The 102,774-nt window shown below is 35.0% G+C and overlaps 2 protein-coding genes and 1 long non-coding RNA gene across 12 annotated transcripts; 1 reads left to right on the top strand and 2 right to left on the bottom strand.

Moving 5' to 3' along the window:
* Positions 1 to 9,852: 9,852 nt before the first annotated feature.
* On the bottom strand, positions 9,853 to 14,174 carry LOC134265622 (cytochrome P450 2B9-like). The gene is made up of 5 exons (XM_062747851.1): positions 14,060 to 14,174; positions 12,949 to 13,146; positions 11,705 to 12,233; positions 10,792 to 11,228; positions 9,853 to 10,657 (listed from the first exon to the last, which is right to left on the bottom strand). Exons 1-5 carry the CDS (start codon positions 14,172 to 14,174, stop codon positions 10,476 to 10,478), a joined length of 1,461 nt encoding a protein of 486 aa, XP_062603835.1. The 3' UTR covers positions 9,853 to 10,475.
* A 7,789-nt stretch (positions 14,175 to 21,963) lies between these two features.
* Positions 21,964 to 94,525, bottom strand: LOC134265618 (filamin-A-like). Of its 10 annotated transcripts, XM_062747841.1 has the most exons (41): positions 94,370 to 94,525; positions 89,616 to 90,097; positions 67,160 to 67,411; positions 65,043 to 65,140; positions 61,710 to 61,976; positions 61,400 to 61,477; positions 60,410 to 60,572; positions 60,035 to 60,067; positions 59,472 to 59,507; positions 58,163 to 58,369; positions 57,788 to 57,925; positions 57,245 to 57,508; positions 56,741 to 56,934; positions 52,921 to 53,178; positions 52,248 to 52,593; positions 49,845 to 51,878; positions 47,966 to 48,139; positions 47,367 to 47,690; positions 46,760 to 47,054; positions 46,197 to 46,350; positions 44,244 to 44,433; positions 43,770 to 44,017; positions 39,262 to 39,291; positions 34,325 to 34,366; positions 33,935 to 34,064; positions 33,531 to 33,671; positions 32,282 to 32,410; positions 31,538 to 31,711; positions 31,023 to 31,184; positions 30,513 to 30,716; positions 29,994 to 30,146; positions 29,467 to 29,595; positions 27,666 to 27,725; positions 26,978 to 27,142; positions 26,230 to 26,331; positions 25,756 to 26,024; positions 25,360 to 25,480; positions 25,001 to 25,171; positions 24,487 to 24,702; positions 23,970 to 24,167; positions 21,964 to 23,570 (listed from the first exon to the last, which is right to left on the bottom strand). In XM_062747841.1, the coding sequence occupies exons 2-41, from the start codon at positions 89,953 to 89,955 to the stop codon at positions 23,383 to 23,385; spliced, it is 8,877 nt and encodes a 2,958-aa protein (XP_062603825.1). In that variant the 5' UTR covers positions 89,956 to 90,097; positions 94,370 to 94,525; the 3' UTR covers positions 21,964 to 23,382. The 10 variants fall into 10 exon arrangements, with proteins under 10 accessions (XP_062603825.1, XP_062603830.1, XP_062603829.1 ...); XM_062747846.1 differs by lacking the exon at positions 27,666 to 27,725; XM_062747845.1 differs by lacking the exon at positions 34,325 to 34,366.
* On the top strand, positions 82,877 to 86,070 carry LOC134265621 (uncharacterized). Its single transcript, XR_009991786.1, has 4 exons — positions 82,877 to 82,958; positions 83,323 to 83,399; positions 83,997 to 84,059; positions 85,579 to 86,070. It is a non-coding gene; the product is annotated as an uncharacterized LOC134265621 (long non-coding RNA).
* Positions 94,526 to 102,774: the final 8,249 nt, after the last annotated feature.

Genomic DNA, 102,774 nt, shown 5'->3' with positions numbered 1-102,774 from the left:
TCTTTCTACAATATAAAGAATTTGTAAACCTTCTATGATGTTTAAAATTCTGCCTCTCTGAAAAAAAGTTTGATTGTATTATCTATGCTGAGTTTCGGGCAAAATTTGCAGATTCTTATCGTCATGTGGTGGCGTATCCATATGAGTGAAACAATTCTCTGGAGAAACGTTTACAATAACTAAACAAACAAAAATTTAAACACGCGCAAGCAAAAACAACCAGCAAAATGCAGAAAGTGAATCTTAGGAAATGATTGATTGATTGATTGTACATATTGTTCAATGTCCCTCTCGAGAATTTTTTTACTCATATCGAGAGGTCACCGTATGCCGGTGAAGGACTTTAAATTTAGACCTATACTCGGCACTCAGGGCCTTTGAGCAGTTAGGGTTCTTTATCGTGCCAACGCCTACCGTGACACGGGACCTACGTTTTAAGGTCATATCCGAAAGACCCGTGACTTTCACTTCTAGTGCCGCACGCTTGGCGAAGGAAAAGTCATTACCTTTGTTTTCGTCTTAGGTATGACGCGGCGCCGCGAACGACAATCGAACCCTGGCCTCCCGATCACGAAGCGAGCCCTTATCTTTAAATAAAATCACATAACTTTCAAAGAGTTATGAAAGTAAAGGGGTTTAGCTTTGATGTGTAAATTCATAAAGAACTTCATGCAAAATTGCTCTTCCCTGACACTTCACTAAACTAGTGTATAACTTTTACTTCCACTTTATATATCATTTAATGACTTACCTTTCACCTAAGATGCTTTTCAATAAGTAGATTTAAGATTTTAATACAGTAAATATAGAAAAATGGGTAAGTTTATGATCGTCTTGAAATAATCTTTTTTTAAATTGGACGTAAAAACGTTCTGGAGAAACAAAATGTGACGTATGATTTCTTGTATTACGTTATGTCACCCCACTATCGATGTTCTTGGAGAGGGGTTATAAACAAAGGCTAGTTAAATTCTATCATTTAAATCCCTTGAAACAAAGAGGGGAAGTACTGAGCTTAATGTGCGTAGGGGTGTGAAGTGCAGGCATGGGGTGGGTAAATTGATTGCATGCATGAGTAACGGAAGTGACGTCAGTAGTTATCTATTTTAGAACGAATATTTTGCTTTGTAGTGCCCTTTTTAATTTCTTCAACATTTGAATTAGTACAAATGCCATAATGTCCTTTACCCTTCAAAATCAAATAGCTTAACATCCCTATACGTACAAGTAATCTATACCTGTTAATTCAAAATATTCAGAAAATCCAAAAGTTGCAGGATGGGCGGATGTTGATTCGCCGTGCTTAACTAGAACTTCTTTGATTGTGTCATAGCCACAGACGACAATGATAGTTTGACCAAAGACCTTCAACGTTATCAGATCGCCATGTTTCTTCTGGAGGTCACTGAGGGAAAAAATGCAACATTATTTTATGTCTCACTTAATCGTGTTTATCCATGGTTTATTCTCATGTCTTCGATCATTTGAAAGAATATACATGTATCATTTTCCAATTGCATAGATTATTCAATTATTTTGATAACATTCACCCTCCAAATTGTTATTATTCATATGTTCAAAATAGTAAAGAAAAATTCATTTGTAAATTTTTTAAATATAAAATTCATTGTCTAATTGCAAAATATAACCCATCTGTAAATTGTTTTGATAAAATTTGTTTTCCAGCTTCATAAACATTGCATAATTTCATACTTTCAAATAGGAAAATTAAATAAGTTAGAGGAATATAGGAGCATCTGGTTTGATGTCTATGTTTCCCACGAGCAGACATCAAGGTTCCCTGGGCGGGAGATTCCCATCATCATGTGACCAAAACATCGCCAGAAAACCGACCAGTGGAGCAGTAGTTAGGAAAATAACTGACAGATATAGAATGGACTTCTTTAAAAAAAAAAATAGACAGACCAAAACACATTTAATTATACTCTCTCTCTCTCTCTCTCTCTCTCTCTCTCTCTCTCTCTCTCTCTCTCTCTCTCTCTCTCTCTCTCTCTCTCTCTCTCTCTCTCTCTCTCTCTCTCTCTCTCTCTCTCTCTCTCTCTCTCTCTCTCTCTCTCTTTTTACAACACGATGCACGTTGTTAATAACGTACTTGTTGCATTTCTGCAAGTGACAACGCAGTAGCTCAATGTAACTACGTATACGCCGTAGCTCAATGGATAACGCGCTATCTGGTAGTTCACAACACGCTATCGCGCATATGACACCGTCGCGCTTACATAACTGATATTACAAAAATGCGTTAGCGCGACGGCTTGTTGTGTAAAGTTGTTTTAAAGTAAAGGCGTTTTGTGTGTTAGCACGGTGGTGTGTCATGAAAAACTAAAACAAAAGACTAAAGCCAGTCCTTACTAATTCACTTCGTTCGTAGGATGGCTTTATTCAGACTGCATAAAAAACGTGCTAGGAGGTTGTCACTTTGCGCTTGCGCGTTGTTCATAACGCTTTGTAAATGACCCTATCAGGACACCATAATAAAGGATAAACTTTGTTGTTGATTTCTTAAGGTTCATATAAACTCTCTGCTTACTCATATAAAATGTTGCTTGAATCTTAATGATTTTCTAGAAGAAATGTATATTAATTATAAGTAAAATACAGACAATATTCATAGCATAGATTGCGGGGCAAAATTGGACCAACAAAAAACAACTTGAGAAATCTATAAAGGAATAATAGACATTTATGACACTAAGAATTATCTCTCTTATCAGAGTATCGCTGAACCTTAAATGCACTTGCATGAAAAAATTCAGGGTGTTGGTTAATTTGTAAAACTCTATATGAGTGTGTAGATAAAAGAGGAAATGCATTAATAAGTCACCCCAAAGATAATTTATCTAAATCTGCTTGAAGATTAGTATTTAAGGTTTCGTCAAAGGTCTGAAAAATAATTTTTACAATAGCTCAAAAACTATGTGTGGTATAAAGTCAAAATGTTTTCAAGTTATAAATATATCATTGATAAATAGATAGAAAGTATCACTTGATAACAAATATTTTAAAAAAGATGTTTTTTGAGAAAAAGTGTATCAGAAAATGTATCATATTTAAAGAGAAATGCTCCTGCTTAATTCTGTTCTTTTTTGTGAAAACCATCATTGCAGAAATAATATATGTTTATCATTGAAGGGCAAGTTGGATGTTAATGGTCTCTGAAAGGCTGTTATTGAAAGCATGACATGTATAAAGAAAAGACCCCTATAGAACCCGCCATTTGCAATGTACTTTCGCTTTCAAGTCTTAACATTTTGGACAAAATAAACAGGGAAAACAACTTTCCAGAGGCTATCTAAGTCCAACTTGTCCTTCATTGATAAACATATTTTGTTTCTGCCGTGATGGTTTTCACTAAAAGCACGGAATTAATTAGGTGCATTTTCTGAATGCATTTTTAAAAAGATTTTATTTATTCCAAGTATTTTTATCAAGTGATACTTTCTATCTGTTAATCAATGAAAAATTTATAAACTGTAAAAAGATTTAACTTTATACCTCACATAGTTTTGGAGATATTGTAAAAATAAATTTTTGGACATGTTGACCTTTGACGAAACCATAAACTGACACACCTTAGTCGCAGGATAATGAAATGTGCCGTCCCTGCTTGTGGCCATCAAATGCAAGCAAAGCAAAAAAAAGTGAGTAAAAATAGCTACCTGGAGTGGTTTTTAAATATCTCGGTAGCCAGGGCATGGTAATTAAGGGCGAATTTGTTGCACATAAACTGGTTCAGGTTTTGGTTTAAGGTTTTAAACTAGGTTTTCAAACTGGTTTAAATTTCAATCCGGTTTACCTCGGTAAAACAAATGAACAGTTTATACAAGATGGCGTCAAAAAGATGCAGAACAACATACATGTTAATTAAACAAATTATACATCCAAATCTTTTTCTTAATATAAGTATCTAAGAAATTATAAGTATTTATCATGTTTATATTCTTTGATTATCTTACTTAAGAAATAAGGTATCATTTTTTGAGTTTTATTGGGATATAAAACGGGTTGGTCACTTGATCAAATCCCATAAAGCCCTTCAGATTTGATCATGGGCCAACCCGTTTTACATCCCAATAAAACTCAAAACATGATACCTTATTACTTCTTGTTACATTTGTGACTTATTCATACTTTAAATTTGCCTGATTGTGACTTTTAACGTGTGAAATGCATTATTTTTCAAACCCAACTGCATGTATGTAATCCACTGAACGCGCGTCGACACTTTATGACGTAACTGAGAAGTTACGTCGAACGTTTATCCACACGCACATCTATGACCTCTTGACCCTCTATATCTGTTTTTATACAGTTATAAATACGCTTGCTTTCAGTAGTGTTATATAAAGGAAAACATTTGCAAATTAATGTAAAATTTTATTGTTAAAGTGCAGTATTTATATTTTTAATGCCTCTAAGATTAATCAAAATTAACACTTTCCAGATTTAGACACATGGAAAGATAAACACTCGGGTATAAATAATTACTCTTTAGATTTCCAATTCTTTACAGTATGTTCTACAATTTACCAGACATATTGAAGTTTGTCTAAATGATTCAAAAATTATTTTTGAAAAGGAAAATTTAACATAATCTGTTCATTGTTATTGAACATTTAACACCATTATTTTCAATATGCAGCATTTATCTATTCTCTGAAGCCTTATATATACATGTAGAACATCAAATATCAGAATGTGGCATTTTAGTCAAAAGAGTTGTTTGTCCCCGAAAAAACAATTATTTATAACATTTTCTCTTTATTAGAAAATCCACCATCTTTCATCATCGCGATATCGGAATACTTCCCGCTCTTTTGTTAACCAAATAAACCACCATCGGAGGTGGTTTGGTTGGTTGAACGAACTAGTTTCAGTTACAGCAAAAACAAATGAAAAACCGGTTCTGGGTTTAAACTAGTTTAAAACTAGTTTGTGGAACAAATGAACGGTTTACAAAACTGGTTCAAAACTAAACCCAGTTTTTGAGAAACAAATTCACCCTAAGTGTAAGTTAGTTTATATCTGCACCAGCCGCTTAATCTCTTCAAAAAGTGCAATATATTTTTTGGGGGGAATGGAAAATAAATAACACCTAATTAGGGAAAAAATTAATTTTACCTTTTAATTAGGGATGCCAAATCGGTCAATTTTTAATACTCGGCTACTCGGACATTTTTCCGATCAAGTACCCGGGTACTCGGTTAAAGTCTAAATAACTATGAACAAGTTAATTGATAACTGTAAAACATTGTAAACTCTTGTAGAAATAAAACCACATGTTCTGATGGGAGGTTTACCTGTAAATTTGTTGTAACAATTATGATCACTTTGTGTCCGACGAAATTTAATCAAACATTTTTTAAAGTTCAATTTATTTATCAGATACATGTAAATACGAGAAATAAAATCATAAATTGTGGTTTTGTTTTAAAAAAATAACCTATTCCCTAATTGTAATGTAACTCTTTGATGCGTTCGACGTCGAAAATATAAGTCGTCAGAGCTACGTGTACAGTATCAACTTGATCAAGTTTTCCTATAACAGAGCGTATTTACGATCTTAGTACACTTTTCGATCCCAAATTTCATAAAATTATGAGACGATATCGATATGTTGTAGTTTGGTGCAATGATGGACATAAGATTTTTAAAGCGTTTGCATTCAAACCATTTGCAATAAATGGCACGAAATCAAACGCATCCATATTAACCATCGCACGTGCAATATCGTCTATCTCTGTTCCCGAGAATTTACGGCTTCTGGAGAATTGACAAAATTATCTAATAGTAATTTATTTAAAAATAATAAACCTTAAACGATGTTCAGTGAAAACAAATAATTAGAGCAAACTAAATATAAAGGTAGAAGACAGTCGAAGGTGAGTAAAGCCAGGTAGTAGCAGGTGTTCGGTCACGGTCATTACTGTATAAACACTGCCAGAGGCGATAACGGTCATTTAGAGGCGCAGGAAACCCTACTTACTGTATGTACAATTGCAATGAACATTTTACGTTTTAAAAACGATGTTTTAATGCATTAATAAATAAGCTTAGATATATTTAAAAATATACATCCTAGTAACCGAGTACCGATTTTAGTATTCGATACTCGGACGTTCGATCGAGTACCCGGTTAACATGGTACTCGTTGACATCCCTACTTTTAATTTATAATTGGCCGGTCTATTTGTGATTGTGTTATAGAGTGCACATGGAGAAATGAGACGTTATTTTTTTTTATTACAACTAGTTCAGTAAAATAATTCTTAAATGACCAGTAACACATATAAATTCATGAGAAAAATATTTTAAAAACTTGCTTTAAACTAAGTATTAATTGTTGTTATTACATGTATGTTTCAATTGCATTATCATTTCTCATTAGATAATTGATAATGTATGGTTAAATAAAAAGAATTTACAATAGGTACTCCCCCGCCTGGGAATGTGTAAGATATGAAAGGAAATAGTCATGATTTCCGGATAATAATGACGTGGTGAAAGTGCATGGTGAATAAAAAATGAAAAGTTGTTAAACTAGTAAAAGTTGTTTTGAATATGCTACAGCTGTGAATGACACAAGGATACATTCTATGCCCCCAGAACGAAAGATCCCGGGGGATTATTGTTTTGTCCTGTCTGTCTGTCTGTTTGTTTGCTGTTAACTGTCCGTTGTCAACTTTAACATAGCCCATAACTATTGAGTTGGTGGGGCTATGGCTTTCATATTTCACAGGACTGGTGTATTTCTTGTGACAAGACCTTCCTTTTTGTACCGAAAAATCTGACCTCTTGACCTTGGTTTTTGACCTACTTTTACAAAGAAATACCACACATAACCTTGGCCATAAGTTTTAAACAGTTGGAGCTAGGGCTTTCATACTTAAATGTATATATATTGTAACAAGACCTTTCAGCTGGTGTTAATATTTTTTTATCTTGACCTGAGAGTTTGACCCACTTTTTTAAAACTTTAACCTTAGTCATAACTTTTGAAGAGGGCTTTCATATTTCACAGTACAGGTATATTCCTTGTTATAAGACCTTCTTTTGGGTCCAACACTTTGACCTTATGACCTTGACCTTTGGAGTTTGACATTCTTTTTTAGCCATAAGCTACTATACGGGGGCATCAGTGTTTCACAAACACATCTTGTTTTTCTACATTATGCATCGCGCCTTGCAGCATAGCCTTTTCTGCAGAAACTATGGGCATTATAACGGGACAAAGGTCTAGGGTATCAGCACATATTTCATTTTGAGAGGCCTACATCTACATTTTGATGACAATAAAGTATCTTTTAACATTGACTTTATTACATCGATGAATCCATTTGATGAGCAAATGCACTAAAATTTCATTTTTTAAAAAAAATTATTTATTTATATTGCTTAGAAGACAGACTGAAATAAAAATGATCACTATGTCAGCTTTGAATATCTGGTACTTTACTTGCATGGATGCTTTTAATGCTAAATTTTGTTTGCGGCCGATTTGATGATTTGCATCAGTTTATGTTGTTATGCGTTTATAGTGCAATCCAAAGTATTGAAATAGCTGAAAAAAGCTATTATAACAAGAGTGATAATAGGGAAAACTGTGTATATTTATTAGAAATATTTCTAAAACGTGATCCGTAATCTGTTGATACATCTAATTAAACACTACCTATAATTTTATTATATATCTCTTTTGATATCTTTAAACTTTTAATAACTTCGTTATATCTATGTCATTCCAAATAAAAATCAGCCAAAAAAATATATGTCCATCCGTGCATGTAATTTTGTTTGTATTGTGTAATTTTTTTTATAGAAAAATTGAGAGAGAAAAACAATAATCGAGCAAAATAACGAAGCACAGTAAATGTGCTAAATGGCCTTTAAGACGAGTCTTATCATTAATGCTTACCTTGCTCAATTTTATCTTGTTTACTGATTAGTCAGAAATGTGCAGCATTTTAAAACGGAAAAGGAAGGAAGGACTAGTGTATACTGTTGACGTCGTGTTCAGTATCTTTTTAGTTTTTACGTACCACACCTTCCGAAATCTTAATCATTACACGGGTTTTCCGATTGGGATCCAACATTTATATCTGATGCTGGATAATAACAGCTAGAGATTTAAAAAAAAAAGTTGAATAAAATTCGGTTTTTCGCAAAAGGGACTCAATTTTATGCTAATTTTCATTTTCATTAAATTACGTACACAGCAATAAGAAACTAGTGGTACTGTGTGCAATGAACTCACTAAATGATGTTTATGATGGCAAAGTCAATGTTTTGCTGTGGCCGGGAAACCCAAAATATGTGTCGGATCAAAAAGTAAACTAGTAGGTGCACAATGGCAATATGTAATAAAGAGTCTGTGAAAGTTTCATTAAATTTCACTCAGTGGTATAAGAGGAGTTGCAGATAAGAGCTGGGTACCCAAAAGCCGTTACGATTTGTGTACCTAGTATGTCTTATCCTCAACTCCTCTTATACCACTGCATGAATGAAATTCATGAGACTTTCACAGAATCGTTGTTATATAGTGCCATTGTGCACCTCCTATTTATACCCCCCGCTTGAAAAGCGGGAGGGTATATAGTAATCGTTAATTCCGTCCGTCTGTACGTCTGTCTGTCCGTCTAGCCGTCCGTCCGTCTGTCTGTTACGCTTTGGGGTACCCATCTCTTATCCGCAACTCCTCTCATACCACTGAATGAAATTTGCTGAAACTTTCATAGAATCTTTATTACATATTGCCATTGTGCACCTCCTATTTTACTTTTTGATCCGACATATATTTTGGGTTTTCCGGCCACAGCAAAACACGGACTTTGCCATGATAACTATATGGAGGCGGGTTTATAATTACTTTTTGATCGGACACATATTTTGAGTTTTCCAGAGCAAAACATTGACACTGCCATTTTTGGTATCTGGTCTCTGACCAGTAGAGCTTATGCGATAGTAATGCGTCCGGCGTCTGTCCGGCGTCTGTCTGTCTGTCTGTCTGTTTGTAGACAATTTTTCAAAATACTACTTCACCTACAGTTTTTGTCTGATTTCATTATAACTTGGTTCACAAGTAGACTATATATACTAAGATGAAAATGGTGCAAAAAATAAAGAAAACGATATGGTTTAGGCTTAAATATGCCCTAAAAATTTGATGTTCTTAACAAAAATTGAGTAAATGAATATGATAAATCATTAAAGAAAATGGTATAAAGGAGGACCATTCTTGAAATATGACGTCACTAATTTTGTACATTTCTAAGTTTAATGCAGAAAAGTCTCAGAATGACTTATTTTTGCGATTATTTTCCTTTAGAAAATAGTGTCTGCCACCGTCGCCCGCTTCAAATTTTGGATATATTATGTAACCTGCTTTAGAAAATAACATATCTCAAAATCTTTGTGGGCGACGGTGGCAGAGTATGTTTTCTGAAAGAATATTCCAATGAAAATTGATGTCTTCTGCAACTTTTTAAGAAAATACGGAAAATGCACAAGTTAATGACGTCACAATTAGCATTTAGGAAGTCATATGAGAAAAACGATTTCTGTATTCTTGCTACATGTACATGGAATTCTTATCATTAAAAAAGAATGAATTAAATTTCTTTTATCACTGTCAATTTTTTTTTTAAAAAAAACGGGCTTAGTTTGTATTGAAACTGTACCTTGTTCTTTCTAGAATATAAAGATATTGTAAACCTTCTATGATGTGTAAAATTCTGCCTCTCCCAAACTTTTTTTTTATCAATCTATACAAATATTTTTCACTTCAAATCCCATTTTAATGAAAATTTGAATAAAAAATTAAAAACTACACGGTGAAACTTTTTCCTTTTACTAATTAAAACAAGAGTCAAATTAATATTTTCAATTTTTTCAGACAAAAGTTTGATCGTATCACTATGCCGAGTTTAGGACAAAATGTGCAGATCTCCATCGTCATGTGGTGGCGTATCCATATATGAATGAAAAGATTCTCTGGAGGGACGTTAACAATAACCTAACAAACAAAATTTTAAACACGCGCAAGCAAAAAACAACCGGCAAAATGCAGAAAGTGAACCTAAGGAAATGAATGGAAGGGGTGTGTGTGACGGATACATGACCTTCAAAGGTTAAAAAAAAAGTGTAATAAAATTTCAATGAAATATAACATGACCGTTTGACATACATAAATATTTGATATGATATATACATGTAGTCATGAAAATTTAATTCTTTTTTCACAAATTGGTATTTAAATTTTAAATTTAGATTCTGGCATACACAATGAATCATCTCTTCATTTTGTTTCTTACGTTTGGAGTGTAAATTGTCATAATGCATAAAGGACATCGTCTCAAGCCACGGTTCGGAGTTCTCAGAATGGAAGAAAATTGTACATTTTGGCCGTAGTTTACGACTATGCGTAAAGGGATGAGGCTGCTTTTCAGACATTTACTTTAATCTCTCTTCTTCAAACAAACTTGATAAGGAATAGCAACATGAAATCCCCTGGACATCCCTTTCAGAGATGGAAGGGGTTTTCCAGCCTCGTTTTCAATATCATAGTCCCTCACCAGTGTCGTTAGGAAAAGGAACATTTCCATTTTACCAAGGTTTTTGGCCAGACAATCTCTGGGACCTAAAATAAAGAAATACAGGTTCATGTATGAGTTCCATCTAGACAGCACATCTTGCTTAAAAATTTAAGAATTTGGAAAATAATTAGGGAAAACAATCATTTAAAAAGTTTGATAGCGTTTAATAAAATCATACCCATTGAAAAGGATGCATAAACCTTTTCATATCCAAACAATTCGCCGTTTTCATTAATGAATCGTTGTGGTTTAAATTTTTCGGGTTCTGGAAATATTTTCGGATCCAAATTGACTGTACACAAGGCTGCCATCAGCCAAGCATCTTTTGGAAGCGTGTATCCATTGACTGTCAAGTCTTCCGAGAACGTGTGTGTTGGAGGAACCACAACAGTGACAGACAGACGTAGGACTTCATACATTACTGCACGACAGTACGGCAACTTCTCTTGGTCTGCCATAGTAACAGACTTATCAGTTCCAACATTTTCTTGAATTTCCTTGCGCATGCGTACTACTACATCTGGGTTGTGCAAGAGGTACAAAATGTACCAATACAACTCATGTATGGCCGGGGTACTTGTAAAGTACAGTACATACCCCATAACAACGAGGTCCCTATCTGAAACAGAAATCGACATTATATAAAATCGTTCCTGTTTTTGAGATTAGTACAATTGGTGAAGCCAAAAGGAGTACAATATTTTGCATTTAACAAGTCTATTAAAAACTTCGGAGATGTACTAGACTGGTATAAAAATGAAGCAAGCGATGGTCTATTTGATTCATATTGAATATTTGTGTTAGTGTCTCTGTCGGAAATTAAAGACATGGAACTACATGTAGTGTTTGACTACTAGTAATTAAGACAGAAATTAAGACATTTATTTCATACAACTACATCAGCTACTCCAGCATGCAAGGGGTTCAGGGCGAGATACTTTTGACTTGGCGCCGAGGTATATAAGGAGCGTAGGGACCTTAACCGAGGCTTGTAGGAGTACTGTATCAGCTAGCCCTACTTTATATAGGTCATGGTTGGAGACAGATAAAGAGAAAGAGAGAGAGAGAGAGAGAGAGAGAGAGAGATTTACTTGCCTCCAAACCCTTCCAGACTTTCATTATTTGATTTTCTCTTTTTCTGTTCGTTCAAAAAACTATAAATAAAATCAAAGGTCTTTGGATTTTCTAGTGTTTCCTTGTGCTCGTCAATAGATTTCTGAACGATTTTGAAGATTTCATCGACCAGACATCGTCTCCTTCTAACTTTAAATGGATCCCCTGGTATGTACTTCAGCCATTCCATAAAATTCAGTAGTCCTTGATCAGGAAATATATCCATGGCTTCGTCCACTAAATCCACCAGTCTTGTGAGAGTGGCATCCTCATGAGCAAATCTTTGTCCAAACAGAAGAGAGGATATGATGTTGTAGTGACTTGTTTTGATAAGCCTGCTTACGTCAAATGGTCGACCTTCCATTTTATCTATTTCATTGAGGAAGTCTGATACTTCTCCTAAAACTCGGGATTCAAGGTCATCACTGCCTGAATCAATGGCTTGCAAGGTGTCATGTCCAAATTTTCGTTGATTCCTCCAAATTGTACCAGATCCCCCTGCGATTCCTGTGATTATTATAAGCATTACTAAATAATTGTTTGTATTATATAAATGCAAATTATCACCTATGAATAACATAAAGCTGAAGTCAACCATAGTTTCGAGGACCGATTGAAAATTCGGATTCAACGTATTTACGTTAAACTTGAATTAGAGTAAAGCATGCCTAATGTTCAATGAAGTAATTTTCATTCACGGAGGTTATTTATCATTTCCTAAGCCTAAACCATTAATTTTAAGTTCAAAAGGAGCTTCTTGCAAAACTTCTCCCCCAATACGACACTATCAGACTATTGTACAATTTTTGCTTTCACTTTATTATTATTTAATAAAACTCAGAATAAAAAGTAGATATTAGATTTTATTACAGTTACTATAGAAAAATGGAGAAGTTTATAGTATGGAAACCTTTTTTTAAAAATCGACGTAAAGAAAGTTTCTGGTAGACAAAATATGACGTATGGTTTTCTGTATTACATTATGCCATCCTGCTACCAAAGATCTGGGGAAGGGTTGTAAAATGAAGATCGACCAGTAAAATTCTATCATTTAAATCCCTTGAAAGGATTAGGGGAAGTAATGAACTTCTTTTGCATAGGGACGTGAAGTACATGCATGGTTGAGTTAATTGACTGCATGAGTCACGAAAGTTACTTTAAATAGTATTATTCTTATTTTAGTATCAGCTAAACATCTCTATGTACCAAGTATAATATGTACCTGTTAGTTCAAAATATTCCGAAAATCCAAACGTTGCAGGGTGGGCGGATGTTGATTCGCCATGCTTAACTAGAACTTCTTTGATTGTGTCATAACCACAGACGACAATGATAGTCTGACCAAAGACCTTCAGCGTTATCAGATCACCGTGTTTCTTTTGTAGGTCGCTGTAAGGAAATGTGTGTTTAACAGTACAAGCTTAGCAATATTTTCTTATGTTTCAGTTTATCATGTTTATCCATGTTTTTCCCTCATGTTTACGATCATTTTTACATGGCAATTGCAGAGATTTATTCATTTGTAAATTATTTTGATAACATTCTCTATCTAATTGTAAAGATTCCTTCATTTCTTTTCCAATTGTACAGATTAAATCCTTTGTAAATTGTTCTGATAAAATTCGTTTTCCAGCTTCATAAACATTGCATAATTTCATACTTTCAAATAGGAAAGAATGTCTACGTTTCCCAGGTATGGTTTCCATACAAACTTTGCCCTGTTATTTTCTTTAAAATGAAACTGGTGTAAAGTTGAAAACTCATGCTTTTTAAATAATTGAAATTCAATTCAGAATAAATCATACAAGTCATTTTTCTCACATGTGTTTTTAAATGATAATTATGACGTCAAAGACATGGCATTTTCCCGTATTTTCTTAAAAATGTTGCAGCTATTACATGAAGTACAGTATTCAAAAGTAAAAAAAAATATTTTCAACGGAATTTTCTTTCAGATAACAAAATATGATATTTCATTTGGTTGGCTGCCACAGGCATCGCCCACAAAGAAGTCTTGAGATATGTCATTAGTTATTGAATTTTGAAAAAATTCAAAATATAGAGCGTTGCTATTGTTAACGTGGGCGACGGCTGTGGACACCCCTTGAAATGTGCCATTTTGAGGCTTTTTCTGGTTGAACAGTGTTGTTTTAATTAAGAAATGCTTCAACATAAATGACGTCATATTTGCAGAATTCAATAAACCTGCCTGCCATATTCTTTCCTTTTTTCTCAGAGTCTTGATTTATTTAACAAATAGTTAAGCCAGTTTCAAAACAACCATATTTTTGATGTCATTACATTTTTAGGGCGCAATAAGGCTAAAACCATACCTTCTTCTTTAAATAACTTACAGGAATATGGTTTTTGAGCTTCTGGTTTGATGTCTACGTTTCCCACGAACTTTTTGATTTCCAGGTTCATAGCCACAGATTCCAAAATCGTCATCACGTGACCAAAACATTTTTTCGCCAAAAACCGTTACCAGTAGAGCAGTAGTTTCTTCCTGGAGAATTACTGGCAGAGAAATAAAATGGTATTCTTAAAAAAAATGGACAGACCATCACACATTTAATTAGTCCGAAATATCTGACGTTTTCCATGCTTTTTTTTTAAATAGGATTTTGATATTTTACATGTCACGAAAACGTTTTCCCTTACGTAAAATGGGAAATCGCCGCCTCCAACCGGAGGCGGCATTCTCTGGTAGATTTTAGATACTTGCGAACCGAATTAAATTTCAAAGCCATAATTTATCAATAGTACAATATATTTAGTACTTAGCAATGTCAAAATATACCATCTGTTGAAAACATTTTATTAGACCGTCGAGATTTGTCTCCATTTTGTGAATTTTAAAATCTTGCAAGGTCTGTAACGAAAAGTGGGGTAATCTTTTCTTTCCATTGATATTGGTGAGTACTAGAGACATTGTGCTATTGATAAATTCTGATTTGGCATTTAGTTTGGTTCGCAAGTATCTAAAATCAACCCTGGTTCCCTAGACGGTGAAATTCCCAGTTTTCGTAATGGCGCGCCGGTTCTGACGTTTTCCTGGCAAGTAAAATATTAAATCGTAAAAAAGCCTGGAAAACGTCAGATATTTCGGACTAACATTTAATTAGACCAGAGACATATCTCTTATATGTCTCTGATTAGACCGATTATACTCTCTCTCTCTCTCTCTCTCTCTCTCTCTCTCTCTCTCTCTCTCTCTCTCTCTCTCTCTCTCTCTCGTGTTTACAACACGCATGCGCATTAATAAGGTACTTGTTGCATTTCTGCAAGTGACAACGCCGTAGCTCAATGTGATAACGCGCTAACGCGTTGTATATACAACTCGCCGTCGCGCACATGACACCGTCGCGCTTACATAACTGATAAATTACAAATGCGCTAGCGCGACGGCTTGTTGTGTAAAGTTGCGATAGAGTAACTTAGGCGTTCTGTGTGTTAGCACGGCGGTGTGTCATGAAAAACCAGTCTGGCTAAAGCTAGCTCCTACTATTTCACTTCGTTCGAAGGATGGCTTTAGTCAGACTGCATGAAAAACGTGCTAGCAGGTTGCCACTTTGCGCTTGCGCGTTGTTCATAACGCTTTGTAAATGACCCTATCAGGACACCATAATAAAGGATAAACTTTGTTGTCTCCTCACTCATATAAAATATTGCTTGAATCTTAATGTTTTCTAAAAGAAATGTATTTTATAAGTCCCACCCTGTTAAACAGGACCTGTGACCGGTACTCTTTAGTCGGTATGCCATTTGTCCTTCCCGGAAAAAACAGACAATAATTATAGCATAGCTTGCGGGGGAAAATTGGACAAAAAGAAGACAATTCAACTTGGCAAATTTATAAAGGAATAATAGACATTTATGACACTAAGAGTTATCTCTCTTATCAGAGTATCGATGAACATTAAATACACTTGCATGAAAAAATTCAGGGTGTTAGTTAATTTGTAAATTTTTTTGAGTGTGTAGATTGAAGAGGAAATGCATTAATAAGTCACCCCAAAGATAATTTATCTAAATCTGCTTGAAGATTAGTATTTAAACTGACACAGCTTTGTAAGTCATTAGACTTGGTTTTGATCCTTAGTCACAAGAAAATGAAACTTTTTTGTATACAAAATTGATAAGTCATAATTTCTAGCAAAAATTTTGTCGTATTCATCATCTGTTTGACTGTAATACATGAGTAAGAGATATGATGCTTACCATCAAATGTGCCGTCCCTGTATGTGGGTATTAAATGCAAGTAATTAAAGCAAAAAAGTGAGTAAAAAAGCTACCTGGAGTGGGTTTTTAAATACCTCGGTAGCTAGGGCATGGTAAATGCAAGTTAGTTTATATCTGCACCAGGCGCTTAAACTCTTCCAAAACTTAAAGTGCATTTTTTTTTTTTTTTTTGGAATGGAAAATAAATGACACCTAATTAGGGAAAAAATAAATTTTACATTTTAATTTATAACTGGCCGCTCTATTTGTGACCGTGTTACATGTAGAACGTGCACATGGAGGAATATGAGAAGTTATTATTTTTTTATTATTACAAGTAGTTCAGTAATATAATTTTCAAAGTTAATTGTAACATGTATAAAGTCATGAGTAAAATATTTTTAAAACTTTAAACAAAGTATTAATTTTTGTTTAAAGAAATTACAATAGGCACTTCCCAGCCGGGAGTGTGTAAGATATATGAAAGGAAATCGTCATGATTTCCTGATAGTAATGACGTGGTAAATTAAAAGTGCATTAAAAAAAAAGAGAGAGAAGTTGTTCAACTAGTAAAACTTATTTTGAATATGCTACAGCTGTGAATGACACAAGGATAATTTTTATGCCCCCAGATCGAAAGATCGCGAGGATATATTATTTTTTGTCCTGTCTGTCTGTCTGTCTGTTTGTCTAGCTATTTTCTGTCTGTTGTCAACTTTAACCTATAACCCATAACTATAGAGTTATATATATAGCTTTTGCAGTGATACCGGTATTTTATACATGTATTGCACACGTTCACGTTCTGTCCTCAGTTGTCAAAATTTTATGCACGACGTGTACAAAATATTAATATTTTATATTAAAAGAAATCTTCATATACATTTAAAGCATGACGCAGTCAAATCTTATATTGATATATGTTATGTATTGGTATTTTTTATGCGCTTCAGTACATAATTTGATAATTCTACAAATCCACGGTAGAGGGGATCTGAGCATCCTCCTCTTTTTCCATTGGGGGGGGGGGGGTGTCTCAAAATTAGCTTGTTTATTGTGACCATAGCTTATGTTTACAAGTCTCTGTATACACAACTAAATGTAATGAAAGTAATAAATTCCTTTAAGGATGAATAACACTAACTTATTATCAGAAATCGGCAATATTTATCACAGATTTACCGTTGTTTAAGGTAATCATAATTATCATTACCAGGTATAGGGGGGGTGATTTTTTTTTAAAGATTTTGTCATAAGGTTAACAATTTTTCAAAATTTTGTATAGAATTATATATTAGAGTGTCAAAAAGCCTCGTATAGATCTAACACCAAAGGAAAATTACAACTTCGTTATATTTTAGGGAATTTCCACTTACATGACTTATGTCATTCCAAATCAAAATCAGCCAGAAAATGTATATATTATATATATTTACATTTGCAAATGTTTTCCCTTATATAACACTACTGAAAGGAATGCGTATCTATTTAAGAAATAAGGTATCATTTTTAAACATCTATCGGGATATAGATACGGGTTGGTCACGAGATTAAATTCCATAAAGCCCGAAGGGCTTTATGATGAATTTAATCTTGTACCAACCCGTATTTATAGCACGATAGATGTTTTAAAATGATACCTTATTACTTATATTTACATTTGTGACTTATTCATACTTTATATTTGCCTGATTATGACTTTTAGCGTGTGACATGTATTATTTTTCAAACTCAACGGCAAGTATGTAATCCATTGAACGCGCGTCGACCCTTTATGACGTCCCTGAGAAATTACGTCAAACGATTATCCATACGCACATCTATGACCTATTGACCCCGTACCTGTATTTATACAGTTATGGATACGCATTCCTTTCAGTAGTGTTATATAAGGGAAAACATTTGCAAATGTAAATATAACTGTATAAATACAGGTACGGGGTCAATAGGTCATAGATGTGCGTATGGATAATCGTTTGACGTAATTTCTCAGGGACGTCATAAAGGGTCGACGCGCGTTCAATGGATTACATACTTGCCGTTGAGTTTGAAAAATAATGCATGTCACACGCTAAAAGTCACAATCAGGCAAATATAAAGTATGAATAAGTCACAAATGTAAATATAAGTAATAAGGTATCATTTTAAAACATCTATCGTGCTATAAATACGGGTTGGTACAAGATTAAATTCATCATAAAGCCCTTCGGGCTTTATGGAATTTAATCTCGTGACCAACCCATATCTATATCCCGATAGATGTTTAAAAATGATACCTTAATTATTTCTTAAATATATAGTATATATATATATATCAATCATGCATCCAATTTCGTTTGAAATGGGTATTTTTTTTTTTTAAATTGAGCATGTTGAGAGAGAAAAAACAATTACCGAGAAAAATAATGACGAACAGAAAATGTGCTAGAAGCCTTTAAGGTCAAGATCTAGTAATGTCTTTAGACCCACTTTTTGCTGCTAGATCCATTATGACGTCATAATCACTTTCAACTTTCTTTTTCCCGTACTTTACGGCTCTAATAGAATTATGTAGAAAATAAAGTATTTTCATGGTATTCAATTTGAAATCACCTGAAAAGTAGTCCGGATACCTATATTAAATTTAACATTATTTAAAAGAAGAGACCAAGAACATACAAATTACCGTTTTCCGAAAGACTGTAGGCAATCTGGATACATTTTGTTTGTGTGATTTGGAAAAAACTCCCATATTCATGACTAATTTTCTTAATTTTTCATTGAAGATGACAGTTCAAAATATGGTTTTTCATCTTATTTTCCTACAAATTATGCCCCGAAACACCTTTTTTGACCAAGCTAAAGTTATAAAGCATCATGAAAGGAATTCATTTCTTGAATTTGATAAATCTGTAGGCACCCTTCATTTACTAGATCTTGACCTTAAAGACGAGTCTTATCATTTATGCTTACCTTGTTCGATTTTTTTCTTGTTTACTGATTAGTCAGAAATGTGCAGCATTTTAAAACGAAAGAGGAAGGAAGGATTAAGGTGAACTGTTGACGTCGCGTTCAATCTTCTTATGCGCCACACGGGTTTCCGATTGGGATCCAACATTTTTTAACTGGTGCTGGATATATAAATAATAAAAAAAAAACAGATAAAAAGTTGTATGAAATTCGGTTTCTCAAAAGGGACTCCATTTTGATTAAGCTGATGTTCATTTTCAGTAAATTTTGTACACAACAATAGGAAAAGACATAGGCGTCGGAATGGGGGGGGGGGTAGGGGGTTGTTTAAGGCTTGAGGCTTTGTCCCTATACATTTTTATACCCCCCGCTTGAAAAGCGGGAGGGTATATAGTAATCGTTAATTCCGTCCGTCCGTCTGTTACGCTTTGGGGTACCCATCTCTTATCCGCAACTCCTCTTATATCACTGAATGAAATTTAATGAAACTTTCAAAGAATCTTTATTACATATTGCCATTGTGCACCTCCTATTTTACTTTTTGATCCAACATATATTTTGGGTTTCCCACAGCAAAACATGGACACTGCCATTTACACACATATGGGAGGCGGGGGGTATCATTTAGTGAGCCCATTGCTCACAGTACCTCTAGTTTCAGTTGGTGTAGCCCCCCCCCCCCCCCCGACTTCTATAATTTTGCTGAAGAATGAGGGAGGCCTGTGGGCCACAACGCTCACTTGAGTCACATTAACCGAGATATTTCTTAGAGGAAGATATTGCAAAAAAGGGTTTTTCTAAATGTCTTCTTATTTAGAAGAAAATTTTAACCATATATTCGAAAACAACCTAACCCAAGGGTTACGATTTAGCTTCACTTAAACCAATAAATCTATAAAAAGTAAAAGAGTGTTTCATTGCCAATATGAGTATCATTATATATCAATTACTCATTTCACAAAAGAAATACAGAAAATAGAGAAACACTCGATAAGAATGGTCACTGGGACTGAATTTATTACATTAAAGCTGAACACAGTCCGTTAATAGGCTTACGCCATATTCGACAATGTTGTCTACTATATCAACACCAGGGTATACTCTTCGCATTCGTTACACCTGACTGCTTTATTGTCACGGGAATCGGCGTGAAACGGCCACTTGCGTTCGTGCTGGCTTTCTTGTAATACCTTTGTTTACATTTTATTGCAGTTACTTGTACATGTATTTGTGTTTATATACTGCACTGATCTGTACAACTACTGTTTCTTTGGTATTTTACTTTTCTGCTTTAGAAGAAATATTTCAGTTATTGTTGTCCCTACCGAGTGCTGTATAACATACGTTCGTCTACATCGGCGTCGACTAATTACTCTGAACAGTGGTTAAGTCAGGCCCTTTATATAGGGGTCCTCAAATATAGTGAGAGTCCGATCGAAAATGGCGGGTGCATTCTTTTGATGAATCGTGTTCAGCTTTAAGAAAACGGTGAAAGGCGTCTGGAGATTAGTAAAATATTCCTTATAATGGAGATTTCCTTGTGACCGGGCTCTTTAAACCGAGTTTACTGTTTATATGAAATACATTATATACATGTACTTTTTAAGCTTACTCTTTTTCTTTTCTTTTTTTTTAAAGTGTCTTGACTTAAATTAGTTAATCTATACAGTCAGAAGATATATCAGCCACGTCTAGGTGTAGATAGCACCCTCTTAAACTTAAAATTCTGCCCTTCTCTCTCTCAGGTATGTCGCTTCTTGGGGAATTCTCCTCACCTTTTTTCCAAGCTCATCATTTGAAAATGTTCATTGAAAGTCTGCTTGTCTCGCCCCTTTTTGTTGTAGCATAGTCATTTGGTATGTATTAACAAGAGGTCCAGGGGCCACATCGCTCACCTGAGCAATTTGCAAGGAAAAAGCACATATTTAACCTCCCAGGGGGTCATGGTTTGAACAAACTAGAATCTACACTGCCTAAGGATGATTCCATATAAATATCACTAAGCATCGATTTGAAGTACTTGAACAGAGGATTTTAAAATGCTTTCCTATACATTCCTATGTAAAACTTTGATCGGCCATTTTGGCCCACCCTTCCCCCGGGGGTCATGATTTGAAAAAACTTGATTCTACACTACCTGAGGATGCTTCCACATTAAGTTTTATCTTTCCTGGCCCAGAGGTTCTTGAGAAGATGTTTTAAAGATTTTCCCTATATATTCCTATGTAAAACTTTGATTGGCCATTTTGGCCCCCTCCCTACCCCCGGGGGTCATGATTTGAACAAACTTGAATCTACACTACCTGAGGATGATTCCATATGAGTTTCATCTTTCCTGGCCTAGAGGTTCTTGAGAAGAAGATTTTTAAAGATTTTTCCTATATATTCCTATGTAAAACTTTGATCAGCCATTTTGGCCCCACCCTACCCCCGGGAGGTCATGATTTGAAAAAACTTGAATCTACACTACCTGAGGATGATTCCACATGAGTTTCATCTTTCCTGGCCCAGTGGTTCTTGAGAAGAAGACTTTTTAAAAATGCCATTAATTTTTTTCTAATTCATAATTTTTTCCCCTTGGAAAAGGGCATGGCCCTTCATTTGAACAAACTTGAATCCCCTTTACCCAAGAATACTTTGTAGCAAGTTTGGTTGAAATTGGCCCAGTGGTTCCTGAGAAGATGAAAATGTGAAAAGTTAACGACAACAACGACGACGACAGACAAAGGACAAATTTTGATCAGAAAAGCTCACTTGAGCCTTTGGCTCAGGTGAGCTAAAAATTAAAAATACTGTTTGTAAAGTAAGTTGGAACCAATAAACATCCATTTTTTTTTGCTTGTGTCAGTTTTTGTGTTTTGTGGGGGGGGGGGGGGTAAGTTGCCAATTTTATTTTCAGTTCGTACTCCCCCTTTTCGAAAACAAAACGAAATCCTTGCCCTTAGAGTCTAAAAATTATTATCTTTGAATATTAAATTTTCTTAAATATATAGGGTGATTTTCTAAATGAACTCAATATGTAATTTCTCATATTCCATAAGTTGAAAAATATTAAAACCAACATGCATGACGTTTTTTCATAGTTTTATTTTTATAAATCAGCATACATTAACAGTAGCAACATAATAGAATCTTTTCTCATACAAGACATGCGACATCTAGTGGTAATCAAAAGTGTAAAGGGCAGTTAACTCTGACCATACAGGTATGTCAAAAAAGCAAAGGGGGTGGGGCTAAGCCTAACTATACGTGAAAAATGCATGATTAACAAAATACATACCCTTTGCAGAATGCCATGTATATATTTTAAACCACTACTGTTTAGTGTAAATCTGTATCAAAATAAACTAGTACAATTTGTAGAATCTATATGATCTTGCTGGAACAAAATCTATTTACTTATAAACTATAAAACAAAGAGGCTGCATATTCAAGACTTAATAGATTATTTTAAATATATATGTATATTTCAATAACAAAACATCGATAAAAGTACACCTATGGAAATTAATAAAACAATAAAATAAAGAAGGGGAAATTTTTTTTCTTGCTTTGCAATATTGTCATTGCACATAACGAATATGAATAACAATCCATCAAAAACACATATTATTGCATTAGTAAACACTGAAAGTTCATATACAAATATCATGAAAATAAAGCAATAACTTTTAATTAATTAATTCATATATAATTATATACATTTACTCAACGTACAAAACTCAACCATTCTTTATTTAAGAATATAATACATAGGGAAGCACGATTTTTGTCCACTTAAAAAGTAAGGTCAATGATTCCTTTTTTTTCTCTCTAATACCAGACAATGACACAAGTTCTTAAACTATGTTATATTTGTAAACTAAATGCTAACTGTGTCATTTGTAGATAATTATATAAGTCAATGGCAAGATGGGTACATAGCACAATTTATGCACCTCACATTAATAAACCCTTACAATGCCCTCGATTCCTAAAAATATCACTTTGAAATTGATCGATTTCAGACTTTATTATGAAAAAAGTATTGAGCATTTGATATGGACAAGCATAATGAATAAGTGTAAAATATATAAAGCATGCTGGAAAAAATTCATCATTTATCAAACTCGGGTATTAAGTACATTTTGTCATCTCACATATATACCAAGTACAGTGCACAGCATACTAAAAAAAATTCTGTCTACCTATCTATTCACTTGCATAATTTGAGTTTCAACTGTGTAACAAAATATAGCCCCTAGGAAAAAAAATGATTCCATTTAAAAAAATGATAATTATTATAACTCTAGCAGCACCAATTTGAAATAAGAACTTGTTCCAGTGGCTATCAGATCTTAGAACACTTGGTATGAACAAAAAATGTTACTGTCACATGATATAACGATGTTCATCATTAGATGAATGAATGAAAATATAATATATATATATTACTTTATGCCACACGTAATTTGAAAAAAACCTAAAATAAAATCCAGACACACTTTTAATCGACGTGTACACAGAATGGACTTCCGGGGATTTGTTGGTCTCCCCACTTCACGACCAGCATGTAATCTCCGCGCTCGCGGACAATATAGTTAATTTTGTATACGTAGCCTCCTTGGTTTTTGACACACAATTCTTCACACGGTCCCTTAGGGCCCATCATTCCAACAAACATCATGTTATTACCTGGAACAGAAAAAAACATCATCAATAAGAGTTGTTTTGATAAATTTGTTCGTAAAATATCTCTAAATGATTTTCCACATGAAAAGGATGAAAACTTAACTTTGATTGCCTAACCTCTTTACATAAGCTGACCTAAAACTTTGTATGCATAGTAAGTTTTAAACCAGGACTTAAAGTTGAAACCATATTAGACAAGAATTCAGATCACACAACATCAGGAGTAGACAAGTTTTACTGTACTTTACAAGGAATCTGTACCTGTAGGTTTCTGCATTTGAATCTCGTTTAAATAATGAAAAACTACTCAAAGCCTGTGAAGCCTAAAACTCACTCAATGTCTGAGTAGTACTCAAAGGCTTTCGAAGCCGAAAACTTGCTCAATATCTGAGTAGTACTCACCGGCTTGTGAAGTGTCCACACTGAATGTGGCTTGTTTTCCTCTGAAAGCTTTCTTCAGACCCATTCCCTCCGCTGTACACCGACTGGCATCCGACTGGAACTTCTGAAGTCCGCTGAACTTACTCATTACACTGGTCTTTGTGACGGTTTCCACGACAACAGATGCCTGTTCATGGTAACCACTGGGTTTGCCTGGACCTGTAACATCAACATTGAACTTTCTCATTAAATTTGGATTATTGGATTCATGAATATTGGTGCAGAAAACAGCTATAAAATTTACATTGTTTTATTTTTGCATGTTTAAAATACTTCCTTGGCTAATAAAAACATTTCATATTCAAGATATTTTATGGAATTGCAATGAGAAATATTCCTGAGTAAAGTAAGCTCATGAACATTATGGACATTTTTAGCTCCAGAAATAACAAAAAATATTTCCTGTATTTCATTACTGTAGAAAGGTCAATACAACAAAATTTCTCCCCACATCCCTTGTTTCCCCCTGAACCCTTACCTTCAATCTTGGCTTTAAATGGACTTCCAGCGATGTTGACGCCGGCGTATCGGATCCCGATCATGTAGTCCCCAGGGGCAGTGGGGCTGTAGGTGAACTCATAGCCCTCGTCCACCTCCTTACATTCCAGTTTGACCTTGGAGGGACCCTCAACGGTGACCGCTAGGGCACCAGCTCCAGCGTTACAGGTGTTGACAACAAACTTACATGTCTGACCTGAAAAAGTAGATAAATCTTATAGATTTTTCTTGAAGTTCAATATTTTTTTTCTTTATTTGAATCATTCTTTATAATTTTTAAGTAAATACATGTATGCTACAAATAGCATTATTAAACAAGTCATCAATTTTTCAATCAAGTCTACTTTGAAATATAAAATCAACTAACTTGGGTAGAAAGGATTTATTAGTCATGAAAAGGTCATACATTATGTCAGAGGTAGAGCATCTTAAGACAAAACAAATAAATTTCTTTCTAATCTCCCCCCCCTGAAGTTTGTCACACCCCTCCTCACCTGTCTGACCGGTGCGGAGTCCGTCTCCGGATGCTGTGACCATTCCTGGGTCAGCGTCCACTTTACCGACCAACACTCTGAATGGACTGTCAGGGATGTCACATCCGTCAAACGTCACAAACACATTGTGGACTCCATTCTCTCTGGGGATGAACCTAACTGCATACTCTCCTGATAGGAAAGAAATCAATTATTGTATGACTGATCATTACAAACCTAACCACATGCTCTCCAATTGTAAAGAAAATCAAATTTTGCATCACTGATCATTTATATTCAAAAAATTTTACTCACTGCAAATGCCATTTGTGAATTTGCAAGTGCAACACAAATTTGGATCAAAGGGAGATAACTCTTACCATCATCTATTTCCTGGATGAGAGCCTCTTCTTCAGTTCCTGATGGGGAGATAACTCTGGCTCGGAGTTTACCCTTGGAAGCACCATTGAAGTTGACAACAAAGGCTGCTGGTTTTCCAACCTAAAACAGAGATCAGTATTAATTCTAGAACTTCTTACAAATACCTAGCATTGATCATATTTAAAAGTACTATAAAATATATAAGTATTCAGAATACATTTTGCTCAGTTTTATTTTCACACTATCATGCAATTTGTCCTGTCATAGTTGTGATTAAGGAGTCCCTGCATATAATTTTATCTTTTGATGTACAGAACACATTAGCAAACAGGGAAAATAAGACTTTTTTAACACGCTTGGGACCCTTAGAAATAAACTCTGTATACATATCATACCTGCAGTCCCTTTTGTTGCAGTGCTGCTACAGACAGTTTTCTGGCATCCCCGATACTGGGAGTGATGTAGACCTTGAAGGGGGACTCCGGGATGTGTTCATCGTTAAATTTAACGGAGACTAGGTACTCTCCCGGCTCAGTGACCACGTACTTAACTCCACATGACCCGTCCTTGCGGTCATCAAAGTCCAGCTCGGCTTTAGAGGGACCCTCTACGGCGATGGACAGACCCCCAGCACCAGCCTCTCTTGTGTAGATGTTAAACTCACCTGCAAATGGAGAAATATTTATTTTAATCAAAAAGACAAAAAAAAAAAAAAAAAAAAAGAAATTAATTTTGAGAATAATAAATTATGACTGCATAATTTTTTTTGCAAATGTTAACATTACAGGTAGCATTTTCATTTACAGACATGTTTTATATACATACACCCCCCAAAAAATCTTTGATCCACCAAAGCTGATGATACTTACATGGCTGGTTGATTTCTCCCTTCTCCAGACCTGGACCTGCGGCGTGGACCTTGTGTGATCCACCTCCTGTGATGGGACCCACAGTGAACTCAAATGGACTTCCTGTAAACATCAGGGAAAGTTAATTACTATTTGTTGTTTCACATTGAAGTCATGAAAGATATATAGATATCTGAAATGTTTTTCCTGCAAGATATTATCAAGTTTGTAGAAAAAAAAATTGTGCATATTAAGCTGAATCTAACATTAAAAAGTGAAACCTCTCAAATGAACTTCCCTTTTCTGGGAAATAAACTTTTGTTGTTTTGCAATGAAGTCATGAAAAATTCATGTCTAAAATAAGGTTTTTCCCTCATGTTTGGGACAAATTTTACATGAGCTGAATCTATTACTGTACATGTATTATTTTTAGCGTGCACGATATTTAGCGGATCTGATTTTTGAACAAGTTAGCGTAGATTTGATTTAGCACATTTCTCAAGGTTCTTATTCATGTGCATATGTGCAAGACATTTTGCATTGTACTTGAATTAGCTGAAGTTCCTCTCTGCCAAAAGCGCTAAAAAGAATACACAGCCAAATATAATACATTTACAGTACTAGAAAAGACACCTCCATGAAATATCTACTTGTACAAAGTTAATAGTAAGCACTGCTTATCATATATTTCTTTCATCACTCCTCATTTTAATTTCTATCATTATATCAATAACTTCACAGTGTTGTGTGACCTTGACCTTTGACCTACCTGGGATGTGCATGTCCTTGTGTTTGACACTGACTGTGTGGACGCCCATCTCCTTGGGAACAAACTTAATGCTGTAATGGTTATCGTCGAGACTGACGATGTCACACAACTCAGTCACGCCGGAGGGGCTGGTCACCGAGGCAGTCATGTCGAAAGGACTGGTTCCTATGGAAACATCAAAACAAATAAATGGCCTGATATTGCTTAAGAATGAAATTTGCTCAACTGCTTAATAAATTCATTGTAAATTTGAATTTCATCAACAACATGAAAGGGAAAACAATTTCAGAAAGTCACACCTGAACTAATTAAAAGGTACAAAAAATCACACCTAGGATTGCTAAAATAGGAGGATCAAAACTAAACTAAACTAAAAGTTGGAGGGCAATGTTTCTTTCTTGAAATAGGCAAAACAAAAAGGGTTTCATGTGGAAAATGTATATGGGTTTCAAATGTACAATTATTTTTCCTGTGCTTGGTTCAAAACGGTTTCTGGGAACATTTTTGCTGCTTGTCAATTTAATATGCAAAATCAAATTTTGCTTCACATATTTGCAGCTTGAGAAAAAAATTATTTTTTCATTTTATTTTTTTGAGCAGTATCTAGGGTGTGCTTAGAGGAGGGAAAAACTCCAACAAACATCGCCATGGTAACCACAACAAACCTCACCATGGCAACAAGCTATACCTGTTGTCGTTTGAATTTGAGTTTCCTCTTGGTATTGAGCGCATCTTGCAAAGAATGCGACTAAAAATAGATAATTTAAATAGTGCATCTAAATATAGCTACAGCAGTACATCTCCTTAATGATGGCGATTTATATTAAAATTACAACTTCAAATGAGATATATAAGAAAAATTATCGTGGAGATGAAAAGGCAATCAATCTGTAGAAGTACTTTACAAGACACATTAAAGATTTTCAATCTAGATTAACAGGCTCTTGTATGAGCATCAGCCATGGCATCAAAGTCTACACACACACTTCAGACATTTGAGGAATGCAGAGAAAATAAAAGTCAATCCGACTAGGGGAGCCTTGCTTCTGATCGTCTGCCAACTTCTCGTGTTGTGCATCCTACAGGGAGATCAGAATGAGCAGACAGAAATATCAGCCGGGATCGCGTCTGCTTCCCCTACAGGGAGCGAGCGGAACTCTTCAGTCATTTACTGTTATTTCCTGATGAGCCTCCTTAATTCACTTTTGATTGCTGTTTATGAAATCTCACTTCTCAGCTTGTACAAACTTCTTACTCAATTTTAAAACCAGTGTAAACAGAAGACTTAACAAGAAATGTTTTCAATAAACAGTTGATTAACATCTATGAGTTCTTCATTAGTTTTGATGCCACTGTTTTATGTGCAAAATAATGTGTAAATAAAACTAGCAATCACAAGGTTAGCTGTGAATTGACAGTTTATATCTCCCCCAAATTACTGTGAAATCATTCTGATTTTTTTTTTTTTTCTTTTGTGCCAACTTATTTTGAAATCAGAACCATGGCAACACCGTTCATCGAAATCAAAAACGCACTATTCTATGTATCTTAGGAATTTTGTGCCAACTTATTTTGAAAATTCTTTTTTAGGAATTTCACAGAAAATTCTACTTTTAGTAACCATGGCAATAATTTATTACAGTCTAAAACTTTTAAAAAATCCATGTTGTTAGACAAGAATCCAAACACAACTTTTATTAATGGTAAAAATGAATTTCAAATATGAACCCAGAGCTTAGCAGTTAGTAGAAACTCCTTACAAATTACTATATATAGATAGATGTATTGCCAAAAGCTGTTTTTGTGTGCATTCCTCTCAATAAATAATTTTTCAGTAAATCTTGTTGTGTTGTATACTTTTTTTTTTGTTCCCTATAAACACTGCTTCATCAATTTGCCCCCAATCACTTTATGCTGACAGAAAAATAACATCTGTCCTCAGTCAGTATCTTATCTGTTTTGTTTAAGTCTAACTCGATAACTGATATTCATTTGAGTCCACCTCAGTCTATATATGGCTCCAAAATCCCATGCTTATGTGACTCAATTGAGCCAACCATTCCATTCAACACTAATCTTTAAAACAGAGGCTTCTAAGAGATGCCCACTTAAATTCATCTTTGATTAATCGTACTAAAACTGTAACCCAGAATCATGAGACTCAAAAACTCAGAATCTGAAGGGTTAAGTGTGACATTCATCAATGCAATGAATACCTTTAGGACTGACTTAGAAAGTTGAAGCCACATCTATGTAAGAGACTTATTAGAACTTTCTTTGGATGTAATAACCTTGGAATCTTGCATGAGTGATATTCTTTACACATGTTAAAGTTTATCTTTGTGAGCAATACTCAAGCTACAATTCAGCGTATTGGACCTAAAATGTGAGATACATTCATCAGAGTCTATCTCGTGACGAATACTCGAGATGTAACTCACACACTGATTGATTAGAGTCTATCTCTGTGAGTATACTCGAACACTGACCTGGAATCTTAAGACTGAGTTCACACTGACTGCCGATGTGAGTTATATCTGCTGCCTCCCGGTGTCGAGTTATTCTCTCCGTCATTCTGGACGAGGGCTCACCACCAACGTTCACATTGAAGGGAGAACCTGTAGGAAAACAGGTAAAATGTCACATAGACATTTCTGAATGAACATACAAAACAAATAAATGTAAATGAGACAGTTCTGAACTTCTGAATTAACTACCAAATAAGGGCAAAATATTCTTAACGTCTGGTTAAATGGCATTTTAAAAATAACATATGGTAAATCTGACTTTAAAGTCAACAAACCTAATAAGTGACTGAATTGTACAACTCAGACGTTATATTAAATCTGAAGTTGGTCATAACAGGAAAATATGGATATTCATTCAGAGTAACATTTACTCCCACAAATTAATCATTCAATGTTATTAATAAACAATTTTATGATCTTTCTCTGAAGCAGTCACATCCTGTCTAACCCCCCTCTTCTCCCAGTATGGCCCTATATAAATCTCTCACCTGGCACATGTTCGTCAGAGAACTTGATGTTGATGATGTAGTTGCCGGGCTCGGTGGGTTTGTAGGTCACACGACATGACCCATCCTCATTGTCCAGACACTCAATGTCGGCCTTACTGGGTCCCTCAATGGACAGACTCAGACCGCCGTAACCTGTCAGAAAGTAAACCGTTACTGACCAATTTACATAAATAATAACATTCTCAGTGTTACTATCGAAGTTAATTAAAAAAGATAAACAAAATCAACATTACATTAAAAATACCGTATGTGAGCTTACTTAAGGAATGGTTCTGATTTTTAATGTGTTAATGTACTGATCATGGCAAGATTGTGAATTAATTTAAGTGATAATTGTAAATGTGGAATAAATGCTTATTCATAATTGAGCAAACACGTCCATGATATTTTAATGCAATCAAGTTAGAAAACAGCCCTTTACTGTAACATTGAAGATTTTCTTCTGCTAAAGAGATTTTTTTACCTGTACAAGACCCAGAAAATAGCCCCATTATATACCTGCATCTCTGGTGTCCACCATGAATTCGTTGATCTCGTTAGCCATGCCATTCTGTAATCCCTGTCCAGCCACGCGGACCTTGCTGGCGTTTCCGAGTTCGCTTTCACCCACGATGATCTTGAAGGGGCTGCCATTAATATGCTGGCCGTTTCTGAAGACGTTAACCAAGTGTTCACCAACCTCACGTGGAGTGAAGGATATTCCTTTAATAGAAAATGTTGATATAAGTAGGGTTTTTTTAAATCCAAACTTGAAAACCCATTCCTTGAAATTAAGCACATCTTTTTCTTCAATGCATCCATGAATTTTTCCAATCAATACAAAGGTCATATTTATTAACCTTTTTGAAATGAATTTCCTATTTGCAAATTACCAACCAATTTTACACCATTAATGAGCTTAATATTTGAAAACATTTTACGCTGTTACATGCATCTACTCATTTGTCCTTTCAAAGACGTGAATTTTACAGTAATTTACACCTGAATCGTGCAGCAGTATTTCCTTACCGAGATGTCCATTGGCCAATCGTTTGAGCAGACACGGCTCCTCTCGGCCAGAGGGTGAACGGATGCTGGCGGTCAGATTGTTGATGTCCTGCTCCATGACCTTCAGTGACACCTCGCTGCTGCGTCCAATTTGAGCCTTCCTTCGTGGTTCTCCAGCCGTGGCTATCAAAGGGAGATAATGCAAGGTGATAATTGATATTTCCGCAAAATGTCAAGGCCCAAATGTACAAGTAAACAAGTTTACACAACTCATAAATGCAAATTAAAAATCAATGTACACTTGCTCTTTAGTGGTTTTTAATTTGTGGTTTACACATGAAAAGAAAACTAAATGAAGAACTGTTAGGAAAAAAATTCAAAACTACATGTTAATGAAGTGAAAATCTTCCCCGAATCCATTTTCTATCAAGTATAGACAAGAACCCCTTAAAAAAAGATGTCAAACGATAATGTTTTTTGTACTAAAGTTTTCACTCTTCAAATTCTGAATTGGCAAGATTCTATAGGAAACTCACGGCTAATCTTGGCAGTGAACGGTGATCCCGAGATGTGGTTGTCGGCGAACTTGACGGTGATGTTGTATTCTCCTGGAGCGGTGGGGATATAACTGACCGTACAGGTCCCGTCACCATTGTCCACACATTTAATTTCCGTCTTAGAAGGACCCTCAATGGCCAACGAAAGTCCACCTAACAAGTCATGAAAATAGCTCTCAACATCCTTTTCACTATCAACAGTGTTAAAAAATTGCTGTTCATTTACTGAATTTTCTAAAATTGAAAAGTTCCCATTCTTCCAATGTAAGCAAATTCTCACAAAAATTTGGTTTTATAAATACCAAGTCAATGAAAAATTGATTATAGCAGAATCTTCAAAACATAATTAACACCTAAGTTACAACTATATTTACACGTTTTCCTTTGTTTATTCCATTTATAATAAGAGATTTCAGTAAAGCTGTTTTCTTCCTCAAAGATTGCAATAAAAACAATGTAATACCCAAATACACCTACATCCTTATCAGTTGCATGCTGTAGGGCAATACTTAGAAATGTCAAGACGATTACAAAGAAAAATCTGCCTTTTCTCATGCAAATTACATAATCACTGAAATTAACAGCAGTATAATCAATTTTTCTCCCAAAAAAACTTTATTTCAAGGTAATTTTGCATTTGAAATTTTTCAGGCATTTATGAATTTATAAATTAAAATTTGCTATACACGGTTGCTATGACTACCGCCTATCTTATTTTCGTACCTGCACCTGCGTCTTTGGTGACGATGGTGAATTCTGCGGGCTCGTTGACGATTCCATGACACAGACCTGGTCCATAGGCGGTCACATGACCACTGTTGACGGCATCCACATGGAATTTGAATGGACTTCCTGTGAACACAATTAAAATAAACTTTCAAGGTCATGGTCATTAAAAAATGCGTCGATCAGAAAACATAACAACAATCTATCAAGGGGCAAACTTTTCTGTCGAGAACAATTCAAGGGAGGAAGATGGGTCACACTTTTTCTTCCCACAAAATTCAACCATTTTGCAAATTAGCCAATGAAAATATCATGAAAGTTGGGTTTCACATTTTTCACATATCCTAAAAAGTTTCACAACAGCTGTCAAAAAGAAAAAGAAAATTTCACTCAATAAAAAAAAACATTGCTGAAGATATTGAACCTGGTAAATGATCCAGTGTAAAACTAAATCTCTGTTTTCTTCTCCTAGACTCCATTACCCCCCAAACTCACACAACCACAGTAATTATTGAACAGTTCTTATAACTTTATCTGTTTCTGATATTTGGCAACACCAACTTTCTATCTGTGTATCACTAGTTAACCAGCGGCCATGAGTTATTTTTGAGATAACGGGCAATGAAGGGAAATGAATAAATTCTGGGGAATCCTAATCTGGTATCTGGTTAATCTATCAATTGCTCCTGATCCATCCCTGAAGGTGAAATATTTCATCTGATAGTGAATGTGTTAATTGTATAAGCAACTTACACCTATACCCTATCTCATCTATCCCTTAATCATTTCATTCTGAATTGTTAATCTTATGCATTTCCATTTCAGTTATAAACACAAAGTAGACTCTTAAATTACCTTATAAAATACAAGACATCAATTCAAATTTTTATGAATAAAATTATCATTATTTTACCCTAAAGAATTCTGTTACAATTAAACTTACGGTAATACATGTATTCAGATTTGCCATTCTTATGTCCCCTATCCTCTTTGCCTTTTAAATTCTTAACTTTTTTTATTCCATATAATTATTGTTATATTTGACCTTTATCTTCAATATATTCATTGGTGTATTTGACTTTGGAATTCAACATCATTGTATTTTACCTATAAACTTTCATTATGTTCATTTGATATATTTGACCTTTACCTTCAATATCATTTCATATTGTCCTTGACCTTCAACATAACCATTGCTGTATTTGACCTTGACCTTCATATAATCATCAATATATTTGACCTTTACCTTCAATATCATCATTGTTGTATTTGACGAAGAGTTCGTGAAGTCCAGTTTCCGTGGGCTGGTATCTAACAGTAACAGTTCCATCTTTGTTGTCCTGGATTTTGGGGTACGCCTTCTTTCCAGAGGGCATGACTACATAAGCTGTAAACAATATAACAAGACATGTGCTATAAGCAGTTTCCTTTCATCCATTCTTAATACATAAAGTACTAAATGCTTTACTTTTCTTTCAAATAATGAATAACACAACTTTCCATAATTTTGAGAAAATTTAAAGTTGTTTCATGTACATCCATTTACTTCAAATTAAATTTATGTATTTCTGCTTCTAAACTAAAACTTTACTTATCTCATATTCAATGACTCCTACCCCCCCCCCTTTGAGAATAATTCAAGTGACTAACCAGAGACGAAGTTGAAGATAGGTCCGACAGGGATACGGATGTCAACTGGTTGGAACAGCCCTGCCCCTGGGGCACCAGCATGTACTGCGTCGACAGTGTCGGGGGAAATCAAATCCTCAGTGGCACCAACCTATCAACAAGGAAGATAACTCTTCTGTACACCTTACAATTAATGCCTGGATTACCTCCCTTTGAAGGAAGTCGAACATGCAAAAACACATGCTATTACACATCACATTCTATTTCTCTAGAAAAATTTTAATACATTTTCAAGATCAATTTCAAGAAAGAAACTTCAATATTTCATGCTTTCATCTCACAGTTGCTAATCTCAGGTTATATTTTAGTCAGCTGATTTTTCCGACATTGTTAGTGTTGGTTAGAACTTACCTGATCCTCCAGGTATTTTTCATACTCCTCAGGACTTACAGCCTAAATAACAAAGAAAGGCCAAGTCAACAAACACATGCAATAGTAACATGCAGTCTGGCAGTACAATAGACACAATACTTTTGAAGCTCCCATCCCCCCCCCCCAAAAAAAAAAAAAATCCCTAGCAAATCTATTATCTGAGGGGATCTCCACAAAATTAAATTTTTGAAACATTTGATTTGTTTTAAATTGGGAAATCTTTAACCAAAAATATTCTTTGTCAAAAATGTCCTAATATTAGAAACTTTAATCGATGTAGATTTGTTGGATAGATTTTGCCATATTTAAAACTTTTTCAAAGGTAAAGTTGCATATTGGAAACTACTTGGTGATAAAAGAAAATATTGCATTCATGGTATGTTTTCTAAACTTTGAAAAAAAAACACTTTTGATCTACAGTTTCTAACATTCATACTGCCAGACTATCAAAGTGAAATAAGCGATCAAAACGTGATGTCAGAATCATAGCAGATTACAAAGTATTAGATCTGCTGAAAAATAAAAGCAGTTTGTTAAAAAGACTACCTAGGATGCCAAAACGATCATATCAGTACCATCTACTTATACAACTCATAATTTAACTGCTTCACACAACATATATCACACCTGGTAATGTTTGCAACCTAGGCTATAACTAACTGGTCTAAAAGCTCGATCGGTATTTCACAGAAAGAGCCGAAAACTCAAGGTTTTGAAATCAAACAGATCTAAATGCTAAAACAGAACATTATAAATTACAGATCCAAAACAGATCTCCTTAGACATATACTCAACAGGCTCTAAATTAACATCCACTGACAAGCTTCATTTGTGGATGATGGCCGCACATGCACCCAAAGCAATGGGTGTATAAATGCTTTCTCTTTTTTTTTCAAAATATTTTTATTGTATGGAATATATAATATATACATTCACCTTGAATCTGTTAATCAATGTAAGAAACATGTAAAGAACATTAACAGATATATTCTTTCATTTTTTGCTGATTTCCCTTAATTTTTGCATCTACAAAGTAATGCTTATGCAACAGATGCAACAAAAAATGCCCACTTATCAGTCGTAAAAACCTTTCGATGCTTTTAAAGCCTTCAAAATAAACGAAACCAAAAAATTTTAATTATGTTTGAACAGTAGTAAACAGTCACACCTTTGTAAAAACAAGAACAAAAGGCAGATATCTCGAATATCACATATCACAACACTAGGGGGCACAACCCAACATCCAGCGATAACCTGATTACCGAAAATCATGTTACGCAAGTGATCCATTTAATGCGAACCCATTCTGCAAAAAATCTTGATAAACTTAAAAGACCACCTTTATTCTAGTTTCTTTTTTAAAAAGTTATCTCGACTAAGACTCGACAGAGATTTTTAACAATCATTAGGATTCTGAACGTTTTCTGAAGTTCGAAATTGGAGCAGAAAAAGAACAAGGGTGCATAGATCATGAAGAGGGCCAATTATGCCAAAAATGTTTTGATAGCGTGTGTATCTCCCTTTGTAGACAAGATACCAATCAAATATTATTAACTCTACTCTTAATCATAATTCTCTTTTAATGTACCAAAGATATATCAAACCAATAGAAATTGTAATGTGGATGTTTCGAGGGTCGTCAGTGAGATGGGGATCGAATTCCTCCCCATGCAGATGAGGGCTGTCTTATCTCTGATGGGGAAAAGTGTAGCATTATGAAAATGGGGGAAAATTTTCACTTCAGTATCTGCAGCTATCAAAATTCTTGAGGAGAAGATAAAGGCTCACTGATGAAGGGTCTGAAAAGAGAGTGCTCCAAAGATAAGACTGAATGCATGGTGAGATCCTAAATGCAGAAAAAACAGTAAAAATCAGGCATAGTAAACAACTCCAAAACGTAGCCATTGATGAAGCGATATTCTTATTTACTGAGTTATAATTAGGGAATTGCAAGAATGACCAAGTAAAAATTAGAGAATTTTAAAAATTTGATACAAATCTATACTTTGTCACCCCCTACCCCCACCATTACCACCAACTTTGAAAATGATACTCTAATGTAAGATGGGGGGTTTCATTTCTCTCGTGTTTTTAAAAACCATTTTCCACAAATGTTTATTTGGTAAATTATATGGCAATAGCTGTAACATTACTAGACAGCATTACAAAAATATATGTTATCAGTAGACACCTCGCCATTTAATAGCAGCCTCTCGCTGTATTTTATGGCCATATAAACTACCATACTTAAGGAAGCCTGGCAAGGAGAAGATAACCCTGTATATCTGTGGTCTTTATGACCTGGGACACAAGCACTCCAAGTCATATTGAACTACAAATCCAAAGTCATCCATCAATCACACCCACTACCAGAATTATCAACCCATTTAGATAACCTCATTGACTTCATATCCATAGTACTTTAACAAAGTGAGTATGTGTCTGGGTTACAAGACAAGCCATTCAAACACTCTCAAAAACTGAATCTCCTTAAAAATCTTCTCATCCTTAAATAATGCGCTGTGAAATGAAATCTAATGCATTGCTTTGGGACAGATGTTTCAAAATACAATTTCTAAATGTATCTAATTTAATCTTGTTATGTAACCTGTATAACTCCAGTTGACTTAATGATATCTTTGGACAGATGTGCCCAAAAGCAAAGCCATGTTTGAAACATCAGCTAGAATGTTCCACAAGCGAGTGACTTTCATTACGGGGGTTTAAGTGATTTTATGCATGTGCAGAGCTGATAAACTTCTGATGAATCTGCCATCAAAATGATTCCCGACTTGATTATAGAAGTCTGCATTTATCATTACAGAGATAGCTCACAAAGATCTTATCTCCAACCATAGTTGACGGTTCATGTTATTTTAATTTCTAGATCCATCATTTGTGATTTTTTCATCTGCAGTTCTGTATATGGTTCTTATAATTATCTTCACAAAAAAAATATCAAAATTTACTCTTCTTATAATTATTCAAATATCAATCTCTTTTTATTTTGTTATATTATCTCACCTTTTTCAGTGAATTCACAAAAAAATCATTATAATTGTCTTATATTCCTAATCCTTTTATTTTACAGAATTTTTGTATTTAAGAATCCTGTATTGCACTCTTGACAATCTTGTATTGCACTCTTGACAATCTATCTCACAACTTTGATTCAGGTTATTCTGATTTTGTGAAACACACTTCAAATAATTAACAAAATTTTCCATCACAATTAAAATTTTTCCACTTTATCAAAAATTTCAAAGGGACCTAATCCAAAGAAAAAAGGAAATTACTTACACAAAGTTTCACTGACTTCCAGTAAAAATTTCCTATGTATAACACAGGGGCAGCAGATACGAAACACAAACCTTGAATTTTACAAATTGAGTAAAATGGTTGAAATGCTTTGGCTGGGAACTCCGTGCCTGTCAGTCAATTAGAAGAGGGATGAGCTTCATTTCACTTCACTTCAAAAATGCAGGCCTTTTAAAGCCAGGCTCTGATTGGCTGATTTTTTCCAGGGCACCAGACTACCACCAGGTGGCAGTATCTATATGCCTCCCTGGTCAGCCTCCGTATCAATGCAGAATCGGGCCCCCCGAATATCTGTAATTGTCGTCAAAATATTTAATGAGGTTTGTTGGTACCTTTTCTCCCTCCCCTATCAGAAGAGTATCTCTCGTCCAAATCTTTGTGATGTGGGTTAAAAGTGCTATCGTATAAGATCAGGTGAAAAAGAGAGTGTTGATGCGAAGTTATCACGAAATTCCCACTAAGTTTTATATCCAAAATCAAATATACTGTCACACTAGGGGACTACCTTAATGCTTTTTAAAGTTTGAACATGAATTGATATAAAATGTTTATAACATGTATATAATGACCTTAAAATTCTATTTAAGATGTCATCAAAATTTATTATAGAGACCACTCAATTAGATCAAATATACACAGGAAAAACAATTAAAAAAAAACGTTTTGACCTTATGACATATATTTTCAAAAAATACAGGCCAGAACTCAGCAAAGGCAATCAATTTAAAAGATTACAAATGATTGCAAAAATTATGTAACACCTCTAACGTAATAGATAAACTCATCAGGTGATTCCAGTCCAATTATTTACTCTTAATTATTTCAAAATGTTGTAATAGGTAGATTGATAATCATTCCGAGTAGAGAATTTAATTTTCTGCTGTGAAATATCTGCCAATAATACCCTCCTTGCTGAGATAGGCATTTGGCAATAGTGTGTACACGTCTCTTTTTCCGTGTGGACCAGGTGTTTTCTATTTGTTCTTTTTCGATTCTTCCAGATTCCAAAATACTTAATTACCTTCAATGATCCCGATATTTACTGCATTTCTTTTGCCAGCTATCATTTACATGATCTTTATGCTTGGTTCTGCTATATAATGTATAGCAATTTTACATCATATTTGATAGTTTTGCAGACTAACATAATCTCAATGTCATCAGAGAAATATCGCCCTGAACAGAGGGCAATACAAGGATATATTGCATGTTAATCTGGGCTCATTGTTAGAAATGTGAGAAACTGCTTATTACATTTTGAAATGTGATTGGACATCAGTTAAAAAGCAGCATATAAACATATATAATGAATGTTGTTAGAGATTTGCATTTGCAAGATTCATTCCACATTAGCAGCTGTGAAAAAAACATGAGAGAACATATTAAGAATTTTCTTTTTCATCACTTTTCCCCTTACAATCATTTCAATGACATTTTTCCCCCTTTTTCGTGGCTGCATGTTCATACATTGCCATCTCATGGATACATTGAAAGACTTTTCCATGCACAAAGATAAAGTCTTCATTTTGGATGCAAGTAATATATGCATGTATGTATATATATTTTTAAGAAATGAATAAAAAACACAGACATCTTACCGAAATTTCCCAATCACTATTAGTAAGAACCTAGTTAAAAAACACAAATGAGAAATGAGAACACTTTTTCAACAATACACAAAAAAAGAACAAATGAATATGAATAAATGATATGAAAATATTTTAATGAAATTTTCATGAATTTTCAATGACATATGAAATAAAAAATTGAAATGTGAAATTCCTCTTAAATAAAACAGCTAGATTTTGGTAATTCTTAAATACAGTAATTGCAAGCCATTCCATCACCTAAATGATTATTATTTACAAACATTCCTCAGTGTCATATTCCCTCTAGTATACACCCACACTTCTCTTTTTTAATAGTACCCCACATTCCTAAATAGAAATTACAAGAGAGATTGCAGGACATCTAAGACCAATACAACATTGTAACATCAGAACAAACACAAGCCAACAAAGTGGCCAGTGGTAAAACCAGAGTTTGACCACAAGGTCCATTCATCCGCGAGCTTGTCCATCAACATCTGATAAATCTGAGTTCTTTGAATCCAAATTTTATCTCCAGTAGCTTTCGTAAAATAAATCTCATTGACAGTATATCTGTGTTTCTCATCAATCTTTGTAGACAAGTAACTCACACACATACTACATTCCCCCCTCCCCAATTCATATGTGCTAGCTAGCTGCATGTACGAGAGAATTTACAACTATGTTGAAGATGAGGTGCTGAAGAAATCCTACCATTGTATCTGACTGACATATCAACCTGTATTCTGGGTTGTACTTTAACAATGCTCTGTTAAAATCTTTACACTGAAAGAATTCTGTTCTTCGATGTAGTTATCCAGTATAAAACTATCAAGATCATACCACGTAACCCGGAGCATCGTAGCTGATATAGAATCTGAGCAACTACAACAAACTCAATGAACCAGAGGATGTTGGTCTCTAATTGAATTAAACTGAGGAAGAACTTGAACGTTTCAATGTCAAACTGGTTCAGCAATTGCTAATCTTTTTTTCTTAAAAAAAAAGTTCAAGAACTAAATTTCTTCTTTCTATGAACCCTCATCCCTAATTTTTGCCCACTATCAAAGCTGGAAATGAAACAGAAGCTAGTGCACATTCTACACTGGAGTTTAATGCCAAATCGTATAATATGTAAACTAATTGACCTAATAAAACCACAAGTGTATGGGTTATACATTTAAATTTAAAGATGCAAGATAGATGAGGCTGGTATCTCAAGAACCCAGTCTCTTTTGTCTTTTAATTTACCACTTAGCTCCTCTAGTTTCTGGCAGCAGTCATTTTCATGAAGTGGTTCATTTCATGAAGATGTCAAGGAAATTAAACAGACAGCATGTTTTGGGCATTAAATAAAGTCGGCTTCATTCTGCATATCAAATAAGACAAATCGTCCACGCCAATAAGGGGGGAAAACCCTGCGATAACAACTGCCTTTTTGTAAAAACTTTCTCACAAATGTCAAGACACAGCTAATGGATAAAGGGTACCAAAAAATGATTCACACTTCAAAAAAAAAAAAAATACAAAAAAACAAGACCAATGATATGAAAGTAATAAATGAGCTGCAATGTCTGATTCATCTTCCTTCCCACTCAAAAAGCAGTGAATTAAATTTTTATCACTTTGGAGCCATTCATTTTTATCCTGAATCTTTTACTGACAAAAAAGCATTTTTGGTTTCTTTAAAAGAATTCAACAATTGGTATTAATTTTCGGCAAATTAAGGTTGCAGACAAACTGTGCAGGAAATAAATAAATGGCAGCTTTGCACCATGACCTTGATCTTTTGAGGATGAACATTATAATGTTCTTTTCCCTTCTAAACAGACAGGAAGCACAGATGAACATAATTTCCTCCGACTTAAAATACATCTTGTCATTTCTAAGCCTTGGCAGCTTCTGTCTGAATTCAAACCGGAGAAATCTAAATAGTACGTGTTTTTTTCTCTTTCATACCAAAATCTAACAGAGCTTACAAACTACACAAGTACAAAAAAAAAATAAAATTTCAATGCACATGATACATGGAACTATTTAGCACAATTTGGTTTCTTTTTTTCTTTCTTTCTTTTTTTCCCCCCAAATGCACAACATTCTTTTATTATGTTAAAAAAGCAACCATTTCATTTTTTAAAGATCCCAGAATTTTGAAAAAATACCATTCCTACACCAAAAACACACCTGGAAAAACAAAAAATTGTTGTTTCATTCACAATTAGTTTTTAAATTACGTTCCAAGTCGAAGGAACAATTTAAGGGGGGTCCTTCGGCGGAAAACTCTTGGAAATATCTCTCAACAAATTCGGTCAGACGCTGGGTGAAGACTTTGCCGTCTGTTGCTGAGAGTGATATCAAAATACCTGCATTTATCTTCATCTAATAGATCATTTACCAGTCTTCCCAAAATAAGGCACAGGAGCTATTTATAGTAATAAAATCTGGAACTCATCCTAAAAGCATATAATTCGTAAAAAAAAAAATTCCATGTCTTTTCCTTCTTTCCCATCATCCATCTTATCTTAATGCAACGTTATGTTTTTATCTTGTTTTTCTTTACAACAAAACTATGAACATAGATATCTAATTAGCAGAAATGTTTTCTTTACAATGGCTAAACTTCAATGGAAATAACAGGATGGGAATTCATCCTGGAATGTGATTAATGAAGCAAACAAAAATAAAATGCACTCTATGATAAACTGAGCTACCCTCAGCCCTCTTCAGACTTATTTTTCTTCAATGTAAAATGTGCTGAAAAAATCTTTTTGATTAAGAAAAAGAACAATCTCTTTTCTAAATACTTGGATGCTGAATTATGGAATATGCTGCAATTGATAATTGTACTCTAAACGGCCTGAAAAAATGAAACTGTCAACAAAGCATGCTGGGAATTATTTCCGTTATGCGGAAAATCACCCTCATCTGTCAAACCCTCGAACTTGACTCAACCACTCTGACAATTACCTCCAAAACACAACAATGATTCTCCCTACATACATCAATGTATGTTTCTTGCTTTCCAAATGAGCTTCTGAAGCCATATTTCTTTGTAATACTTCATAAATCGTGTCCTATTAGCTGTTTACAATTTGTATGAATCAGTTGTGGTTCTATAAACAGACTTGCATAAGTAAACATTTTCTTTTTTCTTTTTTTTTTAACAAATCATCACTATTTGAATGCAGAAAAAAGTCATTCATCTGTAGATTTAACTTTCTTGTTCTCAAAACAATTAACGTTGTGAATATATTTTTTCTACTTAATCACATAATTACGCCTATTGGTCGATCGTTTCCAAAACCCTCTAGAAAAACTCATCTCTTTCAGTTCTACACAACAGGTTCTTGAAGAAGCATACAAAAATATTCTACTACTCCCACAAAAAAAGAGAAATTCTCAGTCTTGTAAATTTTCTCATAAACAGAAGCTCTTAAAACCATGTTTCCACATTCCAAAAGCTTGCAAGACGAATTTTCCTGGAATTTTTACTGACAATCAATGATTCAGAGTTTATATTGATTATCTTCGCCACTCACCAACCCACCCAGGAATCGGGGGAAAATAAGCCTGATTTACAAGACATTCACCCTCTAAAGGCCATCCTCTCTTCAAATAATTTGAAAGTTGAATGAAAAATATTTTCAATAGAAAAAACAAACATCTTATTTTCTTCCAACTCATGCAAGACCAGGGAGTTCAAATTCCCTCGCATGCAAAGTCATGCATAATAAAGTTATCACGTATTTGATTTACTTGATGTCTACAACAAATATATACATATGTCAACAAGATGGTTTTCTTTTTTTTGGGGAAAGGCAAGGCTAGAAATAATTGGCATTGATAGAATGTAATTGTTGATGCAAGAACTGCAGAATTTCGAACATTTCTCAGTTTTGTGCCAACAGAACAAAAATCTAGGAGATCTCTAGTGATTTGTTCTTTTTCTTCTGTAGTGAATCATGTGTTTTGGGTGCTTTCCTAACATAAATCTCTACTTTTTCGTTGAATTAAATATTAGGCATGGCATTTAAAATCTTGCGAGTTCTTGGATAATAAGACATTTTAACACTTCTTGCCAAAACAATCAAACTGAAACTTAGTCAAAAGACTTCCATATTTAGCAATTATCAGGTTATTGCTTTTAAATTGTTCAACACTGAAAATCACAATTTCCTCTTCTTCTAATTAATCCAACTCATCTGAGTGCATGCTAGCTAGCAAATATTTCCTAAGTCATGCAGTTGGCATTTTTTTGAAAATAAATAAATCCTACTCCTTTAGTGCCAAACAATATAAATCCTATCTATAGCTAGGATCAGGCAATACCACTGCCATCAATGATTGCCACTCCCTTTTATGACAGGCAAACTAGATCTGCCCACTAAATGATATAGTGGGCAATTAGTGGGCAGTTCCATGATTGCCACTCATTATAAGAGTAAACAAAACAGAACTGCCCACTAAATGACATAGTGGACAATCAGTGGGCAGTGTCCACCCCTTCCTGAACTTACCTGGATATCGTATTCTCCACCGGGCACACTCTGTCCTCCAAACTTGATGTTAATGGTGTAAGCGCCCATCATCTGAGGGGTGAAGAGGAGGCTGAACGTTCCGTCGGGATTCTCCACGATGTCGATATCAATGTCGTTACCGCTGGGACTGCGGATACGACAGGTGACCTTGCCTTCTCCAGCCTGGGAGGCGTCCACACAGATAACGGTCTCTTTGTTGATTGGGACGGTGGTATTCTCCAGACCTTCTAGAAATGTTATAGATCAAATTCATAACTATTACAATTCCATATCATTGGATGTCACACTAATTTTTGTCAGTCTAATGAGTTTTGAAGGTATCATATATGACTGACTTCCATAAATTCTCCAATCTCAAATCAAAATGAAGCAAGTATCTAAAGCACACGACAGAATATCAAGCTAAGTTGATCTGTTTTTTCATGTTCTCATGTTTTCAGTATTATGACTTACCTGTAATTCTGCATTTGCTGGCATCACCCACGGGGTAGGCGTTGACCTTGAGGGGGGTGTTGGGTACCACTTGACCTCCGAACCTGATCAGGATCTCGTAGGTTCCAAGGTCATCTGGGACGTAGGACACGGTGAAGGTTCCGTCACCATTATCAACGATGTGGGGGTGAGCGTAGGTACCGTCAGGTCTCTGTTAACAAACAACAATAAACAATCAGTTCAATACAGTAAAACACGCTTAGTACATGCAAACTCAGATATTGCGAATTCACAGGTATAGGGAAGTTATAGTGGTTCCTTAGGTATTAAATTCGAAGAATTCCTTATACAGATATTGCAAATTATGGATATAGCAAATTAATTTCATTGGTCCAGTTGAGTTTGTTAAAACTGAGTTTTATTGAAATGATATCTATAGTAATAAACAAAATGCATGGTATTCAATTTTTAAGGAAATTTTCTAACAGATGTCAAATTAATGGTTTCCTTCTATCTTTTTTTCAAGTTTCTCTCTCCAAATCTTTAAAAGTTTTTTATAAAAAATTCCTGCACTTTTTCCTAATTTTTTTGGTAAACGAGTGCTTTATCTTTATCTTTTGGGTGGGACTGCACACGATGAGTGGGGAACAATTCATTTTAATTATAATGGTTGCTATACACTTCATTAAAAATCTCATACATATTCCTTTGTCCTCCCATATATTTCATTTTTCTACACTTTTTCAACAAGGCTGGATTGTTTTTTCAAGTCTTTCTCAACTCACATAAATCACCTTAGAGCATTTGAAGTAAAATATTTTTTTGAAGTTTCAAGGTTCATTTAATTATCACATCTTTTGGAGAAAACCAGTGCAGCATAATAAGCAATTATCTTGACTAAGCAAAAATCTGGAAACAGTTTGCTGTATTTGAAGAGATTATTCACTCATTATATTTGACAACTTAAGAGAGGATTATTCTTTAAAATTGATTTTTGATTAAACAATTGGGGGTACAATTGGATGATTGTGCCAAATGGTTTTACAGTAAAAATCTTTTAAAATTAATCAAGTCATTTGGGACTTCAAATCTTGCTTCCTTAAAACCCAAATTCTTATTATGTATATTCATATTATGTATATTCTTATTATGTATATTCTTATTATGTATATTAAGAACATAGAACAAAGTCCCCTACAGTATAAAAGAATACAATGTATCTATATATTAAGTGAGTTCAGATTTAAGTAGCTTTTCTTACTTTAAAAGCTACTGTTCAACATACCACCTCCCAAAATATTTTTCAAGGACACATCAAATATTTTTTTTTGATATTACACATTGCATAACCTAAAAATAAAAATCAACCTAAATTTCTAACATTTATAAGGTATCAGAGATTTCCCAGAAGGCCCTAAATTTCCTGTGTCAGTATCAGGTGTTACTCTGCTTTATTCTGATGTTAATGGGGCAATAAATCCCTCCCGGGCTGGAAAACAAGATGGAAGGGGGGAGGTGATGATTGAATTTATCATACACGGAGAAAACCCAGACATCAGCTTCAGCTGTATACATCAAGCTCTGAGGAGTTACCTCCCTTCATAAGACATTGCACAGTGTGCCTGCACTTTTGTTATTACTGCACTATAATACAAAGGTTCGTCTGTTCTCTCTCTGTGTCTGTCTATACACCAATGATTAAGAGCACCTTTTCACTGCATTACTTTGAGGTGAACAAATAACTTGAGTTATGTAACAGCTTTACTCATTTAATTCATTAACAAAACTTCCAAATTTAGCTTTTCTTTTGAGTCATCAAGACAGAAAACAAGGGCTTTGTGGTTTTGAGGAATTCTGCTTTTAATTTGTACTTCTCATTATAGAGTGCAAAAATGCAAGGAAGAGAGAGAGCAAATCTTTTAACCTTGCATCTTCCACTGATTGGCCTCTTTAACGGTGACCTTTGACCCTTACCTTGATAAGAACTTCCAGGTCAGCGATGCCGGCCTCCCTGGTGTCGATGAGGAAGTTGACTGGTAAACTGGCGGGGATGTTCTCCTGGACGCCGGCTCCAGACAACCGGACACGGCTGGCGTCCACCCCGGGCTCCACCTTGGTGGTGAATGGACTGAAATAAAAAAATAAGCTTAGTTCAAACTTCACTCTATGATTCCAAAGAATGTCAACATTTAGTAATATACAAGGGAATATCTTTAACTTTCTCTTGTTGAAATTATTCATTTAATTTTCACTTTTTTTATCCATCAGTTATCTTTAGGCTTAATCTATGTCTTCCAATACATGTAATTTTATCCCAATTGTTGTTTAAAAATACTTTGAAAGTGATAATTTTTGTAGGGAGGTAATTTTCTAAATTTTCTTAGTATGAAAAGTCCCACAAGTTCATATCCTTTATAAAAATGTTAAAGCCCTACTCAGTAAGATATTTCTCATTTTATTACATGATCAAATCCTTCTGGAACCCAAAAAACTATTATTCCAAAAATAAGAGGTTTTCTAAAGCAACACCCTCTCACCTTCCTGGTACGTGTTGGTTTGCGTACTTGACGTCCACCTTACATGGCCCCTCCTCCACGGGGTAGTAGGTGGCGTCCACCACGCCCTCAGCCACCGGGGTCAGCTGAGCAGGCTGGACGCGACCTCTCTGGTCAGTACAGGTGACCTCCAGAGGAGCTTCCCCGGCCTCGGTGGTATCCACGGTGAAGGTCGCAGGGGCACCGGTCTTCACTCCCATTGGCTCGATTCCAGGTCCGTAACATTTGACCTTCTTGGCATCAACTGGGTTCTTCACAGCCACACGGAAAGGTGAGTCTAAAATTAGAAACAGACAATGAATATTTGTACATCTTTTTATTTGGCAGATACATGTCATTATACCTAGTAGGTTTTTAATGATTTTTCTGGAAAAGCTATTTCATAACTATAAAATTTACAATGAATAGAACAATAAAGATTCTACTTCCTTTGGGACCACAAAAAATTATAAAAAACCTTCAGTTGTATGATTGGAAAGATGCATGAACAAAAAGAGGCACTGCAACCTCAAGAGTTTGCTACAGAAATACTGTTAACATTAATTTCAAAGAAAGCCTCTTTTGAGCTCTTAACTGAATAAAGACTTACTGGGAATCTCTTGGTCGGCGAATTTAACAGACACATCATAATCCCCGGGTTTGCTGGGCATGTATTCCACAGTACAGGTCCCGTCTCTGTTGTCCTTACAGTTGATGGGTACCTCAGAGGGTCCGTCAATGGACAGCCCCAGACCGCCCTGCCCCGCCCCCTTGATGTCGATGGTGAACACCTGGGACTGGTTGGTGTAGCCGCCCTGTAGCCCGGGACCGTAAGCCTTCACACGACTGGCGTCACAGCCGGGCACGGCATTGACCTTGAAGGGGCTGTTGGGGATTGCCATGTTGTCGTATGTGACATCCATAGCAATAGTTCCTGAAAAATGCACAAAATACATTAACAGACCAATTAGCATTTCATAGCTTTTTGCTCTGCTTTTTCTGTTCAAAGTTAAGCACATATACGGTGTATATATAGGTAAAATTTCTAAAATCTTTGCAGCTTAGCATAACTAGAAAGGATAAATCCTCAAATTTCTTCTCAAACAGAGTTATTTGTCCTGTATCACAATATTATAGGTGATACCTACAGCTAATACACATCTTTTCTGATATTTCAGTCTTGACAAATCTACAGTTGTCACCCCTTACCTTCTTCAACAGGTGTGTAGAGTACATCGTAGGTACCGTCTCCTTTGTTGGTGACCTTGGTGTCGTTCTTGGTACCAGAGGGGTTGTTGACAATGGCTCTTACATTACCCTCCCCAGAGGGGGTAACAGATTTGGCATCCACAGAGAATTCGGTGGGGGAATCCAGGAAGACACCTATAAATAGAACAAGAAGCTATAAATAACTATGTCAAGCTAAAAATAAAATTCATTCTGTTATGCTAAGATATACAGAAATTAATTTCTACATTGTGTAGGTTTGATAATAGGATATTGTGGTGAAATTCTAATAATATGTAAGTGTTAAATGGAGAAATATCTAATATTAAATATCGTATTTACTGTTACAATATAACTTAATTATTAATTAGGCTAAAATAAAAATAGTTGTACTGGATGATTACTGAAAAAAAGGTTGTGAAATATGGTTGTAAACTTTAAACTATGCTAGTTAGCATACAAATTAGTATACAACAGTTATTCTTGGATTTTCAGAAAAAAAAAATTCTGACTAATTAACTAAGCTTTAATTTTTGTCAATAAGTAATAGGGGTTGGGGGACATTCTCTGTATCAGTGCATTAATAAATCTGACATGCTTATCAGCTAATGTTTAGTAAAGTAATACATATAATGCTAGAAAGAGGTGCTATTTGATACTTACAATATATATATATTATGACTATATGATGGGAATTCTATGAAATATGCATTGCCAAGAATGATATACTTTGAAATAGATCTATATATTATAGGGATGGCAATCGATTGCAGAATTGCTAATCGGTTAACCGCAAAACGTTCCAACCGATTAACCGGTTAGTCGAATCAAGATTATACATTTTGACATTTTCTTTACATATACACAAAAAGGCTAAAAAGACGTTGGAAGTTACATTCTGTTTATTATTTTGATCAGGGAATTTTATGTACGCAAGAGCATATTTTTTTTTTCAATTTCAACAGACAAGAAAAAATTAAGAAAACCACTAAATCAGACAGGGATAATTTTCCAACATAGATGTTAAAGAAGTTAATTCTGCGTTGTCACCATAATCAGAACTACATGTAGCGGGGTAGTCAATGTCTGAACTTTCTTTTAATTTACAATTTACAACGTCCTTATGATAATATAATTTAATAGATAACGGCAAAATATAGGCATGCTATAATTAAAAGTGCTTAACGGTGATGTTTTTAATATCATTAAAGAAAACCACAGTACTATCTGGGTAACTGCATGATGTTATAAGAACAGTAAGAGCTACAATTACCTTCCAAATATTCTTAATTATAAGATGTGTAAAAACACCAAAAAATATGCATGCAGCGCTTTCCTTTCTAAAAAAAAAAGTAGGGGATTTTAAGGATAAATTTACATAAATTTTATTTTTTCCGACTAACCGATTACGAATTTTCTAACCGATTAGCATCGTTCCGACCGATTAATCGATTAACCGGTTAGAAATTGCCATCCCTAATATATTAGGTATCATAAATTAAAGGGGTGCATATTGGTACACATATATAAACAGAATTTATATATATAATAAATACAAATAAGCTTGATTTGAAAAAAAAAAGCATAACCTGCAAAACATAATTAAAAAAAAATAAAGCATAGAGAAAATAAAACAGACTATGGTAAAATGAAAGTACATCCACATGTGGAGACAGTTCAAAGTTCATGCCCATAAAGCCACAACACAAGCCTGCTCAAGTTGAGAGTTAATAAAAGCCGTCAGTTTCCATCACGCTCCACCTGTTAAGATTAAAATAAGTCAGGGAAAGACAACTCTTGTGTGCTTTGTTCAGCCATTGATCAGTCATTCCTCATGCGGAGAGAGGTAGATAGAAATTACCCTGAGGGTTAAGGCCGGGTCCGTAAACTTTGACCCCGCTGAGGTCAGCCTGGGTGAGAGGTTTCTCTCCGGCCGTGGGTCTGACTCTACATTTGAATGGCGACTCCTTAATGGGCTTGTCATCATAGGTTACATTGATAGTGTACTCTCCTTGTTCTGTTGGGTAGTAGGTCACTGCAACAGTACCATCGGGATTGGACTTAGTGTCAATGGTAGCTTCCTTGGGTCCTTCAATTCCCACACCGATAGCTCCTGGGTATTTGGCATTCCTAGCATCCACAGTGAAAACAGCTGGTTTGTCGGTGACGGCATTCTTCAATCCTGGGCCATAAGCCTTGACACCACTGTCTGTGGTATCGATCTTCTCTCCTGTGGCTGGGCCAATGTGTACCTTGAAAGGTGATTCCTCCAAAGGTTTCTCATTATGAGTGACCTCCACTGTGTAATCTCCTGGCATTGTAGGAACATAGGTGGCTCCAAAGGTTCCATCTGGGTTAGACTTCATGTCAATCTTGGCCTCTTTGGGTCCGAACACCTTGACTCCGACAGGTCCCGGGACGGTGGCCCTCCTGGAATCAATGGTGAAGCTACAGGGTGATTCGGCATTTCCTCCCTCCAGACCCGGTCCGTAGGCTCTGACCCGAGAGTCTGCCACATCCTTTGTGACCTTAGCCTTGAATGGAGAATCCTTGATGGATTTCTCTCCATAGGTGACATCAATGGTGTAGTCACCAGGGGCAGAAGCTGTGTAGGCCACATCAACAGTGCCATCTGCTTTTGGGGTCAGTGTTGGTTTGACGGGGGCCGGGCCCTTGACATCTACGTCCACCTTTTGGTTCTGGGCTGGGGCTCTTCTGGCGTCCACTGTGAAAGTGGCCGGAGCATTGGCACTGGCATTTGTCAGCCCTGGACCATAGGCAATAACCTTAGAGGCAGAGTCATCAGGCACAATCTTAGCCTTAAATGGAGAATCCTTGATTGGCTTGTTACCATAGGTAACATCAATGGAGTAGTCCCCAGGTTTGGTGGCGACATAATCCACATCCACTGTTCCGTCTGGTTTCTTGGTCAATTTCGGTTGAACAGGTGCTGGTCCACTGACTTTGACATCCACATTTTGCTTGGGAGCAGGTGCTTCTTTGGAATCCACAGTGAAGGTAGCATTGACATTGGCACTGCCTCCAGTGAGACCTGGCCCATAGGCCTTGACCTTGTCAGCTGCATCCCCTGGTTTGATAGTGGCCTTGAAAGGAGAGTCCTTGACAGGTTTTCCATCGTAGGTCACATCAATTGAGTAATCTCCAGGCTTTGTGGGGGTATAGGTCACCTCAGTTGTGGTGTCTGGCTTCTTCTTCATGTCCACCTTAGCAGGACCTGGACCCTTGACCTTTACGTCAACTTTCTTCTCAGGTTTAGGTGCCTCCCTCGTGTCCACGGTGAACACAGCAGGTTGGCCCTCGCTTCCTGTGGTCAAGCCATCACCATAGCATTTCACCTTATTGGCAGCATCTTCTGGGAGGATCTTAGCCTTGAATGGAGAGTCCTTAATGTGAGAATTGGCATAGGTGACATTGATCTTATATTCCCCTGGAACCTCTGGGTAGTAGGTGACTCCCACAGTTCCATCAGGGTTCTGCTTGGTCTCAATTTTAGCCTCCTTGGGTCCCTCAATTGTGACCCCAAGTTCTCCTGGGGAAGTGGCAGCACGAGAATCGATGGTGAACTCGGCAGGGGCTTTAGCATTGCCCCCTTTCAATCCAGGACCGTAAGCCTTCACTTTGCTGGCAGCATCAGGCAAGACGTCCACAGTGAAAGGTGACTTGGGAACAGGTTTGCCTCCATATGTGACCTCCACTTTGTGAGCACCCACTTCTGTGGGGGTAAAGAAAGTCTGGAAGCCCTCGGTGATGGGTTTGTCCTTGAGATCTACTTTCTTTTTGCTGGGCGTTGTCACGGTGACGCGAGGCGTGGCAGTTGATTTACCAGCGGCTTTTGTGAGAATCTGAATTTCTCTTTCTTTATTGACTGTCATGGCTACAGAAAAACAGTTGCTATGACAACACTACATATATTAAAGATGTGTATTGAAACACAAAGGATAGAATTAAAAATTAATCATTAACATTTAGATAGGAAAAACAAGTATAAAATGGAAGCAATGTTAAAATTTGAGAGGCAGAATTTGAAAAAAAAAACAGGTCTGGATAAAAAGTTACAGATAGGGGTAATTTAAGTCTTTCTGTATTTGAATTTTATCCAGGAACAAATCTTTATTTAAGAATTGAGACAATAATTTTAAAGAAACTGAAAAACTAGAAAAGGTGAGTTAAGACGAAAAACATAACCTCCACCAATTAACTCCCAAAAATCAAAAATGAAACTGGGTCAGGAAAATGAACTTACGTGTGTCAAGTCCCACGACCTTGACCTTGCTAAGGTCAAGGCTGGACTCCACTGGTACTTTAATAGGACTACTGGGTATCTCCTTTCCAGCAAAGTAAACAGCCACCACATAGGTGCCTGGGTTAACTGGTTCATATTCCACTCTGAAGGTTCCATCTTTCTGGTCAGTTGTCTTGACTGGTACGTCGCGTCCGTTTGCGTCGGTCAAAGCGATGCCAATGTCGCCTGGACCAGCGGTGGTACAGTCCACAATGAAGTAGGTTTTGACATTGGTTTTCACTCCCTTCTCCACACCAGGGCCATACACTTTGACATTAGCTGGTTTGCTGGGCTCTCCAACTTGTACCTACAGTTATTAATAGAATTTGACATTGTGAGCAACTTTCCCTTTTTTGATCTATCAGGAGGAACAATACAGTTCAACTTTACGCTTTTGATTGAAGTCCAACTAACTTTGATACATTATTTTTTGTCGGAACTTTACTTGAATATCATATAACTTATGAAATTCAAAGTTTTTTTTTAAATTTGAAGATATCTGAGAATAATTGAACAGTAATTTTGAGCATAATTCTTGTTAAGCTCCAGGAAAATCGACTTCTTCACTATGACCCTCTACCCAATAAAAAACAATATAAATTATCCCCCACCCCCTGTATAACTCTATCCTTACCCTGAAGGGTGAGTTGGGGATCTGGACCCCTCCCCAGGTGATGGTGATGGTGTGTTTACAGGACTTTTTGGGCATGTATTTACACTGGAAGGTGCCGTCCTTCTTGTCCACAATCTCTACAGGGATGGGTTTCAGGTCGACGTCCAGACAGCTGATGTTCAGTGTCGCCTTGCCTGCCTTCTTTGCGTCCACGGTGAACTCTGTCCATTTGTTCTGTACCACTCCTGATTTCTCCAAACCTGGTCCAAAAGCAGTTACCTGTGGAAATTTTAAACCCTTGTTAATTTAATTGTTATAAATAAAAGTTTTAGGCACCACCAACTGTACATGTACCTATACATGTTTTATGTAGTGCATTTAAAAATCATTGTTCCATTCACAACATTGAATTTTGTTTTGTTTTCTAAAGGATCACTTCATTATAAATAGGGATCTGACCTATAGGACCGGGCTTGGTTTTATTCTCTACAGAAAGCTTGTCGATTTCCGTTCTGATTAATGACATTAGGCTGAATACATATAACAATTTGTTTTTCCTAAATCTTTATTTCAGTGAGTAGAGATAGAAGGAACCCTTTTTATTGATTTTCTGAGTTTGTTATCTCCAAATGTAATAATTGATATTTGTATTTATTACACACTTAGTAATAAATACATGTTTTTTGCATATGCGATATGGCTGATGTCACAATAGCCGTATCAACCCTGCAGGGCTGATATGGATTTGCGGGGCTGATATCCGTATCAGCCCTGCAAATCCATATAATTTATCTATTAACTGGATATCACACCCTTAGTAAATTAAACCACAATAACAATACTTGTGATCATACACAATTTTTTGTGGGTTCATATTCTCTTAATTTTAACTTTTTGAAAATAAGGTTAATCTTAATTTACAAATACATGTAATACTATAGAATACAATGTATTTTCAAATTACGGATCAAGTGCATTGAAATATAGAAGTAGAAACAAACCCAAATCTTAAGAGACATTAGACTATGTACATGTATGTAAGAAGTCCATGCATGATTATTTACTTATTTTCTTCTCAACTGAATGTGTTCTGTATTTTATTACTAAGTATGTAATAAATATAATAAAACATACCCTTTTCCAATCACATCCTGTAAAAAATGAACACAATATCAGCCCTCGGGCCTTCGGCCCTCTGGCTGCACACCTGGTGTATGGTGAATAATAAGATATGGAAAAGGGTATGTATTATTCTCTATTTACTTCTCCTTGTGCATAAAGGTAATGTCTACTGTCTCTGAAATTAATTCTATTCTTTATGTCTATGCTATTTATCCGTGGATATAATAAAAACTTGCCATTAATGTGTGCCAATTATAAAGGCCTAAATGAAATCCAAGGGAGTGCATTTACTGAAATATGTAGCCAAAATCAATGTGATTAAATTCTAAGGAACATACGCAATTGAAATTCATCGCAGTTCAATGCTGCCAAGAATACCCGTATTGAGTAACACACAGTGAGTTATTTTTGTCCTCGGAGAAAGTGTGCTTAAACTGAGGTTCGTTCCACCTGACTGACAACTGTACATTGGATTGTTACGATTTGATATCTCTTTACTGTTTCTTATATCAATAATGGGCATGCATAAGGGATAGAAAATTGAAGGAAAAATACACAAGTCTATAAATTAATTAAAATTGTCTTTGAAAAGGCGAAATTTAAAACTTTATAAGTGTTGTACCAGGTGGATTCAAACCCCCGACTTTAAAAAGATTGTATCCAAAGTATAAAAGTCAGCGCATATATCAACTGAGCTAGTCTGACTATAATACTGTATGGCATAAATTTAAAGCAGATTATGAAAATCTGGTTTCCTTATTTTTTATAGGTTTTTTGTGAATTTCGACCCCAGGGCAGGGGTGCCCCTGTCTTATCTTAAATTTTTCCTTACATACTAACCTATCAAAATATCACAATTTTATTTAGGGGCAGGCCTGCCCTGATGGACTTCAAGGCCAAAATTCATGCAAAAATCAACGCTTTAAAGGGCAAAATGGTGTTTCGATCAACTTTGGAGGTTTATTGTAAAGTTGAAAATAATAAATTTTAGGTATAAAATACAAATTTAAAAAATTTAGACATATATACGGTAGAAAACAAGAAATAAAGATTGATTTTTGAATGTCACTTTTTCCGGGAAATTGTTCTCTCCTATAGGTCAATTCTTTTGTTAAAGCGAATACATCCTTTTTTTTTAATGATGTGCACTGTTGCCTTTAGATATGCCTGCCTGGAACTATTTGACTTTTTTATAAGATTCATATTCCAAACTTAGGTCAAGAAATTCATTTCCTTGCAATTTGACTTCTATGAAACTACTTCACGATATCAAATACCTTGACTCTCACAGAAAATAAGGAATCTGTTCTATAGCCCTGACACAAAACTACTTAAAAACAGATAGACAAGAAAGTGTTATACCATAAAACAGCCTGTTAAAAGGCAGGAAATAAAAAGTGTAAGTACCTGAGGTTTATTTAAAAGTTCGTTCAAGTTAGACATTGTCTGGTCCAGGGATGCATTAATTTCACAGTAATTATCTTTGTAAAATTTTTCCTGTTGCAGAAGGGAAAATTCACAGAACATCTCAAAATTATAAAATTCTTACGAGCTGATGAATAAAAAATTGTTGTAAAATACTAAAAACTTTTCTTTTGTTTATTTATTTTGTAAAATGAAAACTTTTGAGTTTCTTAAAAACATTTCAATCTTGAAAATTATTTCAAAAGATCTTGAACTAAAAAAAAAATTCAATTAATTTCAACCAGCATTTTATTTTGTGATATATGCAACTTTGTTTAAAATGACTAATGTGAAAGTGGATCTATGATACCTATGGACAGATAAGAGCTGTTGATAACTAGAATTTCAAGATGAAATAAAATACATATGCTAAGACATATTTTTCATGATGTACTAAAATATACATGAATGTATGTGCATGTATTATGTTTATACACTGAATGACAAAGGTACATTTAAATATATTTGGTATACCATTCCATCATTCTTATGGTTTTCTACTTACCACGAGATAAAGAAATGTGCATGACTTTTCTTTTATTTGATGTTTATATGGTGGTAAAATCAAGATAAAAACATTCAATTCATTCAAATGTCTAAAAATTATATACTTGGGACATTGCAACACATAGCTCATAAATGATAGATCATGACAATACATGTACAATGGCTCAGGCACATGCTGAATGGAAATATATCGATGGATATTTAAATACTTTTATGAGTTTTTAACATCAAAGGCTGAATCAGATACAGTTTGAGGTGTATATACAACAAACCTGTACTTCTTCTAAATCATTTTCTAAATCATTATTATCTTCCTAAAGGAAAAATATTTAAAAACAGAAATATATTTTATAAGCAGATAAGTCAAAACCCATCTGAACCAGATATGTTATTTTGCATAAAGTCTCTAAAAGATGTAGTCAGATTTAGGTAATATATCAATTCTCTTATACCTTTGCTTATAAAAGAGAGCTAGCTATTTAGTGCTTTGTTGTTTAAGATGACATTTCATCATTTTCTTATGCTTAAAAAAATTAATTGTACCAGAAAACAGCTAATTAACAACTGCATTAAACTTCACAATAAGCTCATATATTCTTTACTAATCAATAAGTAAACTCATAAAGAGTCACAAACACTAGAGTATATATTGCTTCAGTCACACAAGTACATATTAGTAATTCACTAGAGAGCCATACAGACTAAGGGAAACAATATTACACCACTGTAACAATAAGAATTTTCTTACCTTTGAGGCATTGAATGCCTTGGTCTCGGGTTGGATTTGGACCATGTAGGGAGATTTGGGAATGTCTTCTTCGTTACACAGGATGTGGACCGCGTATTCCCCAGGGGCGGTGGGGAAGTAGGTCACGTCCGCTGAGCCGTCGGAGTTGTCCTTACAGTCAATCTTAGCCTGGGACGGTCCCTCAATGGAAAATCCTACAACGTAATCATGGGGATTATCAATACAGAAATCAAAGTGTTGTAGTTCACAATTACTGGATATAAACATGAGCTTTTTGTACAACTTTTCAGAATCCACTTTTAAAAACATTTATTCACAAGGAAATGTCTTTCCTTACAATGATTTCCAATGTTTTCATATCTCCTCTTACACAGTATTGTCTTCAAAACAAAGAACAAATCTTCAACCCCAGTATGTACTTAAAGATAATTAATTCAAAATTATCAAAATCATCAAGAACATTTTGAATAAAAATATTCTACAAGTTAATTATTCCCCTTTTACCTAGGGCCCCGGTTTCTCCCATGGTTTCCACGGTGAAGCGGGCGGGCTGGTTGACCACACCCCCCTCGAGCCCTGGTCCGTAGGCGCGGATCTTGGACGTTTTAGCTGGACCGACCTCCACCTTGAATGGACTCTTGGCGATGTGCTGGTCTCCGTATGTGATGTTGATGATATACTGGCCTTGTTTTATGGGGACGTACACACATTCATACACTCCCTCTTCCTTCGTGCTCTTCTTAGAGGTACATTTGACATCAATTCCACCTGAACAATGTCAAAATCGGAAAATTAGACTTTTTTGCCACTACTATTCTATGACTCTTCTTTGAGAAAAACAAGGACAGGTAGACTAAGACTTTTTTATTTAAAAAAAAAGAGACAATGTGAAATTTAGAACATTTTTTTCTTGTGTCAAGAACTTGTTCAATATCATCCCTGCCAAAACATCCATGATAAAAGCTCAGAACACACTAGAAGTGGTGTTAAAGGAGTGGCAATGTTTTTTTTATGATATTCATATCCGACTGAGTAAAATCCCCTTACCTGGGCCAATGATATGGATTTTGACCTCAGCTGATCCCGCCCCTTTGGTGTGGACTTTGAAGTCAGCATTCTCATTTACTCTTACCCCCCGGGGCTGGATTCCTCGGCCTGTGGCATAGCACATCTTGGCATTGGAAGCTGTAATACAAAAAATTTGAATTATAAATTTAATATATTTAGAGTTTTGAAATGCATGCATAATTCTGAATTTTTCAAAAATAATTGATTCATCCCCCCTTTCTTTTAAATATACAAGGGGACTTCATCAAAATTTGCTACAAGTTCATTTACATTAGCTAGCTGATTTTATAAAGCTAAAACTGTTGGTAACATTTGTTGTATGAAATTTCTTCAGATAATGGACTGGCTTCATACCTGGAGAAACGTTGACTCCGTAGGGGCTCTTGGGAATCTGCTGACCAGCGAACATGATGTTAATGGAGTGCATGCCTTGCTCCATGGGGATGTACTCCACCAGATAAGTTCCCTCCTTCCCGGGAACGGGGGCAATACTGGGACGAATCGTGTCCTTCCTACCATGGGGGTCAAGGATAACCACGTCAATGCTGCCTTTACCTGCATCTGTCAAGGTCAAGGTTAAAGAAATATTCAAACACAGGTCAAGGTTGAATTTTAATTTTCATCAACCATGCATGTTGTTGCTGATAGATATGAAAGGGTTGAATTATTAAGTTTAATTCACTATCTGATGAAAAAAGCTGAGCATTTTCTAGATTAATGAACATTCACTATCTGGATTTTCAGTCTTTTTTAGCTATTGTTAATTATACCTAATTTCACAACAATTCAATTAAGGGGAAGATCTTTTGCATGAATCACAATATCTAAATCATTCTGAACTAGTAAAAACTTCTACTCAAGCTTTAGTTAAATTTGTCCAGTAGATAAATATGATTTTCTGAGTGAATAAATTCTAGTTTCTAAATAATTTGCAGCCCATATAACCTCTGATTACAAGTACTTCTACAAAATATATCTAAATATATTCCAATCCCTCTATTTACAAATACAACACCAAAAAGTGGATCATGCAATTTCTTGTGTTCATTCCAAATTCTAGTACACTGACACAATGGTCAACATTTTTGGAAAATTTTAACAGGTAAGCCAAAGAAAAACTTTGGGTTTGTTATTGAAACAAGACAGAAAAATATGAAAATAAAAATGAAAAATGTTCAACAAAAAGAGCAATGACAACATAGAGCCACAGACAATGAACAAAATGATAGAATGTGTTAGTCAAAGAATTCAGATTTCATGCTTTTATATTTTTTAAGTTTAGCACAAAGACATTTCACCATTATTTTCTTGTTAAAAGATTTTCTTGTTAAAAGATATCCAAGAAGGAATTAAAATTAAGAAGTTTCTGGCATGCCTTTGTGAAAACTATTAAGACACAGGTGATCAAATTTGACAGGAGTTGCTGCTCTTGGCCGACATGTGTGATTGTGTGTTTCATCCCTCAAAATAAGGAGTGCATAAAGGTCATGGGGTCCCAGTGGGAGGTTAGGGGGATCCCATACCTTATCAAAGCCAGAAAAAATACCCTCATGTCTCCCTTATATTCACCATTATTATTCAGATATGTGAGTATTTTTTCTGTGCTATGAAACAGCTGCTGGGAGTTGCCATGGTTACACAGGTGCATTGTGGGAAGTCTTACCTTTCTTTCCTGGGGCTACTACTATTTTTACTGCATCTATAGTAATGTGAAGTAGGGTAAAAGGCTGAGGAGTGCTCAATAATAACATATATGTCATAATACATTGACCAATAGAAATAGGTTTTACATCAAGAGAATGGAAAATGGTACAATAAAGCAGAATCAATATAATGCTGAAATTTTTACGATATTTAAGAAATGTGAAGTTACATTGCACACAAAGCTGTCAATTAATTATTTCAATGGCCAAAATCTTCACAAAATTATTACATTTCTTTAATTCTTTATTGTAAAATTTTTAATTACGATAAACCACCAAGGATTTATGAAACTAAATGTATATTCATCATTCATCAAAGTGAATTCAAAACTCAGTCACTGAATGTAATTGTGATTCACATTGTTATGATAAAAAAAAATCTGAAATTGCTTTAAATTATCTGATGAACATTTGATAGAATAAAAGAAGAGGGTTAAGAGGCAGTGAGAAGCTATATATTCTAGAGTGAGAGCTAATATATCCACCATATTGTACCCGATTTACGTAGAGTATATAATGTTACCTATGTCACTTAATAATTCTGCTGGAACTGCATCTAATAAAACAAGTCAGCACACACTCAAAAATCTAGTCTATGTATGTATACCAAGAATTTATATTGAGTTTGCATTCCAAGAACAAGTATGCACAAATGAATGATTGAGTTATCTCCCTTAGACTGTAAAAGTAATAACTGCTAAGATTACTATTTCTATCAAAAACTTTTTCCCAATTACTTTTATTTTGAAAAAATACTATGTATTATGTTTTAGCCCTTTAAGTTAATGAAAACAATTAAATGCCAAAAAACATGAATATTGTCCAATGTTTTAAAATTCTTGATAAGCCCCTGCAATTACTGCCTTGAATACAGACACACCCTGAATAAAAAACTTACTCTTTGTGAAGACTTCGAAGTACGTCCTCTTGGTTGCTATGACACCCGTCTTCTCCAGACCTGGACCCGAGGCTGTGACCTTGGTGGGGTCACCAGCAGCACCTTCGACCTTGACTGAAAATGGTGACTTGTTAATCTCTTTCTCTCCAAATTTGATGATAACCTGTAAAATATTTTAAAAAGATTTTGAAGACATACATTCTCATAGCTAAAACTTCATTAAAACTGTTTTTAAAAATGACCATTGTAATACTATCCCCCACAAAGTAATTAAAATTCCAGGCAAGGTGTATCAATCCTTGAGCTCTTTTATTCTCCAAAAGATAGCACCATGCCCTGCATTTATATTCCTCACATTGTCCGATGCAATAATATCTTTATATGTTTATCATTTTAAAAAATGCTAAATAAAAATACCTTGTTCTTTTTGCTCCTTTTCATTTTGAAGTTTAATTATCACTGACCAAACCAAGACATTCCAGTTGACTGTGTATCTTATTTACACACCATAAAACTGGACCACTTAACAACTTGTGTGTTTATGATTTAGATGGAATTTTACAGCAAGAAATAAAACCTAAATAAATCTGGGTGGGTGTCTTCTGTATTGACAAAGCCTTGTCAGCTTTCTCAGGCTCAAGTCATTTTACAACTGTAGGTAACTTTGTAAAATAGATGTATATGTGTATACTTATCAGTGCTTATGTGTATATCTCATCTTGTACCCCCCCCCTCCTTCAATACTGGGTATGTACACACTAGGCTAGGTCTGATTTCTACCCCCTCCTTCCATTTGCACACATAAGGGTCATGCCTAACACACAGGTTCCTTCTTTACCTTGTATTCTCCCTCCATATTTCTACAGAAGTAGGTCAGATTTCTCCATCTCCAACCAACCACTCTTCAATAACTGTATACATACTTAAGTAGGTCAGAGGTCTGTCCTGACTTGAACCCCCACCCCTCTCTTCCATAATTTCCTCCCTTACCTTGTATTCTCCCTCCATACTGGGTACATACACACAGGAGTAGGTCAAGTTTCTGTCATTATTGAACACAACTTCACACTGTAAAGAAAAATCATATCAAGTCAACATACAAAATAAAACAGTTCAATTACAACACTGATCAAAAGTATTTATCCTAATTCTTTTCATTTGTCCAACAATTACTTTATAAATCTATTTAATGTATTCATTTAGTCAATTAGTGCACCAAGCAATCGGCCTTAATATAAAATATCTGTAATCTTCAATATCATCATAATCTACATCCATTTCTGAAAACTGAACAACTTACAGTTTCTTTCTTTCCCTTGGGGTTCAGCACTGTAATCTCCAGAGTAGCTTTTCCTGCACTGAAGGTTTCCACGGTGAAGCGGGCGGGGGCTCCCACCTGGTTACCCTTGGGCTCCAGACCTGGCCCATAGGCCCGCACGCGGTTAGCGTTAAGGCGTGGTCTGACAGGGGCACCGGGCTTTAGCTTGGCCTTGGGGAACTGGGCTAAGTAGGTCATCATGGACATCTCGTCCACTTTGGGATTTGTGATTTCCTCGGGCTTGATAAGCTGTAATGAAAGAAAGAAACATTGAGTTCTGAATGTAATATCATATAAAAAGATGATGAACCTCTAAGACCAGCTTCCACAATCAAAGATAATCATATTTACTCACTTTCTTTTCATCTGAACAAGCCATTTTGGTTTTCACTATATATCTTACACACAAAAGTTTCAAAGCACGCATTAAAACATCACACCCTTGCAAAATAAGTCATTTCCACTGAAATACCCTACACAGCAGTGTACCCCTATAATCAATGCAGCCCAGCTGTAAACCTTTTTCAATAGGAGGAATTTTGTTGGTTCAATGAGGTAGACATTTAAAGCTATCATTTCTGTAATCAAATATGTCCATATGTAACAATGTTTCTAAAACATCCTTAAAAATCTTTAAACCATCTGTGTTGTTTGTTTATGTACATTCCATGTAAACAATCTACATAGATTCTTATTATACAGAATTTCAAAAAAAAAATCTTAAGCTTCAGCAAGCCTACTTGATGTAAGATAGGAGTTATCCCCCTTTGGATGTAAAAAAAATCTAACAGCAGCTCAATGGAAATCTGAGTAATTCATGATTTTTTTTTTTTTTAATTATACAAATACTGGGTGTTTAAATCTGACCTGGAAGTGTACAGATTACAGATAAACATCAAATGCACTGGCAATGAAGATATAATATTACACACATTTGCTTTTACCACAATGTAATTTGAAAACTCAACCAAACAAAAAATTGTTGACATGCAACCGTATCTATTAAATACAGATTTACATCAAAATATGATATCAGATTTAGACTTAGGTGATAAAAACAAACTATATTTCATGATTCTTTGCACAATTTGATATCGGCTTCATACGCAGGTCTCGGCATAAACATTTCCGATGTGTACAGAGGGGACATGAATCATTTCTTAGACTGGTTTTGTAAATCTCCAGAAGGCAAAAGAAGACTGTTATCTATGTCGGCTAGTGCAGTGTAGACAGTCAGTTCGGCAGACAGATATTTATTTCTGCCATGCCTATCTAGACAATATCAAGCGATGAGAAAGTTTTGATAATGCTGTCTGCATATAGTCAATTAATATTCAAATTTTATAGAAAAACAGGGAAAAAAATATAAACAGGATTAGCTTTTTCAACACTTTTCATATTTTTTAAGCCAAGAAAAAATTTTACAAATATATATATGTCTGCATTCTATACAGGGTGATGTTTATCTTTATAGTTACTTAGGGGTCATCTATTGCTTACAGCTTTAAAACTTGCACTTTGAATAAATTACAGATTTTTCCTTGTTGCTGAATAATTTTGTATTTTAAAAAGATTTCTTTGTTAAGTTTATGTTTTGAATAAATTAAAGCACATACTTTTTCTTCTTTTTTCAACTATTTGATCAAAGCTGAAGACTCATGCATCAAACGTAAGCTGCAGAAACATTTCCTTAAAAATGCCTCTCTACCACTTTCACTTTTATTTCAATAACTCCGCTATACAGTGAAACATGTTCATGCTGGATGTTGTGTTTTCTAAAATCTAGTCTTATATGATTGAAAGTTGAAGTTGAATCAATTGATTAAAATATTGTCTAATTAGAAATGTTGTCCAATTTGGCCAATTTCTTTCATAATCCAGTGGTTTCTGCATTTAGACAAGTTTACTCCAAATACTCTTTCAAGTCACCTATCAACACCAAACATTCAGGGACTGCATTTCATTTCACTTAGAATTTTATGAATTACTTCATACAATCCGAAAATTCTTACAAATCACCAAATTACGATAGTGACTATTTGTACAACATACAAAGAGATGTTCTGGTGTAAGCAAATTGCTTATTTTCCCTAAAAATAGATGATTTTGTGCCTAATTTTGTCTTAACTAGCCTATTTATGTTCCCCAAACGAAGTTGGGGAACATATTGTTTTTACTCTGTTTCTTATTATTATTATTATTATTTTTCTTCTTCTTCTTCTTCCTGGAACTTTTTTGTCCGGGAATGATCTTGTAAACAGTTCGTCCGATGTAGGTAAAACCTTTTTAGGGTTAGTAGACATGTTATGTAGATTTGCGGAATCAAGGTCATTTTGCGCGCAAGTGCTTGCAAGAGCGTGCACGTGCAACACGTGAAATGACCAATATAATAGATATAGCCACAACTGTTCTATTTTTAGATGAAACGCTTTGAAACTCATAATGTGAGGATATATTTAGTATAATGACGACATGGTGAAAATAGCAAGATCTCACGCGCATGCACGTGCACTTCGCTCTGATTGGCTGCAAAAATATCTTTCTTGTTTTTTGACTTTGAAATTTTGAACATAGCAGTGCATTAGGATATCCTACAACATGAAATAAAGCAATTATCATGAAAACACGTGCATGCACGTGCGTTTGTTGGCTGAAACTTTAAACAGCTATAACTCCCTTGGTTTTCAACCAAAAAGGATGATTTGGAACATAGATAGATATAATGGACTTCTACAAGTAGGTATGTGCACATGCATACAACTGCGTGTACATGTGCTGCAATCCGATTGGCTGAAAAATAACTCCCTTAGATGATTTTGTAGATAGATGTAATGGACTTCTACAAGAAGGTATGGTCACCATGCTCATGTATGCACGTGCGTGCACGTGAAATTAAAATCAAACATACACTTGAATGAGCGTATTTTTAAAATAATTTTGGATTAAATACTTTAATATTCAGTGTATTAAAAATATAGATTGTGTAGACAAGATGATATGGTCATGACGCAAATGCATTCACATGTGCACGCGTGCAATGCTAAAGTTTAAATGATTTTTGTACACTTCTTTGTTAATGTTGTTAAAATCTCAGATGCATAGAGTTTGTCTTATTTAATGAAGCTTACAGGGAATATGGCACCAAAAGGGAGTTGGGGAGCGTTTGGGGAACATCTGTAACGGTCCCCGTTACAATTAGCACTAGTTCATCTTGTATCTCTGAAAATTTTCCCCCTCATCTCCGTACATTTACCAGCAGGGATGCGATATGGAGCTATATTTTTACACAACCTCGCTCCCTCTCTGTGAGCATACCTGAGGAACATCCAGCCATTTCTCGGCGTTGTCCATGGCTTCTTTGGCATTTTTCTTGGCATTTTTAGGATTCCAATCTTCCCAGTCAGGGCAGAGACCTAGGCAAAAAAAGACAGGAGAGTTACACATCAAAGAAAGATAACTCCTTGACACTTAACTTCTATCAGGTGCAATCAAGGATGCTGCACTGCATGCAAGCTTGAAATAGCAACACTCTCTTTTTTTTCATCAAGGATGTTTTTAATTACTTGTATCCTTGACTCATGCTGCACTGTACGTAGTCTCTATACATGAAAGTTTAAGGACAGCCTTAAAAGTGCGCTTAAACCTTAATGCATCCATATAATTCTTGTCTGCCTTGGGTGTCACTTAATACTTTTTCTTTCTAAAGCTCAAGTTGAAAACACCTCCTAAACATTGTTATCTTAATTGTGAAGCAAGTTTGACAGGACAACAATGGCCCCTTTATAAATCTGCCCATAAAAGGGGGCATTTTTTACAAAGCCGAATTTTGACGCTACGACATTACAGGGTCAACATGTATTAATCAAAGTGTCTCAATTTACTATCGCATGTTTAAGGTAAAAAGGGTCTGATAAAGAAACCCAACTGGGTGTTCTCTATGTCAATTAAACGTGAATGTAAAAAGATGACATTGGAAATACACTAATATTATATGAAGCAATTAATGCAGAAAAAAGCTCGGGGGAAATTTAGTCATGACATATGTTGACTCAGCTGTGGCAACATTCAATGCAAACTTGGATAAAAATTATCACATTTTGTCTAAATTCACTTAAATGTGCATATTATACATGTATACTTAGATATATATTTATATATTTTTACACATACGTTTGTAAATTTGTAAAGCAATGAATGCACCTATAGCTAAAAATGTCTGACACTTTGAGACTTGAACCACATGCTATCAAAACTTCATGCAGTTTAATCTGTCTATCTTAAAAAAAAATGTCAGTTATTTATGTTTGAATAATCAAAGAACGCCCACTGCTAGATTAAAAGCCATGATACCAAAGTTTCCATCGAATTCCAACTGAGCGTTTTTAAAACCCGTTAGTAAAATCTTCTTCAAATCTTAAGAAAACTTTTTTTTAATGAGCGACCGGCAAATCTTGTCTGGTGTCATTGTGTTTTTGGCAGGTCAGTAAAGATGCATCATTTATCAGGTATTGGGTTTCATTTTCAGGTACACTTATCACTTTACTATACAAGGTTATACAAGCTTCACTTCTTCAAGTGATGCCTTGAGCAAATCTTGGTATGACATTTTCTTGGTTGATGTATAAATTATTTCATTCACTGCTAGAGTAAATAAATCATTTGAAGATTCCAATAACAAAACAGATCTGACATTCTATATACCAGGTAAACTGATCAAAAGAGCTTAGAGATTCCTATTTCTTGACATTTCCAATTATATGCTATGAATCAAACCACCCCATCCCCCACCCCCACAAATAAAGACAAGCACCCCACCACCTTATTTTGAAAAATTTAAATACTTGTTGTTCTAGTCCCCAGGTAAAATAAAATATGAAAACACTTGCTCAAAACTGCAGAGATTAAAACTGCTTGCACAGCAGATTATAATAAAACCTAAGGCTGGTTGTAATACAATATGTTGAAGTTTCATGACTGTTGAAGTGCAATTTTCATGGTCCAGATGTGGTGAGAAATGTATAACGTATTTTCAGTACAATTTCACTAGGCCAAGAAAACCACATTTTCACCACACATTCCTAACTTTATAAAATTCTTCAGCTGTCAAATTTGAGGCAAATTTTTTATAGTAAAAATTAAAGATTTTACACAAGACATTCCTTAATTCATCTAAGAGATTTTTTTTATAATTTTTTTTTTTTACCCCCAAATAAATTCTTGAAAATTTCTATATACCGTAAAACTCAGTTATAGCAAGTCGTCACTGGGCCCTATGAAATTACTTCTCTATATCCGTAACTCAATATATCCATGAAAGGAATTCGTTAAATTTATATGGGGATCCATGATAACTTCGCTATATCCGTGAATTCACAATATCTGTGTTTGAACTAAAAGAGTTTTACTGTAAAACAGACAAAAAGCCCTTTTACCAGGTCCGACAGCATCAACGAGAGCTCCGATGGCGCGGCCGTCGTTCCAATCTGTGCTGAAGTTTTTGATTGGTTGGTCGGGAATCTTGCTCTGGACCCAGTTGAGCAGTCTCTGTTTGGGGGTGGGGCCGCCCTCTGAGGGGGTCGGCTCCTCTCCCTCCCACATGGGCATGGAGATGGAATAGTGTAAAATTAGGGTCCATATTAACCCCAGAATGAGCTTGATCTTGCTATCTACGATGTCGGAGCTGTCTGTAAAAAAATAAAAGAATGGAATTATTAGACAATACAACTAGACACCATTCAAATGGGTTACAATTTATCAAATACAACAGGAAATGAGGAAAAATATATTTAAATATACAGTTGTACTTCTGCATTTACAAACTTCAATATATGAAAAAAAAACAATGAATTATTGTCAGAGTAGGAAGTCCCAAATACGTTTTCTTTTTGCACTTTAATCTTAGTATCTCAAATTCTCGGAGATATCTCAAACTGAAGAGTTTGAGATAATAAGGTTTGACTGTCATTTCAATCAGTCTCATTTCAAAGTTCTATTTAATTTGCAAAAGCATTAAGTAGAAATGTGTTTTCAGATGCAAAATGATCTTTCTAGCTTATTCTAAAGGATATTTCTTCTTTACATAAGAGTGTTACATGAGGTTGAAGGTTTCTGATTGCAGATTCAATAGTTTACAAATGCTGAAGTGTGCAGTACTTGAAAATGTGTACTTAAAGTTCAAAGGAAAAAGATATGCGAGCACTTAAAACTCGTTTTTAGTGGGCATGTCCCCTTTTGACCTCCTAAAAAGGTAAAGTCTGACCACTTTCATTTTCAAATCTTTAGTGGGTGTGTCCCGTAAATATCAGATCATACTTTCACTTTACCCTGTGTTCCCTTATCTCTCAATATCTGTGGAGTATATTTTTACAGACTTGAGAAAATTTACCCCTCCTGCCTTGCTAAACAGATTTCTGATACACATCTCTGTAAAGCTCAGAGAAGTCTGGTCATACAGCTGATTGCGGCCTCCGATAATTACAATCTCAAACCCAGTTGTTTACTACTATGACTTTCATCTTTCTCTGCTAAAACAATAAATGTTTTTTGATATTCTGCATTCGAAAATTAACTACCACAGACTTAAACTGCTGCTTCAGGTTTCTGCTGTGCAGGTCGGCCTCTTTGTATATAAGAAAATCTTTAAAACACATTTAAAACTTCTCAAAATAACTGCACTTTAATCCAAGATATAGAGATTTAAATTATGTGTAAACAGGCACTTTAAACCATGTGCCAATATTTGTCGAAGAATTAGCTTTTTTGAATAACGCAAACATGCTGTGTTTACATTTTTAATTCATCATATTTTTTTCTTCTTATAAGAGCAGAAAAAAAACTTTTAAGTGAATCATTTGATTGAATAGGTAAATCCTAAGCGGGCTATTTAATACCTTTTGTATATTTGAAACTCATCCCCTAATGCATTAGAATAATTTTAATGAGTAGTAGTTTTTTTTAAAAGGCATGTAAAAGTTTCCGTCTGCATACCACAGACATACTTTCAATGCAGATTTTGTGGTTTTAACGTAAGCAGCACCTTTCCTCAGACCGACCCAAATAAGGCGAGAAATCAAATAAGCGTAAAACATCGTAAACACCGGAGTTATTTACGTTATCAAAAGTTTCCTAACACGGGGGCACTTCCGATCGCGCTTACTATTACCAGTAAACACATTGTCCAAGCCTCTATTCAGACACTCAAACATGCGAAAAATAATTCCGCAAAGTGGTTATAGACACTTGTGGACCCTCGACATAGCATAAACCTGAGTCAAATACTTCACGGTCTTAGCCTTATAACCATCGGGGGTCAAATCTCATTACTCGGCATACCTAGGTTGTGTTTGTCAATTTCTTGATATCTGAGATTATAAACCTAGATTTATTAAAACCTGATGCTATATAACAGAGGTATAGGTTTGTTACTGATTAGGTGTAAAGAATTTTACCTGTACATGTAATATAATGCTAAAGGGAAACTGAAGTTTTACAAAATGAAATCTGATCTAATGACTACCTGGTGAGTCAAAGTGTACGATAAGCAGTTTTTTAAATTAAAGGAAAGGTATTTGTAACAGAGAGATCTGTGGATTGAATAATTACGAGAAAAAATTATATGTTATCCATCTCTGTCACACATCATAGTTTAATACATTATCACATAGGCATGTATGCATAAAAAATATGTGTGTTCCATATTTGATCAGGTAGGAAACATACTGATAAATGTTTAAAAGTGAAACAATTTGGAAGTTTTTGAGTGTGCACTTCTGATTAGGAGATGCAGCAATTAGAAATGCATGGGTCCCATCTGCCACATCTGTAATGGAGGCCTCATACGCAATGTAGTTTGAACTTTATTGGGTTCTTCCCTGGAGTTGAAGAGTTCCACTAGATAAAGGACCTATGTGCAATACTTTTAATCTCTATATATGGATTTGTACACCTCTTCTAAAACAAATTTTGAGAAAAAAAATCTGGAATTTATGTTTTGTAATTTTTGTACATTTTTCTTTGAATAATGCAAATATTTTCATAATTTGATATATCTTTTCAAAACCCCTGGTAACACATGCTGATTTTTTATCTAAGAACACGTAATGGTATTATAAAGTTTAATTTTAGAACATCTTGAAAAATTAACAGTAGGTAAGGTACCTTGCGTATGTCCTTAAGAGTTTTGAGAAGGTCCCCCATTCCTGTCAGTAACAGGTCTGTTAATCAGAGGCTAATTAACTCTTTGATCATTCTGCCCATAGTTACCTGTCTACACAAGAGATGCCTCCAACAATGACCTCCATCTAACTATAGGTACCACTCACCAAAAGTACATAAAGTACATATCTCAAATTGACCACCTGGTACTAACAAGGACCATTATTTATTTGGTTTGTGGTCAGTCAAATCTTTTCACCTTAGAATGTAAAGCTGTCAATATATGCAAATGTTTGAGTAGAATGGATTACGTGAATAGCCTTTTTGTTTACTGGCAAGAAATACTTTAACACCTTTCACAAAAGCACCTCTAGGGGTTGAAAGATTAATGATTTTAAACGCTTCACTTGTACCAACTTTTCCAGCTCCAATATGTGCATTGAAAAGTTTCCTGTTTTAATGCAAATTACACAAATGACGAAACTATTTTTCTAAATATATATAGTTTGCCTGCATTAGAATAATTTTTTTGAGTGGGACTGGGGGGGGGGGGGGGGGGACAATTATTAAATTATAAATCGGCATCATCAAATTACTTTTTTTGATTCACTTTTGTCAGCCAAATCTAACTGCATGACAGAAATAAAATCTTTTATAATAACATCTTCTTTTCAAAAATCGAGGTTTTAAACTACCAAAAAAGTTTTTTTGATACCATTTTAATTTATCTGTTTATCATCTTATTCCAAGTCTTTCCTTTACAAAACATGTAAATTTACTAAATATGACTCATGCAGTGTTTTTTGTACCTTTATTTACACTTAATTTGCATGCAGGTAAGTAATTATCATAAAGTTACATATATCTGAGAGTTGAATGAAATTCTTGCCTGATGTTTCACCATAAACACTTCAACAGCACAATCAAATGCCTTATCATTAAAAAAATTTACGATTTTGATTTTGGTAGAATTTTGACGTAGGCGGACAGGTATACGCATAGGTATCTGCAACAACTGTAAAATCTTACGTAGGCTGTGAGAAATCTTATCTCTTAGTACCCAATAAAAAAGTTTTAAAAAAACATCAAAGTTTCTTGGTGAATCACTCATAGTAATCTACTTGTTTATTTTGCCATCCCCCAAATTTATTTTCCGTAGGGTTCTATCTTACATTCTTACAAGTTGCTGTGCATTGTGGGGGATTAATATTCCAGAAATGCGGCTAAACATAAAGTGAGACATTGAAATGATTCTCAAATCAAATATTATAACATTTTGCAATCAACACGTTCAAGTATCTGCAATTAATATTTACTTGAAAAATTATCATAATGTTCATTTAATCACATTAAGGCATTTTCAAAATCAGGGCCGGTCCATGACTTACAATGGACATATTAACTGATATTCTAAATCTATTCCCCAATATTCTTTCATTCTCCCTACAATAATCAGCTTCCACTCACACAGAATGATCGAGCCCCCTCCCACCCAACAGATGCGTTAACTCAACATTCGAGTATATGAATCTACCAGTGTACTCAAAACATCAGTGCTTATAATATAACTGATAAGAAGGGAGAATGTTTTGCGATTGTCAACACATTCCTCGCGGCATGGAGGGGAAGTGGAGACACTTCAGGGTGAACTTTTACCCCCGCAGATTCCGGAAATCAGCTCTTTGTGAAGTACTTAAAACTCGTGAAAATTCGATTTGTAGGTGTTACACCAAATTACAGTAGTTTTGTAAACCCACAGTTCCTTACTCGATACTTTATTGAATGGACAAATATCGCAGTTAATTTTAATCACCACATACACATGCATTATAAATATCGTTTACTTAATATTATTTCCCAGGTACTCTAAATTACATGTTTTAATTGAAAGGAATATGGCATATTTATGTCATAACTTTAATTTTGAAATACAAAATCCATTACGCACTGAATTACATAACACTGCAAGCCCTGCAGCACTTTAGAGAGGATTGCCAACCTCATTCTGTAAGCATGTCTATAGCCACAAAATTACGACAACCAACAACCAAAATTGAGAAGTGCTTGAAACCACAGGCTGTATAGTAAACATTTGAATTCAACTGCCTCCATTTTAATGTTAAGTTTCAAGGTTAGCAGCATGCAGTTCTCAATGTAAACTCATCTCCCAGACAACATTAATTACTCTAACCCTAGGCTATAAATGTCACCCTGTAATCTATAGTGTCCAGCTTTAAAAATCAATTCTATATGTCTTATCTGTCCAAAGCTGCTCATCAATTGTGTATTGACTGATTTCATTTGAATGGAAGAGTTATCTGCCCTGATAAAAAGTTGCAGAAACCTTAATCAATGGCCCCTGGTATGTTAGTATAGAGGCAGGTCTTTGTCATTGAAGAGGGAATCTATAGATAGATGTGGGTCACTGGCCACTTTAGGTGATTTTCGGGTAGTTTATTGCCTCAACAATTACACGTGTAACAGGAAAGGAGAAAATGCATGGCTGGACCGGGAATCGAACCCGGGACCCCTGTATCTCTAGTCAGGTGCTCTACCAACTGAGCTACCCAGGCCGATATCCACGGCCCTAACCATTACATTCCTACCTCCTTAAATGGTCTTCGCCCTCGAAGACACAACCCAAGTTCTTATTGCCCCTGGCAGGACTTTCACCTGCAATTCCAGGGGTGGTCACGGCATCAAATCTGTAACAGGAGAGGAGAAAATACAGCGGACCAGACCGGGATTCGAACCCGGGCCCCCTGAAACTCCGGTCAGGTGCTCTACCGAGCTATCTGGCCACCGGCGATCGAACCCGGCTGACCGCCACACACGCTAAGGAGAAAACTGTAGCTTTTGATTAAAACTCAAAGGAACTAGTTCAGCATGATGTTTGCTGTTCTACCAAAATTGTTTTTCTTCAATTTATCTTCCCTTGAATTCACATACGTACAGTGCCTTCTCTTCAAATCTCTACTCTAGGACCGACATTCACTGATATAAAAACTTCTGCGGCTCAAAATTTCAATTTTTATATTCAACTATATGCCAATTAAGTCAGTGAACTTTGAAAGCCGACATTTTTTTGGCATGCACACAAGACTTTAGTAATATAATGATTTCTGAAGTTGAAAGCTTTCAGTGAGCTAGATTTTTTTCTTGATTACCTTCTCTGACAACAACAATGGTAAACCATTCTGACTGATTTACAAAATCAGTGAAAACATACAAAGTGTTAGCATAACAAAGGACCAGTTGTTTTTCATTATAATTGTGAAAGCTTTAGGAAGAAAAATGCTGAGAAAAGTAGTTTTACAACATAATCATTTACAAGTGGTTATAGTTTTTCTTAGAAAAGCGTGTTTAGATAGAGACTAACAATAACTTTTGACAACCTACACAGTTAGTCATTATCTGCACCACGTACATCATGTAATTTTGATTAATGTCATATTGTCCTATCATAAGTTTATTAATATTTTCTCTGTTTGAAAATGTATAGCCCTCTCTCAATTAATAAAACTTATATTTGCTTACTAATTAATTTATTTTGCAATCATGTTAGGATGGTACACCACCTGGGATGCTTGAACATGTTGAAGCTTAATAGAGAGTTGCAAATTTAAAGACCCAGTAGCTCAGCATGTATGCCTATTGAGCTGTGAGGGATCTTTTTGTGACTGTGAAATGGGACCTTGTTTTTACTAGTCTCATCAGAGCATTTCTGAGAGACTTGTCTCCACATCCTTAAAAGTAGAAGTAAAGACCTGAATAACTGACCTTTAATTGACTCAGTGACTTGATCAAGAAAGAAACTGCATGACTAACCACTTTGCTATGTGGCAACTGCATGATTTTTGCATACAAATGACTAGAAGACTCCCAAGAAGCCTATAAGGTCACCTGTCAAATTGAGCCCTCTTGTGATCATATGGCGGGGGTGTACTTTTCCCCTAATCCCCTGGTAGTGTCAACTAATTCCAATCCCAGCCCCCATAAATCTGTCCGACTGCTCCAATATAACCGCAGACTATCTATGGATTAATAAAAGCTCTATCGAGACCACTTCATCCCTATCCAAACACTTAAGGGGGACATCGGTGTTTAATTTAGGTAAAATCTTGGACTGCGTTGACCTCGTTTCTTGAAGAAGACACCTTAGTTTACCTTAAGCCGTGACCTCAAATGAAAGTGAAGAATCCTACCTAACAGGTTATATATATATATATACAAGTATACTGGTCCACAGAAGTATAATTAGCTTACTATGCAAATGTATAATATGTCACTCCCCTAGAATATGAATTTAAGGACTTCCATGAGCACCAAAATTTAGAGGCTTTAAATGTGTAACCTTCACAAATCTTATCCCTTATTTGCTGATATATTTGTTGCCAGACTCGATCCATACAACAATTTTGAATTTAAGATCCATATATCTATTAACATCTAATACAAGCTAGGACAAGGCATTTATATCATTCTGATTATGTCCTATAGTGCAATTCCCCTTACCATGCTTCCTGTATGTGTTACATTATGCAATTATACATAAAATTAAATTTGAACGATGCTTCAAATTTTATCTCTCATATGTTTTACCCCCCCCCCCTCCTTTTCACTGTACCATATTTACACATGCAGACAGCTCTTACCAATAAATGCCCTTGGGCTAATGGTCTCGTTCTACAGTAATGTTTTCAGGTGCATGTACATGATGCACTCCACAGATTTCAAAACAAGTATGTTATGAGGACTTAACCATTAAATGTGCACACTTTGCATTTGATCAGTATGAACCACGCTGGGTTGTTTTGAGAAGTGCATTTAATCTCTACAAGACTCGAGAAACACTGTGATATCAGGGTCAGATACATGCTGAAAAGCTAAGAACATAATTCTTTACCTAGATAGTAGATTCTCATCAAGAATCTACCAGTCTAATATCTTCCTAACAGATAACAGGTATTACTAGGTGCCTAAATAATTCTAATGTTCCTCCACTGTAAGCCAGAGCTCAATTTTTCGAAGATTTCCCTGTGTGTGTACTGTTGTAGGCATTAATACAAGGTCTCGAAACAAATTGCAAAATTTATCTCCATGAAATTGATCGAGTGCTGAGAAAATTACATTAAATTGGAAAGGTACAGTTTGAATCAATTCAGAAATAGGGTTTAGGTTTTTAGGAGGTTGATTTGTGTTTTTAGGAGGTTGATTTGTAAATTACACAGGCCAGGTTTTCCCTAAATAGTTTTTTTTTTCGACATTGGTACACAGGGTAATTTGTCTGGCAGTTTAGTTCCCATTGCATTTTCTTGCATTCTTGGCCAAGGTTCACTGCATAAATGTGCCTTCTTGAAAGCACCCTTATCCAGTGGCCGATTTAAGGAGGGGGCGCACCCGGCGCGCGCCCCCCCTAAAATTGTCAAAGTTAGCGTAAATCAAATATGTCTACTTGGTAGACCTCATTTTCACCCTTCAAAATCTCTAGAATCCAGGAGCTTCCGGGTGCTTCGCCCCCTGGGCCCCCACCAGGGCTTTGGTAGACCTCATTTTAACCCTTCAAAATCTGTAGAATCCAGGAGCTTCCGGGGCTTCGCCCCCCTGGGCCCCCACCAGGGCTTTGCCCTGGACCCACTGGGGGCCTCAAGGCGGCACCCAGACCCCTTGCCTATTTTGGCGCCCCCCTAACTCCAAATCCTGGATCCGCGCCTGCTTATCTACAGTGTGTAGGTTAAAAAAACAAAATACAGCTATTGTATGCCCATCCAACATCAGAAACAGATGGGATAGCCTACAGACTAGATGAATAATACATGGGGGCAGTATACCATTTGAGCAAATCTTCAGAAGGCAAGGTGAGATACCACCAATTCCCGGTTAACGGCACCGCGGGGAGCCACCATTCTGTCAGGAGCTAGCCAGGAGGCATGGGGGGGGGGGCACCACTCACCAAGGAGGGGTAATTAATTAGCAATCTGGACAATTAGTCACTGATAACGAACACACATCATCTGTTGGCCTTCAGCTGCCTCTTAAAATGTTCCCATGGGGGTTTGTGTGTGATTCCCGTTGTTTACAGTAGAGCAGTGTTAGCTCAATCAATGAAAGTGCAGTATCACTGTATATCTCTATGAACATCATGCATCATCATGCTTGATTGAATTGGTGTGACTAATTGCCTCAAAAAAGCCCAACAGGAGCCAACAGTTTGTAGTTAATGGAGAATACATAACCACAATAACCAATTGTTTTCTTCGTAATTTTTCCTCAATTCTTTTCGTCTACCACTTTCAATCCTATTTCTCACTATTATAAGACTGTTTCTTGACTGCATGTCTCTACCACATATTTTTCCCCTTGCAGCTGACAGTTGCAACTAAAGCAATAAAGGTCTTCCCTAATAGAGAAACATGCTGATGAAGCATACAGCAATCAACTCTTGATAAGTTTTTAAGTAGCTGCAGACACTGAAAAAACACATGTTTGAGCAGGGAACCAGCTCCCTCAACATCTGATCGGGTCAATTTTGACAGCCCAGGGGCATTGTGGCATGTCTCATACGAGTCTGCACCTCCTTAACCCCCCCATTCACCATTGTTTTTCAGACTCAAGCAAATGAGTAACTCTCCAGATATACCATGTACAGTAGGCTATAGATTTCTACTGCTTTCATGTCTCGGTTTTCATAAAACAATTCATCCATAAAAGTATTACGTTACATGGCTGAATGAACATGCAGGGATGATCCTGAACTTAACTGCAGACATGCAAAACCTTAATAAGTTTACGCACCCCCCTATATTCTTCTCTCGGCTGCTTATGTAAACATTAAATCATTCAAATGTTTGTGTAAAGTCTGCAATTTTAAGGATATGAAATTTCGTTTCACCAGGTACATGTTAACTAGGGCTTACAGTGGCTTACTTAGGATGCAGGTGTCAAAAGACCCACTGTCTGGAGAAATTTTTTCAAAGTAGACAAGGGATTGGGAGAAGTGCAATTTTGAACTAAAAATTTCAAACTGATCTTTGTGATTCAAAAAGGATGAGCTAGCATTGCACTCCAATGGAATGGGAAGTGGACAGTGATTTTTAATGATCTATTTACATTTTTATTGCCATTATAAGAACCCAACTATTTATAATCATTTGTTAGTGAACTTGATGAAAGTTTTTTACAACTTTAAATTCTCATTTATAACTAATCATGCAAATGTTTCTTTTTTCACCATTTGATCTAATAATATATATTGTCCATCAGAACTGTAAAGATTTTTTTTCTACCTGTAATTGATTTAAAGTAGCTTTGAACATGTTTTGCATACTCAGCATTTTCCCCCATCTCTCATTATTTTTGCTTCTCTAACATTTGTAGATACATGTATTTCTACACAATTAATGCTCACTGCTCACTCTGCAGTCTTACAAGATTTGAAGTTGATCTTTTAAACATATGATAAGAACTGAAGACAGATTACTTGAAAAACCTTCTCTGAATTCAACAGATCAATAAATCATTTGAGGGTTTCTTCAATTGTGCCATATAGAATTATCAAACATCAAGGCATTAAATCAATAACATACAACATTATATTATAATGCAGACCTTGTTAAAAGTTCACTGTGTAAGATGCCAATTTTTTCATATCATTAACAGTGAACTCAACTTTCTGGGGATGGGTGAGCTACCTTAAAGATCATTTAAGGTGACTCACACCCAAATATTGACAGCAAGTCATAAGGAAAATAACAACAACAAAGTTATTCATTCTCTGAGAAAAAGTTGACTCAGTTCAACCATATCCCGTAAACACGGGGTGGTGTTGGCACAAATTTGAAAAAGATATCAAAATCTTGAGTAAACAGTTCCCCTGAGGAAATGGTTAACCTGTAATCCGACTCGGTGCTCAATAAATCTCCTGTCCTTTTAAAATTATCAGCAAAAAAGACGACATTGTCAAACTTCAATATTAAAGTTTAATTTAGATAATTTGGCAGTCAATTTTAACAACAGTCGCAAGTCTAATGGCTTTGAAAGTGTTTGAAACATTTAATTTATTTTAAAGTTTAAATGGCTCTTTGAAATAGATTAGAAATGCCTAATTTCTCTCTTAAATTAAAGTAGCATGGATTACATGTTTAACTGCTTTTGAAAATGTTGAACACTTAACTTCTCACAATTATTTTAAACATTTAACTTGCATTCTGCAGACAGTTTGTCCCTTTCAAACTTGTAGGCGTATATACCTGCAGTGACAAAATTCTGCAGCTCTTAAATTCATTTTGTACATAACAGGAGGATCATTGAGTACATGCAGCTTGACAAAAAAGTGCATGACTGCATGCATGCCCAAATGAAAAAAAGGGGGAAACAAAATACTATAACAAACTACTTACAAAACATATGTTTTGAAAGTGTTTTGATAGTATAGCAAATCACATGCAAATGAGCTAACAAAACACTATAACAAGTTACTTTGAAAACACTCTAACAAACTACTAACAAAACGCTTTAACAAAATACTTACGAAACACTCTAACAAACTACTAACAAAACACTGTGTTTTGATAGTATTCCATTAGTATAGAAAATCACATGCAAATGAGGCTAACAAAACACTCTAACAAAATACTAACAAAGCATAAGTAACAAATCATCAATAAACCACTAAATTTGAATTTTTAAAATTATAATTAGCAAATTCACAAGTCTTTGAAAACATCTAAACACAGTCTCATATTGAAACATTACATGTATAAACATCTTGTTTCACAGTATTTTGAATTCCAGGTTTGACATTATTGTTCAATAGACAATAGCACACCATTCCAACATTAAAAAACACCAAGTTCGATTCATGATCACTCTCTTATATCAATCATTCTCTGCAGTGAAATCCTTTGGTGTAAGAGATATAATTCTCAATCCATTGACCATTTCTCCATTCACATACATTTTCACAGAATTTTCAAGTATAATTATAATTCATTTAACCCAGTGCTTAAAACTGATCTAAGCTGGGTAGTATATGGATTAAAGGTCGATCAATCTTAAAATGAACAAAAACCCAATAAAAACAGGCCATATACACATCCACATTCACAGATTGAAGGTTTAACTGTAGTCCAGTTTAAAAGAACTTTATGTCATGCAATAAATAAATACCTTTGTTATATCCAGATTCATCCTGATTTTGCTTTTTCCAATCAGGGATCAATATATATACTAACACTTTACATGTCCCTTCACCAATCTCTTTGTTTCTCTCTGACCTAGTGCTGGTGGTTTGAAAATTGGCGCAAAACTAGTAACACAGGATATAAATAGATAAGTTGTTCTTGGAAGATTTTACTGCTCTTAGATAAGTCAACCCTTAACATGTCTGTTAATCAAATGAAATGCTAACAAAATATTAATTTGATGCAGACAAGTATAATGAAACACTTTCAAAATGCAATTTCATTCTGCAGAGTGTAATGAAACATTAATAAAACACCAACATTGTAATGAAACTAACAAAATACCATGCCACCCCATCCTGTAAAGTATAGCATTGATGTTTCGTTAAATGCAACACTTTCAAAACATACTAAGAAAATATAAAAGTATGATTTGGTAGTGTTTTGAAGATATTTTGAAAGTATTTTGTTAGATTTCTTTTTCATTTGGGTGGTTCTATAAGGACAGCATGCTATCTCTTATCCATTTGATATCTTGATGACCCCTTTTGTGCTTGCTGGTTTATCTGCAACTATAATTTCAACTGCCTAAAAGTAAAACTTATTTTGATAAATTTTAACATCTTCACGCCAGTGGCAAACTTATTTTTTTTTATTTGTATAAAGTCATAACTTTTATGACAAATTAAAATAATTTTACTAAGTTTGTTAAATCTATAGCTATAAAACTGAGCCAATTTAAGGGGGAAAAACTTTAAAGTTCAATTTTTCTTCTTAAGCTACAGCTGGGCTTGACCCTTGAGTTGGGGATTAGGAGAGTCAATCCCCTTGCAGTGCTGTTCTATAATGGTGTACAGTATACTGACTGGTCAGAACATTATACACACACAGGAAGGGCCCAGTGTTATGGACTGCTATTGTGTGTGTTTTATAGGCTATAGGGACCAGCTGAGCTTACAATCCACAGAGTATAATCCCAGGCCAAGGTCAAATTACTGTACACCAAAAAAATCACAGCCCATACCAAAAGGTATATAGCCCTGACAGATAGCATTACACGGTACCAAAAAAAGTCACTGAATACCAAAAATATAACTATAAGAAGGTACAAACTGTATATATGTATATTTATGTGTAAGACTTAGTGTGTCACAGAGTACAGGTGGGTATGAATTTTAAAGACTTAAAATCACTTGACATCAAAAATAAGCAAGACTTAATTAGGATATAATTTTGAAAGCTTCATAAAATCAACCAGAAATTGAATATGCTTGCAATGAAAGCCAACAGAGAGAAAGAGAGAAAGAAGGAGGGAGAGAGAGAGAGAAATGGGGGAATGAGAACTAGACTATTGAACTTTTGAAGTTTATCTAAGTGTAGTTAAGAGAGAGAGGTCTGAATTTGCAGTACCAATTTGAAACTTTTGCTTGGAGTAAGAAGCATATAGCTCCACCATTGGGAGACAGTTGTGTAATTGACAGTTTTAGCCCTATAGTCTAGGACAATGTTTCAGACCACTTCAGAGGGTAATTCAAATTTTAATGACAGTTTTATTATGCAAATTTAAAGCTGGCAAGGATATTTATACCTAGGTACCCTTGCAGAAATTATTCCTGACTTGAAAATGCTTCTCAGGAATTCCTAAGATGTCCTAAGAATTCCTAAGATTTCCTCACAATCTGATTTGAGGAAATCCTAGGAGTAACAATCCTGGGATTTGATTTCAGGACATCCTAGGATCTCCCAGGACTTCTTTGTTAAACATTTCAAATCCAAATCTTGCCAGGACATTTCATTGTAAAGCCAGGAGTTAATCATTTTTAAGATAATCCCATTTCCTAAGACTTTTGACTTAATGTTGGGACTTTTGTAAAATAGACAAATTAAACTTTACAAACTTGTACATGTTAATATATGTTAAAACAGAATGACAGGAAATTTTATTACTTTTAAAGTTTTAATGTATAATATCAAGAAAATCATAAAATGAATAATTTTCAATCATTACATATTATACTTGATACATAGAAAGACACTGACCCTAGAACTATTTTTTAAATTAAATACTTTCTGAAATATTGATGCTGTCAGGGAGGAGTTATTCATGTATAAATATGTTTTAAAAAAAAATTGTTTACAGACAAACAATATTTCACCATTTTCAAATCACACATTTCTGAGTTGATTTTTATCCATTAGAATTAAATTCTACACTTAATCTTTAGATTGCTTCGTTCATGGGAAACTGAGTGCAAGCATAGTTTTTTTTTTCGAAAGCACTGGTCATACAAACTTGGCCATCTTGCAATACAACATCAAGTATTAATACAACAGAAGGATGGAGTGGTAAATTTTCTTCATCTGTCAATTTAATTTTTCACTTCGCATTTCATTTCGACAAAATAAAACATATTTTCCTCAGAGCACGTTATAAGAAATGGCTCTCCTATACCGTCATCACCTGCATACACGTTATATATCTCTCAGGTGGTTACCAAACTATCAGCTTCAAAGTCACATGCCTGGCTAGAAGTATCTTTTTTTTGTATCTTCTTCTTTATCAGTGTCATTTGGTTCATCAAACTGTCTTTGACTTTACTATCTTTAACATCTTCATCCAAATCTGTATGATTTCGCTGTATATTCACCCATAACTGCCAGAGAGACTATACAAAAGAAAAGTAATTATTGAGTCATTGAAAGAAGAGTACACTACACAAATTTAAGTACTACATAAACAGCATATTCAAGAAGCATGACTTGGTCTGTGACATCATACTTTCGTCACTTTCTGACTTAAAAAGCTTGGTATTTCAAATATTGTTGGGTTAGAATCGTGTTGTATTGTCAGAGTTTGAGAATATAATTCCTCATGTTTTTGATATTGAGTATTGCTTTTATTTAACGAGGAAAATCTAAAAAAAAACGCAGTAAAACTTATAGAGTTTCCTGAAAATTTTATCCACATAAACAAAGATCAAAAAAAACTTTTCAAAGGTTTTGACCAAATTCGAGTCGTAACATAACTATTAAATACGATAAAAATGCGCTTTCCCTATAGTTTTATAGCCAGATATACTAATTTTCATTCATCACTTAGCAATAAGATACTTACAGACATCGTGACAGGCTTGTAGATACGAAGAAAAGTCGTTGTTTACAGCACATGTGACAACTTCACGATCCGCCATATTTGTGTTTGGACGGTTTCCATGCAAATTGTTCTTGGCCTAAATGTATCATTGTGGTTTCTTCTGTAACACTTTCTGTGAGTAGAATTGGTTGATCAAGGATATTTATTTTTTATTTTTCTAATATGCAGGTCGTTTGTCACTGAAAATAACTTACGTGTTTTTTTAAACAAGATTCTCGGGAAAATGTCGGGATATTTCTTAAAGGTGTACAAAATACCCCTACACCGTGTCTGCGCGCGAACTTCCGAGAGGTGGTAAAAAAAGTGATCTTCGATCAATTGGTACCCGGTGTATAAAATATATTTTACTGTACACTCAGCTTTGAATATTAATTTATCAGAAAATATTCGCTAAAATATATTTTCTTTTTGTAAAAAAAAAAAACGTAAATTCACATTAATCACAAATTATTTTCAAGAATAAACAAACCGCATTTTCTTGGTGTGGCACGAAATAACTTTACACCGTCCTGTATCATCCTCTCGCGAGACTTCATCGAGAAGCGCAAAATAGGAGTTCAAGGAGCGGCAATGTTTAGAGAGACTGGTTAAGTGTAATGAAATGCACAACTTACGTCCAAGATTGACTCTAATATTCTTCACATAAACCATGTTCTCTTTCCCAAAAATCTTGGTTTCGCTAGGAGTGCAGTAAAGGGAACGTTGGAAGAAGTGTAGATATCATGGCCACAGGCCAGTGGGGTAAGTGGCAAGTGGTTCCTTGTAATATGTATTTTAACACACAAATATTGTTTAATAATTTAGTGCATGTGATGTGTTGTATAATATTTCAATATTGAAACAGAAGAAACGATTTGAATATGTGTAAAAGGTTTTTGGGCATACTGTGATTCAGTCTAGTCCATGAAGATCAAACGTACATTATTTTTTTTTTTAACACAGTGAAATATTTCCAGGTTTTACATGTTAAAATTTAGTAAGCAGAAGACTTATAAACAAATATTTATTATCAGTTACTGTTAAATTTGCATTGAATGTTTTGACATGGTGTAAATTTTGGAATTATACTGTTAAATAAAGCCTTCATTGCATTGTTATCTTCTAGCCAGAACCTTGAAGCCTGGCAAGGATTATGAGACTGGAAACTCCCATTGAGACTACCAAATGAAGAGAAAGTTTCAGGTATCTTGTAATTTAAAAAAAAAAATTTTTTTTCTAAACTTGAAAGAATATACAGATTTCACATTCCTAAGAGTTATCTCCGGTTGTCGGCGTAACACTCATTTCTCCCACTTTGTCCTTTGTAAGTTACCTGGAAATATTTTTATTTTCAGACATTTATATCTAACAATATCGGTCTGTAACTGTATTGCCAGAATATGGGGCAACTTTAAAAACGTAATGAACAAATTCATACATACTATATTTCTGAGATATTGGACGTATACATAAAGTTGGTAAGGTAATAGAGGGGAAACAGTGTCTTACGCCGGTTGACCCTGGATTGACCTCGCAAAGGGGAATAACTTTTGTAAATGTGAAAGTCATCTATGAAAGTTTATGGTACATTTCAATCTCTGTAACTTGTATTAAGTTGGGAAAACTGACACAGATATCGTAGAACTCATAAGATAATATTCGCAAAATTTAGAACAGAAAAATGAAAAAATCAGCAAGAAATATCAATGACAGCCATCATTAAAATTAATTTCAGCTAGATTACAAAAGAACAAATATTATATACACGTCTTATAAAAAATTTTATTGATAACTTTGCAGACTGTTTAACTCGGACTAAGGGAAAAGAAGCAAATTACAACAAGGAGAATATTGCCGAGAAAGGTAAGCTGTTCAAATAATGTTAATGTATGATTTTAATGTTCTGTTCACACGGAGAGTTTAATTCACAGTATTTTAATGCCAAGTAAATTGACTTTATACGACAGCTGTGGTAAACTGGAAAGTGGTTAACTATTGCGAATTAAAATTTTATTTTCTACAAAAAGGCTATTCAGTAAGATTATTATGACATCATTTGTAAATCATGTCATGTATGCAATTGATTAACATACCTTATTCCTTATGCAAGTGTGAATAAAATAAATCTTTTGAGAAAAATGGTTCATCTTACTTGGGCAAATTTAACACATATTTTTCTGGACTGGTAGAATCTGAAAGCTTGATACATGTAGCATCTTTGGCTACTAAATTTTACAAGTTTGATTTTCATGCCTTAGAAATAATTACATACGAGGGCCGTTCAAAAATTACGCGGACTGTGCTATTATTTACTCTTACAGACGTCATATAGTTATAAATTTTCACAGAAATATGTATCTTAAAGATTCCAATAAATTTTGGGCAAATTTTCTGTATTTTAAAAAAATTCTACTAAAATTATCGGTATGTTGATATCGTTGATGGAGAGGTACGGCGCACGACAAAAAAATTGAAGCAAAAGCATGCGGATTCAAAAATTTAACTCACTGATTTTCTAAAATTCGCGATATTTTTCACCAATTTTCTCAAATGTACCTTTAACTTGTTCTATTATTATGTATTTAGATTTCGGACGTAATATTTGAAGTACTAATAGAAATATAGTGATTTTTCTCTGATGCAATTCCCGTGAAAACGACTGTGATAATGACGTCTCCTGAATTGACGGCGCACCACACTTTTATTAAAATATGTGTAATGCTCGAGATATCGGCAACATAGATCCAAAATATGCATAATAAAACATGTAGTAAACTAGGCTACTCGTGACATTCGCCCACAAATAGCAAATTGAAATTTTAGACAGTTAGACCTCTGTAAAAAGGCTATACGGGAGGACGGGAAGAAGATTATAGACGAAAAGTTAACTTTATCCGGACTGTAAAGAACGTGATTGAGAGTCACCAATATCACACTATATCTAATAAGTAGTTTTTGGTTTTAAAACAAAAAAAGAATATTCTTTACTTGTTTAATAGATATTAAGCTTGACAAGAAATGGTGTTTTGATGTTGAGTAGATAACTTAAAGGTAACTCAAACTATACAGGTACTCAAGGGAAAATGTTGAGAAAATGAAAGCTCAATCACATATTTTTTATAATGCTTGTGACGTCGAAGATTTTGCTGCGCCGTGACTTAATGGTATGTTCTGCAAAATCACTCAAAATTAATACCATTTTAAAACATTTTGATATGAAATTTTGAAGACCATATAAGTAAAGATTCTTTTATATTATTTGTGAAATTTTGCCCAATTATGTCGTCAAATATTTCTTCTGTGCAACAAGTCCGCGTAATTTTTGAACGGCCCTCGTATTTAGACTAAACAATGGAATACATTAAGTAAAATTTTATTTTAGCAAAGACAAGTGAAAAGTTGAGTGAAGAAAAAGCAAACAAGGCTTCACGATCTGCAACTAGGCCACTGGCGATGAAGAAGAAAAATGTACATCTAAAGAAGATACATCAGTGATCAACTAAAGCTGAGCGACTTATATTGGATTGACGAGGTGCAGGGGGGATATTAATTTGGGTCTGTTTATCTTTCTGTTTGTCAATCTGTCTGTCTGTAACACTTCGTTCTCTTAACATTTCCAAAAAGCCATCAGATATTGCAATGACATTTTATATTATAACTCATTTTGACGATCCCACTGCAGAACATGATTAATCATCAATACAAATTTAATATTGTTTATAAATTAAATATTACCCATATATATTTTGAAATGAAATGGTCAGAGGTCAAGGCCTCTTTCGGGGGCACATATTGTTTTTGCCTGTCTGTTTATCTGTCTATTGCCAATTTACCTTTTGCCATAACTTTTGAATTATGAGAGATATAGATACTTCATATTGGGTATAATTATGCTTACTCCACTTTCAAATGAGACCCAAGACCAATGACCTTGACTGTCATCGTTATGCTAAAATAAAGCCTTATTGAATCTTTTACTTTTGAACCATAAGAGGTAGATATTTTATATTGAGTATCCATACTCCACTAATTAAGTTCTTTCAAATTACATCAAGGTTAATGACCTTGTGACTTTGACCTATATGTTTTTGTTTTTGTTATATGTTTTTTCTTTTTCAAACTTTGTTGCCACCAGGTGCATACTGTTTTTGTTTTTTTTTTATTGGGGGGGGGGGGGGGGGGGGGGGGGGGGGGGGGGGGGGGGGGGGGGGGGGGGGGGGGGGGGGGGGGGGGGGGGGGGGGAGTGTTATGAATTAGTTCTGTTTGGTATCTGAATCTTTTATTGTACAGAAGTGACGAACCCTGAGGGACTCACCCCTACTCTCTACACTAGGTTGTTGATTTAAATATTTTTTTATTATTATTAATATTTGACATTGTACATGTATATCATAAATATTCTAAGAGAGCTGCTTCAGAATGTATCAACATAGTTTGAAAATAAGACAATCTGTTTCCCCCTTGTGTGTAAATCATGATGTTGAATCATAACTGCACTATAATGTTACAGCAGTAAAATTGTAAAGAATTTGTTGTATCAGATACCATCAGCATTCTTTAAAAATTATTTTATGTATTATTTTTTCTGTGTGGCCATGAATTTTTATAATGCATACATTCATTAAATTTTTTTCAGAGATCTTATAATTCTGCTTTGTTGCTATGTATGATTTTAAAAAAAAAAAAAGATGTCCTAGGAGGCTAGGATATCCTAGGAAATCCTAGGAATTCCTGATTTCCTAGGACATTTTAAGTGTTGGGATTTTCCTGGGATATCCTGGGAAGTCTTGGTGTTTTGATTCCTTGGGATTTTTCTAGAACCCCTGAATTGGGACTGTCCAAGGAAATCCCAGGAATTCCTGTTCCAAAAACATCTCAGGAAATCTTAGGAATAATCCTAGGATTTTTTCAAGATATCCGAGGAATAAATCTTAAGATTGTCTTAGGATTTCTTAGGACATCTCAGGAATATTCTGCAAGGGTGGTCCCTGTGAATGAATAGCTCCTGTGAAAAAGTGTCATGTTATTTTAGCATTTCATTGAAACATTGAGCCAATTAAAGACGTTTTTGACAACATTACATGGCATATCATGGCAGCATACAGCTTATTTAGCATACGAATATCCATTTAACAGAGTGGAGTATTTAGGATGAAATGAAAATGTGCCAAATATCCTGCAAGTCTTATATATTTAAGGATGTACAAAGATTTTAATTGGTGTCAAAATTCTGCAAGTCAGTACTTCAAAGAGATAGGCAGAGGTTAAACTCCTTTGAGTCAAATTTTTTTAAAGGTAACTATATCAACTTACAACATTCTTAAGTCAAACGAGAGGGGAAAATCGGCTGTGTTTTCCCAAGCTTCTGAGAAACCTTGATTTTCATGTTTATGACTCTACTAATTGAAAGTTAGCGAAGTTAAAATAGCAAGATAAATGCAAGAAAAAGCTGAATAAAAAGGAAACCTTTGTATTTTATTGTTTAACCCATCAGTATACATATCCCCGGGACAAACTCAGTAAAACGTTTTGATGGAATGATAGATTTACTAACGTGCAACACTCGGCAAATTACGATCAATCCAATCTACTCTTATCATTACCATATAAGGTAACAAACCAAATGTGTACAATTTTCCTGAAATCCAACAATATATTTTTTTTTAATCATCACTGAGAGGATGACAGATTTTGTAACTTAAAATATCATATCACAAAAAAAGGGAAATTAATTATTATGATTATATGGCATTAAATCAGATCAAACGAATTTGAAATCAGCTATGATTATAGTTCCTTGTTGATTAAATTTCTATAAACATTTCACTCAAGTATAACTCTTTATCTATTTATAAGTAGATTTCCCTTTAGTTATTTTAGCATATAAACAGTCAAACTGTTTGATGGACCTCTAAAAATGATTTAGAAGCTCAGCAATGCAAATTCTTCCTTAACTTATTTTTGTGATTTATCTGTGCTAGCTTTGTTTTGTTGATGTATATATACATGTATGTGGAAGGGGAGGTTGGGTTGGGTTGGGAGGGGGGGGGTGTGTGTGGTTATGCATCATAAAGCTGCCCCCCCCCCCCAGCTCCACCCTACCCTGTGCCAAAACCTTTCACATCTGGCCACCTGATTTCAGTAGAGTAGAGTAAATCAATGAATAAATGTTAAATGTCAGAATGCATATCCCTCTTCCCGCCCCTGATCTTGCATAATTAATCAAATATCAGCTCTCTCTCTCTTTCTCTCCTATCCTGCTGCTAAACAATTCAACTATATGTGTCCAATTAGCTATCATATTGTTTTCAACATTACAGGATATTCTCACAGGTTTATCTGATCAGCTGAAATTCTTCAGGTTTTCTCCCGCTAGGGGGTAAATCTTGTTATATGCAGGACTAGGTCAACTGGTGAAGTCCCCACCCACAGTGACCCACCTCACCATGTGGTCAAATTTAACACCAGAAGCATCCTGGAATTATCTCACCTCCCACTGAGGTTCCTACTGGTCAGGCATGAAAATCCAAACAAATGTTTACAGGAATGTGCATGGTCAATAGGGTCATATCAGCTAAATGTGTTCAATGAGTGCCCATTTGATTGTGTGACCAAGAGGATATAAGGCATGTGTCTGCTAATTAATAGGCTACTGGGCAATAAACAAGCTATGACCTACTTAAACTCTAGCTGTCACCTGTAGGTATATTATACATGTGTTATATAATAAGTGAAAAATGGACTGCTGAAATCTTGATAGGGATCAATGTTATCAGAGTTTTCTCTATTGATGGGGGTTGCAAAACATAAGTTATCCTTCATTCTTGAGTAACCAAGACCCCTCCCCTCTTCTATCATTCATAAGTGCAAACAAAAGAAAGCTATTTGAATTTTTTGAGAGGGCAACGCCCACTTCTTTACTTTTGACACTTTTAATTTTCTGATAATAATATTTATGGCAATTAATAATTCAGAAATAAGAAACTTGGGTTTGGATTAGAGAAGTATGTTTTAGCCATTCAGGTATTTGTCAAGGATTTAGAATGCCCACGACAGGTAAACAGTTGACAAAGCCAGTTTTACAGGTGTGTATAATCAACAGCTGAACAGGTGTGGATCTGTGTATTGGACTGGCAATCGCCATGTTTGTTTACGTTTTTATTTTCCCGGGTTCGTATTCACACGTGCTAGTGACAATGTACAGACATGGAAAGTTTTGCCTTCTGAAAAACCTCCAAGTATTCGAAATAAAGACCTTTAGTTAGAAATATAAAACACCTTCCATTTTGCACCTGAAAACACATGTCGTCATGAAAGTACACACCTTTCGCTTTCACTTTGACCATCCACCGGCAAATATCCTTCTGAACTCGTTTTTTTCCTTCAAAAGTGCATAAAATGACAAAAAAATGTACTTACCTATGTTGACAATTCGGATTCCCTCATCTCTCTCCAAAAACTCCAGCACCATGGTAACATTTTCCAATTTTTGGGTTCTGAAATTAGGCCGCTTGTTGACATGCTTGAACTTTTTGCCTGATAAAACCTCCACTAAAGCAATAAGTCGTAATCCATCGGAAAGATCCGATTCTAAGTTGTTAATATTTTTGTTGACAGTTTTCAGGTGTTCGTTTGCCCACCTGGTAAAGGTGTTCTTCTGAATTAACTTCCATTGCGCGTCGTCCGCTAAATCGCGTTCAGTCAGCGGCATCTCTTCGTCCTCCTCGTCGCCGAGTAAATGTGACTCGCTATCGGCCATGGTGTCGCTTTTATACTAGCCTGTCACGGTCGAGTGGTTTTTAACGTACTAAGAGTTTATGAATCAGTTCAATTGAATTTGTGAATGTATATTTTAGTTTTTACGTGTAGGCACGAAAGCTTGTATTCCAAACTAGTTGACCCTGTAAATAAATAAAAATAAAACAATAAGTATTTTGTATAAATGTCAAGATATATGAAATAGCGCGAGAGAGTTTGGTAACATAATCATTTTCACAACATATTTTAATTCAATGAGACATATATTTGTAATTTCACGTGAATTAAAAATATTTAATTCATATTTTTACAGAAAGAACTCATTCAGGTGGTTTACGCTTAGAGTTGACTAGAATTTTTAAAATGAGAATTTTACAAACTTTGACAATTAAATCAAACCGTTTATTAGACTCAGTAGGATTAAGAGTGTATCGCTTAATTAAAATAAAATTGAAGAAAACGTAGAATTCAATTTGAAACAGAAAGATTATATATAAAGTACATTGTAATGATGAAAGGATTGAATCTCTAATCATCTCTATCGTATACATTGTATATATTTTGCAAAATCACCCCCACCCCACCCCCACCCCCCATCCAAAATAACAGTCCTTGAAGTCAACTGATTTTTTTTTTTTTTTGAATTATCATATATTGTTATTATTGCCACTTATCGTTTTCAAATTCAGGTTGAAGCTCAAATAATTATTATTACTGCGCGAAGTTTCCAAAGTATTCATCATATTCTTGTTATTACTGACGTATCATAGCTAAAGCGAAGTTGGTGCATAGAGTGGGATAGTTAAAAAACAGTTTATAACATCTCATATGTTGTTCATTGTAGACAATCTATCATAGCCGTACAAACCAATAATTTTGCCGATTTATAGTATAATACAGAAAAAAAAACAAAACTATACATTATGGACACCCCCCCCCCTCCCCCCCTTCAATGATAATTTCTGATTTACTTTTTCGCATGTCAAGAAAACTTTGCTGGATTTTGCTCATCCAAACTGAAGAATGGTGCTTATTATGCCCCACTCCCCCACCCCAACCTGAAATGCCTGTAGCTTCCTAGAGGCCAGTCTAAGCAGTGCCATTTTACTCATAATTTAAACTTTTAAGTTTTACAGATACTGGCAAGAGAGTGCATCCCCTCACTTATCAGTTATGTCCAGATAACTTTTTTTTTAAATGTCAATGAATTGTATATATTGTGCAGCCCACTCTAAATAAAAAAGATTGAATCTGGCCCTCCCCTTAAAAAAACTGAATTTGCTTCCTATGTGCTCGTCTATGCATAAATAATTACATTAAAAAAACTAACTTTGAAAAAACGACATGGAAATAATTCAATGTAATTTTTTAACTTTATGGGGTCAGTATTTTGGGACTGTTATTTACTTCATATATTATATATGCATCATATGGATTAACTCTGTATTGATATAAATCAACTCAGCACCAGAACTGATTGTATTGCATGTATTTATTTTCGTGTACTGAATTGAAAGCACATGAAATCATGTATATATCTAAGATAATCTTATAACCTACTTCATGATTATATGTGACGTATCATTAACACTTAGCGCCATCTGTCTAAACAAAACCATATTTTCTTTGAAATTTAAGACTTATATCGTCTGCAAAAAACCCAGACAGAATCTGATTACATTAAGGTAGTACGAACAGTAGGACGTCATGTGACATTTTATTGCTCCTAGAAGTAATGCGCTCCAAGAACAGCAACTCTTTTTATACTGCCCAAATGGACCAAATGTAATGTATTCTATAAATTCGGATGTTTAATTCAACATCTTTATTTATTAATTTTAATAAATGTGGAAAATATTGTGAGTGTGTAGCTAATTCTCTAGTAATCGCCAAGGTGGAGAAATACACTAAAACGGGCAGTTATACTAGCACATACACCAAAAGTTAATTAACTTTACACTTGCATGTAGAATTTACATTTGGCATATCTTACTTTATGATACAATTCTTAAAATATTTAAAGACTTGAAGTTCTTGGAGATTAGTTTATCATTATCATCCTCTCATATACGGAAAAGAAATTGGAGGCATTTACATGCAGATTTAACCATAACATGCATAAGGGACGTCATTCATGACAACAAAACACAACGCGAGAGGAAAGGGAATTTTTTTCATGTGTAAATTAATTTTTTTTTAATTTTAAAATCTTCTAATAAAAAAATTATCAATTGATTGTTATAATAATTAGGAAAAAAACCTTTGGAACAATAGGTCTTTTTTACTGGCCAAGTTCTTACTATCTTAAGTATTACAAAAATTAACAACCTCCCCTCAAACACCTGCTAGACAAGTGGCAGCTACCACAAAATTTACCTACCAAGTAAATAAAAATAAAGATCGGCACATTAGGCAATTCCATTAACCACGTAATGATGAAAGAGTCATCGAAAAGTCTGCGCATCTGCCAACTAATAGTCGTATAGAATGCTGAAGAGAGTTTTAAATAATTACACAGAATTTTTATGCTTTACGCGTTTTTTTCGCTCTCATTAAAACTCGCTCCAAAATTTTCAAACGAAAGTCTTTGACAGAACAACTAGTTTAACATGTTCACTATTCACTACTATTCAAGTTCAGTTGTGGAGGAGATTTTCATTTGGAGGTGAGGGGGGTGGGAGTGTAACAAGCAAAAAATCTTTTATAAGCGCAGAGTTCTCAGATGTTATTATTGAAGGGACCAAAACTTAAAGTAGCTAAGTTCTTAAGATGTACTATTTATCAGCAAAATTAATTATAAGAGGGAATTCAAAGGGACACGCCCAATGCCCCTGGTTCCAACGATCATGTTCTTAAGAGTCCAAGCTGTATATCGGCAAAATATGTTAGTAGTTTATCCAGACATTTTCAAATTATCATTTAATTTGGTCGTTCCAATACAATGGCCAAAGATGAAAAAGTCTTTTGTTTGCCGAATTATTACAATAGGATATCATTTTCCGGGCAATGATTGCCAGCTATATGTGTCAAATCAGGAATATATTTGCAGCATTTTTTTTTTGGTCGTGTCATTAGTTACTTTTCCTTCCTTGATAACAAACACCTTAAGAAATCATCGCTCGCCGAACAAAAAATCCTCACAAGGCCAGGGTTTCCGTGTCCAATGTGATCGTGAAATCCTGGCCACATTGTAAGGATGTAAGTTAATTGTCCTGTATATATGTCCTCCCAAAGTCGGACAGTCAAGTTCAAAAGTGGACACACACTCATGTTTGAGGATGTAAACATTAAAGATGTTTCTCAACAAAATACACCTAAACAAGTACTAATACGTCCTATAATACCCGAAAAGCAATCCAGCGAATTTTTATAGAATTATGTTTTTTATATGATTCCTTGGGGGGGGGGGATGCGTTTTCATTAAAATATATGTACAGGTATTATCCTAAGAGTATCATAATCGAACAATAATGGAGAAAAACAAATGTTTGAAAGGTATTTCTTTGACTCTTTTATGCTCTGGGACTTTGGTTTTGGCAAAGGAGACACGGAAAACAATTTATACATTATAATATGGAGATAAACTACAGATTCTCGAAATGTCTGACTTACATGCGAAATTTGATTTTATTCGATAAATAATCAAAGTCTCGCATCTCGCGATGGTTTATCAGTGATGCGTGACAAATAAGGAATGGCGGATCTTTCTGCATGTGCTTCCTATATATCCGACATCACTGGATGTTTGTTATTTATCTTGTACGATTCATGTGTTGTCGACAAAGTCTGTCAGTTTTGACTAACTGAGAAAAGCTTGGCAACTTAGCAAGGTGCATAACTCCGCCCGACGACGATTCGCCAAAGACGGTTGTAGAATTTCCAAGAAAGTGTCGCTTCAGCATTTCTGTCAAAACCTCCGCACATTTCCGCCATGTAACACAGTTTTACGTAAATTTATCAGAAAAAAATTGGGTATCTGATCTTGGGATCGTTTGTTAATTACTACGCAACTTTGTTAATTAACACAATATTGTTTTATAACTCTACTTAAAAATTTTAACTAAACATGCAATGTCCAACATAATTGAACATAGGTTCTGATACATGACTTGTCAAGACAGGTCAACGTCCAAAAGTGTTAAAACAATGCAAGTACATGACTTTCCCATCTGTTTACAACTCACATGTACATGTCTTAAATCCTAACGTGACCACGACATACGACAAATTCCAATGGTTACAGATGACTTTTCTAGTATCCAACCTCTCTAAACACTTCAAAACATCATTACTTACAGCTAGAAGGTTAGCCGGTACAATGAAATTTTGATTAAAATATGAAACAACCGTTACGAAAAACGTGTTCCAAAACAATTAAAATCTTCAAGAAATTAGAAATGGTAAAACAAGCTTACAGAAAATGTTTCCTGGTCTGGTAGCAGCCAAAGAAAATCCCAAGTGAACCAAAACCTCAAGTCAAAACAGATCTAGTCTAAAGGTTCCCAGCAAAAGAAGGAACTACTTGTGTTTCGCGAAAACTTTTTTTTCTCACTTGTGCCAAACTAGATCGGGTTTATAAATACACCGAGACAGATGCTAAGGATGAACCTGGAGGTGTTCCTAAGAAGCCTCGTTTGATTTTGATGATAAACTCGCGAATCTTCTTCTGCAACCCGGTGTTTCCATATTTGGGGGATGCTCGTAAGATGAGACGCTTGATGCGTGTAGTATAGAAAATTACGTAGGAACCGAATTGTTCGGGTGCCCTCGCTCGTTTTCTTGTGTTATTTATCAAAACCTATTGGGTTTGAGAAAGATATTTTTAAGAGAGTGTGTAATGTGTATTTACTACAGAGTAAGATGAATGCAGCGGTAAGGTATGCAAGAATCATTGTGGTCAGTGCATTCTGTACAGTCATTAATGATAAGTACCGAATGTTTGCGCGATAGTATCATTCGGGATTGGATATTAATCAGATATACAAGGATTAGAACACAAGCAAATACAAATCGGAACTTCTTGAAACCCAAGAGATCTTTATGGGGATACGGAGCCATCTGTTCTCAGCCGCCACCCCCCGGCGCGCGTGCGCTACCGCGCCTTGCGCGAGACTGGGATTTGTTATCGTCAAATGACGATGAGGCTGATGATTTTATTAACGAACATGATAAGAAACAGATGACCTAGTCAACCGTCTACAGATGTTTTAAAACAATCTGGTTTGTTGTCAATGGTTGAAAAGAAAAGTTACCGTCTGGAAAGGGGTTAACCAAGCATTCGAGACATAAAATTACTTATATTAGACATCTGCTGAAGCCTGAACCATTCACTGGTTCTGCTATCCAACGCTTATTCTGTCAAGATTTCAACACTAACAAATTGTAATTAAACCAAAATGAAGAAATACATCCCTTCAGGGGCACTACTAAGAACTATAATAGTATTCTACAGATCGGCAGAATTACTGGTGGGCACGACCATGCACCCCCACCCCCGGTCCCTGGTAATCGTGTTTTTACAAAGTTTATACCCGGGCTTTTGACATTTTGACAAGTCTGGCCCAAAATTACAACAATTACGAGACTGAAGTTATAAGAACCCAGCATTACGCGAGGGATATAGAGAATGAATCACAGGGGAGGCGACCTCTAAGATATTGGAGTTTTCTCCCTTTGCTTGTTACGTTGGCCAGACGGAGTTTTATTTGGTGTGACATCTATGTTTAACGTTGGTACACAATGTCACTTCAAAACGTTATATAACCGTCAACTTTAAAGTATATTCTGTCTTTTATTGTTGTTTCTTCTGGCCAATGCTCTAAGAATTAGGTCATGCCACTGTACAGAACTCTAAAGTGGTAGGTCTATAGAATGTACCCACCGTCATTTTGAACCAATGCGTATATTTGTGACATATATTAAGCACACAGGTCAAAATATCCTTTCAAATACTATGCAAAAATTATCAAGTCGGTAAAAAAATTTCAAAATGGCAAACCTATGTCAGACTTGAAAATTCATCTCTTTCGTAAAGCACTATACTTTGAAAATTTTTCTAAAAATTTCGACATGGAACGAACTTTCTTAACACATGACTTAAAGCACTTTATATTCTTCAATTTTCTCAGTAAATGTCCGACAAAAAACCTTAAAAGAGGAGATAAATGTTTTTATTCTGTTGGAATTAAATTTAATAAAAAATAAACAAAATTAACTTTCCCCCAGTCAAAAGAAAGTGAATATAACATTCTTTGTCCATTTTTAAATTAATTTCAATACCTCACCTGTTTTACTCAAGCCACATGAAGCACTTACACTTTTTAATTAGTTAGAATGCATGTAAACAGTCCTTATGTATATATATATGGATAGACGGTATAGTTTAAACATGACGCGTGACACCCGCTTTCTTCACCCCACCCTGCTGAAATCCACGAATTTTATAAAGATCTACATGTATACAAATAGAATTAAGAGGCAGGATGTATCAATTTATCGTCGTTAAATTTAATTTGATTTATATTTATTATTCAAATTTATATCTATTCATACGGAATTCGTCTTCGAATAAGTTCCTGAGTTTTGTATTTATTTATAAATGGAATGTCTTTAATTAATTGTACTTCCTAAGCTTAAGATATATGTTAAGTTCTACATAAACTGTATGACATACATACACACTCACTCCACTCGAAGGGAAAAAAGCCCCGCCCCTAATTCTAACCGTTACTATATTTATCTCCAGGGACCATGACGTACGTGAACAATATTGAATCTACAAAAAAAAAAAAAAAATGTCAAATTGACATGGAGTCAGGACCACCGTTTCTATAATTATTCTTTTTTTTAAATTTCTGTGCCAAACTTTAACTATGCCCTTTTACTATCCGGCTTTAACTATTTTGACCCAAAAGGTGATGATTTTAAGGTCAGACGAGACGTTCCTCAAAATCTGTTTTGTTTATCTTTGTAATGTATGAAAGATATTCAAAAATTTAATTACTTTCTGATTTCTAAACCAGTTTCTAAATGTCTTTAAAAAATTCAAACACTTAAACATTTGAAACTGGAAAATTATTTTTCTTCCCAAAAGGATTATATAAGAAAAGCTACCCCTGGTATCTTGCAGAAATGCCTGGTAAGGTACTTCAATTTTTTTGTGAGGAAACATGTTTAAGTAGCAATACTTCAATGACAAAATATTGGAAAATTTTATATATTACATGTATTAAGGAACGTTTCGTCTGTCCTTAACTACATGACTGAGAATTAAGAGAATAAAGTATTATGTGTTTGATTTCCTCTTTAGTCTATAAAATTTGCATTCTCAGCAAACAAAGGGGTTTTTGTGCGATGTTTGGTTGAAGAAAAGGTCGAAAATGTAAAAAGTTTAAGAGAAGGACAGACTGACGAAAGATAAACTTTGATCATGAACCTTTGGCTCGGTAAGCTAAAGATAAGCTACATGTTGTTTTTTATCAAGGATAGGTTTTTCTGACGATTGACATTGTACTTTATTTATTCTTATTAATTTTACGAATAAAACTTGAAAGTTTTCATATATATTTAAGAAGAAAACTAATTTTTATATATGTTTTCAAAATTTTCTAAAACCAGTTTATTAATTTACGATTCAAATAAATATAAGATTTTTTTTTTGTCGATGACAATATCAAACAATCGATGGTGTGGTACCTGTAAAATAAGGGATTCAAATTTTTACAAATCTTATAAAAGAGAGAAAACTTTCGGTGTTTTGAGGGAATTCATCCCCTATTATTCTGGATTGAAACCACAATGTAGTTTGAAAATCGCGTCAATGCATTTTAAACAAAACTATTAATTAAAAAAAAGAAGAAGAAAATGAATCATCTCACCGTATTATGCAACAGTGGCATAAAACATCAAATGCACAATAACTTCTGTGTGTCGTGAATGTCGTGCACAGTGCATGTTCGGTATCAACTAACCAATGAGGGGTCCCAGGCGGACCCTCGCTATTAGACAACACAAAATTCACAATGTCTCAGAAGCAGTTGTCTCATTCTCCATACAAAGGACACAGCCGAAGGAAGGAAAGCTAGAAAACTAGGAACCCTCTTTTGGCAATGCCCCCCTAAAAAAACTGGAATAACAAGCAGAAGTTGTGACCGAGTTTAAAAGTTTTGTGACAGACGGACAGCCGAATGAGATTTAAGTTCTCCTCGCTTTCGGAAAAGCGGGGGACAAAAAGAGGACGTGATGGGAGAGGAAACATCTCTTAGGACAAGGAGAGGAAACATCTCTTAGGACAACACGTTTCTAATGAATATTTTACCTTAGTTAAAATAAAAGTCAACATTTTAACGTAGGAAGAGTCTGCATGCACTCTAGATGGACATTGACCGATTTTCCTAATCAAAGATACCTACTTTTCTGCAGCAGAGTTTTGTTATACGTTGACCTCGTACTCATATACGATTCTAAATACATGCAGTTTTATGGTTTTTCGGTTACCTTGGTCAAGGATAGTTCAAAGATGAAACCCCGTCTTTTTATTAATTTAAAAAAAATAAAAAATACAGAACTTACCCGTTTTACTTCGTATTTGGCTTATAATTCCTCTTTTATTTTTATCATTTTCATAAATATGCATGACAAAAAATTAACACGGGTTATTTTTTTCATAAGTGAAGAAATAGTCATCGAGTCATTCCAGGAAGAAAAGCACTTCCATTAAAACAAATGTAACAGATGTAAATCTTGTACACATACAAAGGGAAAATATGATCAGAAACTGACTAATCCCATTCACCGGTGTGTTATCAAACGACTGGATAATGAAAAGAAGTGCCTGAAAAATATTTTTAATATTATCTTTCAATAAGTCATCTTTTACATTATCAGATCAGTATTTTTTTTATATGATATCAATATACTCTTTTTATATATTATAAGCACCATCCGCACTAATAGAGTTACATCTATAAATGAAATAACATGAGGGTCATGGGACACATCGCTCACCTCAGCAATGTGGTTGAGATTTGACTTATCTTGAATCTACACAACCTGACGATGTTCCCCATAAGATTCACATTTCCTGGCACAGTGGTTCTTGAGAAGATTTTAAAAACATGCCACGAAATTTTCACTATTTCTGAATTATCTCCCCTTGTATGAACGCATAGCCTTTCATTTGAACAAACTTGAATCCCGTACACCCAAGGCTTTGTGGCAAGTTTGGTTAAAATTGGGCCATGGCAGTGGTTCTTGAGAAGAAGTCGAAAATGTTTTAAGAATTTACAGATATGTCATGTTCTAAAATTTAGAACATGACAGATAGCTAGACAGCTACATTGGCGTCGGAAGCAAATTGAAAGTGAGGGGGGCTAAGTGTAAAAAAAAATTTTGTACCTTCAAAAAAACCTAACAAGCAAAAAAAAAAAAAAAAAAAAAAAAAAGGAAATATCCATTTCCCAAACACGAAAATCCTATTTCGTGGGGGGGGGGGGGGGGTAAGGTTCGAACTTCAGTACCAAAATTTTTTTCCAAACACCACCACTTTTCCCATTTTAAACCTATACTAAGACGTATCTGTGGAAAGTGGGGGGCTAAACCTAAAGATATGTTCAATGCCTATACTAATTATATATTTGTAAAAAAAGTGGGGGGCTAAGCCCCCCCCCCCCCCTAGCCCCCCGGTTCCGACGCCTATGAGCCAGACAGACAGATAGACGGACTATAAAGACAAAATGTGATCAGAAAAGCTCACTTGGGCTTTCAGCTTATGCAGATGAACTAAAAAGCATGGAATTAATAATTATTTCACAGGTCTTTAATGAAGTTAGACTTATTTTACTACTGGTGGTAGTGTTAACATAATTATATACTCGTTGAATGAAATTTTCAAATGTTTTTGCCTATCATAAGGATAAATCCTAGAAGCATTCATCAAATGATATAAGAAAAGCGAAATTTAAAGAATGCCAGTGATGTGAACCCGCCCAAGATGAATAACTCTAGATAATCACACTGGTTAGATATCTTCCTTAATGAAATAACTGGAAAATACACTTTGAACTCTTGAGTTTTTAAAAGACAATATAAAGATTAAAAATACTCCAATTCAGTCCAAAGTGAGTCAATAAGATATTAACTACATTCTACTCTTACATGCATATACTACCCTGAAGTGCTTAAGTCAATAAAATGAATTCTAACGTTTCCCTTTCAAACAGATCATTGAAATCAAATTAATTAATGTACAACAATATATTTTTTAAGAAGCTAAATTGTTTAGGAAAAAAGCAATTTGGACTTACGTCTCTCCTCTCTCACACAAGATGCTTTATTATGCTGTCAGTGAAACAAATTTACAAAGATCGTTTCCCAGTGTTATTTATATTTTTAAAAGACCAACAGACGAAGCAAATGTAATTTCCAGACAGACTACGTATAAAATATACAGCAATTTTCAAATCCCAAGGGTAAACTCGTATTGCGCTTTGAATATTAACCTTGGAGTATATACATGTGCATGATGCACTATGGAATGAAAGGCTGTACACTAAGAACGATAACTCTAACCCACCGCTGCATCACTTAGCAACCTTGACTGCTTTCCATATACAAGTATATACTGCCTATATTTGGTAAAAGTTGACCGATAAAAATATATGTTAATTAATATTTCCTTTTTCGGAATTTAATATTAACTGTAAAAAAAAAAATCGGTGTAATAAACATTACTTAAATTTTGTTAACGTTGGAAAAGGTTTTTTTCCCCCAAACAAATTGATGAACCCCGTTATCAACTTCTATTTCATTATCAAATCCTTGTTATTTACTCATTGCACCGTTGCAATCCCCAGGTTAAATAATTGAAATGTAAAAAAGCCCCTAAGATTAAATTGTTTTAAAGTTTATCACTCCGTTAGGTATTTCAGGTCACCATTTAATGTGCTTTGTTTCTTAGGGGTTATCATCTTGCATGTTAGAAATGTCTTTTAACTGAGATTCCCACCCAGTGCAGTCGAAATTTAGATATCTGCAGATGTACATGTTGAACATTTCTTTACCTATATAAACATTAATAAATGAAAACGACAATTAAAAAAATCCTTGCATTGATTGTTATATACTGATTTTTTCATAAATACACGTAAAAAGTTTGATGATTTCCGATTTTTCAACTAAAATTTTAATTTGAAAGTTTACCCTTAAGATATTGTATATTTCGTTTTAACAGTTAAATCTAAGGACAGAATACTCTTAATGTATTAAAATAAAGGTTACTGGTAAGAACAGCATATAAGGGGTTCGATCTTATTATTATTTTTTTTTTTTTTTTTGTTACAGGAGGGGTTTTATGCCCCAATAATTGAGGGGGGGGGGGACGTTACCAAAGTATTTGATTTCTTAACCTTGACTTTGGAGTCTTTACCACATTTTTTAATCATGGCCATAACTTTTGGTGGTAAAATTTTCATACCTCTCATGTGTTTTTCTTGTAACAAGACTTTTCTTGACCTTGACCACCAATTTGGACAAGTTTTATTTTCAATTGCTCGAGTTACGATTTTTACATTAAATATGTGTATTTTTTGTAACAGGACCTTTCTTTCGATATCAACAAATTAGACCCATTGACCTTGGAGTTTGAAAATATTAATCTTGACCATATTACTTCAGCACGGTAAGAGTTTGGTTTACATATTTTACAGGTGTATTTTCTGTAACAAGAAATTCACACAAATAATTTTTACAGATTGACCTTTTTTTGAAAAACTTGTTACCCTGGCTATACTTTTTTCACGGTTGATGCTAGCAAGAGTTTTCAAAATTCACAGGTATGTTCTTTATGAAAAGACCTTTCTAAGGATACCGAATCTTTGACCACTTAACCTTGACCTTGAATTTGACTTCCGTTTGAGGGTATAACCTTTGCCATTAGTTGCAGTACGGGGACAACATAACCACGTATTATTCTTAAGAACTGCATGTTGCTTGATTTTGTTGAAAAGTTTGGCCACACAAGAGAACAGGAGAAAGTTATCTCTGTTATTAAAATGAAGGCAAATGCCTCAAAAGAATTGTTGGCATCAATTAATTAAACTTGATTCAGAAATAATTACGTCATAAAACGATCACAGGTTCCCCTAAATTTGTAACCCCCATTGATTCGTTGATCGTCACCGGATGAAATATATGTATTTGATATAGGTTTCCTAAACATGGGGGCGGGTCCTCGCTCATTCATAAAACCGCTGTGACTCACATTTCGGCGGACACACAGGTATTGTGTATTAGCCGACATGTCATTGTCTAATTACAGGATCTAAGAATACACCTTGATAACCCAAAAATTCCACTAGGTCGATTTACCTTGAACACGATGTCTTACTGTAAGCTAAATATTTTGTATGCGTTCTCAAATATTTTGAAGTGCAACTCACTTTATATTAAATGAACCTCAATGAACTTGAAGTATAGAATAAGGTTTTTGCATATACACCTGTATTATCTTTCGTGAGCGTTTTTTCTTTCCCCTCCCTCTAACGCGCGCTGCGAGAGAGAGAGAAAGAGAGAGAGGGAGAATTTATTTTTGCCTAGCTTCAGAAAATATTAATTATGGTTACACGAAATATTTGCAACTGAATATGTAATCGCAAAAAGATCTGCAAATATCTATAACCAAAAAAATAAGAGATTTCACTGGACACCATTTTTACATAAATTCTACAGAAATCTATTTGATTTTTAAAATTTTGGAATAAAAAATTAGATTTCTGTACAAAGCATTTTACTGCATTGTAGAGGAAAATAAAACAATTACCTT

This window comes from Saccostrea cucullata, unplaced genomic scaffold, assembly GCF_032062105.1.
Source record: "Saccostrea cucullata isolate Sc308-1 unplaced genomic scaffold, CSIRO_AGI_Scuc_v1 ctg288, whole genome shotgun sequence".
Taxonomy (NCBI): Eukaryota; Metazoa; Mollusca; class Bivalvia; order Ostreida; family Ostreidae; genus Saccostrea; species Saccostrea cuccullata.
The sequence above is the reverse complement of the archived record's forward strand: the minus strand, read 5'-3'. Positions and strand labels throughout refer to the sequence as shown.

Bases quoted from the DNA above. Each gene is read 5' to 3' on its own strand.
- LOC134265622 (XM_062747851.1), bottom strand. From the start codon at position 14,174: ATGACGATTTTGGAATCTGTGGCTATGAACCTGGAAATCAAAAAGTTC. The intron at 12,234-12,948 runs GTACATATTATA...TAATAATCACAG, and splicing joins GGAATATTTTGAACTAACAG to GAATCGCAGGGGGATCTGGT. The intron at 11,229-11,704 runs GTAAATCTCTCT...TGTTTCAGATAG, and splicing joins CTGGAAGGGTTTGGAGGCAA to GGACCTCGTTGTTATGGGGT.
- LOC134265618 (XM_062747841.1), bottom strand. From the start codon at position 89,955: ATGGCCGATAGCGAGTCACATTTACTCGGCGACGAGGAGGACGAAGAG. The intron at 65,141-67,159 runs GTAAAAGGGCTT...TTTTTTGCCTAG, and splicing joins CGTTGATGCTGTCGGACCTG to GTCTCTGCCCTGACTGGGAA. The intron at 33,672-33,934 runs GTTAGTCACTTG...TATTGTTTACAG, and splicing joins TATCTTCAACTTCGTCTCTG to CTTATGTAGTCATGCCCTCT.